The 116,716-nt window shown below is 42.2% G+C and overlaps 1 protein-coding gene across 1 annotated transcript; it reads right to left on the reverse strand.

Annotated features, from left to right (window-relative positions):
* Nucleotides 1–9,264: 9,264 nt before the first annotated feature.
* On the reverse strand, nucleotides 9,265–77,036 carry MBD2 (methyl-CpG binding domain protein 2). The gene is made up of 7 exons (XM_052660300.1): nucleotides 76,486–77,036; nucleotides 59,963–60,122; nucleotides 41,565–41,702; nucleotides 18,766–18,856; nucleotides 17,303–17,480; nucleotides 12,385–12,523; nucleotides 9,265–9,734 (listed from the first exon to the last, which is right to left on the reverse strand). Exons 1-6 carry the CDS (start codon nucleotides 77,034–77,036, stop codon nucleotides 12,397–12,399), a joined length of 1,245 nt encoding a protein of 414 aa, XP_052516260.1. The 3' UTR covers nucleotides 9,265–9,734; nucleotides 12,385–12,396.
* Between the last annotated feature and the right edge of the window lie 39,680 nt (nucleotides 77,037–116,716).

Raw genomic sequence — 116,716 nt, forward strand, 5'->3', positions numbered from 1 at the left:
GAGCGCGGCCTCTATGGCTTGCAGGCTTGGCGGTTGTGGTGCGTGGGTTTACCTGTCCCACAGCATGTGGGATCTTCCTGGACCGGGGATCAAATCCATGCCCCCTGCATTGGCAGGTGGATTATTAACCACTGTACCACCAGGGAAGTCCCTTCTGTTATCTTTAAAGATGAAGGAAGCCACCAGCCGGGGAATGTGGATGGTCTCTGGACGTTAAGGATAATCCCTGGCTGACGGTCATCAAGGAAAGAGGGACCTCAGTCCTGTACTCCATGCACCTGAATTCTGCTGACCACCCAAGTGCACCTGGGAGCAAATCTCCCCTAGAGCCTCCAGACAAAATCTCAGGCCAACCAGCACCTCCATTTCAATTGTAAGACTGTGAGCAGAGAACCAGCTTGTCACAGTGTGCCAGGATTTCTGACCCACAGAACCAGGAGATGATAAAGGGACGCTGTTTTAAATTTCTACAACAGCAGTAGTTTGTTACCCCAGGAACAGGAAACACATACACAGTGTCAGCTCATGCAGGATTTTAGTTAGGAGTATCCTCAGGTAAGGTGTGTAGACTGAGGGCCAGAGGTCATCTGAGGAGTCAGACGTGGTCCAAAAGAGGAGAAGCCCACAGTAAATGGGACCAAGAACATCAGATCATCTAAGAGGAATAACCAGTCCATCCTAAAGGAGATCAGTCCTGGGTGTTCATGGGAAGGACTGATGCTGAAGCTGAAACTCCAGTACTTTGGCCACCTGATGCAAAGTGCTGACTCACTGGAAAAGCCCCCAGTGTTGGGAAAGATTGAAGGTGGGAGGAGAAGGGGATGACAGAGGAAGAGATAGTTGGATGGCATCACTGACTCGATGGGCATGAGTCTGAGTGAACTCCGGGAGTTGCTGATGGACAGGGAGGCCTGGCGTGCTTCGGTCCATGAGGTCACAAAGAGTCGGACACGACTGAGCGACTGGACTGAACTGAACTGAACTGAACTGAACTGAAGAGGTATATAAGATTTGGCAGAAACAGCATAATGGAACAGAACTGGAAAAACCAGAGGCTACAAAGCGGATAGATGTCTCTGTAGGAAAGCAGACAGGGCTTCACAAAAGTCTACATATGATTGGCAGCATATGAAACCACGAGAATGAGATAGAAAACTGGCGGGGGCTTCCAGCGATTAGCTGAATATTAGTGTTCAAAGCTGAGTCTAAAGTTTGGGTGTGCCATGGCTGATTCATGTGAATGTATGGCAAAACCACCACAATATTGTAAAGTAATTAGCCTCCAATTAAAATAAAAAGAAAAAAATAATAAAGTTTGGGTGTGTACCTATTAGCAATGGCTGCTGAAGATCCAGGTACCAGAGCCTAATTAGAAGCACAAAGGTGGTTCCAGTACATCTGTGAATGGCTACTGGATTAGCCAACCTTCTATGTCTGCCCTACAGCACATGGTTAAATAAAAAAGAGGTTTTTGCCTTTTCATTTGAGGATAAGAGCCAAGACTGCTATAGACAAGTGGACGTGTGTGTGAGAGTGTATGTTTCTTCATTGTCACATTTATTTCTTCCCCAAATGTCCTCTGAGATGTCTCTGTGCCAGGCAGGAATGTCCTCAAGTGTTCCCAGTTATTCTCCATTCTTTAACCCTCACTCATATTTCCTCTTTTCTCTCTATTGGTCTTTAAGGATATGGTGAGGGAGCCTACCAGATTTCACTTTTTTAAATTAATCTTTATTGGAGTACAATTGCTTTACAATGTTGTGTTAGTTTCTGCTGTACAGCAAAGTGAAGATATACGTATACATATTTCCCCGCCTTTCTGGATTTCCTTCCCATTTAGGTCACCACGGAGCAATGGGTCGAGTTCCCTGAGCTGCACAGCAGATTCTCATTCATTGCCTACTTTATACATAGTATCAGTAGTGTAAATATGCCAATCCCAGTCTTCATCCCACCCCTCTCGTGTCCCTGCTTAGTGCCCATGCATTTGTTCTCTACATCTGTGGGATTTCATTTAAAAAAAAAGAAGAAGAAGAAGAACAAAGATAGTGACTATTTCCTGAATGAATTGAAAGTTCCAGGAAAGTTGAGTATGTTTTTGACTCTCTGAGTAATACTGCAATTTCCCTCCAGTGTCAAGTATTTTTAGGGTTAGGTGACTAATCCATCCTACAGCAGCTTCTGATAAACTCAAATCTGGCCTGTTCCAAAGAGTCACAGTGTTATTTTTAAAAAATAACAGTCATAGCTGTAAGCTTGTGGTTTTCTCATTTACAGTATTTTATCAAGTGACTCTACATTTTGGGGGCAGACAGAGCAAAGAAAGGCTTTAAAATAAGGCATTCAGTCTCATCATAAATAGAACTTTCTACTATGTTGCTATTCATATCTTTAAGTTTCCAAATGTTTCTATTTTCACACAACTAGCTATTGTTGAATCCAAGGCCCTTGAGTATAAGTCATGCTGTGAGCAACAAGGCACTCTGACAGCTGGCCCCCAACCTCCCCTGCTGACACACACAAGTCCTCACCTTGGTTCTCTTTAGGTTCAAGAGTTATCTGTCTGGTCAGCAAAATTCTAGATAACTCCCCGACCAAAGCAGATTCCAATCTCAAAAAAATCCTCAGGGTGTGTTTTGAGGAAAGGGGTTGTTACCATCTATGAAATACAGGCCATATACCAGGCATGTGAAATGTATTTCCCTGCTGAGAATTGTTTTATAGAAGCTGTGGATACTAGCCCAGGAGTACATTGTCACAAAGCTTTATGTATGTGATGGCAAGAGATTGCCAGGCTCCTTGACTCCAGGGAATGTGAACCCCAGACCAGGAGTACTGGTCTCAAACCTCTTTTAATTAGAATAATTTAATAATAAACCCTTTTAATAAGCCTGAAACCTTGCAACTCAGATTGGGACTCGAACCCACGGGCCAGGACTCGAACCCAGCCAAAACCCAGACTGGGATTCGAAGCCACTGTCTTCTGAATGAGATCACACACCTGATTTCAGGACTTAAGCTCAGGTTCTTTAAGTCTCATGGCAGAAAGAATTCAGTGTGAGACAAAGTGATAGGTAAGAAGTGGAATATTTAGAGAGATCCACGTTCTACAGATAGTGCGGTTTTTCTCAACAGGTGAGCATGGCCTTGGGAGAAACACACTCCATCCACAGTGTGTGGGCCATCTCAGAAAGCAAGTTCCCAGAACATGGGCTGGTTAGTTTTTCTGAGCTGTGTAATTTCACAGGCTAATGAGCGGGAGGACTATTCTAACTATTCCAGGGGAGGGGCAGGGATTTTCAGGAATTGGGCCACGGTCCACTTTTTGGCCTTTTATGACCAGCCTCAGAACGGTCATGGAGCAGGTGGGTGTGTCATTTAGACGCTGACGTATTACAATGAGCATATAATGAGGTTCAAAGTCCTCTGGGAGTCAAATCTTCTGTCATCTTGGACATAGTTGGTCCTAACCAGTTTATGTGGTATCCTCAAGGGCTATATGTCATTCTTTCAGAGGTTGTGGCCTGCCCTCTTCCCTCCTGTTTCAAGCCCTTTAAAAAACAAAAGCATAAGCTCTCAATTTATAGACGTTTACTTACAAATTATATACATGTACTACTCTGATAATATTCATTCACTCAGTCGTGTCCGACTCTTTGTGACCACATGAACTGCTGCATGCCAGGCTTCCCTGTCCATCACCCAACTCCTGGAGCTTGCTCAAACTCATGTCTATACTCTGATAATATGTCTTTAACTACTCAAAAATTAAAATCTCAAAAAGATCAGATGGAAACAGCCGTGTGGGACCCTATGGAGCCTTCCTGGAAAAGACCCCCTCCCCTGCTGCAGCTCCTCTCTGAAGGATCTAGATAATAGTATCTGATGCATATTTCCTGAGTTGTTCAGATGCTAAAACCACCACCCAGTGGAAGAAATTAACTACTTAATGGTCATGAGCACATAGAGCCCAGATCTACCGGAGTCTAAGGACTGATAATACTAACCCCTGTGACACAGCCCTGTTAGCTCACCGCCAACCAGTCAGAGAACTGTGCACAAGCTGACCACGCATCCCGGGACATGGCCTTTGAAAATGCTTTGCTGAAACCCACGAGGAGTCTGGGTGTTTTGAACACTAGCTCTTCTGGACAACTTGCTTGGAGCCTGCAATAAATGCTGCACTTTGCTCCACCACAACCCAGTGTCAACAGATTGGCTTTACCGCCCATGGGTGTGAACGTTGGCTCGGCAACATTCCCACCCGCAGTGAACGCTTATACACAAGCCCTAGAGGCAGGCGCCCCACTTTGCAGCCCCTTCCCTAGGCCCTGCAGTCCAGTTGCATCTCGATGCCAGACTTTTCACAGCAGCAAGCTCATGAAGCAAAACACTGAAAGTGCTACAGCAGAAGGGAAATGCTAATCCCCTCAGATAAAAATAACTCCCAACATCGTGAGACCGAGAAGCTGCGCTCTTTCCACCTCTTACAGAGAGAAATAATAACAGTGACGATTTCTCAGCAGAATTCAACGGAAAAGCTTTGACTGTTCAGTGTGAAAAGAACCAAGCTTCCCCTGAAGAGCCACTCAGCCCTGTGTACGTTTTCAGGCCACAGTCGTGCTGTACTTGATAAACCAGACCGTTCTGTTCTCTGTCACAGAGAGAAAGGCGCCTTCGGATATGAGCGGGGAAGAGCGTTGAAGGGCTGCGTGGCGTTCTAAAAGCAGACCTCTTTCTTCCGCTGCCCCCTCTCTGCACCGTACCAGCTCGGGTAGGTCGTTTAACCCGTCCGCTTCTTAAGACTCCTTGACTCCTAAACTGGGGACAGTAGCGTGTGTATATGACGTGGTTTATTTGCGGTTTGCAATTCAAACATGACATTAACGGAGGTAAACCTGTTCCAATCATAAACTGCTCTATAAATGAAAGGGAACAAAAACTTGCGTCCTCCTGCCATACAAACAAAGCCAAGTAATTAACAGAGTCACGTACATGGACTCTTCTGGAATGGCTCAGATGGGAATCTGCCTGCAATGTAGGAGACCCAGGTTCAGTCTCAGCGGCAGGAAGATCCCTTGGAGAAGGAAATGACTACCCACTCCAGTATTCTTGCCTGGAGAATTCCATGGACAGAGGAACCTGGCAGGCTACAGTCCATGGGATTTGCAGACTCAGACACACAGCAACTAACACTTTTTCACTTACATGGGCCCTTCTAGAAAAATCAGTATGCAACTTGAAATTTTCAAGTCCACCCCAGGGACTTCCCTGGCGCGTCCGGCGGTGGAGAGTCTGCCTGCCAATGCAGGGGACACGGGTTCGATCCCTGGCCCTGGAGGATTCCACCAGCCTCGGGGCAGCTGAGCCCACATGCCACCACTCCTGAAGGCCAGGCACCCCAGAGCCTGTGCTCCGCAACAAGGGGAGTCACTGCAGCGAGAAGGCCGAGCACCGCAACGCAGAGTAGCCCCTGCTCACCGCAGCTAGAGAAAGCCCACACACAGCAGTGAAGACCCAGGACAGCCAAATAAAAAAATTAACAGAAAAACAAACGAACAAAAAAACCTCCTTAAAAAAACTAAAGTGCACCCCAGACCTTTCAGACAGGGAGGTTTGATAAGCCATTGCTGCAACTTGTAATCCCGTAGCTAATCCTGTTCTGACGGATGTGACGGCTCCACCTCAGAAGCCACCGAGGCAGGTTTCACACTTGGGTCGTGTATGCGTCCCAGCCGTGAAGGTGGGCAGGACAAGGGAGTTGTGACAGTCCTAGCGGAGGACCGGAGGCTACGGCCTCGCAAGGTCCAGCGTGGCCACCACCTGATTCTGAGAACCCTTCCAGCTCTTTCTGCTCACTAGACACGCCAGCCGAATGCTGAGCCAGCGTCTCAGTAACGACGGCAAGCAGCGTCACTGGATAAGCTTGAAAGCTTTGGGGCCCTAACCCCAGTCCGCAGGCCCACCTTGTGTCCGGGAAACACAGGTCCGAGATTCCTCCATAGGTTAAGTCACTGAAGATGACTTACACAAACATTTTTAAAGCTTCGAAATTTATTGCTGTACATTTTCGCATAGCATTGACTATGGAAATACTAATAGTGCAAATATTTATTTTGGACTTTATAGCATTTGAGGGATCACAAGCTTTTTGACATCTTTCGCAATCATTTACGAAGATCTACATAGTTCAACTTCAGAAATTCAAACAAGTCATCTTATATTCAAAGAGATTACATAATGCTTTCTTGATCTCCTCTCTAGGACAAAAAAAAACTACTCCGGAAGCCAGCAGGGGCATTCCTTCCCATGGTAACACAGACGTCTTGCAGGACTTTTCCAACTGCAAGACTTGGTGTTCACAGATTCATTCAACAAGTATTTACTGACACACTGTTCTGTGCCAGGCACTGAGCTGGGCTCTGGGGACACAAGCATGGAAAGATGCAGTCTCTGCTTTCACGGTGCTTACAGTCTAAAAGTAGAAACAGACATGCAAACAAATTTACAATAAAGTGCTTCCATGGAGGTATTTACAAAGTGCAGTAGGAATCTGGAAGAGAGAAGAAAAGCACATCTGCCTGGAGGGGATGAAGGACAGCTTCACAGAGGAGGTAGACACCGAGCTGCGACGCGACCAGTGCCTGAGAACCGGCCGTGCAGGCAGGCAGGCAGAGGGGACGACAGGGGCAAAGACACAGAGGCCCAAGCAGCACTTCAAAGGAGCAGGTGATGCGGTTTTCCTTGAGCTGAAGGTGCGGCGGAGACAGTGGCAGGATGAGCTAGACAAGCAGGCGGCTATCAGATCCTGAAGAGCCTTTCCATCATTTGTCCGTCTATTCAATGCACCCGTATGGAGTGCTTACTATGTGCCAGGCACTAGGCTAAGCGCTGGGATTATAACAGGGAACAAGGGAGACACATCCTGGCTCTCAAGGAGCTTACATTCTAAGACAGACAGACAAAAAAAAGTCAACAAATAAGTAAAATACAGGTTTAGAAGATTTCTACAAAGGAAATGAACAGAGTGCCAAGGCAGAAAATAAAGAGTATTGGGGGTATTTATAAAGTGGAGGGTAGTTAGGGTTATCAGCAAATGACTCTTGGAAGTGACATAAAATGACACCTGCAGAGCCCGTCACAACACACCAGGAACTGTGCTAACACGTGACAAACAGCATCTCGTTTAGTCCTGACGACGACTCTATGAGGTAGGTATTATTACTTCTATTTCACTGAGGAGGAACAGGCTCAAAGACATTGGGTAAACCTGACAAGTCACACAAATGGCAAAAGTAGGGTTCAAACCCAGGTGCTCTCCATTTCAAAGTGCTCATTAAGTGGGATTCTAAACCATCCACACAAGACAAGGGAGGAATTTTGAGCAGGGAAACGGTGAGATCACAGATGCTTCCAGGACCATTACTGATGCCTCCATGAAGGAGGGAAAGGACGGATGGAGGGCAAGGGGACAGATGAGAAGCAGAAGGTGCCAAGTGCAGAGGAGAGGAGAGGAGGCTGCATGAAGGTGGCAGTTGTGGGAATGGGGAAGACACGCGGGTTGACATGTTTATCTATTTATTGATAAACAGATGTGAGAAAGGTGGTTAGTAATGCTAACAGGACTGATGGGATGTTGGCGGCAAGGACAAGAGTGGCCTCTGGGATCACTCCTGGGCGTCTGCCGCGGGCAGCGGGATCAGATGATCTGCCATCCCCTGAGTTAGGGAATGCAAGATGGTGGAAGGCTGGGGGGATAAGATGATGAATGTGCTTTTGGACATGTCCTGTGGCACACTTCGAACACCTGGACTTTTGGTTCTCAGCTGGACACCATGTAATGGCTTTCGAACCTTGTTCTCTACCTGAGCAACGCACAGAATAACAAAAATCAAAATTTTGTATGTGGCTACATTGTGGTCTTCCTTTGAATACAAAAGTTGCTTATAAAAGCAGGTATGTCTTGGTTGGGCTGCTTTGTGAAATGAATGCATGTGGCCAAGGTGACGTTACCCCAAGCTTAATGACGAATGAAGACTCGTGGACTTAGAGGAGTCTCAGAAAAGCCTTCGGGCATTCAGTCTAACTAGTCATGAGAGCTTTCAAAAAGAATCAATGCTAACTTCCCACTGTCGCCCCAATTGGGGACAGTCAGAAGGGCCTAGGGCAGGGAGCCACTGCCTCTTGTCTTCTCAGAGTCTACAAGCATCTTTGCTTATTTGCCAGCAGAATTACTCTGAGGAAATTGGTGGCCTCAGGCCCAAAGATCAAAATTGAATGTGAATCAGGAATTCCAAGAAGGTATTGTCTATGCAGTTTGGCATAAGGTCCAGAGAAACAGCAGCTCAAACCTAGCCAGTCACATTGCTTTCACTATTTTCTTTTCTTTCCTCAGGAACTGGAAGGGTGCTGGAAATACTAATTAAAAAAAAAAATACACACACACACACACACACACACACACACACACACACACACAGAGGTGATATTTATAGGGAATTGGCCACATCCTTGATCACACCATTTTGCATCTAATTTTAAAAGAACTCAGAGTTAAGAAGTGCATAAGCCCTTCCTATAGAAAGATATTATGTTTGCTCTTTTTTTCTCAAAATATACTTAAATTTGCTTAGTTCCATTTCTTGGCATCAGATTACCTTGTTTTGTTTTTTAAAACTCATTTCTTAATGCTGTGCCAGTTTGAGCAATTAGATATCAAGGAATTTAAGAAGTAATAAGTTAATGCTTGTGAGTTTCAACAGGAAAAAAAAAAATTATCAAGACTTTAGAGGCTGGGTAGTAACTAGCAAAGCGGTACACTCTGGTTCATTTAGCGAGTCTGCCCAGAATGCTGCCTCTCTCTGTGGCAAAGGGTCTCACCTGCACCTGTTAACTCTGTAAGCCAGTAGACACTCAAAAATACAAAATGTTCTCAAAAAACAGTCACGGACTTCCAGTAACATCTGAAGGGCACGTGTGTACCTAACTCATGCCCGAGGGAAGAAAATGCCTTATTTTTATAGAAGTAACAAAAGTACTTGTTACAGGCAAGGGAAAATAAAAATTACCCATACTACATGACAACTTAGAATTCTGAGCACAATTCTCATGATATCCAGAGGCATATTGCAAATGTATGAACTATTTCCCACCACCTTCATTTCAAACCTAAGGCCCAGGGAAGACGGCTGAACGTGTATCAGAAATCCTAAGAAGGGACTATGCATGGTGTGTGCTCCTTAACAGAAAGAATTCCAATCAGTCTGTGAATATAATCATTTATTTGTCTTTACAGTGATGATGGAAGAATGTACAGGTGTCCTCTTTCAATAAAGTATAAAAATCTGTTTATATACAGTGAAGTCACCATAAGCACTCGTTGGGAAATTTATTTGGTACTCCTGATCTGTTCATATGAAAATTGGGGGGGAACAAGTATTTCATGGAAGTGCTACATTTCCAGCAGATTGCACCTGGCATCAAAAGCTCAGCTTCATTTTAAGGGTCCTGCTTGATATTACAAAAAGACTAATTTTAAGTCCTGGGACTCAAAATAAACATCATTTTTGAATAATAGATATATACATCAAAAATACATCTAAAAAGGCATTGGTTAGTGCTATTAAAAAGCTCTATGTGCTCAGGTACATTTTTTTCTTACAGGCAAAACCCAGTGGAAACGTTTTTGGTCAATTCTAGGAGTTTGCTCTCGGGGAAAGTCGGTCGAAAGTTACCTGCAAGAAAACAAACAGACTTAAGTAATTCAATGATTTCTCAGGTGAGGTCAGCAAAACTTGGAAAGCAGTGAGAGACCAAATTTCACGTAGAAAAGGATTTTTAAAGCCTTGATAGCATTTAGTTACAGCACTTTGTACATAAAAAGGACTCAACAGCTTTTTTAATTGTTTCAATTTTCTTAATTCTGAAAGAATCTTCATTTCATTTTCAAAGAAATCATATGGACCCCTTTGCTTATGAAAATATTTTCTATCATTAAGTAAATCAGCATAAAATGGGAAATCACAGGGCACACAAATGAAAAAAAAATCATAGATATTGCTAAATCCAAACATATTGAGAAAATTTAGGAAGATTTCTACTAACAATGATTTATTTCACCATAATTTATTTTACTTCAGAGAATTTATAGGTAGAAACACAGTGAAGTCTTATTACTGCTTAACTTGGATGAATTATATTGTACAATTGCCAATTCAATTATTTATGTATTTGATACTCATCTCAATTGTAGCTTTAAATCTTAACACTTTTTGTTTTTATAGTTATCTTCTTGCAATCACTCCTAAAATGTTCAGCAACCTGGGCCCTCTTCTTGAGCGTAAAATCTTAAGTAACACACCAAACCTCAACCTGTTTTTGAGGGGGTTGCGTGTGTGTGTGCGTGTGCGCGCATGCATGAATGTGTGTGCATGTGTGCGTATGCATGCTGTGTGTGCACGTGCGTGCGTATGTGTGTGTGTGCATGTGTGTGTACATGTGTGGTAGTGGTGGTGTAGTCACAAGCTGTGTCCAACTCTTGCGACCCATGGACTTTGTATGTGGGTATAAAACAAATAAAGGTTCATCCTGCTAAGAAGGACCATTAGAAAGACCAGCCCTGTCATAATGCAATGAACATACCTAAACAGAACTGCGTGGTACAGAGTCCTGCATGTTAGCAGGCATTTGAACTTGGCCAAGCCCCACCTTTAGTCCAGCTAAGTCCTACCTATTCCACAGTTAATTATGAACCCCTAATTAAGTCATGTGGCCATGCTCTGGCTTATTGAACACTGTAGGTATACATGGGGCTAAATTAGTGATTTAGGTAAATTTAGTTTTCATAATTAAGATGTACTTCTAAATGTTCTATAACCCCAAAGTCTAATGGCCTGGTCTAATAATGCCGTTCTCAAGTTTAATATACGATATATATAATACCAATTTCTCCCTACCCAACATGCCGAAGTGTTGGCTACTTTTTAAATATATATTAACACTTTAATCACTCAACGTTAATTAGTTTGTTTTCCACGTTAACCACCTTTGTGCCAGGCACTGAGCGATGCTGGCCTTTATGTGAGCCAAGTACCCAGTCCCTATAACACAAGGTCGCTTACATGAACCAGGGAGCTGCCTTGACGTCAACCTGCAAAGTAATCTGCAAAGTAGGCAAAGGTCTAGTAAACCTCAACGACAGGACCCTTGATTTTTCCTACATTGTTTTAGGGGAGAAGTCTGGAAAACAATTAAAAGCTCTGAAGAAGAGGGCTTTCTTAGAATCAGTTCTCAGATTTCCGCACTGCGCTGAAGTCTTTGGACCAAAAAAATACACTTTCAGACCCCCTGAGAGACTTTACACATATGAAGTGTGCTCATCACAGCCCAGAAAACACACCCGTGTTGGAACGGCAGACAAGATTCAGCGTCAACACAGCCATCTTCCTGTCCTCGATATGGAAACCAAAAGAAAGCTACTTAAAATAGCACCAAACTGGATTTAAATGGTTCTGCACGGTCAGGAGACTGTGCGGCCAGAGGTCGCTGCTGCCGCTGACCATGTTAATGTAAAAAGTTTTAATTATTACCTGATTTCAGTGCCACTGTGGCATAAGCCACTCTGAATTAAGACAAAAGCACTGATGGGAAGGAAAGACTGAGTGAAGGAGGAACTCCTCCTCCCAGCATGTGACACCTCCTGTCTGCCCCTGTACCAAACAGGACCCCTTCCCATCCATCCAGCGGGCTCCCGTGTAAAACCTGGGCTCAGTCATCCGTCCCACTCTCCCACCCTCCTATCAGTCAGCCACCCGGTCAAATCGATTCTACCGCAAAATAAATCTCAGGCTGGGTTTTCCATTTCTCTCTGCATCCATGACACCGAGACCCTCATGAAGCCACCGTCACCTCTTGCTAAGCTGCAGCAGACTCCTACCTTGGTCTCCCTGCATCAAGTCTGTGCTAGAGAGAGCAGAAAAGGAGGGGAAAGGGAGGCGTTTTTGCCTACTCTGTGACCATACTTTTATGTAGGTGACAACAGACCCCTTTACCCCAGAAAGCGACCATGGCGGAGGCGACGGCTGCCTTGCCTCCTGCCACGCCTCTCTCCCTGGCAGAGTCCTTTTCTCCCTCCTCTGCTTTGCTCCAGTGACACCTTGGAGCCCAGATCCCTCGCAAGCAGCTGCAGGGGTGTGAACATTTTCACATCATGAGAAGAAAAGGATGCACTCTGCTATGGTCCTTAAATACAAAGGGGGCCCAACAACAGCACGTACACAGGATACGCAGTGGAGAAGGCTTTGCAGGCGCCGCTGAAGCTGGCTGCAAGGGCAAGAGCAAGGAAATAAAAGCCCCGAGTTTCCAGGCGTCCCGGCGCTGCTTTACCTGATGCCAATCTTAGGCGTCATCTCCACTGTCCATTTCGAGGTCCATGGCCTCCGCGTCAGCAGCTCGCGACAAGATGTCTGCCATCAGTGCCTCCTCCAATTTCTTACGTACTTGCTGAACTCGCTCTTCCTGTTTCCTTTGTAAAAACAGAGTAAAAAGACACCAACAATTTGGCCGGTGTTGGAACAACGATGCTGCCGATGACCTGGTCTATCTTTACTCCAAAGTCAGGAAAATTCCTCAGAAACACACACTTCCTTCTCCTTAGACTCTGCAAAAGTGACCTCTAACCCTCACAAAAACCCGGTCTCGTGGGAGATGAGCTTTGCCCCAAAAGGGGGACATTCGGACAGGCAGGGAAACCCTCATCTCACAGAGAATTCCGGCAGGAGGAGGTTTATTTCAGGGACCTTTTCTTCAACTTCAAAAACTTCAAGTACGTGAAGGTTCAGGGTTATTCCTATAAGGGATAATGTGAAATAAAAGAGGGAAGTGATATCGGAAAATAGGAAGGCAAGGCGATGTGCTGGGTGAAGCGCTGAGAAGGATGGAGGAGGTGGAGGTGAGATGGGCCGGTGCAGCCGCCGCCTCTGGCAGCATCGGGGAGGGTAGTCGGAGCTCTCCCCAGGGTCCGCAGCCTGCTGACCGTGGGCCGTCACGACGGAGCCAAGAGCACACGACCCTGCACACGGAGGGCAGAGGAGGAGCGGACCCTTGAGCTGAGCTGAGCCGAGTAAGTGAAGAACATGCAAGGTTCTCTGGGTCCTGGGGACTCTCAAGGAACCTCCAAAGTGAGAGTTAAAAACACCAAGTCACACAAAAGAGGCAGAACCATGACATGAAAAACGGAGCGCACCACTGGTACCACATTTCATCCTTAAAAAGCAGGAAAAAAAAATGGAGAACAGCTCCCTGACAGGGCAAGAGAGATTCCTAAAACAGTTCCAGCAAATCAAGACGGCAAATAGAAATTCGCCTCCAGAACCCAGTGGGGAGGCAATGGTTGAAGAAACAGGAGAGAAGGGACAAGCGTGGAAGTAAAAGGCTTAGAAAAGAAGCAAGAAAGGAACAGAGGCGAAGGCCCAGGTGGGAGGGCGAGCCTTGACTACAACAGGACAAGCCGCCTCCAGAGGCCGCAGGAAAGGTGCTGGGATGGATACAGACTGGAGGGGAGCAGCCCCGGGACGAGGAAGAGATGCAGCGAGGGATCCTGAGGGCTCTGCTGAAGGAAGACGCACCAGTTTCTCCATCCATCATTGAAGAAGACAAACCACGGCACTGCCCCAAACCGGGGCAAGCAGAAGGCCAGAGAGGCGATGTTCCAGAAGACTCCACTAAGATGCCCTGGGCATTCGCCCCTTGGGTCCTCAACCAGCTGTGAAGTCACGTTTGCTACAGTCTAGTCCCCACTTCTCTTTATCTCATTAGTCTATGTCCAAGGTAAGCGAAATTAACATATGTTGTGTAACCACAAAAACTTTAGATGTCATTTTTACCAAACCATAAAAACATCACAAAGAGATAAAGGTTTAGACTTCCACCTTTTAAATGAATTTTTGAAAAGAGGGGAGCAGCCACTGAGTCAGGCTCTGTAGCCTCGATCATATTCACAGAAACTAGAGCTGAACAGATTTTTTTTTTTCTTTTTTAGAGATGTTTTGATCCCTGGTAGCTCAGATGGTAAAGAATCTGCCTACAATGCAAGAGACTCACATTCGATCCCTGGGTTGGGAAGATGCCCTGGAGAAGGGAACAGGTACCCACTCCAGGATTCTTACCTGGAAAATTACATGGACAGAGGAGCCTGACCAGTTACAGTCCATGGGGTCGCGAAGAGTTGGACACAATTGAGCATCTACCACGTTCGTTTTTAAAGTCTTTATTGCAAGTGTTACAATACTGTTTCTGTCCTATGTTTTGGCCCTGAGGCATGTGGGATCTCAGCTCTTGGACTAGGGATCAAACCCGTACTCCTTGCGTTGGAAGGTGAAGACATAACCACTGCATCGCCAGGGAAGTCCCTGGAGTTGAACAGATTTTCACACAGTGGAGCAGAGTCATGAAAAACAGGATGTTTATTTCTTACAGTTAGTCTTACGTCTGGCTCAGTAACTCCAGGCTTATGATAAATGGTCATGGGCAGTCTCTCATGCCTCATAACAGAGTGTCTGCACAGCTCCCCTAGCGTCACCCCATCAGGAAGACGAAGGAAATGGGAGGAACAGCGCTTTTGGCTGGAGAAGTGTATCTGAAACTCTGACACTGGCCACTGCTCCTCTGCTGTCTTGAGCGCTGCTTCCCACATTTATGAAAACCCAAAGTAAAGCCTCTGCCGGATGTGGCAAGCAGCATTCTAACACAGCCCCAGGATGTCCCCATGGGCCCCTGGTCACATCCCAGGCAGAATTCTCTCCCCTTAAGGGCAGGAAGGACTTAGGAACACGTGATGGGATGTCATTCTATGTTCAGGTTACTAATAGCTGACCCTGAGTTAATTGAAAGAGATTATCGTAGAGGGCCTGACCTAATAAGAAAGCAGAGGCTTTAAAAGGGGCTGGGCCCTTCTAGAAAGCAGCAGGAGAGGGAATGTGAAGGAAGCCACGGGGCAAGGAGCTGCTGGCAGCTTCAAACTGCGACTGAGAACAACCCGATCCCACAGCCAACAAGGGAAGAGAGGCTTCATCCCCACTAGAAAGACACGAACTCTGCAACAAGCTTAGGAGGAGCCCAGGCTCCAGAAGGCCACACAGTTCTACAGACACTCAGATTTCAGCTGTGTAAGACCCAGGGCAGGGAGTCCAGTCATGGCCGCCCGGACTTCCGACCTACAGAACTGAGAGATACAAACAGCTATTGCTTTGAACGGCGAGGTTTGTGAGAACTTATCACTGGGTATCAGAAAACAAATACGCCCGTGAAGGAAAATAGTTATCACGGTGGCTGAAAAAAAAAACATGTGCTCAATGTTGAGATCCTTAGTTGAAGGTTTAACACAAACACATTACTGGAGACACAACTGGAGAAAAGGTGATGATTCCATCTGCGGCCATTTATTTTGAATATGTACTAACTGGAGAAGAAATGTTTGGCTTGATGATTTCTGTTATGACAACGCGATCAAATGGACAATCCGTCAGATGAGTTTACCCTAAAAGAAAAGCATCCAGATCCGGCTTGGCTGGAGAAGTATACCCAAAAATCTGACACGGGCCACCGCATCTCTTCTGTCTTGAGAGAGGCTTCCCACATTTATGAAAACAGGGTAAAGCCTCTGCCGGATGTGGTAAGCAGGATTCTAACACAGCCCCAAGATGTCCCCATGGGCCCCTGTCATCGGAGGACCTCAGTCAACACCCACAGGGACCTAGCAGGACCCAGGCTGATGAACTGGGTACTCATTCCAGGACAGAGGGGAACTAGCCTCCTGAGTAATTTCCTTCCTCAAGGGTAGGAACAGTCCAAAGAGCAAGCTGATTCCTTTCCTTGATTTCACACTTAAAAATAATAATAATAACAACACTGATCATAAATTCTACATCATCAAGGCATCCGAATGCAACTGTGAACCGCCCTACATCTTTGCAAAAGGAACTACTTTAAAATCCAGGAAAGGCTTTCCAATTATAAACCTGGCTAGACGCAGGCATTTAACAAACAGTCTCATACCAACTTTCATGGAATTAGGAAACAAAAAACAAAAAAAGAAATGTAATACATCTCTCTTTTAATTCAAAAGTGTCACCTGCTGGCTTGGTCTAGGAATAGTAAAGCTTTCGGGTTTACATTCAGAGGACAGAAATAATGAAGTATACATCCTCTCCTATTCTTAAAGGAAATACAGTACAGTACACAGTCATTCTGGCACCGTGGTAGAGACCCACTTGCAGTGCAGGAGACAGCCCGCAATGCAGGGGACGTGGGTTTGATCCCGGGGTTGGGATGATCCCCTGGAGAAGGACGTGGTAACCCACTCCAGTATTCTTGCCTGGAGAATCCCATGGACAGAGGAGCCTGGCCAGCTACAGTCCATGGGGTCACAAGAGTTGGATACAACTTAGTGACTAAACCACCACCACAATACAATCATTCTAAAGAATAATACTGAAATCCGTAAATCCCATGTAAGAATTTCTTTGTGGTTTTAGTATCTGGAATAGTTTTGTTTCTCCTGAGCAATGGCTTGCTTATACTCCTTGGGCATTATCTGAGAGATATGGTTTCCCTTCATAATCTGCTGCTATAAACCTAATTCGTGGCCCAGCAGCAGAAAGAGTAAAAGATGTTAATGGATGAAGCTTGCGTCTGCTTCTCATTCTCGGCTCTGCTCTACATAATAGCTTTACCTTTTTCTTTGTCTTTCTTCTCGTTTGCTTCTCATCTGGCTTCACTGGATGTATGTAATGTGTGCCTCACTATGCGTGTGTGTGCGTGTCTCTTCAGAGCCACCGTAAACCTTTACTTGAAACAAAGTTAAGTAGAGATAAACAAATCTCTAAATTGGGTTTATGTGAGATCAATAAAATCAAGGTAAGTAAATTGAATTCTGAAAACACAACTGAACTCAAAGCAGCACAGCAATGATCTGCCACTGCAGAGAGCAATCAGAACAGGCGTAACTGAATGCACGGACTCTTCAGAGCAGAAAGGCAGAACCCCAGATTGCATGAGAGACCACAAAAACCATGTGGAGAGAGTATGACTGCTCCGTCCTTCGGGGATGATCAGGATGATACACCTTATACAATGCTACTTTTTTCAAGCATGCATTTGTTTTAAACATCCTATAGCATCTGTTTTACACCAGCTTTGTAAAGAAGGTTCATCACTCACTAGGAAGTGTCACTGAACCTAACAAGCAATAAACAAAGCATCAAGTGTAAAAGACAAGTTTTTTGAAGGCATGTTCTGCTCTTACCTAATGTCTTCATCTGTGACAATGAAAGCCTTGCAGAGGGGTTGAGATGTGTTCAGCCACACAGCGGGGTTCTTTTCCACAGCAGCAGAGACTTGCCCTGTGATGGGTGCAGAGCTTGTGTGCAAAGCACTGGCGACAGCAGATAAAAGGGTCTCATCGTTACTACCCGGACCAACTCCTGCAATTAGAAACACGCATCAGTTCTAGGACGTTTCTAGCTGTGTTGAGCAAACCTTGTGGAGCCTAAAACAACTGATTGTCTTTATATTCATCTGAGATCAGATATTTAAAACTGACACAAGCCAAAGCAGCAAAAGATAAGAGCACATTTACTTAGTTATCAACAATAAAGAATTAACATTAAGGAAACAGTAACCCAATACTTGAGTATTTTAATAAAACTTCATCAGAATTTAAAAATACATTTCCAAGGTATTAAACTTCTTAAAAAGTTGGCTACATTTCCTCATGCAAGGTCAATTATTTTTAATGATCTAAGTCCCTTCTAAAGTCATCTTACATTCAAATATCCCTATTAATGTGTCCCTAGGGTCCTGGAATCGTTTCCCCTGTAGCTTGCCATGTCTCAACACTTCTTTCTTGTGCAGGGATTTCAAAGGAAAAGCCAATTCAAGTAGGCTGTACCTACACCTTTAACAGCTTTTCAACTAACAAAATATCCACATGAATAGGATTAATCACTGTACATCCTGACTGCACATTAGGAGACTGGAACCATGGCTACATTTAAGTGCATTGCTTATAATCCTAAACGTGTTAGACCAGTTAAAGCAATAATTTCCAAGAGCACAGAGGGATGAGACACTACTTTAACCATGAATTATGAGGATTTTTGAGCAACCTGCAATGTATCAAGATTTGGAAGCCAAAGTTGTAACACTCGAAAACTAATGCTTCTCAGAACTTGGAGTGAACGTGTGACACCACGAGGCAGGCCAGCAGCTGAGTTTTCCACCCCGGACCCCGCTCGCTCCTGTTACTTGACCCATGGGCATCTGAGGCTTCCAGCAGCAGGTCGCGGAGGGAGAGACAGGATTAGAGATGCTGGCTGTTCTTTTGATAAGAGGAAGGGAGAAAAAAGCAAGTGCTGGGGCCCGATGCGGCTTTGAGCAGGAAGCTGGGGACGGTCTGCCACTTAGGCTGCATTTGGGTCTAAACACGTAACATGGATTAATTTACATGACGAGCCTAATTAACCTCAAGCCAAAAGGTACACACAGAAAAAAATACTTAGGTAAGACACCGCCCAGAAGCGTTCTGCAACCTACAAAACGTTTCAGGCACACTGCCTCTGGGTTTACTAAAACCCAAGTGGAGCATCACCCAGTGAGGCAAACAGTCCCCACAGCAAAGACCTGCGACCCTCATCACATCTGCCTCCACTGCCTCCGACACAGAGCCTGGCACACAGCAGGGACTGCTCAACTGAACTCGGAGAATACCTTGAAGACCTTTAGGGAGTTCCATGGTTTTTATAATTTGTTCTGTTACATCTGATGCACTAAGTCCTTGTAGCCTCTTCTCCCAGAAAAGCTGTAAGGCAAAACATCACTGTTAATAGATACATTCTCGGGGCAAGAAAGTAGCGCATCGATGCTGCTGAATAATGAAATTGAAATCGTATCAGTAGTTCCCTAACGTCCCCATTTTTTTTTTCCCTTACAAAAAGCTAAATGATACTTCAAACATGACTTCAACGCATCATAATTCTTTCAAGTTATATGACTCAAAAACCTTTGCTTTGTCATTCTAGGCAGACTATTCACTCGTTACACCTGGTAGATTGTTATGTGCTATGCACGAGATACAGTCCTAAGTAGATAACAGTCCTTTGGAAGATATAAGGTATCTTCCAAAGAGTATTAACTTGAGTTCTTCAAAGTTTCATCTGGCATGAAAATTTAATGTTACAATTTATCAGGAAAAGGAAAAACTGTATTATGTAATACCTCCTTATCCAAGAGCATTAGGGAAAGAATTTCTCCACCTATGTGATTTTTCTAAGACACAGAAGTTTAGCCCTTTGGCCTACTTTAAGGGGAACAAATGCCATTTTTTAAGGAAACTTTTCTAAAATGTTTTGCATACTTCCCTGCTTTTTAAACAGGATGCCACATTCCTGAGTCCCTCTCCTTCCGTGGTACAGAGCCTGGGTCTCCTCAGTCACTAGGTGGCCCCAGGGCATCATTCCGGCATCAGTGAGCACGCTGAAGACTCTGCCTACCCCATGGGTCTAGCGAGATACGCAACTGCTTATTCATACACTGAACAGTCCAGGGCAGTTCTGCTGCTTGATCTTAAATCCTTTCTACACTTAATTCTCTCTCCTAGTCGGCTACTGTGTGCGTGCTTGCTGAATTGCTTCAGCTGTGTCCTTCGCTTTGCAACCCTATGGACTGTAGCTTGCCAGGCTCCTCTGTCCATGGGTCTCTTTAGGCAAGAATACTGGAGAGGGTTGCCATGCCCTTCTCCAGGGAATCTTCCCAACCCAGGGATAGAACTTATGTCTCTTATGTCTCCTGAACTGGCAGACGAACTCTTTACTGGGAAAGCCCAGTTGGGTATTACTTGTCATTAATGTCATTCATCCACATGAATGTATTTACTGAGCTCCTACGATGTGCTGTGCTTGGCCTGTGAACGCAACAGTAGATAAGATAGAGAGTGTCTTTGTCCTCAAGCCTCATCTCTTTTCTACTCTGTTTCATATTTACTGCAATCCAAAAAGCAGATAAAAGAACTCCTTAGAAATTTGATAAATCTGTCTTTAATCCTGGATACCCAGGGGCCTGTCATATAGTAAATATTGAAAAAATATTTGTGTGAATGACTGATGTGGGAATAAACGGGCTCAGAATCAGGATCCTGAGGGACACATGCACCCAAGTTGAAACCCCAGCTATAGACATGACCTTGGACAGGTTATATAACCTCAGATGTTCAATGTCCTCTGTGGACATGATTGTGGAGATTAAATAAAGCAATATACACAAACACCTATCACACAGTAGGCATAAGGTTTCCTGTTTACTTTTAACAGATTTTTGAGCACTCTGAGGGCTTGCAAGCTTATGTTCTAACTTCTGAATACATGACAAGCGTCAAATAACATCTTTCCGGACAAATGAGAAGATACAGTAAAATAATTCTATTTATGGCAGAACAGTAATAGCTTAGATTATATAATAACCACAGGGCTAGCACCAAGAGTAACTTCTTTACTGTCCTTTTAAGACCTTTAGTATATGCTAACATCTCCATATACCTCCATATAAACTGTATCAGCTGCAGAATATGTAGTCAACACGTATGAGGACATGAATACATTAACCATGAACCATCATGAGGAAGAAGTAGTTAGTTCTTCTAAGTAATAGCCAAGGAACGTGATGAATGTCCTAGGAAAGTCTGCCTGCTTTTCTGGGGAAATCACAGTCACCTATGCTTTGAATGTCACAACTATAGGGGAAAAAAAGCCAACAAAAATTAAAATGCAGTTAATTCCTAATGAAAAAGTGAAGAGAAGAGTCAGTGAATATGAGATTAGTGTTTTAGATTATATAATTTTATAACTATATAAATTATAATTTAAAAATTATATATATAACTTAGTTTGTAATATAAATCAACACTACCAAAAACATTATGAAAACTACATACAGAGATGATTACTAATAAATTATATCTAAAAAATCCCAATTCTAGATATCAAAAGTTAAATTCTTTACCTTCTATAATTTTTAATGTTTAAATTTCCATTATTTTGAAGGAAAACACAAATTTAGAATGAAATACTTTGCAAAATAAATCTTGGCTTGAGAAATAAGTATACAGCTCTAGATTACAAGTCCTGGTATCATCAGACAGCCCTCAACAAAATCTGAAGTTGAACCTGACAGGTTGATGGCCTCTCTGTAAATGAAAATGGAGGCACATGTATTTCTGAATGTGTAAGTGTGTATATGTGTGTGTCTTTCTTCCATCCCCTACTCCCTGGGAAGTGGGAAAGGTCAGAGCAGGAAACGAGGTTAGTTTGAGAAAAGAAAACATTTAACGGCCGAGGTCGCCACTGCCCTCCTCCCCATCCTCCCCGCCAGGCATTCAGCGCTAACATGCCCAGCCAGGGGAGCTGCGCGTTTGTTCATGTAACCCACCTTCTCCACACCCATCTTCTCAGGTCCCTATTTGCTCTGTTCTGGAAAGAAGGGGTTCTTCGCACTTTAACATATGTATAGAACTTATATCAAGCGGGCATTATGCCAAGTGAAGGAAGCCAGTCTTTTACATACTGTAGGAATGAATTTGTATGAAAAAGAAGAAAACTGTAAGGGTGGTTGCCAGAAGTCAGGGGTGGAGGGAAGATCCCACTGCAAGGGGTCAGCACAAGGGGATTCCTTGGGGGTGCTGAAACTGTACTTTATCTTTTTTTCCCATAAATACAAACTTTATCCAGCTGATATAATTGGCATTTTCTTTGTTTTTCCAAGCAAACTGGTCAAAGACGATCAGTTTGTACTATCTCCGTTCTCCCAGGCCCATTTTAACTTTATTATCCTACCCCCTATTCCATGGATTTCCATTACATTTACTCTAAAGGTTAGTCAGCTCCTCTCACCAAATGCAGTGACCTTTCCTGACTGGTCACTTTGGAGCTGTGAATGTACTAGAGGGGTTGAGGGAAAGGGCGGGTCTTCCTCTGCCTGACATTAGGCTCTCAGACCTCCTTGTTTATGTATTCCGTGGGATTACTAGGCGACTAACTGTGGGCATCTGGAGTTCTTCCTATTGTATTAACATTAGAAACTGAGACAGAAATATGGAAAAGACGAGGCTCCCTACATTTGAAAGGAGTCCTCCGTCAATATTTGGAGAAACTCTTTAATGTGCTCTCACTCTAAGTTAGTACATCCCTCTCTACTCCCCACTGATCAGGCCCTCCTCTGATATCACCCTGCAGTAGAGAAGAGAACTGGAGAGCTCCCACATGAACTTTCTAGGGTCAATGGTCTGGGCAACGCCCTATCCAGCCAACCAGTTGATGGAGAAGCATAGGACAGGATTAACAGTCACACAAAACCAAAAAAGTATCTAAAATGTCACTGACAGGGACAGTCCAGCTTTGAAGGAACCATCTTACTAGAAAGTGGAGTTCATCTCCACACCTTTGCTCCTCATATGACTGTAAGTAAGTGAAGTCGCTCAGTCGTGTCCGACTCTTTGCGACCCCGTGGACAGCAGCCTGTACCAGGCTCCTCCATCCATGGGATTTTCTAGACAAAAGTACTGGAGTGGGTTGCCATTTCCTTCTCCAGGGAATCTTCCCGACCCAGGGATCAAACCCAGGTCTCCCGCATTGTAGACAGACGCTTTACCATCTGAGCCACCAGGGGAAGTCCCACATGACTGTAGGAAGTACCTCTATGACATCGCTGGAAACAACTGCTCTACGTACTTTATCTAAGGGCCCCAGAGGACAAGCGTGATGGCGGATGGTGAAAGCTGCTGCTTTGGTAAATGATCAAATCTGTTTCCTGAAAGGACAATCAACCCAGAATACAACTACACCATTTTCTTTTCTTAATGGCTGCATGTTGGACAAATCCCTTACAAGTGATATCCAAGATGAAAATGAGGAGGACGCAGGGATCTCAAACAACTCATCACAACACACACATACACACACCCCCCACACACACCCACCCACCCCTGTTCTGATGGGCTGGGAACTAAGGCTGATCGTGTTTATTCAGACCATCCTCCACCACCATGAGCTTAATAATACATACTCTGAAGGAATCTGTGCTCTTGGGAGGATGTCAGAACAGAATGGTTTACCAGGAAAAAGTAAGTAGAGAATCGATCCATATTCAGCAGATGTTCTTTTAGTGCCCATTAGATACAAAGCATTTTGCTGGGGATGGTTATTAGGATAGCCGGCAATCACTGCCCACTAGCTGCTTACTGTTTGGTGAAACTGTTTTCTAGTAAAACTCTAGAAGGGAGACTGTGTTAACCGCAATAATGAAGATACAATATTAACTTGAATTTGGGAGAATCTGGAAAGGCTTTTAGGACGAGGCAGCTCTGAAAAAATGTGTTAAGAATTCTGTAGAAGAGGAAAGACTTCTCTAAGCCAAGGAAACAGCTTAAGCAAAGGCAAGGTGAGACAGAGAGTGTGGGTCAGTATTTCTAGATGATTTTTACACGTAAGAATAACCAGGGTGGCTTACTGTACAGGCATGTTCTGAGACCTCAGCCCTAAAGACTCCATTCAGTAGGTCTGGGGTTGGAGAGCTGGTTTTATGTTATTCTACAAGCGTCTTAGGTACCTCTGAGGGACGCGGGGGATCTCGATCTGAGAAAGGCTGGTCTGGTCTGCGCTGAGAGCACAGCAGTGCACACACGAGGCTGTGTACCCCAATCACCGAGATCTCCGAGTTATTCCCGATTCTGCTAGACAGAGAAGGCAATGGCAACCCACTCCAGTACTCTTGCCTAGAGAATCCCTTGGACAGAGGAGCCTGGTGGGCTGCTGTCCATGGGGTCGCACAGAGTCGGACACGACTGACGCGACTCAGCATGCAACATGCTAGACGATTAAACAACATATCACGCTGTCCCCTTCTCGCAGAGGACTGGAGGCAGACCCTCGCTTTTCTGTTTTTCATTGCAGGAGGATGTGTCAGAGCATATTTAAGAGTATTCCAAACTGTTCAGGGGTAAGCAGAGAAAGGGCTCGCCCAAAGATCTGTTTGTGCCCAGGCACATTCTCCTGGCGGAAAAAGAGGAGGAGGACGACTCCCACTTACCCATCGAGCCCTTCCCGTCAGCCTGGCACTGTGCTCAGGGCTCCACATACAGAATTCGGTTAGTCTTTCCTACAGTGTTTCGAAGAAGACATTATCAGTACACCCTGGCAGTAACTCATCAAAGGGGCACGACTAGTCAGGGGTGCGGCTGGAATTAAAAGCCAGGTCAGTGATTAGACAGTCCTCCGCTCAACAAGTGAAAGCTCTAGGAGAGTATTTACACGCATGCCTCTGTGTTTAACAAGCCCGAGACCCTTCTGGTCAGGAAATCAAAGGCAGACGAAAATCAGCAACTGCTGAGAAAGTCATCAGGCTGCTTTTAATCCATTTGCCTACGAAGTGATACTGCGTTAACTGTGCATTGTAGGCGATCCGTGCCAATGTCACGCTCTTCTTCACGCAGAATTAAGAAGCCCGTCTGTGTGATGTATTTAGGCTAAAGCTGGCACAGACTTGTATGACAATCTTAAAAGAGACGCGGGAGCAGCTCACATGATGAAAACTGAAGAATCGGTATAAAATACATCCTCTACAAATTAGCCTTCTCAGAATTAACTGCGAATAGCAATGACATCTGAACACCCCTTTTTTTTTTTTAATTTGGTGGATAGAAATTAAAGAGTGAGATTTCTACTCCAAGAAAGCACTTTCTGAGAAGTCACACTAACCATGGAGTGTCAGCAGACGTTTCATGAGGCAGGAGAGATGGCGTGCTTTATGGGGCATATAGCATGGAAGGCTTGAGTTTTTTCTATAATACTGTATACGGTTACTTTTATGCTAATATTGATTTCTCATAAACACATGGAAAAGCATCTAGATCAAACATACATTTTCATCCACCATTAGACTTCATTTGAAAAGCACTGTGTGGTGTTTTTTAAAAAATTCACCAATGAAAAGAAACTGACTTGCCATGGATGCTCACGACCTCAAGTTCAGAGTCAGCCTGGAGGGCAGGAAGGATGAACTTCTGAGAAGCTGAGTGAACTGGGATTGGCCTTCAGAGTCAGACTGACCCTGATTCAAATCCATGCTATGTCACTCACTAGCTTTATAAACTCAGACAACCATCACAATATGTTCTGGCTTCCTGCCCTAGGGAATGGGACAATAAAAGCAATCTCAAATGGTTACGGACACTACGTGAGGAGGTTTTATCAACACACTTGAAGATAACCTCTAGACAGCAAACAGCAGTTTACTACTTAGTTTTTGCCCATGGCGTCTAGTACACTGCTGATCACATCATAGCACCTACTATGCATTAAAATTAATACATATAAACGGAGCAAACAGAGTTGGCTCTGAAAGGCACACACTCACAAATAAAGACTGAGGCATGGCCTTTGTTCCGATCTGCTCTTCCGGCTCCGAGTTTCAGCGGGGGAGCTTTCTTGCTACTCTAAGTATCATAAAACCCTTCCCTTTCCTTTTCTCATGCAAGCCCGTCTGCCTCCCTCTCGGCCCAAGGCTAGCTGGGAGAACTCTAGTATAAAGCAGGAGCAGCTACACAGGTTGCAGGGCTCCAGACAAAGTGGAATCAGAGGGGTCTTGTTCAGAAACCCTGATGATGGTCTCACAATGACAGCAGAGCCCCTGAGCAGGCGCGGAGCCCTAGGAAGTGAGTGCTCGGGCCACGAGCCCGTGAAGCCAGAAGGGGTGGTGAGTACCGAGCAGGGTGGGAAGGAGGCAAGACCAGCAGAGACTGAGACCCCTGTGCTGCGGAGGGTACTTAGGGAAATGCCGGGGTGTAATCTCTTTCTGTGACTACCTTAAAAGAAGCAGGACAACGGAAAGTCGCTCTGGCCGGATCTATGGAATAACGAAGGAACCTTTCCCTCCCTTCTCATCAAAGCAGCCCAAGGATTCCCCCTCCCCACCGCGGCTCCTCATCTGGACAGAGTAGAGAGGCCGCCTGCTAGTGACTCAGCAGTTCAGCTGTACGGCAGGAAGAGGGGAAACCCGGCAAATGACGAGACCACAATGGGGAAGGACGGAATCTAAAGACGGATGGGAAGTTTGTTCTATTTAAAGGCTAGTGGATAACGTGGAAGCTTTTCCTGAAACTGTACTTTCCTTGTTATTTTTACCTCATCTATTTCCATGTTGTGATGAGAACAGAGCCCTTAGAAAAACAGAAAAACTTCAAAAGGGCTCTGAGCTTGTTTCAAGAACAGAAGGTCAGAGAAAACCTGGAAACAAACTACATTTCTGTTCTGCAGTGAAGCAAAAAGCGGGAAAACAAAACCTCAAGCCAGCAGCAGTGGCCTAGAATGGAGTTTCTCAATCTTGGCGTTACTGACATTTGGGGTTGGATAATTCTGGGTTCTTGATGTTTAGCGACATCCGTGGTCTATGCCCACCAGATACCAGTAGCATTGCTCAAGTTGTGACAGCAAAAAATGTCTCTGGATGCTGCCAAATTTCCCCGGGGTATTTGTGGTTGGGACAGGGAGGATAAAATCAGGTTTGGCTGAGAACCAGGGGTCCAGAGAAAGAGAAAGGGAACGGGAGAACATAAGGTCTGCAGTGGCAGGGGCCCAGATCTCGCATCTAAAACAGAAGGGAGACCCCGCCCTTGGCACACAAATTGCCAGCTCCTGCCTCCACTTCCGGAGTCTCTGCCCCAGCTCTTGACTCCTGGGCCTTATCACAACAGCACTAAGTGGCCTGGGGCTGAGAGCACCTTCTGTCACTGCCAGACAGCCAGGGGGCGAGCAAGATAAAGCTGAAGTGGGAAAACACTTCTTACTGAAAGAGCTGAAATTGAACACACTTTGGTGCAGAGGTTAAAGCGTCTGCCTGCAATGTGGGAGACCTGGGTTCGATCCCTGGGTCGGGAAGATCCCCTGGAGAAGGAAATGGCAACCCACTCCAGTATTCTTGCCTGGAGAATCCCATGGACAGAGGAGCTTGGTGGGCTACAGTCCACGGGTCGCAGAGTTGGACACGACTGAGTGACTCACTTTCACTTTCACTTTCCTGATAAAAAGATGGCTATAAGCAGTGGTTATTTTTAATAAGTTAGACACACTTAGGAAATGCAGGTTCGATCCCTGGATCGGGATGATCCCCTGGAGAGGGGAATGGCTACCCACTCCACTATTCTTGCATGGAAAATCCCATGGACCGAGGAGTCTGGGAAATCTGTATGCAGGTCAGGAAGCAACAGTTAGAACTGGACATGGAACAACAGACTGGTTCCAAATAGGGAAAGGAGTACGTCAAGGCTGTATATTCTCACCCTGCTTATTTAGCTTCTATGCAGAGTACATCATGAGAAACGCTGGACTGGAAGAAACACAAGCTGGAATCAAGATTGCCGGGAGAAATATCAATCACCTCAGCTATGCAGATGACACCACCCTTATGGCAGAAAGTGAAGAGGAGCTAAAAAGCCTCTTGATGAAAGTGAAAGAGGAGAGTGAAAAAGTTGGCTTAAAGCTCAACATTCAGAAAATGAAGATCATGGCATCCGGTCCCATCACTTCATGGGAAATAGATGGGGAAACAGTGGAAACAGTGTCAGACTTTATTTTTTTGGGCTCCAAAATCACTGCAGATGGTGACTGCAGCCATGAAATTAAAAGATGCTTACTCCTTGGAAGAAAAGTTATGACCAACCTAGATAGTATATTCAAAAGCAGAGACATTATACTTTGCCGACTAAGGTCCATCTAGTCAAGGCTATGGTTTTTCCTGTGGCCATGTATGGATGTGAGAGTTGGACTGTGAAGAAGGCTGAGCACCGAAGAATTGATGCTTTTGAAATGTGTGTTGGAGAAGACTCTTGAGAGTCCCTTGGACTGCAAGGAGATCCAACCAGTCCATTCTGAAGGAAATCAACTCTGGGATTTCTTTGGAAGGAATGATGCTAAAGCTGAAACTCCAGTACTTTGGCCACCTCATGCGAAGAGTTGACTCATTGGAAAAGACTCTGATGCTGGGAGGGATTGGGGGCAGGAGGAGAAGGGGACGACCGAGGATGAGATGGCTGGATGGCATTACGGACTCGATGGACGTGAGTCTGAGTGAACTCCGGGAGTTGGTGATGGACAGGGAGGCCTGGCGTGCTGTGATTCATGGGGTCACAAAGAGTCGGACACGACTGAGCGATTGAACTGAACTGAACTGAGGAGCCTGGGGTCACAAAGAGTCAGACCTGGCTGAGAGACTAACACTTTCACTTTCACTTTAGACTTAATGGTCTTTTGTGGGCTGGTCTGGGACGCTAGAACCATTTATAATGATCATTTCTACCGGAAGATGCGGAATTTCAAACGACCAAAACATGACATTTTATATCTCAACCTGTAAGGTGAAAAGCATCTGTGTGTGTACAGACTTTAGAGGCAGTTCCCTGTTATACCCACAGGATCAGAGAACACACGTGTGTGCAAAAACATCACTGATGACTAAGAACAACATAGCTCCATTCGGAATGACTTCAGATGCTCAAGTATAGGTACAACAGAACAGAACCATGAGCTGATTTTTACCATTTTAACTTCCATAAATTCTTAGTATGCAGCTATCCGTAGGGCCCAGACAATTCCAAATTAAAAGTCCAGGGAAACAGCATCTTGCCAAATTGAGCCAGATGAAAACTTAAAACTCAGATCTTCATATACATTTCATATCTTGTCTTAAAATACAACTGTTACCTTTTGAAATTACAATCACCATTAGGAAAAATTAAACTGAACTATATAGAAACACACAGAGATTTCAATAATGAAACTAAATTCATCTAAAATTGCTAACGAGTCAAACCACTCTGCCCTGGAGATCGCCCCTGGACCACTTCACCCTTCCCTCACTTCCCTTCTGTCTCCTGGACCCTGCTGTCTTTCTAAGGGCTTCTCTACACACGATGCCTGGTCATATCCTCTCCTGCCTCCTTCTGATCCTGCCCATAGCTATGCCCAAATCCTTCTCTCACATGTTCCAGGTTACTCCTTCCTCTCCTCGGGCTTCTTCCCCTGACATGGCGGATACACTGGAACATGGCTAACAGAGAAAGTGTCCTTATTTACCTTATTGTTATTGCTCGGTCACTAAGTCATGTTCAGCTCTTTTTGTGACCCCATGGACTGCAAGCCCGCCAAGCTTCTCTCTCCATGGGATTCTCCAGGCAAGAATACTGGAGTGGGTTGCCATGTCCTTTTCCAGGGGATCTTCCTGACCTAGGGATAGAGCCCACGTCTCCCACATTGGTAGGTGGATTCTTTACCACGGAGCCACCTCGGAAGCCCTTATTTTATTACATCTCCTTCAAACCACCTGTCTTCTTCCTTCCACTAAGGGAGAAACTTTCTTATTTCCTCATCTTCCATTCCTTCCTTCTAACCTGGATTCTACTAATATTATGTTAACTGACCTGCCCAAGGTCACAGTAACCTTCTAATTAACAAATCCAATTCCTGATTCAACCCTCTTCTGCCTTACTCCCCTGTTGCCATTGCCTGCTGTCAGAAAATCTATGGAAGTTTGCCTCTTATGATGGTTTTCTGTATGTTTCTGTATTTTCTATCACTGTTAAGCAACAAATTAACACCCCTGATAGTAACTGTCAAAGAAATAGGACTATAAGCATTTTTTTCTACTGAAAGAAAATATTTAAAATGTGTAAGATGTAATATACCTTTTAAAGTACCTGAAGACAGAAGTGTTACTACTTCGTAAAGAAGAGGAAATAAAAGTCACCTTTAGAATCTAGTCATTACATGAATTTTAACTTACACAGTCTTCATCTCTGTCAAGAGCATGATGTGAGACACTCAAATTTTGGGGGATGAATTTATGGCTAAGTATGGGCTTCCCAGGTGGCTCAATGGGAAAGAATCCACCTGTCAATGCAGGAGACGCAGGTTCGATCTCTGGGTCGGGAAAATCCCCTGGAGAAGGGAATGGCAACCCACTCCAGTATTCTTGCCTGGAGAATCTATGGCCAGAGGGGTCACCCATGGGGTCGCAAAGATTCGGACATGACTCAGCGACAGGATCAGGGTAACAGGAAAACCCTGCCGTGAAAGTTTAATGCTTCAGTCCTGACTCAACCATCACGTGGATGTGCTGTCTTAGGAAGTCACTTAATCCCCTTAGAATGTATTTTCACTAGTAAAATAGAAATACTAATAACTGCCTTATATACCTCAGAAGATAAATACTGATAAAAAGTGAAGAAGTTCTTTGAAAACATAAGCATTTTATTGAGTTGCCCAGAGTATTTTCTCATGTTAGGATTTCATAATTTCAATGAATATCTTATTCACTTTTCTAAGGCTCTTGCTAAATCTGATCAAAGAACAAAGGATCTTGTCATGTATTTGCGGACTAAAGCAAAACCCCAAAAATGCTCACTTTATATTCAGTGACTCATGAGAAGCTAAATATGCAAGACATGGGGTTAGAGCTGCACAAATGATGCTTCCTGCCCAGAAGGAATCTGCTGTCCAGTTTATAAACCGCTGTATTTCAAACCAACCCCGTATGATATTCAAGTCGTCTAGTTTGGGTCAGCAAAAACAGCTTAACTTAAATACTATGGCTTGCAAACATCAAAAGGCAAACATGAGCTACCCTCTTATTTTGGGGGAGTGACCTAGGAAGAAAAGGCTGGATAATGACAAGAAAATTATTACGTAAATCAAGGAAAAGCTTGATTCATGTGGCTGTGCAAACTATAGTGAGATCTCTTGCTAAGGCAAAAGATAACAATTTGGGCTAAGAGAAGATGGAAGGAGGAAGCAAAAGGCAAAAACTGGAGTTGAAGGGGATGGAGGTACAGTAGCTGTCTGCTGCACTGCAGCTGCTCGCCTGAACTTTGTCATGAACACAACTTATACAAAGTGGGCGGTAATATACCTGAAAGGGGACTACTATGCTAAGACAACCATGGAATCAGAATACTCGTTAGTAAGGCCCCTAAGCTTTTCATGTGGCAGGAAAAGTTGTAACAATAATCTTATTAATACATAAGAGTCCATGTGAGGACACAGGTATGCTCCTTTATTTCTTCTGTGTCACATTTCCACACAGCTAAGATTATCTGCTCAGTGTTTGTTTTCCTTCTTAGATTAGAAGTTTAATAAGGACCGGATGCATGACTGAATTATATGTTTGTATCTGCCTGCCAATGCCAGAGATGCAAGAGACACAGGTTTGATCCCTATCCCCTGCAGGAGGAAACGGTAACCCGCTCCAGTATTCTTGCCTGGAAAAGTCTATGGACAGAGGAGTCTGGTGGACTACAGTCCACGGGGTTGCAAAGAGTGGGACACAACTGCACGACGGAGCACTCACACACACAGCATCATAAGAGAAGCAACAAGACATGCTGTTGAACAGATGAATTAATGACGTCAAAACCCCATTCAACAGCAAGAACTTCGGTCCCTGATAGATAAGGAGCTATCATTAGCTGTTTATCAGAAAAGATGCCCTTCAGAAGAGCTTTCCTAATTTCAATAGTATAAATTAATTCCTCATTTTATACAGGGGCATTAATAGATTCTATTTCCTTTTTAATATCAATAAATCAAGAAATAAAAATATATACATATTATTTAAAGGATGACATTGAGCAACCACTAGAACTAAAATCAGGTTACCAATCCTCAAAATTATCAGAAGTAAGAATTTAAATGGAAAGCTCAGACCTGAAAACAAAAATACTGATACCAGAAAATGACAAAAAAATATAAAAACAGTATATAAATAGAATGATAGAATCAGGACCAAACATATCTATAAAATAAATAAATGTAATGATCAATTCAGCTATAAAAGAAGAAAAGACCATCGAGTCAGATAGAAAAAAAATCAACTGCATGTTTTATGCAAAAAAAAAAAAAAATCTCTAAAGATAAAGGGACTCAGAAAACTGCCAATGACAATGAAGAGTAAAGAAAAAGCAAGCAAATGTAGAATGAGAAAACAAAAGTCTCAATATTACTAGAAAATTACTTTAAGGCAATAAGTGGGAAATAAGACGAAGCTTAACCTATTGTGTAACTAACTAGCTTCTACAAAATAAATATTATGTTAATAAGTTAATTTGGCTTTCCATGGGGAAATAGGCATGTATAAACCGAGTTCAAAACTTGTTAAGAAAGCTCCCCCCAATACTTCATCCCACCTTTCATCTAGATACTACCCACATCAGAGAAACAATAATACAACAGACGCTACAAAACTGGAAAACATTACTAGAAAATATAGCACTATTTGAATATTTTGAATAACGGTGAACAACGTATACCATTAATTTGAAAATTATGGAATGCACAAGTTCCTAGAAAAACACATTCTCAAAACTGTTATAAGAAATAGAAACTATGAATATTCATCCATGTACTGATTAAATATACTGAATCTAAAATTTCAAGCCTTCCCATTTAAAAACAAGAAAGATGGCAATGACGACCCTGTATGCAAGACAGGAAAAAAGACGCAGCTGTGTATAACGGACTTTTGGACTCAGAGGGAGAGGGAGAGGGTGGGATGATATGGGAGGATGGCATTCTATCATGTATACTATAATGTAAGAATTGAATCGCTAGTCTATGTCTGACGCAGGATACAGCATGCTTGGGGCTGGTGCATGGGGATGACCCACAGAGATGTTATGGGGAGGGAGGTGGGAGGGAAAAAAGAAAAAAAAAAAATGAAGCATTTTAAATCTATTATGTTGAGCTTCATGGATCTATAAATGCTGTCTCTTGGCAGATGTTATTTGGACATGGGCATAGGTGAGTCTTTTTAGCTGTTCTGTGTCATTGAAAATGTGAAATCACAGAGAAGGGTAAAGATAAAGATGGAAAATTACCCATAATGCCACCGCTTGAAAACAAACACTTGAAATCATAGATTTCATTTTTTTAAAACTTTTATTTTGTGGACAGTTGAGTTCTTATTGTATAGATAATTGCTATTATAACTTAAGTATATTTTTATGCTTTTAAAAACTGTATGAACTTGACTTTAAAGAGCTTCATAGTGTTCTACTGTTTGGTTGTTGCATAACTTAATTGTTCCCCAATTGTTGGATAACTAGATTGTTTCCTGCTTTTCATTATTATAAATCACTATTCAATAATTAAAAAAAAAAAATTAGGCTGAGATGACTTCACAAATAAGTCTTCCAAACATTTAAAGAAAAGTAGCAATCTTACACAAACTCTTCCAGAGAATATTCAGAGAGGTCACCTCCCAGATTATTCTACAAGGCCAATAAAACCTTGAGAAAAAATTATGAGAAAGGAAAAATGCAAGTCAATCTTTCTTGTGAATATAAATGCAAAAAATCCTAAACAAAATAACAGTAAATCTAAACAGTGATAACACATCATGACTACACTGAGCTTACTAATCCAGGAATTCAAGGTATGTTCTCCAATCAAAAAATCAAGCACTGCAATTTCTCACATCAACCAATCACTGTAATTCACTATGTTAACAGAATAAAGGACATTTTATCATTTAGTTAGAGAAAATAATTTGATAAAATTCAATACACATTCATGGAAAATATTCTTAGTAAACTAAAGTGAATTTTCTTAATTTGAGGATATATACCAAAAAAAACACAAAAACCTATAACAAGCATCATATTTAATGGAAAGTCATTCAAAATATTCCCTGGTATTACAATAACCAATGAGGATATCTGCTATCACTTTTATTCAAGATTATACTGGCATCTGAAGCCAGTGAAGAGAGACAGGGAAAAAAACATTTAATGTTTAACGACTGGCAAGGAAGAAGTAAAACTCTTGTTTGTAGATGATATGCTTGCTTGTTCATGAATAAGGTTGGAGAGACTCACTGATTATTTAATAAGTTAATTTAGGAAGATAACTGAACACACAGTATATAAAATTCAGCTTATTTCTACATATTAACAACAGACAACTAGAAAAAATTTTAATGTAATCAGAATAGCATCAAAAAACAACAATATCAACAAATGAAAGACATAACAGATCTCTAGACTGAAAACTACAAAATGTTAATGGTGGGACATACGAGGTTAGTTAACTATAAGACTTAGTATTGCAAAAACGCTAATTCGCCCCCAAATTGGTCTATAGATTTAAATCCTGGCGGGTTTTAAAGAAGACTAGACAAGCTGACGGAGAAGGCAATGGCACCCCACGCCAGTACTCTTGCCTGGAAAATCCCATAGACGGAGGAGCCTGGTAGGCTGCAGCCCATGGGGTTGCGAAGAGTCAGACACGACTGAGCGGCTTCACTTTCACTTTTCACTTTCTTGCATTGAAGGCAATGGCAACCCACTCCAGTGTTCTTGCCTGGAGAATCCCAGGGACGGCAGAGCCTGGTGGGCTGCCATCTATGGGGTCGCACAGAGTCGGCCACGACTGAATTGACTTAGCAGCAGCAGCAGATAAGCTGAGTCTAAAATGTACGTGGAAATGACAATAGCCAAGACTAACCAAGATAATCTCAACTGAAGAATAACGAAGCTGGAAAACTTACACTACTAGATATCAAGTTCAACAAAACAAACAGGCCAATGAAACAGAACAGAGTGCAGAAACAAGTTCACATGTACAAACAGACCAAAGGAACAGCATGGACCAGAAACAGATTTTCACAAGACTTTCACTCATACATTTCATATATCACAGAGGTGACAACACAACGCAATGGGAAAAGAATGGTCTTTCAGTAAATGGTGCTAAGTCAATTGGATATCCATTCAGGAGAAAAGTCAGTCCACCTCGCATCATATACAAAAGTCAATTCCAGATGGATTAAAGACCCAAATGGAAAAGTAAAACAAAGCTTTCAGAAGATGGTATGAGGGATATGTTGATAACCTTAAGTAAGCAAAAATTTCTTAAACATGTCACAGAAATAAAAGGAAGAGACTGATGAAGTATGTCCTTTACTTCTTATAACTTGAAGTATTACATACAGAAAAATGTAAAAAAAAAAAAAAAGTTTACAGTTCACTGAAGTTTCACAGAGTAAACACACTCATGTAACTACCACACAGATCAAGAAACAGAGTATCACCAGCACCTTAGAAGCCCCCACTGCCATACTCACCCAGTCTCTATCCCACCTCCCAAGTCTCTTAAAATTACGAACTTACATTTACCAAGAAAACACTACTAGGGAAATGGAAAAGGTTAAGCCGAAAACTGGAAGAAGATATGTGTGACAGATCTGACAAGGTACTGATACTCAGAATATGCAAAGAACTCCCACAAGTCGGTGAAGAAAAGAAAGACACCATTAACACAACAATGCGTAAAAGACTTGAGTAAAAGCTTCAAAAGAAAGGATATCTATGCAGTCAACAGACATACAAAGAGTGTACAATATCATTAAATATCAAGGAAATGCAAGTAAAAACTAAAAGTATCCCTAAACACATATCAGAACGTTCAAAATTTAAAGATTGACCATATCAAGTGTTAACAAGAATTTGAAGCGACTGCACACTGCTGGTAGAAGGGGAACTCTGTATAACCACTGTGGAAAACTAGATGGTAGCATTTAATAAAGCTGAACGTATGCATACTCTTATGACCCGAAAACTCTACTCTGGGGTAAACCCCGAATCAAAAACACGTACCAGAATATTCACTGAAGCAATATCCATAACAGTCAACAAGAAAGACAGAAACTGAAATTAACCACAACAAGAGAACAGTCAATGCAGGAAGCAGAGAAAGACCAAATACCAAACAAAAAATATCCTCATAATTGACAGATTCAGAGAGCTAAGAGTAGAGGTCGTAGCTATAAAATAAGACTGGCAAAGCTCTATGTGCAAACCTGCTGCTGGAAATTAAAACCACCACCAAAAAAAAGACAAAAAGCTAAAATCAAGAAAACATCCTGGAAAGTAAAACAACAATCATAATAAGAGAGAAAATACAAAAACAGAAGTAGGGAAATTCTAAGGCTAATACACAACTTATACAAAGAGAGAATGAAAAGTCAAGGGATTCAGCAGGAGAGAGGAAAAAATGACAAGAACATTTTCCATGCAAAGGATAAACATTTCCCTCTATCGCCTATTAACTGCTCAGTGAATTAAAAAAGGCCTACAAACACATGTCAGTGAATTTTTTTTAAAATCACACACCTACTAAACATTTTCAGAGAGGGAAAAAAAAGACCATGAAGGAGGAGCAGACATTCTGCAGAGCACTGAACTTCTTTTTGGCAAGACTGAACTAAGGTCCGGCTAGTCAAAGCTATGGTTTTTCCAGTGGTCATGTATGGATGTGAGAGTTGGGCTGTGAAGAAGGCTGAGCGCTGAAGAACTGATGCTTTTGAACTTGTGGTGTTGGTTGGAGAAGACTCTTGAGAGTCCCTTGGACTGCAAGGAGATCCAACCAGTCCATTCTGAAGGAGATCAGCCCTGGGATTTCTTTGGAAGGAATGATGCTAAAGCTGAAGCTCCAGTACCTTGGCCACCTCATGCAAAGAGCTGACTCATTGGAAAAGACTCTGATGCTGGGAGGGATTGGGGGCAGGAGGAGAAGGGGACGACCCAGGATGAGATGGCTGGATGGCATCACTGACTCGATGGACATGAGTCTGAGTGAACTCCAGGAGTTGGTGATAGACAGGGAGGCCTGGCATGCTGCGATTCATGGGGTCGCAAAGAGTCAGACACGACTGAGCAAATGAACTGAACTGAACTGGAGAAATTCTCAGGGTCAAAATAAATGAATACTAAAGTATCTTATGAATTTTTACATAGAATGTCTTTAAAAATGCATGGCTTTAAAATTTATCTTTCATCTAGAAAGTTTCTTCTAACATTTAAAAACAGTCCCCCTTTGATTATTATCGGAAAGATGAGCTCTAAGTGCTGACAAGGATGAAGAGAAAAGGGAACCCTCAGGCAGTGCTGGTGAGAAGGTAAACTGGTGCAGCCACGATGGAAAACATCATGAAGATTCCTCAAGAAATCAAACACTGAACCACCATACAATCCAGCAATCCCACCTCCAGGTAAGTATCCAAAGGAAATGATATCAACACCTCAGAGACCTACTGTACCCCCCGTATTCACTGCAACTTTATTCACAGTAACCAAGATATGGAAACAAACTAAATGTCCATCAATGGACAAATGAATGATGTGTATATATATACACGCTGAAATACTATCATCCATAAAAGAAGGAAATCTTGCCATTTGTGATAATGTAGACGAACCTTGAGATCAAATGCTAAATGAAATAAGGCAAAAGGAGAATCTCATTTATATGTGGAATCTCAAACTCACAGAAATACAGAGAAGAATAGTGGGTTCCCAGGGGCTGAAGAAGGGTAGCGAATGGAGAGATGCTGGTCAGAGGGTACAAACGTCCAGTTAAAAGAGGAATAATCTGGGGGATCTAATGTACAGTCTGGTGACTACGGCTAACAAGACTGTACTGTACACCTGTAAGTTGCTAAGAGAGATCTTAAATGTTCTCACTATCACGACCACAACAAAAAAAATGGTAATTGTATCAGGAGATAGATGTATTAACTAACTTTTTTTGTGGTTATCACTTTGCAGTGTATACATATATCAAATCATCCTATTGTACACCTTAAACTTACATGATGTTACATATCAACTATACGTCAATAAAGCTGGGGAAGAAAACATTTTAAAAAAGACATTTCTGGAAGGGAGGAAAGGAAAGTTTCGTATCCTTTGAACAAAGAATTAGTTAACAAAATAAAAAGAAAAAAATCTAGGATCAGGTGGGAGATTTAAGCCCATTTCTTCAGTGATTTAAATATTTACTTTTGGGTAAAAAAAAATTAATATTCTGTAAGAAATGTAATTTATATTCAAAGACTATCAGAAACACCTAAAGCCCAGCAAGTTTAATTAAAAGGAAGAAGTAAAAGATGAAGCTCAAAGATGAAATTTCTTTGATTGGTGGATTAAAAAAAGAGAAAAAGCAAGAGACCAGATGTTAAAGATGATAGCATTAAAGAAATAAGGAAACAGACATGTGAGATCTTCACACACTGAAAGGATGCTAGGAAAGACACCCGTAACAGCAAAATCACAATTCAATTGGATTAAAAAGAATTTAGGATGTGATTTACATATCTGGCCAGATAAGGATAGTTCAATGATCTTACTGTTTGGAATAACAGTCTTACAGTTGGTAGAGTTCCCTCCACCCCCACCCCAGATTTCTTTTTAATCTAATAAAAAGACAAGCATGTGCTAGATATGTTTATATTTTATATATAAAGCTGGCTAGCTACTTACACTAGCATAACCAGGTTTTACAAAAGTCATCCTTACTTTATAATTAATTACAGGCAGAAATCACTGCTGAGTTCTGTTTAACGCATTACTGTTGTACCCTAAATTTGCACTTTTTAAATTAAGGCATTTTCAAGGAGTTAATATATTAGAAATTCATAATTCATATATTTTAAAGAATTCAAAATAGACTGCCATATAGATAGACTCAGGCATAGGAGTTTTGTTATAAAAAACAGGGAATTATTAACTTCTATGACTGCTTCACATGTAGACTAAACATTTCAAACTGATTTAAGGTAAAAGATCCAAAAATCAAATCCTAATTCTAGGTCTCAAAATTCAAGACTCCAAAAGGAATTACAAAACCCCTAGCTTAAATATCCTAAAAGAATGTGGTACAGTTACGGTAGAGGCTCCCCTGGCAGCCCAGTGGCTAACTGTGCTCCGAATGCAACGGGCCCAGGGGTGATCCCTGGTCAGGGAACTACATCCCTCATGCCACAGCTAAGACCTGGCACAGCCAAATAAATAGATATTTACAGCTAAGATAAAAAACACTGATATATGCAGGAACCTCAAAAAACAGACACCTCACTGGCTAATTTATTTACTCTATGATCAGACTATCTCCTCCAAATGAAATATCGGCAATTCATATTACTAATCTAGCTCGATGAAGCTATGTAAAAGGTAGCAAAACCGGAAGAATTTTTGCCTATGTATTTTTTTGCCTATCTCCTCAACAATAATAGCTCATTAGCAGCCATTTGCTATATTCATGTCAAAATATAATTAAAATCAGCATCTTCCTTTACCAAAAGACCCAAATCTAAACAGTCAGGATGACAAGATCATGATTTTGAAAACATTAACACCAAAGTTGCCTCTTTACTATTTTCCTACTTTTACTCAAGGCACAGTCTTATATTTTGAAATCCTACTAGCGGGACAGCAGTCAAATATGACCTCAGTTCTTATGTTCAAGATAAAGGGGGAGAGACAACTAATATCTCAGTATAATCAAAAACATCCAGCAAAAACTGTCAAATGACAGAGGATAATGTGAAAAACAGTCCAAGTATTTGAAAAAGTAACCTAAATAATCTTTAACACTTTCTGTCTATGAAAGCTCTAAAATGAAGATAAAACCCTCAAAAAATCTGGGTTAAAAATGATATAAGTGTTTTTTGTTATGGGGGCTAGGGGGTGAATTCGATTTCTTGACAGATCTTTTCACTTGAGAATAATCTTATAAACCTTAATTAAAGAAGGAAAACTTAAAAACTCCTCAATGTACCAAAGAGTAAGGAGCAACTAATCTGGTTACTTCAGCTGTAAACATCTAGGCTGCCAATACCTCTATAACCAGATAAACACCCAGTGAATTATAATAAGTACAGTTTTTAAAATCTGTGACTGAACTTAGGTGCAGAACACAAATTCCTGTTAAAATGGCCATAATTTGCTATTTGGTTTGTTCTTAACCAAAATATTTGTTCAGAGACTACAGAGAATGACTTGACAAGGGCAAAGGGGGATAAAATTTACTAAATGCTATCTGTTCTCAATGAGACAACTCAAATTTTCGATATGGAACTAACATGACGCATTATTCTACTTTCTTTATTTTTGTGGCTTTTTGAAGCAAACTGTCTTACCCAATGACATACTTGTGGAATTTTCAATTAACAAAAAAAATCTTTACCAAGAAACAATTTTTAAATCACCAAAAAGCCGAAGGACAGGATGTTCAAGACTTTAGACAGTATCTAAGAAAGAACACAACCAGGCAACGGCTTTGTCGAGGTGGGCAAGGCTCACAATGGCCGCACTGCTTCCCTGCTGGGACGAGTATCTAAACTGCCGGCGGCTGGGTGACTATCGGTGGGTGCGGGAGTGAAACAGAAGGGAAAGCCTGGCACAGGAAGCTGAATGGCCCACGGAAACCTGAGTGGTGACAGGAGCCTCAAGGCACATGCAGGTACGCATCTTTATGTTGGATGTGATACACTTACATGGCCCCTGTTGAATCTCTTGGGGACCAACAGTAAAGCAAGTCTAGAACTTCAAATCTTGAGACATCTATAGCAAGATGCTGATCCAATGTGGCTCCAAATATCTTCTGTTTTCCTGGCTCACCTGAAGAGGAAAAAACACTACAGAGGATGTGGGAACTGCATTTCTTTAGGCAGCTTCTTCTAGAGCAACTGTCTGAAAGTTTTGGCCCAGTCCTTTATGAAGTCTGCGGATGAGACACTTGAGGGACTAGTGAAAAACAAAATTCAAATGAAAAGGTGGAGTGAGACATCCAAAGGGGACACGAGAGTCAAAGATAATGGTCGTAGGTAAATCAGCGTTTCTAATCCTTAAGTGGGAGGAGGAAGAGAAAGGAGAGAAAAAAATGCACCGAGGTTTCTCCCTCCACTCCCTCACCCCAATTGCTACTAAAATTTCACCAAGCACCTGAACCTTTTTTACCACAATTAGGGAGTGAGTGCGCAAGATTATTTGGAGAGTTCAAGCATTTTGCCAAGTCTCCCTCCCCGGGCTGTGTGGCATTATTAAGCGGCAGGGAGGCCTTTCAGATAATACTTATTTTCTGAGAAAAGATTCTGGTGGAATACAGCTTGAAGCAATAAAGAAAGAGCAAAATAAATGCCATTTATACAAAAATGGAAGCCACAGGACAATATACCCTATTGACAAAGCTTATTTACTTCTGTTTTTCCAAAGGGGAGGGACTGCTTTCGTGTAATAAGAAATCAGAACAAAACGTCATTTTCGAATAATAGAAAATATTTTTAAACTTAGCAACACAAACTGCATGCTTCTTCCCCTTCGGAAATATTCTCCCTGGAAAGATAATCTTTAAAAAAAAGCTAAGATGAGCAGAACCAAGTCTGAGGTACAGTCACACAAAAGCATAAAAAGGTACTCCATGAAATTAATTTTTTATTTTTTTAATTAATTTCTTCTTAAAACATTTTATCTAAATATTGTCTTAAGCTATTCTCCAGCATTCATGTAATAGCCTAGGACATAAAACAATTTTCTTTCCAAATATATTCCATTTTAGCCAGAGTTAAGTTGCACTATGACTGGTCAAGACACCAGAATTTTCTGAAAAATAAAACTGGAGAACCAACTAGATCCTTACCTGACGTGGCTGTTCATTCATTCTCTGTGGGTCGGATTTCACTTTATTACTAGGATGATTTGTGACTTTGGTTACTGGTTGCTTGAAAATAGATGCTGTTTGTCTAATTGGCAATGTTGTATTCAAGTCTGGTTTACCCTGTGGATATAAGTGTTTTAATTAATAAATATTATATAAAAATATAATTAAGTACTTATTAATTCAATATCTATTACTTTAACTTGGATTATTGCCAACTTCCCAATCTCAGCATTTTAAATACTCGGAAGTACATTTTTAACACTTTATTATATAAGACTTATGTAAAGTTTCATAATAAAAAGTGTTGTGTTCTTTAAAATGTCAAAAAATTCTCTATATAAAATTCAAAATTGATTTGATTAACAAGATACTAGCAACTTTTAAGCAAACAAATATATATTTATGGATGGGTTATACAGTAATCTTGCCTGGAAAATCCCATGGACAGAGGAGCCTGGTGGGCTGCAGTCCATGGGGTCGCTAAGAGTCTGGCACAACTGAGCAACTTCACTTTCACTTTTCACTTTCATACATGGGAGAAGGAAATGGCAACCCACTCCAGCATTCTTGCCTGGAGAATCTCAGGCACTAGGGAGCCTGATGGGCTGCCATCTATGGGGTCGCACAGAGTCTGACACCACTGAAGTGACTTAGCAGCAGCAGCATACAAGAGGAAGGAGGGCTTTCAAGTCAATAACCAGGAAAGCAATCATTTCTATATTCTGAGAATGGAGGAAAATAATGGCATACTTGGCTATTAAAATATAAATCATCTCAAGTGTTAGGGGTCCAGGCGTACATAAAACCACAAAGGTTAACCTTCCCTTTTATATATATGTATTTTTAAAAAAGGTAATTAGAAAGCTGTAATTCCCACAAAGCTCAATTTAGGAAAATGTAATAAAATATTATCTTTAATTTTGTAACACACTTTTTAAAAAGAAACTTAAAATTCAAGTTTCAGAAAAGCAAGCCACATACTTACAGACTTTTAAACAACCAGTGGAAAAAAAGGAGGACGTAAGATTTTTATTTCTTAATGAAATGAAAATGTGGCACAGAATTGCTATTAAATTCACAGGAAGTACTGTAACGTAAGGTGGGGAGGGTGGGGGTGAAGAAAAGGAACAATATGGGATTTGACTCATTTGGGCTTCCCTGGTGGCTCAGCGGTAAAGAATACGCCTGCAGTGCAGGAGACACGAGTCCAATCCCTGGGTCAGGAAGATCACCTGGAGAAGAAATAGCAACCGACTCCGGTATTCTTGCCTGGGAAGTCCCACGGACAGAGTCTGGTGGCCTATAATCCATACGGTCACAGAGAGTGACTTAGTGACTAAACAACATCCTTCTGATTTGGGCAAAAAGATAGAAAGGGTCAAATATATCCGAAAATAACATATATTACATTAGATATTTTTAGTATAGAAGTGTACTTGATAAATCATCTCCAGGATGTCAATGAACTTTAATTAACTATCTCCAAATAAAAATTGTATCAACTTCCAGACTCCAAAATAGTGTTTCTCAAACTTGAGCATGCATCAGAGTTACCCAGGGGGCTTATGAAAACACAGATTACTGGGTCTCCCTCCTAGAAATGATGATTCAGGAGGTCTGAGGTCGGGCCTGGGAATTTGCATTCCGACTGAGGGACGCACACTTGGGCACCACCGCTCTAAAACAAAGACTGCAAGTTGGCGGCATGGAGACCAGGTTTAACCCACAGATGTGTTCTGCTCCAGTTTTTGGTCTCTTGAGTCAATGAAGCTAAGAGCTACAAATAAAATTGGCATAAAATCAAGAATTCTAGCTTCTCTTAAAAACTCAAAGATCTAGAAATGGACTGATTTGGCGAAAACAGGCCATGACTCATTAGTAATGGCGGCCACTAGAGGTGTCAGGGTTGCCGTTTTGCAAAAGGCCTCAGCTCACATTTGTGATACCTGTCTGAGCCCTACAGGTATTGAGTTTATGACCTCTGCTTAAAGAACGTCAGAAATTAATCCGACCGTTATTACAGTTATATTATCTGGGTGCCCTATTCAGTGAGTCTCCACTCCCCCACCCTATCCCACCCCACGCACACTGCTCTTCTGTACACAGTGGGCACGCTGGTCATTTCTCTCATTCACTTTTATTCTGACATTCGTGCTTACCTTTAAGAGGCATATTCATCTTAAAAGACTCTAACAATACCACTTCCCAGGCATTTCATTTTCTTATCTTTATGGTTTAAAAAAAAAAAAAAATCTTGATTTAGAGCTATGGAAACTTGGCCAACAGGCTGCAAAATAACCACTTAGGATTCCATCTCTAAAGAGTGTGAGGCCCAGGAATGTGTATTTTTAAAACTCTCCTGGTAATTCTGTGATGTGCAGAAGGTTTGGATCCCTCTGATTTATGACATCAAGAGCATTCTAAGACCCTAAGTGAAGCCAACCAACCTGTATCAGTCAGTATTCAGTCCAAAAGACGCTTAACATAATGGCTTACAAAATACTCTTCCTGCCACTAATTTGTTATAAGCAGTATCTACCACAAAACAGTACCTTGCTTGGTTTTTAACGTTTCTGTACTTTAACAAAGAATAATATACTCTGCTGGTATTATGGGATCAGTAGACAAATACAGAGCAACTATTTGTATGAACAAACACAGTCGAGTCTGTAAGATTCTGTTACAAAGAATGACTGGAGGACGCAGAGACTAGCTTAAACTATTCAAAACTATAAAAGGGAAAAAACTATAAAACCCTGAATCCACACGGACTGGAAGGAAGCATGTAACATGTAAAACTACTGGTGCTACAATGATAAGACTAATTTTTTTTTCATTATGCTTGTGATATAATAAAAAATTAATCTATTGGTTAAAAGCTGTCATTGTCTGACAATGACAGTTTATTGCCCAGTGGAGCGGAATGAGGTTTTTCACGAGTGCGCAACACTGCTCTTCTGTTGGCCTTATTTATATTTTACTATTTTTCCTCTTTTAAACTAGCCTGAAAGCTCTGAAGAAAGAATTTTTTACTAATTAATTTTGTATTCTACAATAGTATCATGTAAAATAACCTGAGAAGCTGGACTAAATGGTTTTCCCAGAAACTGTCACAAAAAAAGTAAATTTTATTACCATTCTCTCCTGAGGACTATCAAAAGAGTCACTGTTAATTCACACCCAGTTGTCTGAGTTTTTCTAAATAACTACCAATCTGCCATGAACCTAGGAGTTATAAAGCAAACATTCTTTTAAACATATATTTTAATATAAATACAAAACAAATTACAAAACATTATAATAGACTGATGGCAATAAAATACGGTATTTCATTTGTACTGTATGACATCCTCAGTCATAAATAAGTTCTTAGAAACCAGTAACAAAGACACTGATACACCAAGGGAAATGAAAAAAAGAAAAAGAAAAAAATGAAATAACACAAGTGACTAGTAAGGACTGAGCATATACGAAGATGACCACACTGAACAATAACAGAAAAACAATTTCTCTGTAATATCATATTGCCAGATTAAAAATCTAACATTTGTACAGTTTTAGGAAATATACCCACATAAACTCTGGTGGATATATTAACGGTCATTATAGTGGTGGTTATTTTAGCATTCTTTTTGAGACTTTTGCGCATGTGTGAGTTTAATATTAAAACATGGTTAATGTATCTGTGTATTGCTACATGACAATCTAAAAATGCAAATGTGAATTACCAAACAGAAAGTTGTCTGGAAAATCACAGCAAAATTTTAACCTTACTGTACAAACAGATCAGAAAAGGGACTGCTACTGTTTTCTGTCTTTAAAGTACTTTTTTCCAAATCGGACAAGATTAAAGCTATTTGTGTATTTGAAATCTTCCCTTTCAATATAGGAATAAGTGAAACAAAGTTCCTTATATTATAAAACTAAACTGACAGAAACACACATTCTAACCATTTCCAATCTCCGATATATCTTCTCAGTATACAGGCTAGCCTCAAATAAAAGTTTAGTGTATTTTATAATAATGTGTATATTAAGCTGGGAAGTTTTCAAATAACTCAAATAATTGTTGACAATTTATTCTATCCCCCCTGAGATGAATACAAATATAAAAATTAAAAAATTTTTTTTAACTTTTATCTTTTTCTAATAAATATCTGAGATGGCTCTTAAAACTTCAAAAAACAAATATACAATAAAAATTAATTTAAATCAAGGGCAAGGAGAAACAAATTTCCTTTTGAAATGGTTAACAGTAATTGATTCTAGCCTTCACCATCTGATGTGGATCTGAACTTTCTAGGGGTGTGGGCAAAAAAAGAAACATTCAATGACATAGATTTCATACTCAGAAAGGAGAAAGCGTACCAATTAAAGAGGAAAACAAAAGCTGGTGTTAAATCTAGAAAAAAAACATAGACACTTAACATCACAACAGATATTAAACAGATTTCAAATGCTTTTTCTTTTTCTAGTGATCTTCCATAAAAGCCAAGAACATATTTAAAGGACAACTCACTGAAGACGACTCTGAAAAGGACTAAACTAGTGTGGCCTGATTATTGTGTAACCTTTCAATGATTTAATGTGGTTAATCCTAGAAAGGGCTTCCGTGGTAGCTCAGCTGGTAAAGAATCTGCCCGCAATGTGGGAGACATGGGTTCAATCCCTGGGTTGGGAAGATCCCCTGGAAAAGAGAACGGCTACCCACTCCAGTGTTCTTGCCTGGAGAATCCCCGTGGACAGAGGAGCCTGGCAGCTACAGCTCATGGGGTCGCAGAGTCGGACACGACTGAGCAACTAAGCACACAACGCTGCTGCTGCTGCTGCTGCTAAGTCGCTTCAGTCGTGTCCGACTCTGTGCGACCCCATAGACGGCAGCCCACCAGGCTCCCCGGTCCCTGGGATTCTCCAGGCAAGAACACTGGAGTGGGTTGCCATTTCCTTCTCCAATACAGGAAAGTGGAAAGTGAAAGTGAAGTCGCTCAGCAGTGCCCGACTCTTCGCGACCCCATGGCCTGCAGCCCACCAGGCTCCTCCGTCCGTGGGACTGTCCAGGCAAGAGTGCTGGAGTGGGTGCCATTGCCTTCTCCGAGCACACAACGCTGGAGAAGAGGAAAAGTAAAGCAGTGATGCCGATCATGTGTCTCTAAGCTGTAGCGTTCAAATACTGTTTCATTGCTACCCTCTGAACTTCTTTGAAAATAGATAAACCCCACCTACTTCAATTTTTAAAATGGAGAAAAGAAAGAAAACAGGACACTTCCAGGCATCATTTTAATTCTGTGGTTTTGCATACCCCAAGAGATATTCAGGTCCCAATTTGAGAAGCAAAGACTTTATTTTTCTAAAGTCGTTTTCCTCATCTGTAAACGAGGTAAATACAGTAACTATTCTTAAGATTCTTACAAAAATCAAAACAAGATAATGCATGTGCGATGCTGCTGCTCAAGCAGCTTTCATTAAGTCAGTTACTGAACGAATATTGAATGCCTACTATCTGCCAGGTACAGACCGTGTGCTGTGTATGGAGTCACTCACAAATACCAAAATCCTTCAGAGCTTACACTCACAAGGCAGCGAGGAGACAAAACAGTGGTATAGCTTATAGTCATGCTGGCACATAAACTCTGAATAAAGAGTAGCTATCTCTATTATCTGGAGAAGGCAATGGCAACCCACTCCAGTACTCTTGCCTGGAACATCCCATGGACAGAGGAGCCTGGTAGGCTGCAGTCCATGAGGTCACGAAGAGTCGGACATGACTGAGCAACTTTACTTCCACTTTTCACTTTCATGCACTGGAGAAGGAAACGGCAACCCACTCCAGTCTTCTTGCCTGGAGAATCCCAGGGACAGGGGAGCCTGGTAGGCTTCCATCTATGAGGTCGCATAGAGTCGGACACGACTGAAGCGACTCAGCGGCAGCAGCATCTCTATTATCAGCACTATCATCTTACTGAACATGCTATTGAAATTTAAAACCTTAACCTATTAAGCTTCCCCATAAGGAAAGTCACCTCCTGGTTAACGCAAAGAGGAGCCTGAGCTTTAGGGGGAACCAAGATTATCCTCAAAACCTAATTTTGGATTTGCTCCCGGATATACACAGTAGCCAGTTCGTTTCCACAAAAGTCAAAAGCCAACAATACAAAGTGCTTTACAGTCCTTCTGTTTTTTTTATATGACTCACTCAACATAAAATCCACCATTTTATACAATTCAGTGGGTTTTAGTATATTGACATTCAGTGGTTTTTAGTATATTGACAAAGTCGTGCAACCTTGCAAAAAGGTTTTTGCAAAAAGTAAAGAAAATATGTATCTGGGATTTATGATTTTGTAATGAAAATCCACTTCATGTAATATTGTAAATAAGATAATACCTTTTTAAGGAGATCAATGGAATACTGAATATGTAAAAGATAATAAAACGGGTGGACTCCACTTTGAGCTCATTAAAAGAGGATATAGTTAATTGAAGCGGTTTGAAATTCATCACTGAAATTAAGTTTTGAAGAATTTTGTTTGAAAAGTACCTTCCTGGAACTTCAGTTAATATGAGGTCATAAAAGGACTGATGGCTAATGAGTTTCAAACAGAGCAGCTCTGCTCAAACTAAGGCTTCTTCTGCATGGAATTCATTATCTCCTTTACATCCGGGCTGGCACTAGCTGAGTACACAACCTTAGAATTATGAAAACAGTCACACAAATCATTTTCTGCAGGGCTTCATTCTCTCACTGAGAGAGTCTAAACATCAGGTAACTCTGCAGGACCTATAAAACTTAAGTGAAACTGACATCCACAGACAGAAACTCCAACATCCAAAATAAATGTTGACAGAACCATACCACGGGCAACTATGTCTCTACATCTACTCTCATTATTAGCACAAAGGTCAAGCCCAGAACCTCTCCGAAGGTCTAGTACATTCTGATATCTCTGAGGAACTAACTGTTAACAAGCTGAACCTACTCATACTGAACAGACTACTCTCATCAGCAAGTCTGTCTGCTAACGTGGCCAAATTTCTTCCGTTCACTGTTTGCTTCCTAGAAATCTTTATCCCATCCATATCTAAACACCTAGCTCAAATCGGCCAAAAAATGGAACAGTGCTGTTAGTTGTTAATAACTTCTTAGTTATCTTCATTTTGCCGCTAAAGATTTCTGCACATGAGAAAATTAGGAGTTCTCTGGAATGGCCCTCGAACAACGTGGGACTTTGGAGTGTCAACACTTCACACAAAGAAAGCTTTGATCTGTGGTTTTGCAGCCATGGATTCAACCAACTGCTGACCGCTGGTACTGCAGTTATTTACTATGGAAAAAAATTTGCATATACGTGGATGCGTACAGTTCAAACGTGTTGTTCAAAGGTCAACTTTAGTTATAGTGTCTCTTGCTACATCTTACTCCTTTAATTATTCATTAAATGAGCACTGTCCAAGCCACCATCATTCCAGCTTAGGTAAATAGCCTCCTGTTATAACTGACCCCCGACTTCCACTCCTGCACCTCTATAGTACATCCTCCACACAGCAGCAAAAAAAAAAAAATCATATTGCCCCCTACGTAAAGTCCACAAGAGCATTCTATACCCTTCCTCATCCTGGTTTGCCAGGTCCAGTGACTAGGTCTGTCTGCTTCCTTGGCCTCACCTAGTACCTCTCTCCCACTCACTAACCTCCAGCCTACTACCTGTCCTCACGTGCTAAACGTATCCTGCCTTAAGGGTTTTGCACTGGCTATTCCCTCTGCTTAGAACACTTCACCCTCTGGTTTTTGTAGAACTGAATCTTCTCATTCAGTTCTTGGCCAAAAATCATTCCCTTCTGATCATTCGGCCTAACACAGCCACAGAGTCAATCTCAACCGTTCTTAATTAACTGTGTAGCATTTAATATTTAAATTGTGTTAGTCAACGCACTAGAATAATAAGTTCCACAAACACAGTATTTCCAGAATCTGGAATAATGTCTGTGCACACAGAATGTGCTAAAAAAAAAAATTTTATGGAGTAAATGATGCATAAAAGGTCTGTTACATGTAAGATCTTAAGTTATGCAGCCCTTATTCCTGAATAGTCTCACTGTCAGCCTTAAACTTGTACATGCTATGTTAAGTGGAAGCTACTAATTCAATGTGGTCTACAACATCCATGTCAAAATTATCAAACATAATCATCTCTACTATATACCTCAAGATCACTAATGTAAAATAACCCCCAGGCTTGTTCCATTAATTACTATATAACATGAAGTTATGCTTATAGATACATAGCCAGCCCTACAAAAGTATCCCATGGGAAAATAATCCTCAGATGGTATTTCTGGCAAAGTCAGTTAGAGTGATGTTATAACATGAAATAATGGGAAATAAAGAGTACAAAGAATTTATAACCCAGAAGACTGCCAAGATGAGATTAAGGCATCGAAACAATCCATGCACGTTGGCAAGAAGCATGCCATGCTGCTCTCAGACAGCCATGGTTCAGGAAAAATGTTCACTATGGATCTGAAAACTTAATCATCTCAGTATAACTTGCCGTAACAACTTCTCATCTGTACATGAAAATAACCTAAAATTTAGCAGTGGTTCTAGACAGAGGAGACTGGTATGGAAATTAAAACCTTGGGGCAAACTATAAGGTCAATTAATAGGGTGTCAACAGATTAAGTAATAGTGATGAGACAGGTAATCACTTGATTGAGTTACACAATTTAATCTGTAACAGTAATATTAACTAGGTGATAAACCAGATAGTACTAACTAGGGGCTTCCATGGGCTCAGTGGTAAAGAATCTGCCTGCCAAGCAGGAGATGTGGGTTTGATCCCTGGGTCAGGAAGATCCCTTGGAGAAGGAAATGGCAGCCCACTCCAGTATTCTTGCCTGGGAAATTCCATGGCAAAAGTGCCTGGTGGGCTATAGTTCTTCGGGTCGCAAAGAGTCAGACACGACTGAGCGACTAAATGACAACAAGGAGATAAATGGAGCTAATCAACTTTGGATTCCAAAAACTTTACTGAGAATTCAGCCTGCCCCAAATTGTAAGACTGTTCTCTCAGGAAGGTGAGCAAAGGTGCTTGTTTAAGGAGCCCATACTCCGCTCAGTAGTCCTGTAACATATCAGGCATGTAGGGGGGCTGAGAACTAAGGCAGGAATAAAGTCAGTTCTTCGGGGGCTCAGAGATCCAAACAAGTCCTATTTGCCTAAGAAAGTGCTTCTAAGTTCATTCATTATAGTTACCTGGCAGAGGTACACACTTCCTTTCTAAAAAATCAGGACAATTATATTCCAAACGTTTGCATACTCTGCTCTAGAATTATCAAAATTAGTCCCATCACACCCCACATCCTATCCTCATAATAACCCAACAGCCAAGCCCCCCAGATCATACGTCATCACGCAGTACTCATCTCTATAACATTCTGTACGCCCACCCTGTAGTTCAGTGGCCCTCAAACTTTTTTGACTTCAACTTAGAGTAGAAATATATACTTTAAATCATGACTCAGTACACACAAGGGTGTACAGATCACAAAAATCACCTGAAATAATCAGCCTTACTAAATGGAATGTGCGCTGTTTCCTATCCCATTGTCTCGCATCTTAAAAATTCTAGTTATGGTCAAGCGAAACCAAGTGAAGGTCGCTCAGCTGTGTCCGACTCTCTGCGACCCCATGGACTATACACAGTCCCTGGAATTCCCCAGGCCAGAATACTGGAGGGAGTAGCCGTTCCCTTCTCCAGGGCACCTTCCCCACCCAGGGATCAAGCCCAGGTCTCCCGCATTGCAGGCGGATTCTTTACCAGCTCAGTTTGAAAACCAACCCCTAACCTTACCCATCACTCCCCCTGCCAGTCCTTACCCTGTACACTCTTGGGAGTCAGCAGGCTCTCCTATATCCTCAACATTTTCTTTGAACATTCTCTCCAGTTCCTGGACTTCCTTAAACTTGCCACCCCTCAAAGATCCTATGCCCCTAAAGTTCTTCCAGATAGAGGCTTTTCCCTTCTTCCTCTCTGACAACTACATTTCTAAGGCCCAGTAAGTGGTTCAGCTTTCCTCCTTTCTCCCCATTACTTTCTCACATCATTTCTCTATTTTTCCTCCTTCAAAAAGCAGAGCTCCCCTGAAGCTCACAGGGTCTGACTGTATGACTTTCTGCCTTCCTCCCTGATTTCTCCTTTACTCACTGAGGACTTTAGTTTCTGTTTCATGTTTTCTTCCCCAACCCAGCTCTTAGTCTTCATTCTTAGAGGCCTCAGTACCCACGTGGATAATCCACCCAATATCCTGAATCCTCTAACCTGTTCTTCTACCCAGCCTCACCCACCTAACATTACAGGAATAGGCTTGTCTACGCTGGTAACTATACCGTGTCCAATATCTCAGGCAAGCATCCAACCTTCCAATTTCTACTTCCTGTTCTTATAACTCACTGAGGACTGCCCTCCAGGTTCTTTGAACCCATCAATACTCCCTGCCCATTGGCTGACCTGTTTTCTTACTCTTTCAAAACCTCTTCCGTATTCTTCCCCACCCAGTATAGACTCCATGGTCCATCATTACCCTGTCAATGTGCTTAAACTTCTGTGGTTTTCCACTGGTGCAACAGGCCCCATTCTTACCTTTCCACAGTATAAAATGGGAAATTAACCGAATCAGCATCCCTTTCATCTACCATCTAGTGATTCTCCTTCCTAGTCAAGAAAATTTACAGAAAGAATTGTCCACCGTGAGCAATTTTAACTCTCATTCACCTTCAACCCAATCCAATCTGGCTTCTCTTTCCCCCAAAACCACTGGTATCAAGATTATTAATGACCTTCCTGCTGCCAAACTCAATGGAAATTTCTTTCTTCCAACATTCAACGTTTCAGTGGCCATCAGCACACCTGACCATTCTCCGTTTGGAACGTTTCAGTGGCCATCAGCACACCTGACCATTCTCCGTTTGGAAACATTCTCCTCTCCTGTGTCTCTCCTACCTTTCACAATCCACTCTGCTGGCTCCTTCTGCTCTACTTCAATGTCAATCACTGGATTTTCTCAGAGCTTCATTCTGGATCCTTCTGTCTATAAGCTCCAGGCCCATTACTTGAAAAACTACCTATGTAACTTTCTACCCAATGGCTCTCCAGCTCAGACCTCTCAATCAGTACACACACACGACATGACAAATCCATCTGGATGTTTAATAAGCGTCTCAAACTCTGGCCACTCAAAGTTGAATTCATTGCATTCACCCATATAAATTCTTTCCTAAGGCAATCTCAGTAGACGGCAACCCCATTTACCTAGTCATTCAATCTACCTAAAATCTAAGGGCTCACACTTGGGCACTCTCTGTCATCTTTCATACCCAGTTCATTAGTGAATTCTGTCAATCCCATATTCAGAACAAGACCAGGATCCCTTCACTTCTATCACCATGTATGTCTGCTGCTGCTGCTGCTGCTAAGTTGCTTCAGTCGTGTCCGACTCTGTGCAACCCCACAGACAGCAGCCCACCCGGCTCCCCCGTCCCTGGGATTCTCCAGGCAAGAACGCTGGAGTGGGCTGCCATTTCCTTCTCCAGTGCATGAAAGTGAAAAGTGAAAGGGAAGTCGCTCAGTCGTGTCCGACTCTTCGCGACCCCATGGACCGCAGCCCACCAGGCTCCCCAGTCCGTGGGATTTTCCAGGCGAGAGGACTGGAGCGGGGAGCCGCTGCCTTCTCCGCCACGCATGCCTAGACCATCGTTAGCCCTCACTGCACCGCTGTAGCAGCTACTCGCTCCTCACTTCTGCTTCTGCCCATTTCTTCCAACTGCACAAAACCCTGTACTTAAGAGTGGCCCACCCTTAAGTGAGATGTCAGTGATCCCCTGCAAGCACTTCAAGGCCTAGAAATGCTGGATTCATCATCTGTGATCTACTCCCTCCCCTTTCCACCCTCAACGGGTCCAACAGAGAGACCAGAAGCCACTCTGTTCCACGAGGCTTAATAAATACTGAAAACAGGACCAGCATCTTTGGAAAACATTTCAGCTACCTTCCTATTGGCCAGGAGTGTTTTATGGAAGGAATGGGATCTCTGTTTTCAGTTTAGATGGAAAGATACTAGGAAAGTGGAAGCCAACAAGTAGATCTTACCACCATACCAGGAGCTAGTAATCAGACTGATCCTACCACAGGGCCCTTTAGTTGACAACGGGGTCCATAGTTCTGAAATAAATCACCCCACTAAGGTGCTACTTTAATAAGTGAAAAAATTCCTCATCAGTTAAACAAAGGTCTAATGTGAGCTACAGCAAGTGAGCTGATCCTTAACATTTTTTGCCAAAGCCTTGCTCCTTCTCCTGCTGTAAAACAGTAGTTAACTTTTTCAATTACATTCTCCTTTGAGAAACTGGTGAAGATTACTTTCTCCTTAGGAAAAAACCATAGAAAATATTATACACATTTCAAAGGTTCCTGGAGAGCATCCTGAAATGTGGACTCTCAGGTTAGACATCTTCCCTGACTCTACCAGTTCCAAGCTGGCCTCGTTCATCTTTTAAAGGAAAAACAACAACAGTGATAATGTTCCGTGATCGTGCCTTCTTTTCCAAACACTGTCCTCTTTCCTCCGTCTCTCATTCAAACTTCACAAGAGCAGTCTAACCATTTTATGAGGACAGAGGCAGAAATGCACGTATGCGTACATGCTCAGTAAGTGCACAGAAGCTCTGAAAGGGTATACAAACAAAACTGGCAGACGATAATTCCTCTAGGGAAGAGGCTGAGCCTGAGAGACTCAAAGAGGAGAGAGATGCGTCTCACAGAATATCCTTTCCACCATGTGTGCAGGTCGTAATCAAGTAAGATTAAGTAAAAAATTTTTAAACTTTTACAACGGCAGGCTACAGCTTTGCTCATAATTTCTGGTTTCCCAGAAAGTTTCTGGCATTCTAAATATGACTCCTGGTCCTTCTAACCCTCTGATGCTGGTTATATCCAAGTTACCAGGTAACTTATTTGAAAATCCAGTGAACACTACAAAGTCTTTATCCTCCTCCATCTTGCCAGGGCACCCAACCAAAAAACCTCTCCTAGGCTGTTACAACACCACATTCTCTTCACTCTCCTACTACCTTGCTGGAGGTTCCTTCTGCCTCTCCACATAACTAATTTTTTATTCACTGCCTACAATGTGACAAGATACTTCTCTATCTGCCCCTACACTGGGCAATGTCAATGTTTAGCAAACCACTATGACAGGAGTTCTCATAGCGTGACCCGGGAATCCCTGGAAGTCCATGAGATCTTTCAGAGTCCAAGAGATAAGAGTAGTTTAACTCAGTCTTCTTTATCTACCCTCTCCCCAAACTTGCTCTTCCTGCCCTATTCCCCCTTGACCACTGTCCCAAGGGACTCACCCCAGAACTGGAGCAGGTATCAGGAGTTCCCACGCTCTATACTCATCAGAGACTTATCTACTGACTTGTCTTGATTGAGTCTCACCTTTTTATACCTCCTGGCTACAGCGTTAGTCCAGGCCCTTATTGCTTCTCCGGACTAAACTGCTCTAACTGCTCTCCCTGCCTCCAGACCCCACTTTTGCCAGATGGTACCCATTCTACATCCAACACCCAATCTGATTCCCACCACTACCACCAACTCACTGAAGTTTCCCAATGCGCAACACTATTGCCCCCAAGAAATATTAGCTCTCTTCAAGAATCTGTTATTATTATTTTGTTGAAGATAATTAGAGCAAATCACCTGCTGGATGATTTGATGGAGCACTTAGGACAGGGCTAATATCCCTTCTCCTGGGGATATTCCTGACCCAGGGATTGAACCTGCGTCTCCTCCTTGGCAGGCAAATTCTTTACCCACTGAGTGATCAGGGAAACCCAGTATACTACCATAAACCAAGGTAATTCATGAGAAGAAATAATGGCAGACTTATACAATTAATTCCTTCAAGGGACCATAATGCTCTTTATTTCCAAATACATCCAATTTGTGTGACTAGGGAAATATGATGAAAGAACTGAGTCTTTCCAAGGTATTAGCAGCACTGACAAGTCAGGCTGAAATATAATGTGTTCCATACCAGATGCATATTGTGAGCAAGCTGTAAAATATAAGTCACATTAATGTTAGAGAACTTGAATTTTACTAGTTTTGTGGATTTAATTCATAAATGTTTCAGTGTTGTTGAGAGCTAGAAACACAGGAATTCAGTTTAATATTTACACATCTGAAACATTAAAATAAATTTCTAGCAAGAAAACTAAGCTACTGAAGTTCTTTAAATATATCACGCACTGAGGATCACCATACTCTTTTCTATCCAATCTTAAGACTGTTCTCTAAGTATGTTAAGAAATTAACTTCCTTCTTAAAAGGTTAAGGATCGTTATCTCTTAAAACCTTGAAACATCTCCTCTTTGGAAAAATAAAGCCTGCATAAACACCTAAACAGTACTTAGATTTTAAAGCAAAAGTCATTTTTAAGAGGCACACTCTAGAACCGTGCAGTCCAATATGGTAGCCACTAGGCACATGTGGCTATTTAAACTTAATTAAATAAAACTACAAGTTCAGTTAGTCAACCACACTAGGCACTCTTCAAGTACTCAGCAGCCACGTGTGGCTGGTGGCTGGAACATCTGTGATGAAACATCTTCACAAGAACTGCTACTGGCAGTGCTGCCCTCCTACGACTCCTCCCTGTGAGTGAGCTCCGAGGAAGCCACTCACGACTTCAAAAAATCAGCTCGAGCCTGACGACTTCCAAATCACTCTCTAGTCTTTTTCCATTAGCCAAAGGGAATAACTTCAGTAACAAACTGGCTATTTTAATTTGACTTTGTCTACTAAAGAGATGGATGTCGGGGCTAGAAATAATTATGAGAGTGGCAAGAAAATCAGTAAGGTACAATGCAATCTAGAATGGAACAGATTTCCAGGGTGAGTTTGAGACTGGATTTGAGACAAACAGGAAGAGGTACTGCAGAAGCCTTAGTAAATGTCAACTGAGAGACGACCTCCACTCTTCTGCACCCACCAATCCTAAAAGGGTTAAAGGCCATTTTTAAAGTTATTCAAAAGGTATCTTTCCAAACATACTTGAAGTTATTCACTCAGTAAATTCCCCTCTGATACAAAAGATATACTAAAATCAATATACCAGTCAATATAATCTATAATTTATACTGTTTATAACTGTATTGCTTATAATTCAAAGTTTTTCTTGTTCTTCACATTTCTAATTTTTTCAAGATAACAGTCTTTAAAAAAAAATCCCATTCCCAAGTATGTAGCTGAAATAAAAGCACTAATTTGAAAAATACATGCACCCAAATGGTCATAGCAGCATTATTTACAGTAAGCAAGACACAGGAGCAACCTAAAGTATCTATCAACAGATAAATGGAGAAAGAAGATCTGATATATAAATGTACACACAGATAGACACACACCATACACACCACACACACCTCAGAATACTACTCAGCCATTAAAAAAAAAATCAAAAAAAAAAAAAAAGAATGAAATTTTGGCACTGCAACAATATGGATGTATCTGGAGGGCATTATGCTAAGTGAAAAAAGTGAGACAGAGACAAACAAATACTGTATGTTATCATTTATATGTGGAATCTAAAAAATAAAACTAGTGAATATAAAAAAATATTAATGCAATTAATGAACTTCCGCCAGTTTCACAATCTGACTTCAAAGCCAAACTCTACCTCAGATTCCTGTTTAAATCTCTTTAAATCTGTATATCTCTCAACTTTCTCTATACTGCATTATTACTTTAGAAAGACCTGGTATAGTTATTATTAATTACCCACAAATATGTTTTCTGCTTTATAGAGATAATGTCAGTGTTACCCCAAACAGAAGCTTACTTAGAAAAAAAGGAAAAGCTCCATTTTCTGTCTTAACTAAAATAAAATCAGACGCAAAAATAAGATCAGGGCCCCAAAATTCAGACAGAGCACTTTCAGAAAACGGTAACAAAAAGCATTTCCAAAATACATACAGTGCATTCATTTATTTAATCAACATTCACAGCCACTATAAACTTCTGGAATGATGTGAAAAATAAATAAACATTCAGCAAACATTAAGTACCTACCGTGTGCCAGGCTTTGGATTCTATATATATACACCAAAACAAAGCAAAACGAGAGACATGGGCCTTGCCCTCGCGGAGCTCACAGTCTAGCTGCAGCAGACCGACAGCCGCAGACCTCGTGGCCAAGCAGCAGGGAGGCCTACGGGAGGAGGGCCTGGCTCCAGGTGGAGGGTGCAGGGCAGGCTTCACAGAGATGGAGACAATGGAGCTGGGCCGTGGATGAGGAGCAGGTCACCAGATGGAGGGGAAGGGGGGAAGCACATTCCAAGCAGAGGCAGCAGCAATGAGCAAGCAGAGCCTTGAGAGCGCATGCCACGGTGCAGGACGACGAGCGGTCCAGCGCAGCTAGAGCAGAAAGGTGCACACAAACTGGAGAGATGGATTAGTTCAGGTTGTAGGGAACTGTGACCAGCAGGAGGTGCATCTCCACATCACACTGAGCATAGCTGAACTGCGATTCTGCTAACAACGGGGTGCTTTGGAAGCATTCCGTTCATTTTCATAAACATTTCAGCCCCTTCAAAAGATGTCCAGGACTGTTTAGAGCTTTAAAAAGGCAGTTTCAGAAAAATATATCTTAATTTTCCTCTTACATTTAAAAAGCAAAATAAACCCAGAATCCAGATTTTCTTAAGCTGAAATCACACAGGTTCACCCCTAGTTACGCTAGTGGCCTAGTTACTAGTGACCCTAGGTGCACTCAAGGTCCTAACTTGAGCACTCCCTACTCCTACCACTATATCCCAGCGCCCTGAACAGCTTCAGAATCATCGACACCATAGTTAGGGAGGCAACTTGGAGGCAATTCCAAGCATCCCTTTCCAGCTCTGCCTCTCTAAACCAGGAACCTGCCAACACCACTTTGGAAACTGGGCCAGGTAACTAACACAATACGTGAGGACAAGTGCATTCTCACCTCCACACGATGCTTTTGGAAATCAAGCTATTGTTTAAAAAAAACAAAAAACTATTAAGCTAAACTCTGAAAAAAAGAGGGATATGAAGCAGAGACCCCATATTCTCCAGAAAAAGCAAAAGGAGAGGAGGAAAGGAGGCTCGGTCAGAGAGTTTCCCATCCGGGCCCCCAGGTGACAGCATTCACCGAGGCAGCTTGGTGCTTAGGAAGCTATAATGGGAAAAGGAAAAGAACACACTAGGTGACTTCACGGAAACTCCTATTTACTGCTCACAACAACGCTCCGGGAAAGATTTTATGATCGTAAGTTTACAGATGGGAAACCTGAGGCCATCAGAGGTTAATCAAGGTGCCAGTGACTGTGTGAGCTAGGAAGAGGCCGAGCCAGAACATGAACGCATGACTGCCTGGACCCACGGCCCCGCTCTCCGACACACGGGCTCCCGGGTCCTCAAGCGAACACAGCGCTCCCAGGGGGCACGCAGGCCTACGCCAGTCACATCCCTAGAAAGAAAAGTGCTTCCTTTTCCCTCCACCGCTTTCACGGTCAGTGTGAGACAATCGTGTGGTAACACACGTAACACGTGTTTCTCTGAAATTTAGAGGAAAAAAAACTGGGTGGGGGGGAAGGTTTATAAGATTAGTTGTTTGGGGGACAGGGGGAGGTGGGCGCTTTCTTTGTAAAGGTATTGGGGGCTTTAATACAATTAAATAAGCATAATTCAAATGCTACTCATGTAAATTCTTATATGATATATCATCAACTAAGCAACTCACTAAGGGTAAGAGCTAATGGAAAAATCTCCAATCACAGTATTAGAACGTGAATGTTATTCTTAAAGGAATATTATTCAATACCATCGAAAAGTCAAAATAAAAACTGTTCTTTCTCAAATCCTAATCCTGAAAATTAACAGAGACGTATATATAAACTATGTGGTAAGGGTACTTGCACCACAATAAAATTTTGCCTCTTTATGGGCAACACGAACTATTTTAAGGGGGGAGGTGGGGTGGGGAAAGGAGACCATTAACATCGACAGAGAATTTTTTGTCAACAGTCCCAATGGGCCCAGACTGTGATATACGTTGGCCTAGGGAGATACTGAAATGTTGTTTTCAACATTGTTACTTAGGCTCTCTCTCTTTGTAAGCCAACTACCAGAAAATTAATCAGATTTATTAAGTCAAAAGGCTTTGCAGGGGGGAGAAGGAAGGGGAAAAAAAAAAACCAAACTGGGGCATTCAGACAACCAAAACTCCAGTGACACAGAACAACGCAAGAGACTTAGGGGAGAGCTTCTGAAACAGCACTCATCTGATCAACCCACCTTATTCTGATTAAGAGGATCATTCCGCAGTCTCTGTTTGTTCTTCTGTAATTTACTAGGCATCATCTTTCCAGTTCTGAAGTCAAAACTGCTGAGGTCAACAGTATTTCCCAGATACCTTGCCAACTGAGGTTTGCTTCTGAACTTCTTACCACTCGGACTAGAAGAAAGATAACATTAATTGTACAAAAGGCAACAATATATACCCCAGATCGCTACCTAAACCTTTTCTTCATGCCTGCCTTTCTGCTCCCAATTAGTATCACATCATGGCTTTACATGTTTATTTTTTTCCAAAGAAATATTAAAAGTTTAAAAGGAATGTCTTAACTTCCTGAAGAAAGAGATAGTGGGTCTGCCACCTACCATACCACCCCTAGACACACTGCTGGAACACACAGCAGATGTGAATACAGGTTATCCCGCTGGCCACTCGCCCAGCACCCACTGACAGAACGCCAACCCAAAGAGCCCGCATAGCACCGCTGCAAATGGCTTCTATTTTACCCATTTTCCAGACTGATTTTTGAAATGCTTTTTTCCCTGTATTACACGTACACAATGCCAACAGTAACTAGAAAGAACTTCAAAACAAACTGTTCTGATGTCAACAATTCTTGTTAAAAGCACACTTAGGGACTTCCCTGGTGGTCCAGCGGTTAAGACTCCATGCTTCCACTGCACGGGGCCCGGGTTCCATCCTTGGTAGAGGATCCAAGATCCCACAAGCCATGGAGCACAGCCAAACACACATACACCACACACACAGCCAAACACACACACACCACACACAGCACACACACAGCACCAAACACACACACAGCACACACACAGCCAAACACACACACACCACACACAGCACACACACACACACAGCCAAACACACACACCCCACACACACACCACACACACACAGCCAAACACACACACACCACACACACACACACACACACACACCACATACACACCACACACACACAGCCAAACACACACACCCCTGTAATCCATATAACCTTCGGGCTACCGATCTAAACTCAAAACAAAACAGGAAAAAAAACTGAATTCTGACAATAATAAATGCTCCCTAATGTTACTAAAAGGAGAAAAACTAAGGTAAACATTTGCTAATGTTTTTGTATGACGCTGACATGACTTTTGTTAGCCTAACTCTTATCTGAGAGAAGTGTATCAAGAATAACTTACTTTTTGTAAGAAAAAATGTCAAAGCTGGATTATTACAAAAGTGCCAGAATTATACAGAGGCCTAACTAAACTAGTCTTTCCTAAAACAAAAACAAAAAAATTTCCCATGTGGCACTGAACTGTAAGAAAAAACTGAGAGGAAGAACGCCCCAAAGTCTTATCTAATAAATTGTCTGAACCAAAATGTGCTAGCATAAACTTCAGTGAGCTATGGCACCAGACAAGAATTGTGAGAATTCTAGAAAACCTTTTAAAAAGGCCAGCATGTCATATTGAGAACTTAACCTTGCTCCAACTGACCACAATAAAAGAAAAATAATTCAACCCAGAGACAAAAGAGAAAAGGCTGGAAAACCAAGCAATTTACATTTCTCTGGAATAGCAAAAACTTCTCTCGGGGTCAAGTCGGAAGCAACACACCCCAGTCTGCCACAGACTCCACCAGCCACCACAGACCTCAAGACAGCTGAAGATCGTATCAACATTCTTTTTCCACGATCACATGACGTGGCTATTCCTGTAACACAATTCAAGGTATAGAATTCAGCCCACAGATGAAGATAACAACCAGTTAAGACCAGTATGTAACAGAATAGAAGGAAGCAAGGAGCAACCAGAACACAGCAGAGGAGAGAATACACAGTTATGTCTAAACGAACTTCAACTCCCATTCTGGGCCAGATCTCCAGACATGGTCAGGATCACGGAATGAAACAGCACACGACCCTCAGTACTGTATGAATGTGAATCACCTCTGGCCGCTGCACACTTTATCCCCCAGCCTGATCCTCTGGGGCATCATCTGTCGCAGCATCACTGTCTACCCAGCAACTCATCTTCCGGCTAGAAGACCACAAACGGTGTGCAGGGCGCCATCCCTCAGCCCAGACGGCCAGTACCAAGTTCTAAATGTTCAGAGACTCTTCAATACTGGCACAACAGCTTGGCCTTCTTAGTAAAACATCAAAAACCTTCCAACTGTTCAAGTACTTTTTCCTGACTTTTTCCTACCAGATGTCAAGACACCCCACATTCTAAACTCAATGTCACCAAAAATACGCCATGTACCTTTGACTTCCAGCTATGTCTTCCAAGAGGAAGGGTGAACATAAGCAATATTCTGCTTATCATAAACCTATTAAATCCTCCAAGCCCAGGTAGAATGTCACTGCAACCATGAAGTTATCTGTGATTCTGCAAGCCCGGTTAGAAATAATTCTACTATCCCTCAATTCTACTTTATTACAATCTACACATTTCCTTGATTAGTCAAACAACCCAAAATTACCATGTCCCTTATTAAAACTCTCAAACAAAACTTATATAGGCTAGTATTAAAGTAACTTCTGAGAGCAAAAATGGTAAAACAGGAGAGGGAAAAAGCTGGCTTGAAACACAACGTTTAAAACACCAAAATAAATGGTATCAGTCCCATCACTTCATAGCAAACAGAAGGGGAAAGAGTGGAAGCAGTGACATTTTATTCCCTTGGGCTAAAAAAAAAAAATCAATGCATACAATGACTGCAGCCATGAAATTAAAAGATGCGAGCTCGTTGGAAGGAAAGCTATGACAAACCTAGACAGCATATTAAAAAGCAGAGACATCACTTTGCCAACAAAGGTCCATGTGGTCAAAGCCATGATTTTTCCAGTAGTCATGTACAGATGTGACAGTTAGACCATAAAAAAGGCTGAGTGCCAAAGAACTCATGCTTTCGAACTGTGGTGCTGGAGGAGACTCTGCAGAGTCTCTTTGGACAGGAAGGAGATCAAACCAGTCAATCCTACAGGAAATCAACCCCGAATAGTCACTGGAAGGACTGATGCTGAAGCCAAAGCTCCAAAGGGCCACCTGATGTGAAAAGCAGACTCATTGGAAAAGACCCTGCTGCTGGGAGAGACTGAAGGCAAAAGGAGAAAGGGGCGGCAGAGGACGACACAGTTGGACAGAATCACCGACTCCACTGATATGAATCTGAGCAGACTCAGGGAAAGAGCAGAGGACACAGCCTGGCGTGCGGCAGTCCATGAGGCTGCAGAGAGCTGGACACGACTCAGAGACTGAACAACATCAGCTGAATAGTTAAGAACACGGTTTTCATTCGCAGACACAATGGAACAGAAAAGTCTATGCTTATTTAAAACATTAATATATTGCCTGGAATTTAAAATACTGAACTGGAAAATTTTCTCATCGTTAATTTGACACTACGTAACAAAGGAAATACTACAAAAAAAAAAAAAATTCCTAGTGAAAAACTGGTAGAGTAGCCTGTTATTGTGTCAGTTTTATATAATTACAATTAATTTAAATTAAGTTGTAATAGCCATACAGTTGTATAATCAGATACTCCAGCTACTGGTAAACGAGATTCTGCTAAACAACTTGATGTACAGATATAAGCACGTGCACTGCACAGCTGTAAGCACTGGTCTCACACACCGCTGCCTTCAGAATACTGTACAAGCTGTTTTCCTCTCCGTAACTGCCAGAGCTTGTGCTCGGGACTTTAAGGAGAGTCACCCTGGCTGCCCCAGCGGATTTCAAGACCAGGGACCTTCCTCTGCAGGAGGCGAAGGCAAGCCTAGTAGAAAGGCAAGGCCCATGGGAGCTTAAGGTGAAACAGAAATCCTGTTGGCCAGGTACGGACCATCTTCACAGCACCAAAACGACTCTGCAAGTGGCCGAGGAAGTCAGGGCTAGAGAAACAAAACGACTGTGGGCCACGGGAGTGGCTAAGTCATCATCTGCCTGCTCTGCAAGGTGGCTGCTGTCAGCTAACAGGCAGACACCCCACGACTAAACGTGACGAAGCTTTTATTCTAAAAGCGTCAAACTGCAACTCAGGGGAATTCCTTTTTTTTTTAAACTCTAGTAGACTAGTGAAGGATATTAGTCATTTTCAGTTTTCTCTGCCCAAAGCGATTACTTCTAGTCCCAGTAACGAAATACTAGTATTTCACTTTCAACCACAAAAAAATTCCCTACCAACTGCCCCCTTGATCTGCCCTTCCTGAGCCGACCTGTGATCTCACCTTTACTTGTCCTCCCCACTAAATACCCTGAAGAAAAGTAATTATTAATGAAAATTAAAGGCATGAATTACATTTTTCCAGTTCATATAATACTAACATTCCATCACTTGAATTATGTCTTTGCTTGCTTTCATTTTGATTAAGCTGTTTAAAGCAACTTTTTTTTTAAACTTTTTCTTTTTTTTCACTGAAGTACACTTAATTTAAAGGACTTCTTAAACCTAACTCTACCTGAGAGGTTTCCAACTATAGATTATCAAAAAGACAGAAATTTTATTTGGCATCTGACTTTCAAATCTAGAAAAACTTAACTGGGATCTCAGAAAGACTTAAATAATGGCCACCTTGACTTAACAGTATTCCCAGACTGCCCCAGTGGCATGGTGGGTAAGAATCCGCCTGCCAATGCGGGGGGCACGGGTTCGATCCTGGTTCGGGAGGATTCCACATGCGGTGGAGGAACTAATCCTGTGCACTTCAACTCCTGAGCCTGCGCTCCTGGGCCTGGGAGCTGCGACTAGGGCCCATGCATCTCAAGCCTGCACTCTGCAACGGAGCAGCTGCCAACGTTGCAAGCAGGGAAAGCCTATAGGCAACCACGAAGACCCAGCACAACCAAACTTAAATAATTTTTAAAAAAGAATACATTTATTAAAAAAAAAAAAAAGCTCAGTAGTATTCCCATGTCAGTCTATCAGCTCGTCCGCATCACCTTAGACCCTTAGACGGCTGCCAGTCTATGATTTGAGGATTAATTCTCCTGAAGACCCACTGTGGGCACGTGAAGCTGCGCTCTGAAAATGAGTGGCAGAGCAGAACACGTGTTTTCACATTACTCTGGTAACATGGATAATCGTGATGCTTCAGTCAAACCACTGTGAGAATCCCAGAGGTCTGAGCAAACACAGGTATCTCTTCAAACCAGTCCACACCAGGATGACCTGTGGGGGCGGCGGTAACCAGAGCCGAGGAAGACGGACTGGCCTGAGACAGCAAGGGACGCTGGGGACGGCCACGCGGTTAGGTCGGGGCTCAAGAGCAAGATCCAAGGCTCGCCGCTCTCCAGTAACTTCAGGAAGGGCTTTGCAGGGGATAATAAGAATCCTATAAGCTACAGCAATGGAAAAGGCTGAGAATAAAAAAATTATCAACTTTCTATTTTTTTAAATCTCTTTAAGTGTTCAAGTTTACTTGTTACTTACAAAAGTGTAAGCATTGAAAGAAAGATTTCTCTAACTTGAAACAACAATCGTCTCCAGAAGTCAAATTTTAGCTAAGACTAAAACTCTGAAATTAAAATGATCTTTTTGTACCTCGGCACAATCAGAAAACTGCCAAACCAATTAATTTGAAAATATATATACCATTTTTTCCCCCCAAAACCACACCACACACACCCACAGGAAAATCTATCTAAAGTCAGCTCCCAGTCCCCCTCGACTCCTTTCCTCCCAAACTTTAGGGGTAGGCCTTTCCTAAAATGAACCATCCTCAGCCGCACTCTACAGTTTGTCCCAGGGAGAAGTTCTCTACTTAGCATCTTACTTATTATCCCCTATCTCTGATCAGTCTCTAAATCTAGTTCCCTTGTAATCACCTTTGAATCCATCCTTCCTCTTCCATTTCCTCTGCTGCTGCTCCTACTGCCAAGTCGCGTCAGTCGTGTCCGACTCTGTGCGACCCCACAGACGGCAGCCCACCAGGCTCCGCCGTCCCTGGGGTTCTCCAGGCAAGGACGCTGGAGTGGGCTGCCATTGCCTTCTCCATTTCCACTGCCACTGCCTAACCAAGTCTTCATCACCTCAAGTCTCAACCACTACAACAGGCTGACTTTCTACTCACTAGTCTCTTTGCCTCCTAAATCTTCCAGACTGCTCTTCCTCAAATACCACTATCACCCCAGGTCCAGTTTAAAAGCCTTCAATGGACTTCAACCCAATAGCAACAGGGAGCCAAACATCTCAGCGCTGCATTTGAGATTCTTTTTCATTTAATCCTCTCCTAACCTTTCAACCCTACTTTGCACTTCTCTTACCCAGTGACTTTTGCCCCTGCCACACTGGTTTATTCAAGTCTATTCTGAATCAACAGGCTGAATGATCTCGCTCTTCAGTTCAGTCGCTCAGTCGTGTCGGACTCTTTGCGACCCCATGAATAGCAGCACGCCAGGCCTCCCTGTCCATCACCGACTCCTGGAGTTCACTCAGACTCAGGTCCATCGAGTCCGTGATGCCATCCAGCCATCTCATCCTCGGTCGTCCCCTTCTCCTCCTGCCCCCAATCCCTCCCAGCATCAGAGTCTTTTCCAATGAGTCAACTCTTCGCATGAGGTGGCCAAAGTACTGGAGTTTCAGCTTTAAGATCATTCCTTCCAGAGAACATCCAGGGCTGATCTCCTTCAGAATGGACTGGTTGGATCTCCTTGCAGTCCAAGGGACTCTCAAGAGTCTTCTCCAACCACAGTTCAAAAGCATCAATTCTTCGGCGCTCCAACTCTCTACAAACCATGTCTTTCGCTTGGTCCAGCATTCATGTCTCCACCCCGAATTCCCAAGAGTCCAGAAACACCAATCCACCTCACTGTCGTTTAGTGGCTGAATGGTGTCAGACTCTTCTGCAACCCCATGGACTGCAGTCCGCCAGGCTCCTCTGCCAATGGGCCTAGGCAAGAATATTGGAGGGGGTTTCCATGTCCTTCTCCAGGGGATCTTCCCAACCCAGGGACTGAACTCTGTCTCATGCACTGGCAGGTGGATTCTTTACCACTGAGCCACCAGGGAAGCCCAATCCATCCTATGCCTCTTTCATAACCCCTTAATAGAACAAAGTATTAACAACAGGAATCACATAAGTAATCATGAATTGCCTGCTGGCATCTCTTGGATTCTAGTTTGAAATACTGAGCTCTGTATAGCTGTAATACTTCTACAAGTTTAAATTCTATCTTCACAAATAGCATATTGCTGCTGCTGCTGCTGCTGCTGCTAAGTTGCTTCAGTTGTGTCTGACTCTGTGCGACCCTACAGACGGCAGCCCACCAGGCTCCCCTGTCCCTGGGATTCTCCAGGCAAGAACACTGGAATGGGTTGCCATTTCCTTCTCCAATGCATGAAAATGAAAAGTGAAAGTGAAGTCGCTCAGTCATGTCTGACTCATAGCGACCCCATGGACTGTAGCCTACCAGGCTCCTCTGTCCACGGGATTTTCCAGGCAAGAGTACTGGAGTGGGGTGCCATTGCCTTTCTGAATAGCATACTGAAGTGTAGTTATTTAAGAAATGAAATGACAGAATGTCAAATATGCTTCAAAACAATGAAGGCTGAGTCAGAGGTAGTAGATTTGAGTATGAATGAAACAAGGGTGACAACTGTTAACTGGACACTTGGTAGTTTTTTATTTAATTCTATTTCATGTATGTTGGAAATGTTCTATAATAACAATTGTAAAATATAAACCTTGAAGAATACAGGCTGAGTAATTCTCCCTAAAAATCAAAAAGCAAGTTTTTTAAAAATATGAAAAGCCTAGGCAAGTAAATTTAAGCATGAAATAATTTCCCTAACAGTTGGGGTGGGGTTTTGGGTGGAGAATTAAAGTATCAGTAAGGAAAAAATTTATTATATTAACAATCTGGCTACTCAATAGATGTGACAACATTCCACGTTTTCCTTCAACTTAAGTAATTAAGGAATTACCACACAATTTTAAATGGTATGAAAGATCTTCAGTAGAATTTGAATTCTGTACCAATCATTCCATAAACCAGTATTTATTTAACAAGAATTATATGCAAAGAGTATATGACTGGTAGTAAATTCTATTATCTCTGTATCATGGTTAAAAAGTCAGGGTGGGCCACTAAAAAATTAAAAAATGAATGAATGAATGTAGAATTCTCCCAAAATCTCATCCCACTGCCATGAGCACTCGCTTTCTGAAAAAGGGAAAACACTGGTTATTTTGTTTGAACTGGGGACTGAACACTACTATGGAAATATTGGAAATTAAACACATCTAGAAATCATTTCAAAATATAATGGGAAAGGTGGGGAAAGGGATGAAACAAGATTGGCCAGGAGTCGGTAACTGTTAAAACTGGTAGACAAGCACATGAGGGACTCATTATACTTTTTTATCTACTCTTGTTTTCACATGTTTGAACTTTCCCATAATAAAAAAAAAAATACATGTAGGTAGATAAGAACACCCAAAAAACAAACTATTCTTTTAAAAAGAAGCTAAGGGTCCCTGGGAAAGGCTGTGTAAAAGAAATGCACACACCAATGTATATGTGTTAAAAAGAATTTTAAGTTCATTTATTCCCTGGTGGCTCAGATGGTAAAGAATCTGCATGCCAAGTGGGAAACCTGGATTTGATCCCTGGGTTGAGAAGACCCTGGAGGAGGGCATGGCAACCCACTCCAGTATTCTTGCCTGGAGAATTCAGAAGACAGAGAAGCCTGGCGGGCTATACAGTCCACGGGCTAAAAACAGTCGGACACAACTGAGCAACTAACACTAACTATCCTTGCTTTAATCTATGGATTCCTCCAAAATGAAAGGAACTATAAAAGAACATAAATACGTGTGTGGGGGTGTGTATACGTGTGTGCACAGACAAACATATCCAGGAAGCAGGATGAAAGTCAAAACATTATATCAAAATAGCAACAGTGATTCTCTTTAGAACTATATAAACACAGTCATTTCTCTTTATATACTCTTCAATATCTTCTCAATCTTCCACACTGAACATGGGTTATTTTTATGATCGGGGGAAATATGGAATATTTTTTTTAAACTCTTATGAACATGTATAACCTAACCTCTACCCTATTCACATTTCAAAATACAATAAAATATTGGGAATCTTCACATAATTACTTCTATTTATGTTGGGTAATTAAGTGAAGAGAAAGGAACTAATGTTTTACTGATCTGACCACTTACTATATATGCCGGATGCCTTACACGTATTTTCATTTAATCTCAAAAAATTCCATGAAGCAGAATTCTTGTCCCTGATTTATAGATGAGGAATTGGAAGCTTACAGAAGTTTAAAAATCTGTCCACGTTAAAACAGTAAAGCAAGACTCAAGTCCCAGTCTTCTGATTCAGAGTCCCTACTTTTCTATTAAGCCAGTCCTAGGCAAGTGAGTTTATAGACAGACTTACTTCAAACACAGTATTTAAGTAAGGACAGAAGTAAAAAGAAAGCATTTAGAAACTGCTATGGTAATCTGACATAGTAAATTTACAGTCTGTAGTATCTAAGAGTAAAAAGTTGCAACATGTATTTCACATGTCCACTTTTGTATTATATTGCCCATTTCCCCCAGGGGCCTCCAGAAAAGATCTTTCTTTTTTTTAAGAGATACATACATCACTGCATACATGTTAAAAATAATTCTAAAGACATTCATCTTCGCTTTAATCTATGGATCCTTCCAGTATAAAAAGAAAAGGAAAAGAATTCCAAGATACATTATTCAAAAATCATCAAGAGGATGATGCTTTTCTTTCTAACATTTGTAAATCACTAACAATTGTTCCTGACAAATGATAAGTATTTGATTTTAGGATCTAATTTTAAATTATATTTACTATCATTTGCATTTACTTACTGCTTATATATAGTTCAGTTTGCAAACAAATGAGTTTGAATTTATAGTGAGATAAAGCAAAATCAAAAGATACACATATATTATTCAAATTTCACCCTATTTCATAGTTCTATTCTCCTTCCTTGAGAAGTTTCAGTTTTTACGAAGTAAATTAAGTTAAACTTCATTTTCAATTTCTAGTTATTCCTTAGTGGCAATGGCAAACACCAACAAAAGACCAAGAGACAAGAGCTGCAAGGAGAATTTCTATCAACTCAAACAGTAAGTGCATGAAAAAAGAGCCGATGATTTATTTCTAATTCATCCTGCAGGTCTGAGAAACCTCAAACACAAGCTAAAGTTTATCAATCTTTATTAGTCCCACTATAAAGTGTAAAAAACAAAACAAAAAAGTCACCACCAGCTTTGCAAATCGCCTGCTTGTTTCGCCAATTAAATTATGAAAAAAATAGTGACTAAATCTCCCAAGTGAAATTTTAAAAGCAATCTGAAAAAAGATCATATACCAATTTCTGTTAGAGATTATTTTTAGAATGTATGTGTATCAGTTCCTTTTCAGCTAAGTATTTCCTCCATTACAGGTATTATGAGCCTCCTGGCAGGTGAGACTTTGCATGTCAGACTCTAAAAATCAGATGCAGGACAGATGGTAAGGTTGCAACCTAACAAAAATCCCTCTAGCGCATCACAAAAAGATGTGACGGTAGCTGAGAAAGAAGTATCCAAGCACAATTTCCACCATGCCTAGGCTTTCTATATTTCTACGTTATTTCTGGATCCAGGCTTCAATCAGAAAAAGCTAACATTAGTTTGATAAGAAGCATTATCAAGAAACTAAAAAGCAAGGCAAACCTTCAATTATGCTATAAGCATTTAATAAATATTGCATATTGTTTCTTTCTCCAGCTAAAGGATTTTTTTTTTTTATCTGTAGTACATTTCAACTGGGTCTCAATTCTGAAAGAAACTAATAAAGCTTTTTGCAGGAACTATATAAAACTATCTCATAAACCACACTGAGCCTGCAAGTTACAATGTGATTTCTTCCAGTTTAAGTGAAAGCTTTTAAAAGGCTTCTTAGGTAATGCACTGCCTATCGGAATATCTGATAAATAAGAGGGGCAATCCTAGGGTGCACAAGAAAAAGAAAAAGAAATATTTCTTAACAAAATGGTCACTTCTATTACCCAGGGAAAAAATGCTTTTTTAAAAAAAAATTGGTCTGTAGTATATTTCAACTGTGTCTCAACTCTGAAAGAAACAAAGCTTTTTGCTTAATTTGTCACAATTTTTCCACTTTTTCCCCCTTCAATATTACATAGAACTTGGAAGATTCTTTTGGTTCAATGGCTTCACTACAAAATAGGACTTAAAATGTACCCCTTATCAACTTCAGGATGCAAGCATAACAGTAAATAAACACATTAGTTTAGTAGTACAGCAAGCTTAACAAAGTAGAGTAAGCATGAGATGTTGCAATACTTGAAAGTGAAAGTGTTAGCTGCTCAGTCCTGCCAGACTCTTCGCAACCCCATGGACTGTAGCCCACGAGGCTCCTATCTATGGCATTCTCCATAGAATTCTCCAAGAATACTGGAGTGGGTTGCCATTCCCCTCTCCAGGGGATCTTCCCAACCCAGGGATTGAACCCACATCTCCTGCATTGCAGGCAGATTCCTTACAGGCTGAGCCACCAGGGAAGCCCAAGCAGCAATGTTTGAGGATACAGCTCGGGGTCTCTCGAGGCAGCAGTGCAGGGTGGTTTGGAGTCATTGGGGGTTGAAGCACCCGAGTCAGGAATTCTAGCCCTGCACCTCCTAGCGGTACAACCTCAAACAGCACTCAGCCTCCCTGGCCTAACTCCCCACCTGTGAAATGCAGATAACCGTACAGCACAGTAACAAAGCAAAGGCCAGGAAATCCTTCAAGCCTTGTTTCACACAGTTTTAAGTGTCATATCAATGGGTAAACACTTATTTGGTATCTGTGTGTTTAGCACTAGGTCTGGGGGGCGGGGAGGAAGACCCGTTCTAGGGAAATGAATAAGACAGTAATACAGGAGACGCCACATTTAACTCCATGGTGATGACCAGAAAGAAAATGTCACAAAAGACAATTTCAGTTCAGTTCAGTCGCTCAGTTGTCTCCGACTCTTTGTGACCCCATGAATTGCAGCACGCCAGGCCTCCCTGTCCATCACCAACTCCCAGAGTTCACTCAGGCTCACGTCCATAGAGTCGGTAACGCCATCCAGCCATCTCATCCTCTGTCGTCCCCTTCTCCTCCTGCCCCCAATCCCTCCCAGCATCAGAGTCTTTTCCAATGAGTCAACTCTTCACATGAGGTGGCCAAAGTACTGGAGTTTCAGCTTCAGCATCATTCCTTCCAAAGAAATCCCAGGGTTGATCTCCTTTAGAACGGACTGGTTGGATCTCCTTGCAGTCCAAGGGACTCTCACGAGTCTTCTCCAACACCACAATTCAAAAGCATCAATTCTTCAGCACTCAGCTTTCTTCACAGTCCAACTCTCACATCCATACATTACAGTTTACTGAACACCAATGAGACTTCAATTAAGAACTGTGACCCTTGGTCCACTGAGCTGATTTTTTCCAAGACTCTTCTACAAAGACTATGTGGAAGAGTCTGTATTTTTAAGACAAAAAAAAAAGGACAGACAGGCCCTATTTGAACTTTGACATCCTCAATGATTCAGAATTCATGGCTTCAAAGAGCATACCAGCCTTTCACAACAAATGAGATATCCCTATACACTTTTTAAAACCTATTTATATGTTCCGTCCATACAACTGGAGTTAATGAACTTGAGTTAATAAGTTAATTTTCCTCTAATTAGTCCTTAAATGTATGCAAAGTTTTAAGAGAGCTATATATTTTAGTGTTCTAGAATTGAGTCCACTATGAGGTACAGGTACAGTCACACTATCCACGTCATAAACGGAGAAACCACAGCCCTGGGGAGTAAGTGACATGCTTGAGGCTGCGTCGGCAACTGCAGAGGTGGGTACCAGGCATCTCCACCCCTGGGCCCTGTTGCCTTCCCTAGAGCCTCCTACCTTCATCATCTCACTCATGACTTAAAGCTCTCAATTATATTGCCTCTGAGTCCTCTTCTTTCCAGATCAAGGTGAAATCTCTTTAGTCTCTCATCACTGATTATTTCAAATGTCCTCTGGTTCTATTTTATCTTTTCAGAGAAGTGATCTGGTGTAAATGCATCATAATTTGATACAAGAGTCAAAAACGGTTACTATTTTGTTTCCAATACCCAACCAGATCATACTTTATGGCGGCAGCTATAGCTGTTTACTCTCTCAGGCCTTTAACCTACTTGTAACCAGTAGTCTAGAACCCAACAAGATATTGATACAGCGCGCACAAAAAGACAACTGATTTTCAAAAAGACATAAGGCAGCTACTAAAAGGTTCCTTTGGCAAGTAAAATGATATTTCAAAAAGTACAAATCTGCAAGTTCACAGAACCAAAAGCTAGAAGTGACAGGAATCAAGTAGACCAGTAAGAAAAGTATCGTTGAAATAATCGGCTCTTATGATGACAATGAACTTTTTCAAGGGACTTTTTCATGTGTTTCCCTTTCAGAAACTCTACCAATAGATCCAACACTTGCTCAAGCCACACCCTTTCAGGAAACAAACTTTCGATGATAATATACAAACTGCCCCAGCACTACCAGTGATCCTGACAGACGACATAACTATATTGCTTAACTGGCAACCAGAGGCACACCTTCCTATTAGAACCTGGCAATCTCAGCAGAGAGGGAAAAAAAAGAAAAATTCTATCAAAATTTGAGGCTTTCTCGAATGAGCTTAATTTAAGTCCGATTAATAAGTGTAAGACACCCCCTCGGCTAACAAGCACAGATTTGTTTAAATTAATCTCCCCAGGGGCAAGCTAAATCAGGAGTTAGCATTATTAGAATCTGTGTGAACTGTGTGCAGGTGTTCATATTACCAACGGAAGAGTTAACGCAACCTGCGTATTAACAGATAATGGCCAGAACTTTGTGAGCTATTGTTAATGAGTAGCATGTATATGGGGATGCTAATATACAAAGCACTGACACTGTGGATTGAAAAATAGTGTGTTCATTGTTTTTTTTTTATTTGCCACGCCACGCAGCATGTAGGATCTTAGCTTCCCGACCAGGGATGGAAGGCAGGCCACCTGCAGTGGAAGGGCAGTGTCTTAACCACTGGACCGGCAAGGAAGCCCTAAGTGTTCACCTTTAATATGAGTAGGTAACTTCCGTCATCCATCATTGAAAGCAGAAGTCAAAGTCAGAGGAAGCACTGTATCACAGGCGTCACATCACACTGTCTGCGTCCTCCTGCCTCGTAACCTCTCAGAAGGAAACCCTGTAGCATAACTAGGCTTTGTAGGCAGACAACCGACGGACAACACTCCCTCCGGCCCTGAACTAAGTGCGTGTGGCACAATCTGTTCGACGTGTGTTTTCATTTGGCACAGACAAAAAACAGCACATCATTCTGCACTGTCTCATACAGAGACTTTTAAATTGATTATACCAGTTTTTCTATCATAATCTATTACTATTAAAAACTTAAAGCCAAAAATTGACGACACACCCATACAAAAAGGTGAGCACATGCCAGAATGAGTGCTACGGCAATGTGCCTTTTTGAAACAACTTTTCCAGCCGCTGCAAGAACTGCAACAAAAAAAGCTCTGCAGGAACCAAGTTAGTTTGAACAAATACATCATCCCAAAACCAAGCAAAGCATATCCCAGGAAAAAGTCAAAAGGGGTGAAATTCAAAGCTGAAGATGCTCTACTGAAAACAGACTAGTCACCCATTCCTCAAGGAGGTCAACCCAGACACGGAATATTCTTGTCAAACATCACTGGCTACAAGACATCAAAACAGACTTCACCTGAAGAAGTGCAGGCATGCTACTTGATTAGAAAGAAAACAAAAGGCGCTGTTAATGAAAGACTCTGCAAAACTGAACAATAGTGAAAAGCACTACATGAAACAAGTGAGCCTGAGAGGAATAACAATTTGCTCCAAAATAACTTAGTATTACCGAAGTATAATTTAATATGTAATGATGGGGAAACACAAAACACAATTATCGCCTTTATATGTTTAAAATAAGCTTTCTAAGCATCACTTAAGATTTCAAGATGAGTGCTCTCAGATTACATGTCAAAATAAACTAATAACAACACTTTCATTTTTACTTGAATAGGTGAAACAATTTTACTAAAATTCCTCATCCATTCATTTGAGCAATCATCAGGAACGTGTTTGTATATTTACATGTCATGCCAGTAGTGATCATACTTGGATGTATGTATACATGTACACGTATGCACATATACATGTATATATTTTTTAACCTCTTAAATCTATTTGAGTATTCTCAATTCATAAACATGGTATTTTGTGTGTGTGTTATAACACACACATACACACACACACGCACACACACTCACACACTTTTTCCCAGGGGTAATGAATCAAACCTACTTGATGTCAGAAAACAGGAAATCCTTCCTAACACACTCTGATGGTTAAATGGCAGATGACAACTACTCCAACACCTTTGCATAGTCCATGAAAATGATTCAATGAACCCACAAACGCTGCTCTCCAAGCCACTGAGTATAACATGTTTATGCTCTCTTCTAGAAATGGGACAGTTTATAAGAAAAGTTAGCAAATTTGTTAAGAAAATTCCACTGGTATCAAGAGCCACAGACCCTGTCCTGAGCTTACTGGGTCATCCAAACTAACGACACGGACAGCATGACGACAGGATTCATCATCAAGCTGAAAACCTTTCATTGTTCAGACCAAGATTTCTCAATCCCGCACTTGTGACATTTTGGGCCAGTTAATTCTTTGCAGTGAGGGCTGCCCTGTGTATTACAGAATGTTTAGCAGCATCCCTGGTCTCTACCCATTACATGTCAGCAGCAGCCCCCTTCCACGATGTGACAACCAAAAACGTCCCCAGACAGTGCCAAATGTCTCCTGGGGGGACACACTCTGGTCGAGGAGCCTGACAACTGACCAGTGTCTGCTTCCAAAGGAGAGTCAATTCTGCAACAACAAGGGCGGTTCCAAGAAAACTACAGGCATCCCCAATGGTGACTTTGGATGACACTTCCCCGGGGATCCCAACAAAGTAACTAAAACCTGGTTTACTGTCATAGATGGCTCCTTTCTTCCACGTGTGCGTGATTAAACACTCTTTGCGATGATGAATCTGGGACGGGCTTGGGACGGTAGCCAACAGTGCCTGGTTTTATAGTTTCGATGAATTGCACCTTCTTTTAACCCTTCGGTGGACCAGTCATCCCTGACAGAATAACCCTGTTTCCCACCCCCGCCGCAAACCATCACTCCCCAGGACCCTACTCCGTGGAGACGCCCTCCGAGGGGCTCGCACCATTAGGACGCTGTGGCTGTCACTGCACTGGGGGGTTGCGGGGGAGTGGTCACCTCTCAGCCAAGGGTCCGGGCCCCTTCGATCATCGGGCGGGCCCGCCCCGGGCCCCTCCGCTGTCTTGCTGACACCCCCCTGCCCAGGTCAGAGCTCGACCCCCCGACCCCGGGCTGACCCCGCCGGCCCCCAAGGCGGTACCTGAAGTAGTAGACATCGCTCTTGCCGGCGCTGAGCCCAGATTTTCGGATCACTTCCTCCTTCTTCCATCCGGGGGGGAGGGCCGGGCAGTCCATCCTCTTCCCGCTCTCCGCGGCCCGGGGTCCCCGGGGCCCCGGCCCCGCGCTCCCCGACGGGAAAGGGACCGGCTCCCGCCGGGGGGCGCCGCCGCCGCCTCCTCCGCCGCCTCCTCCGCCGCCGCCGTCGCCGCCAAGGCCGCCGCCGCCGCTCGGGGGACGGCCGCGGCCCCGGCCCCGGCCCCGGCCCCGTCCCCGGCCACGGCCCCGGCCCCGGCCACGGCCACAGACGCCGCCGCCGCCGCCGCCCCGGCCCGCCGGCTTCCACCGCCCCCGGCCACGGCCGCCGCCCCGCGCGCCCTCCCTGCGCGCGCCGCTCACCGGGGACGGGGCGAGCGCGCAGCCCGGGCCCCCCTGCTCGATGGCGGAGCCGCCGCCAGCGCCGCTGCCGCCCGCCGCGCTCTCCCCCTCCTCCTGCTCCGGGCAGCAGCGGCCTCCCCCCGGGTGCGCGCGCATCCAGCCCCCTCCCCAGCCGGCGCTGCGCTTCTTCCGTAACCGAGCCCTTGGAATCCCGGAGACCCGCCCCGCCCGCGGCGCGGCGCGCGGGGGACGCGCGCAAGCATCATAGAGCGGGCGCGCACAGAGCGGCCCTCCCGCCGGGGGGCGGGGCCTCCGCCACCGCCTCTCAGGTCCTCCGAGCGGCCCGGGCGGCCATCTTGTCCCCGCCTCCTCGAGGACACGCCCCCTCCCGCGGCCCCGCCCACCGCTCCTCCGGCCGCGCCCTTCCGGCCCCCCGCCCCCACGCAGCGCGTGGTCGAGGCCCGGGGCTGCAGGCGGAGAGACGTCAGGGGGCCTGCGGTTCCTTTGTTTCGAGTGGGTTACCCTCGCTCACGGTGCAATCTCACCTACGTCTGCTTCCCAGTTAATGAGCAACAAACAAAGTGTATCTCTTATTTTATATACCACCTCGACTGTTCATTTAATGGACAGGAGATACCTTTTCCTGCCTAGACGTCATAGCTTGCCAGGGAGCTCAGGTTGATGGAGTGAGTTGAAGTGTCCTCATAGCAGAGTATCACTAGCCTCCAGAGTCCGGCTTTCAGAACTTTAGAATTCTAGATTGATTATCATCCCAGAACTTTGTAAGGCCATAGGAAGGGAAATGACAGCCCGGAAAGTTCCCTCCAGTTCCTACAGGATTTTACCTCTAACGTCCCCATAAAACGACCAGAGTTCCTGAATCCGCCTAGAATTGACCAAGCTTCTTAGGATCTTTCTTAAACTTATACTTCGTTTTCTAATGACCTTTGACAAATATCCATGGCCTTTGGCTTCGTTAATGCACCCTGATGCTGAAAAACCCATTTAACCTAATCACTAGCCTTAAGGAATCTGCGTGGAATTCACTTGCACCTGCCAACTGTTAGGAGTGATTTTTAAAGAGTAATACCGAGTTGATTAAGAAAACTGATTTCCATTTCAGAGGAGCACAACTTCTGTTTGTTTAACCTTTTGAATACATTATGAAATGTTGGGCTACTGAAAATAGTGTTACCCTATCTTCAGATTTTGAACATACAGGACCTAAAAGTTGAGGGCCAAGTTTAATGGATAGAAAAAAACTGATGAACATAAAGTAGTGGAAAATCTATATTTATTTGATTTGCTTTTGCAATTTATTAAGACAAACACCAACTCAAACACACAAACTTGCCTCTGAGCCTGACCTTAGACTGCTTTTAATGTCTTTGAGTTGAGATACATCTGTGTCTAGCAAAGAGTTGGAAAGTCAAGTTCTCAGGAGAGAGGTCAGTTCTGAAGATAGGCATTTAGAAGTCAACTTGTGAAAGTGATAATTGAAGGGAACCCTGCAAGTAAGTAAGATCTCCAAGGAAAAGCATGCACGGTAAATTAATAATTAATTTAAAATTTAAAGATAATTTAGAAGAAAGAGGAATCAAGGACTGAATCATAAGGAACACATACATTTATGGCTCAGGTGAAGGAGTTAAAGTCAGGGATTTATGAGGTCAAAGTTTGGATAACAGGGAATCCCCTGGCAGTCTGGTGGTTAGAACTCCACTTCCACTGCTAGAGGATAGGATTTGATTCCCAGTCATGAACCTAAGATCCACAAGCCATGTGGTGGGACCAAAAAAGTTTGAATAACAAACACCCTGTAGGAGGAAGGGGTTAACTTTCATATTTAATTATTGAGGTAATAGATGGGAAAAGATAAACTTTTGGAAATTTTTACCTTTCCATGCTGTGTCTAACAAGGCTGTAGATCAAATGATGCAATGGATGTAAAAACATGTCCAAAAGAGTAAATCACTATCAATTTAAGGTAATTGCTTGGACTTCTACTACCAGATTGTATTTGCTAAATCCCACTAGATAAACTGGGGTGCTCCCTGAGTTAAGAAAAAAATCATTTAGGGCATTTGAAAAGCTTTTCTGGTCAAATTTGAATTTTTCTGCCATGATACCATAAACCAAAGGATAAAAACAAACAAAAGCACTTAATTATTCTACCACTAAAGGAAGAAAATTATCTAATTAAGAAAACATTAAATTTGTGCAGGGACTAGATTGACACCTAAAAGTATTGAGGATAAATGCTAAACACCTAAGAGATAGATCCTTTTGTTTCCCTTAAAATACTGGACAAATAATAACCCTTTTATAACCCTGGGAGAATGCATTTTCTATCACCCTTTGAAGAATAGCAACATTGTCTTTCTGAGGCAAGAAAGCTGTGACCAAATTTTTCAATTTTAATCTCTCTTACAGTGGAAAAGCTCTTGCTAACTTCACCTTATGGAAAAAGTGAAAGACAACACCAGAGCAGATTATGTATGAAATATGGCCAATTAAGCAAACAACTGAGATTTAACCACCTTGGATCTCCTACTCTCAGGTGTAGAAGCAGGTGCTGAAACACCAACTGTCACCCCTGAAATATCTATTCTTTGAAATATTCTCCTTGCATTATTTCCAGGGAGAGCTGAGATTAAGCTACTATAGTAATGTAGTTTTCAAGAAAATTGGTGTTAGTTTGGATTTTTACTGAGAAAAATGGGACAAATTCAGAGAATGAAACTTCAAAGAATGTGAAATAGTGGCTAGTTTTAAAGACTGGGATTTTTCCAGTCAAGAGTATTGGAGTGGGTTGCCATTTCCTTCTCCAGGGGATCTTCCCAACCCAGGGATTGAACCCATGTCTCCTGCATTGCAGGCAGATGGTTTACCATCCAAGTCACTAGGGAAGTCAACAGGCTAGTTTTAAGATCTGTATGTTTATTAAAGATATACAACCTGCGGGCTTCCCAGGTAGGTCAGTGGGTAAAGAATTCACATGCAGTACAGGAGATGCAGGAGACTTGAGTTTGATCCCTGCACCAGGAAGATCCCCTGGAGGAGAGCACGGCAATCCTCTCCAGCCTTTTGCTGGAGAATCCCATGGATGAAGGAGCCTGGCAGGCTACAATCCATAGGGTTGCAAAGAGTTGGCCATGACTAAAGTAACTGAGCACACACACATATAACTTGCATTTGAATTTTTGAGTGTGATAAGATACTCAGCCAAAGAAGGATTTAAATATTGGAAATCTTTTAATTTCTAATGAGCATATTTGCATCAGGTGATAACAGGGGCATTGCTTTCCCTCTCTTAACAGAGTCCAAACAGTAGGGTCAGAATTTATCAAGACGTTAAATTCCTGTGAGGGCATAGCCAAAAACCATTTTCCGGCTCCAATTAGCAGGTTTTATGATTCACTGAGTTGGCCCAACTACTGTTCACCTAATTCCCAACTAAAACGAAATGCTGCTGGCGTGGCACATCAGGTTGCCAAATGATACTTTCAAGTCCATGCAGTATAAATAAAGGGTTTTTTATTATTATTATTACCTGCCATTTGGAATGACTACAGAAGAATCTTACACTGCATAGTTCAAATTCAAAAGAGAAGGGTTAATTACTTGAAAGGCAAGAGACAGCAGCAGTAGCAGCAGCAAGAGAAAACAAGAAGTAAGTTTTGTACCAAGGGAAATTATTTCAGAAGACAGTGTCTTGTATTTTTTTGAAATTTTCCGTGGGTTGTTAACATTAGCCATAGGTAAGTAGCTTGTATTAAGTGTTTAGGATTAAGGGGTGGGGAGGTGCTTATTTGATTTAACTTCCTAAAAATAGAAAACACAGTACTAAGAATAGAAAACCTCAGTTAGGTTTCAGACACCTAAGATGCCATTTAACACGCTCCACAATGAGGTTTTTAAACTTAATCTTGGCTGCGAATCACGCTCAAGCCTGCGTTCCTAAAGGGCAGCAGCCGCAACCTCGTCGCCTTGCCTGCGTTGTGCACCCCCAGTTCCAGAAAACTGCTCATGCCCACATTGCCAAACATCTCAGGCTCTGCTGGCCAAAGCCTCAGGCCAAGGCTCAAACCCAAGCAAACTTCAGCTCAGGCTCCAGTTCAGACTTCCACAGGTGCCCATGTTCTCACAAAGCCTCCAGAGTCGAGGCCTTTGTCTGCCAACGTGAGGACGGGAGGGCTGGTATGACCACTGGGCTGCTGTGTGCAAGGCGCTGGGGTCCTCCTGCGCTATTTGTGCAAATAAACCTGAGGCAGAGTCTGTCCAAAACAAACACGGAACACCAGAGTGCCAGCACAGGTGATCCAGAAGGCCGAGGAGTGGAAACTGAATACCTCGGAATATGCATCTCGCCAGATCTTGCTATAAGTGGCTTTCCCCATGTCCCAACATGTGTCTAGGATATAGCAGAGCTAGGACTGGATTCCGGGCCTCCGGACTCCAAGTTTGGAGCTTTGTCTCCTTAACTGCTTTCAAACTGCCCCATTGTCTCTGATTTTCTCACCCCAGAACATGTCCTGCTTCACAGTAGGAACCTTTGCTTCCACCCTCTAGCCAGCCCAGCACCTTTCTCTGGCTCATTCCTGTTTATCCTTGGGTCTCACCTTAGACATCGCTTACCCCGAGAGCCTTCTCTGACTTCCCCTCACCCTCCTCTCCTGCACTCCCCTGGGTGTGTGCTGGATGCCACTCTGCCATTAGGTATTTCCCCCATCCGACCTTTATTACAGTTGGTTATTTAATTGTCTTTCTTCCACTACCAGACTAAAAGGCCATTCTGCATGTTTACCATCGCATCTGCAATGCCTCTTACCGGGCTTACCTGGAACATGGGGAGAGGTTTATTAGATACTTGATGAATAAATCAAATTAACACACTTGGCAAAAATTGTGTACTCTCAAAATAACGAGTGGCATATTTTCTTCTTAATGGATGCATATAATCACATGTATTCTGTAAAATCAGAATACCAACAACTGTTCTTATCTTAGAAAATTTGAATAGGCGTCCGTGTCCCAAGAGTTATTTAACAATAAATTTGACTGACTCAAAAATGAGGTTTAAATTCATTTTACAAACATGTTTAACTACAAGACAGTTATAATGTTTTCCTTGGGTAGTCGCTCCTACATGAATTGAAAGCAGTTATTCATCAGTTTCTCAAAAATTTTGTGTCATATATATCATGGAACCTGGTGTATAGCACAGGGAACTCAGCTTGGTGCTGTGTAATGACCCAGGTGGATGGGATGTGGTGGGGGGGGTGCAGGGGGGTGATAGAGGTTGGGTGACAGCGGCCCTCCCAAGAAGCAGGGAATATATGTATACATATAGCTGATTCACGTTGTTGTGCAGCAGAGACTAACATAACATTATAGCACAATTATACTCCAATAGAATTTAAAAAAGACCCTCATCACAAAATAAGACTCCACTTCTAAACAATGGTTCCTGAATTTGTATACTTATCTACACTTATGTTTCTCTTCTTTGACTTCAAATAACTTGACTCCTCCTAATATTCTCTGAAATTATATGCACACATATATTTTAATGTCTTTTTATTTTGGAATCTTTTGCAAGGTTCTCAGAAATTCATTTGTTGGGTTGTTTTTTTTTTTTTTTTTTTGCATTCTTAATTTCTGATTTTCCCCTAATCTGTGGTTTGTTTGTTTTTTTTTTTAGCATAGCTCATGATTCCATTCTGAAATACTTTCAGACTTCATATTTCAACATTTCAGCTACCCCGACTCTCCGTGTTAATCACAATCGTACAGTTAAATTTGAGCGCTCATATTGCTTATCTCCCAGCATCTATGATTAATGTCACATAATTTCCTGCACAGCTTGGAAGTCTGTCCTCTGAGATGAAGGGTGGGAACAGCGTGATCCAGCAACTGGCCCCATCTGTGGCTGACACATTGTTGGTCTAACAATACCCATTCCCAGTCTCCCTTGCCTGCCCGCAGTATGTGCGCGCATGTGCAGTCACACAGCCCTGTCCAACTCTGCGACACCATGGACTGTAACCCACAAGGCTCATCTGCCCATGGGATTTTCCAGGCAAGAATACTGGAATGGGTTGCCATTTCCTACTCCAGGGGATCTTCCTGACCTAGGGATTGAACTCCCATCCCCTACATCTTCTGCACTGCAGGCGGATTCTTTACCACTGAGACACCAGGGAACTAAAGAGACAAAAAAAAAAAAAAAGTAAATATTAGCTATCCCAGAATAGTTTAGACAAGAACAGGAAAGAGCTGGCAGTGGTTCTGAGAACGTTTTTACTTCTCTATTAAAGCAAAACAAAAACATGATCAGCGCTACCCTTGTCCCTTTGTTCCTGCCATGGACATGATTTCTGAAGCCTTGACAGCTACTTGCAACTATGAAACAAAGAGCAGAAAGATAAACCCACACAAGAACAGTGGGGCCAGATGATGAAGCCTGAAAGGCATTATTCAGCAGCTGAACCAAGTCTTGAAACTCTTTATCACCACACTGAGCTAGTTGAGAAATTAGACTTTTTTTTTTTTTTAAGATGGTGCGCTCTCTCTCTCTTTTAATTTGTCTGCACTGGGTCTTAGCTGTGGCTTGCAGGATCTTTAGCTGCAGCATGTGAACTCTCAGCTGTGGCATGTGGGATCTAGTTCCTTAATCAGGGATCAAACCCGAGACCCCTGCATTAGGAGTGTGGAGTCCTAGCCACTGGACCACCAGGGAAGTTGCTAGACCATTCTTGGATTAAACTGCTGTTGGGTTTTTGGATAACCAAAGCAAAAAGCATTCTTTACTGAGATATGATTCCTACCCTCAGTGAAATGTGTGTATCTCGCTGGAAATTGGGCAGCTCTCGAGCTTAAGACCCTGGAGTGGGATATCGCACAGGGTAAGGGAGAGATGGAAGGAAAAGGGGAGAGAGAAAGGGAAGGAGAATGGCTGGTAGGCACCCCCCAACCCACCCCCTGGCAGTAGCAGACTGGGAAAGTCCTCCCTTCCATACTTCAGTGGAAGGAAAAGCATTCCAAGAAATCCCTCCTACTTCAGCTCTATTTTTATCCCGTTGCTTCTCACAGTGACCCTGGAGAAGGGAAAGGCCACCCACTCCAGTATTCCAGCCCGGAAAATTCCTTGGGGTCACAAAGAGTTGGACACGACTGAGTGACTTTCTCTTCACACAATGACAGGTCCAGCTCCAGAGAATATGGCCCAGTACACAGTCTTTGAACTTGATCACTTCACTGATCATATCATCTGAGCCTCAAGTAGAGTAATAAGCATGGGGAGAAAGAGCCTAATCAATGTTGCTATAGCTGAAGATTCCATTTCAAGAAAATCTTTTATTAAAAGAAAAAATCCGAACCTAAGAATAAACACCTGGTATCTGAGTCATGCCGTCTTATTTCACAGCCCAAGGCTGATCTGCTGCTGCTGCTGCTGCTGCTAAGTTGCTTCAGTCGTGTCCAACTCTGTACGACCCCACAGACAGCAGCCCACCCAGCTCCCCCATCCCTGGGATTCTCCAGGCAAGAACACTGGAGTGGGTTGCCATTGCCTTCTCCAATGCATTAAAGTGAAAAGTGAAAGTGAAGTCGCTCAGTCGTGTCCGACTCTTAGGGACCCCATGGACTGCGGCCCACCAGGCTCCTCCATCCATGGGATTTTCCAGGCAAGAGTGCTGGAGTGGAGTGCCATTGCCTTCTCCGCAAGGCTGATCTAGTTGATAACAAGCAGTGCTGTTATGAATGACATTGACTGATGACAAAGAGACAGATGCCAACTTAATATGTGAGCCATGAGGTTGTGCCACATGAAAGCCAAGTAACTTCAGAGCACAGCGAATAAGTTTTTCTGTCCTTCAATCAGAGAAAAGTGGTGGGAAAACTTGTTACCTGAAGAATGTAGTTGTGTTCATAGGCCAAAACCCAAATTGTCTGACTATGGTCATTTGTACCCCATTCACATGAAATCAGTAATTTGGCTTCAAGGAGGGGGCGTGGGCATTGAAGGGTTTGGGAATCATCTACAATATTAAACTGATTTAATTTGATAATTTTACTTACATTTAACTTACAGATTTGTTCATTTCTATTTACATAAGAACAATAAGCATAATGAGGTTAAAACAAGCTTCATATTTTTACATATTTAAGTAACATCAGAACAATAATTTAACTCATCATGGGGGAGGGAGGCCCCTAATAATTTTTTCCTCATGAAAGGAATATGTGCTTTTCTCAGGGTAAAGAAAAAGCGCCCTCAAGTTTAAGAAAAGCTCGCACTCTCTTTGTCATATTCTTTTCCTTAGCAAAGAGATTTCTGAGAAATTGATAATTCATCTCTGGTGACCCCCTCCTTCTTAAAATTCTTTCCTTCCTTGGCTTATGAGACATCATACTCTTCGGATTCTCATTCTATCTACTGCTTTCCACTTGTCTTTGGTATAGCATCTTTTTTTAAATATCATTTTCTTTGTCAATAAACATGGACAGTACATTGGTTTTTTTAATTTTTAAAAACTTTTAATTTTGTATTGGAATACAGCTGCTTAACAATGTTATGATAATGTCAAGTGGGCAGCAAAGGGACTCAGCCATACACATACCTGTATCCATTCTCCCCCAGACTCTCCTCCCTTCCAGGCTGCCGCATAACATTGAGCAGGGGCCCCTGTGCTATGGTATATCTTCTTTCTTGAACAGTTTCTTAAATGATGGTGTTTTTCAAGGTTCCTTCTGTAGGTGCCTTGTCTTCTGATTCTACATGCAAGGTAGGTCTTAAAGATGAATCTGCTAAGAGGGGTCTTAACCAGGAGGCTGCTGAAGGATGTGCTCTACCACAATATGAGGGTGAAACAAGATTGAGAAAGCTAGGGAACCCAGGAAAGGGAAATTCCAATAACAGTGGTGCAAGGCAAAGGAATGCTCTGGGTGATCAGGAAAAGAGCTCCTAAGAGACGTGCAAGAGGCCCAGGGAGCAATATTCCAGATTGAGCAAAAGAGACAAAGGTTGTAGGAGGTACATTTCTAGAAAAAAAAAAAAAAAGAGGACCATTTATCCATGCCGATGCCTATGCATAAAATACTTTGCCTATGCAGAAAATACCTTGGCCACCTGATGCAAAGAGCCAACTCATTGGAAAAGACCCTGATGCTGGGAAAGATTGAAGGCAAAGGAGAAGGGGGCAGAAAAGAATGAGCTGTTTAGATAGCATCACTGACTCAACGGACATGAATTTGAGCAAACTCTAGGAGATAGTGGAGGACGGAGGAGCCTGTCATGCTGTAGTCCATGGGGTCAAAATGAGTTGGAAATGACTTAGCAACTGCTGCTGCTGCTAAGTCGCTTCAGTCGTGTCCGACTCTGTGCGACCCCAGAGACGGCAGCCCACCAGGCTCCCCCGTCCCTGGGATTCTCCAGGCAAGAGTACTGGAGTGGGTTGCCATTTCCTTCTCCAGTGCATGAAAGTGAAAAGTCAAAGTGAAGTCGCTCAGTCGTGTCCAACTCTTATCGACCCCATGGACTGTAGCCCACCAGGCTCCTCTGTCCATGGGATTTTCCAGGCAAGAGTACTGGAGTGGGGTGCCATTGCCTTCTCCGACTTAGCAACTGAACAACAACAAAAATGCAGAAAATTACATTAAAAAGCTTTTGGAGACCGTGGGGGGAAAAGAATCAATGATAATTACATACAAGACTAAGAACATTTTTAAAAAGGGGTAATCATTAACTTCAAGGGAAAAAATAAGTGAAATATAATCATGATGATACTACTGTGATATTATGTAATAGGTAGTAATATTTGAGTAATTTAACTAAATATTGAGAAGGTGAGTCTACACTAGAGGAAGCAGCTACTAAAGCAGAAATGTGTTAAATGTGGAGGGTGAAACAGGATGAGAGATGGGGCTGAGCACTGCATATACTTCTTAGTATCATGTAACTGTTTGAACCATGTGCCTGTATATTTTGGTAAAAATATAACAATGTTCTAAATTGTCACGTGACTTTCTTTTAGTACCATCACTCACCACCTCACAGATATGAAAGATAATTACCATTTTCCCCCCAGGTGTTTATTACACGCCAGTCTTCATGTTGGATACTTCCTGTGCATCCTATCTAATCTTTGCAACACCGTGCAGAGTAAATAGTATTATCTCCAGTTTACACAGGAGGAAACTAAGGCACTGAGAGGTTACATTACCCATCAGAGTTTACCTAACTGGTAAAAAAGAAAGCTAGAGAATAGCCATCTGGTTTCAAACCCTAGGCTCTTTGAATTACATATTGTGCTGAAATATAGCTTTACCTTTGATTATATATAATTTTAATTTTTGCACATCTTGCACGTTTACATAAAGCCCTACCTGGGTTTTATACATCACCTCTCTTTTTGTTCAATTATTTTGGCAGCACTGGGTCTTTGGCAGGCTCAGTTGCCCCTCAGCATGTGCAATCTTAGTTCCCCAAGCAGGGATCAAACCTTCATCCCTTGTATTGGAAGGGGGATTCTTAATCACTGGACCAGTAGGGAAGTCCACTCCAAAGGTCTTAAGTTGACATTTTCAGGAAGCAGCATACTTATCTTTCTCAGTTTCCTGGTGTATCCTTTTGGATAACTCCATATTGTTTCTTTTTTAGCTGATTTGGGTTTCAGAGATTGCTCTCCGCCCTAACTCTGAGCTTAAAGAAACTTTTAGCACTGAAGGGTAGGCCCGAACTGTGGACAGTGTTCATCTGTAAGTTGGATTCCTTGGTGTTGGGTGAAGAAAAGTGCTAGTTGAAGAAGATGAGATACATCTAGAAAGGGAAGAGATTCTGTAGGCTCACTGACTACATAGCCAAGTATTGTATAGCAGCACCCTTGAGAGCAAGAGAGAGCAAAGCTTGCTCTCTTGATGAGGATCATGACCTCATTCCCTTGCCTTATTTGTCTCCATCTAGTAATCAGGACGGAGAAGGCAATGGCACCCCACTCCAGTACTCTTGCCTGGAAAATCCCATGGATGGAGGAGCCTAGTAGGCTGCAGTCCACGGGGTCGCGAAGAGTAGGACACGACTGAGCGACTTCACTTTAGCTTTTCACTTTCATGCATTGGAGAAGGAAATGGCAACCCACTCCAGTGTTCTTGTCTGGAGAATCCCAGGGACTGGGGAGCCTCATGGGCTGCTGTCTATGGGGTCGCACAGAGTCAGACACAACTGAAGAAACTTAGCAGCAGCAGCAGCAGTAATCAGGAAGTAATTATTCTGATATAGGAGTTTCATGACAGTGAAAATATATGAAAATATTAAACATCAAAAAATTTAGTGGGAAGTATTTTTCTTTAAAAGACATGAAACAAAGAAATGTTTACAGACTTTTCTAAATATGTGACTTGTCTCCAGTAATTATACATGAGAAAGCTATTTTTGGAATCTTAGTTCACAATAAAAAGATAGGATTATAAATTGACCTTTTTTAGCCTTTAAAATTAACTCAGAAAGAAATGATTTTCCAGTTGTACACTCTTTGTTGTTTACCCTAAAATAACACTTGAACATGTATGGCGGATTTGTTGTTAGACCCTACAAGTTGTAGAATACTGTAATTAACTGATTCTAAATAATAAATAGCACTCGAGGATGTATAAGGAAAAAAGAAATGGAGAATTAAAGGATGCATGAAAATATAAGAAATTTGTACTTATTTTAGCAAATACCTCCTGCAGATTTTTCAAAGTCTATAATTATATAAATCATGACCTATCACAAAGGAAAAAAACAATTAGTGAAACCACAAAAAAGAAAAATGATACGTTTTACAGTTTTTTAAATAAGTAGGAAAGTGTATGGTTGTCTTACAGATGAGAGGTAGTTTTAGTTAACATTGTGTTATATTTGGAGAAAATAAATCACTGTTTTAAAAAACAGTGCTCCATGAGAAGTACTTTAGGGGGTTGCCCAAGTGCATAATTTCTTGAAAGTCGTGTGTAGTTTTCTGTGCATCTTTAATCTTAAAACAATCTCAGATTTACAAAAAAAATTTAATGAACATCTTTGTCTTGATTATTTGAAAGTAAATGGCTAACATGATGTCTTATAACCCCCAATACTTTTATGTGTAATTCTTACAAACAAGGATGTTCTTCTCTAAAACAATTGCAAGTAAAACCTTTCAAACAAGAAATTAATATTTGTATATAACCATGATCCTCAGACCCCATTCAAGTTCTGCTGATTGTCCCAGCAATGGTCTTTGGAGCAGATAAATCCCATCTAGAACAACAGAGCATTCGGTTGCTGTGTCTTTTTGTTTTCTTCCATTGTGGAACAATTCTTCAGTCTTTCATTGATTTTCAGGACCTTGAAGTTTTTGGAGATTCAGCTCAGTTCAGTTCAGTTCAGTTGCTCAGTTGTGTCTGACTCTTTGCGACCCCATGAATCACAGCACGCCAGGCCTCCCTGGCCATCACCAACTCCTGGAGTTCACTCAGACTCACGTCCATCAAGTCCGTGATGCCATCCCGCCATCTCATCCTGGGTCATCCCCTTCTCCTCCTGCCCCCAATCCCTCCCAGCATCAGAGTCTTTTCCAATGAGTCAACTCATCACATGAGGTGGCCAAAGTATTGGAGCTTCAGCTTTAGCATCATTCCTTCCAAAGAAATCCCAGGATTGATCTCCTTCAGAATGGACTGGTTGGATCTCCTTGCAGTCCAAGGGACTCGCAAGAGTGTTCTCCAACACCACAGTTCAAAAGCATCAATTCTTTGGCACTCAGCCTTCTTCACAGTCCAACTCTCACATCCATACATGACCACAGGAAAAACCATAGCCTTGACGGAGATTACAGGTTGATTATTTTGTAGAATGTCTTTCATTTTCAGTTTGTTTGATGTTTCCTTGTAATGAAATGCAGGTAGCTGTGTAACTTGGGCAGTAATGTGGTAGAAGCAGTGTTGTATTCTCGTTGCATCCTATCAGCAGGCCCAGGATTTCAGTTTGTCCCATAACTGGTCATGTAAACTTTGATCACTTGATGGTGGTGTCTGACAAGCTCCTCCCCTGTAAGGTTACATTTTTTACTTTTGTAGCTTGTATGTATTTTAGTATTAAAAAATAGGCTAAAAAAATTTAATGATGATAAAACATACTCGAACATATATGTTATAAATCAGCTTTTAACAATTGGAGGCCATTTCCAGTTTTTGGCTTAACTCATGTTTGCATAGAGCCTAGCTAGTTGCTTACTATTTTTCTCAGGTTCTTACAACATAATATTAAATGATTCTTTACAATTTTTTTTTAGCTGAGCTTTCTGAGCTAATCTGAGATCACAGCTATATTTCTGAGCTTAAAGAATTTTTAACATTGAATGACAGCTCTGAAATTCTCATAGAATTATCTGCCTGGAAATAAAGCATCTGTATTCATTCTTCAACTGCTGGACAATAAATCACCACAAATATATCATTAAACAATACACACTTATAATCACACATTTTCCATGGATCAGGAGTCTGGGCATGGTTTTCTGGGTTCTCTATCTGACTGGGCCCAGAGTATCCATGTGAAGCTCAGTCTTCTCCAGTCCATATAATGGTAGGCAGTATTCATTGTGAAGCCGTAATTCTCAGGGATGTCTATTTCTTTAAGATCCACAAAGAGTCTCTGGCTTCTGCTTCTGATCTCAGGACCCTCTTTGAAAGTGTTCACCTGGTTAAGTTAGGCCACCACAGATAATCTCCCTTTTTGATCAGCTCAGTGTAAACCAATCAGGCATGTTAATTACACCCACAAAACCCCTTCAGCTTTGCCGTCTGGATTAGATACTTGAACCTCTTGTACTGCTTCAATCGGTTTGTCACTCGGTTCTGACTCAGCTTTTTCTTTTCTCGATAATAGTTTAAGTCTGTGCATGTCGGAACACATAAAACTGTACAAGTAAAGACACTGTTACAACCTGTGTGCACTGTTGTGAAATAGCAGGCAAGTCTCAGGTATGTCTGCTTTACGGGTATGTACCATGAGCCGCGCAATTGGAGGACATACACAGCCCCTGGACTTGTGGCACTTTTATATCAGAAGATTTTAACTTTTGTAAGTCTGTGGTGCTTTTTCCCTCCCTTTTTTCGGTAAGGAACAAAATTAGTTGTTAGATATTACTAGGGATACCACTAAGAGGCAAACCTTTATTAACATCCACTTAAGCTACTGGATCAGGTTAACTGAAGAGTTTTCCATGGGCACTGATTAAAAAATACCACTTGAAATTCCTTGTCTGCATGAATCTAGAATTTCTGAAAACTCTGCAATCCCAACAAGATATAAAAATGACTGCTGGGGTTGATCTCTGCGTACATTATACTTGTTGATATGGATTTAAAAATGTAACCATAAAAAATAAACATATGGTCACAAGTTTCTGCTTTTATTTATAGCATGGGTAGTGATTGAGGTGGGTGTTTTAAGTGAAATTTTGCTTCATTGAAAAGTCTTTTGCTTTAAAAACTAGTTTGAACAACACAGAAGAGTTTGAACAGGATAGTACTGGAAAGGCTGGATCTTCAGTTAGTAAATGAATCTAGGAAATTCAAGAACCTAATCAAGGCAATAATTTAATTCAATTATTTCTTAAATAGAAACTTATAAATCTTCTATATACTTTGAGCATTTGTATATCCACCCAATCTGAATAAAGGACTACTGATATTACCTCCTCCATTAAGGTTTTTCGAACCTGACCAAGACCGCAGTGACGCTCTACTACAGAAATATACAATAGCCTTTCTTGTGTTGCTGCTGCTGCTGCTGCTAAGTCACATCAGTCGTGTCCAACTCTGTGCGACCCCATAGATGGCAGCCCACAGGCTCCCCCGTCCCTGGGATTCTCCAGGCAAGAACATCGGAGTGGGGTGCCATTGCCTTCTCCCTTGTGTCGCTGAGTAAGCCTTAAATCTGAATATATAAGATCTATCCAGACACATTTTATCAGCCAAGGTTATTTTTTTCAACTATCAGCTATAGCTTTAGTTATAGGCTGTAGGCTGCCTAAAGTCTAGGACACAGTTTTTAAACACTGTATTCCTTGGTCTATGCCTCCTAAGATTTCCTCTCCTGGGATGGGGTCAGGAGAGACCTAAACCTAAATGTCTTAAAGTGTTAGCTTTCTCAAGGGTTTCCCTGACCCCTAATCTTATTGAGATATAATTGAAATGTACCGAACCACACACATCTGGAGAGTATAATTTGATCCATTTTAACAGACGTACACACCACAATCATGATAATGAGCATTTCCATCTGTCTCAAAGGTTTCCTTTGCTTCTTTGTAATCCCTCCCTGCCTCCACCCCCTCCCCCAGAACCACTACTGTGCTTCCTGTTATCACAGATTAATATTTTCTGAAATTAAATGGTATCATCCACTCTGTTCTCTCCTTTGGTCTGGATCCTTTCACTCAGCTACTCATTTTAAAAGTCATCCTTTGAAATAAGTCAGAAAGAGAAAAACAAGTATCATATAATTAATACATATACATGGAACCTAGACAAATGGTATAAATGATCTTATGTGCAAAGCAGAAACAGAGACACAGACTTAGAACATATGGATACCAAGGGGGAAAGGGGAGTGAGGTGAATTGGGAGATTCCAGTTGACATATCTATACTACTGATATTATGTATAAAGTAGATGACTAACTCGAACCTACTGTATAGCACAGGAAACTGGACTCAATGCTCTGTGGTGACCTAAACGGGAAGGAAATCCAAAAAAGAGGGAATATGCATAAACATAAAACAAAAGCTAACACAGCATTGTGAAGCAACTATACTCCAATAAAAGTTAGAAAGAAAAGAATAGATTCATCCTGTGGTGAACATCAATTTTCCATTCCTTTTTGTTGCAGAATAGTATTCCACTGAATAGACATGTCACATTTGTTTATCCATTCCTTATTGATGCACATTAGGATTGTTTCCCATTTTTCACTCTTACAAATAAATCTGAATGAGCTTTCATGTACAGGTCTTTATGTGGGCATATGTTTTCATTTCTTTAGGGTGTACAGCTAGGAATGGAATTGGCATATAGGAGGTGTTACATTCGGAGAAGGCGATGGCAACCCACTCCAGTACTCTTGCCTGGAGAATCCCACAGACGGAGGAGCCTGGTAGGCTGCAGTCCATGGGGTCTCTAGGAGTTGAACACGACTGAGTGACTTCACTTTCACTTTTCACTTTCATGCATTGGAGAAGGAAATGGCAACCCACTCCAGTGTTCTTGCCTGGAGAATCCCAGGGACGGGGAGCCTGGCAGGCTGCCATCTATGGGATCACACAGAGTAGGACACGACTGAAGCTACTTAGTATCAGCAGCAGCAGCAGCAGCAGCAGCAGCAGCAGGTGTTACATTTAATTTTTTAAGAAACTGCCACATTGCTTTCCACAGTTATTGTACCATTTTGCATTCCCATGAAAAATGTGTGAAGGCAGGAGGAGAAGGGGGCGACAGGATGAGATGGTTGGATGGCATCACCGACTCAATGGACATCAGTTTGAGCAAGCTTCAGGAGTTGGTGATGGACAGGGAGGCCTGGCATGCTGCAGTCCGTGAGGCTGCAAAGAGTCGGACACAACTGAGCGGCAGAACTGAACTGAACTAATGAAAAATGTATGAGAGTTGTAGTTGCTCTATAGCCTCATCCACACGTGGGACAGTTTTTAGATTAGTCTTTCTAACGGGTATGTAGTTGTGTTAACTCACATTTCCTCAGTGACAAATAATATTAGGGATCTTTGTGTGTCTGTGTGTATATGTGAGGTATTCAAATCTTTTGCCCATTTCCCCCCTATGTTATCCAGTGTTTTTCTTAATGAGGATGTCTAGGAAAGATTTGGCATTCAAGTTACCCATTTCCTCATGTTGAATATTTTGGCTCAGAAAGTGATAAGCTAACCTCTTTGATCTCTGCCAAACTTGAGGAGACTCATACTTTCTGTATAATAAGAATCTGTTCTGGACGGCTCAATCAATCACCTAGTATGTCAGAGGCCCCCTATCTCTATATGTGTATCTCTTCTGCTAGGACATGTGCTGTCTGTTAAAATGTTATGACAATTTGGTTGTTGTTGTTTAGTCATTAAGCCATGTCTTGACTATTTTGCAACCCTCTGGACTATACCTGACAGGCTCCTCTATCCATGGGATTTCTCAGGCAAGAATACCGGAGTGGGTTGCCATTTCTTCCTCCAGGGAATCTTCGTGATCCAAAGATTGAACCTACGTCTCTTGCATTGGCAGGTGGATTCTTTAGCACTGAGCCACCGGGTACCCTCTTTATATCACGTATGTTGTGGTAGATACTATTAATGTTATTGGAGACATGAACACTAGAATTAGTGCAGGGGCTTTTAAAAGAAAGTCCCCTTGCAATCAATGTAGAATGGAAGAAAGGTTGTGTGTTTTGTTTTTATGGAAATTTTATCCTTCTAAGGAGAGAATGTCAACTTAGAAAATTTTCTCCAACTGTAACTATTAGTAAATGAGATGTTGCCAGTAGAAATCTAGAGGGTCCTTTTTTTAGGGGGTACTTTTAAAAGTGGCTTCCCTGGTGGCTCAGATGGTGAAGAATCGGCCTGCAATGCGGGGGACCCAGGTTTGATCCTTGGGTGGGGAAGATCCCCTGGAGAAGGGAATGGCTACCCACTCCAGTATTCTTGCCTGGAGAATTTCATGGACAGAGGAGCCTGGCAGCTACAGGCCATGGGGTCATAGAGAGTTGGACACGACTGAGTAAATAACACGTTTAAAATACTTTATATTTACCTTTAGTTTTTAGAATTATCTATTTAAAACAAGAGAGGTAATTTGAAAAAATTAAGCTCTCTTTTTGCACTCTCTTCCTCAGGGTAGATTCTTTGATTTTTTTTTTCTTTTTACTGTGCTGCATGGCAAGTGGACCAACAAGGGATGGAATCACCGGCGCCCTTGCACTGGAACCACGGGGTCTTAATCGCCGGACCACCAGGGAAGTCCTAGGGGAGAGTCTTTGGACCCTATAGACAGCGACTGATATCTCCTTCCTCTCAATCTTGAATAGTTGTCTCTGAGTTGTACACATAATTGGACTTTGAAATTAATGCGTGAGTGTGTCCTCAGTCATGTCCAACTCGTCGTGACCCCATGGACTGTAGCCCTCCAGGCTCCTCTGTCCATGGGATTTCCCAGGCAAGAACACTGGAGTGGGTTGCCCTTCCCTCCTCCAGGTTTGAAATCAATCCTACCTGATGAAACAAAGTCCAGATGAAAAAGATGGGAGTTGCATCCAAAATAATAGTGGTTATCTATTTTTCCAACTATTGCAGATGTCTCTGTGTGTGTGTCGGGGCGTGGGGGTTGGGGGGTGGTGGTTGTTAAAGATTTGCCCTGAATAGTGAAGAGGATTTCTGCTCTCCCAGAGGCCGTGTATTTACTTCTTTTCTCTCCCTTTTTCTTTCTTCATCCTCCCTCTCTCTTCCCCAAGGCAAGAACAGTTATTTACTTAATTAGGGAGGAGAGCCTGACGGTCCTAAAGCCAGGTGGGCTCAGCCCTGAGAATCCTTTCTACACGGCCTCCCCCAGGGCGCTGCGGGTTCACTGCGCATCAAGTTCTCATCGGTGAGCTGGCAGGCGTGTCTGCCCTTCCACAGGCCCTGACAGGCCTCTGTTCTCTCCGAACCAGCTTCTTACCCTGTTCCCGGGTGGAAAAGTCAGCTCGGCTGTTCACATGTGGCTGTTTATCTTCAATTCACCGTGGGTGGGGCTCTGCGGGACGTAGGGGGTGGGGTAGGTCTTAGGAAAATGCCTTTGACTTTAAACCTAGTGTTACTACTAATATAGTTTAGGATCCACATGTCTTCCGTCTGGAGGGGATTTGAGCCATGGCCTTTGGGATTCAAAAAAAGAAAAAAAAGCTTGGGGTGACGTCTGTGAAAGTGCGGCTCCATTCTGCTCCCCCGGGGAGGCGTGCCCCAGGTCACGTGTCCAGGGCCCGCTCTGTGCTTTTGCCCCACCCTCTCTGATATGCCGTCAAAACCAGACTCCCTCCTCTCTTCCCTGATACTTGAATAGTGAGATATCTTGTAAAAAGTCTAGGTGTTACGCAAGCATTTGCTGAGACTTGCAGAAAAACAAAGGAAAACATAAGTAAAAAGGAAAGAAAGAAAGAGTAAATTTTAAGGTAGAGAAGGCTGATTCAAAAGCATAAAATAGAGTTATGGTTTGATAACATGCTGTTAACTTGAGTATATACCTCAGCAATTTTTCCTAAAGAATGGATAAGGGTGACTCAAGAAAAGGGAGCTGATCTTTAAACCCAATAAATCTGTTTTTGTTTTTTCCTAAAGCAAATGTCTTCTGCTTTTATTTACTGAGTTAAAAACACAAATCATATTTTTATGGCATGCATTTTTGGCCTCACGGTGTATTTTCTCCCTGTTTAAGATCGTAACCACAGTGGTTCTGCCAGCCACAGTCCTTTTCAGAAATGTTGTTGTTGTTTAGCTGCTAAGCTGTGTCCCACTCTTTGCAGCCTCCTGGCCTGTAGCATGCCAGGCTCTTCTGTCCTCCACTAGCTCCTGGAGTTTACTCAAATTCATATCCATTGAATCAGTGATGCTTTCTAACCATCTCATCCTCTGCTGCCCCCTTCTCCTTTGGCCTTCAGTCTTTCCCAGCATCAGGGACTTATTGATCTTGAACTGAGAACTCATCTGTTTAAGCTTAACATAGATCCTAATTGATGCTTCTACAAAGCCTGAACCTCAGTGAGCGAGAATGATTTCTTAAGTTATTTCAAATAATGTCAAATGAATTTCGAAGTCACCCATAATCCTTGTCCATTTTCTTTAAATTGTCTTTCTTTCTATGCTTGTATTTTTTCAATACTCTGTGCAATGAGTACTTTAAAAATATTTGACACTTGGGATTAAGCTCTTCACAACTTCAAAGCATGAGCTTGAGCAACCTGAGAGGCAGACTCTGTCTAGGAAGACAGCTGGCTGAGATTAAAAAACAATGATTAAAGAACTATAGAGAATAGAATTATGGACATAGGGAGGGGAGGAGAGGGCGAGATGTATGGAAAGAGTTAACATGGAAAATTACATTACCATATGGAAAATAGATAGCCAATGGGAATTTGCTGTATGGCTCAGGAAACTCAAGCAGGGGCTCTGTATCAACCTAGAGGGGTGGGATGCAGAGGGAGATGGGAGGGGGCTTCAAAGGGGAGGGGATATATGTATACCTATGGCTGATTCATGTGGAGGTTTGACAGAAAACAACAAAATTCTGTAAAGCAATTATCCTTCAATAAAAAATAAATTTAAAGAAACCCTAGGAAACATGATTCTGCCAAACAGCTCAACAATCGTGAATAATTTATTTAATCTTTCTGATCATTCATTTACTCATCTGTAAAATGACCCAGTCATTTCAGTCTCTATGATCCTTTCCAATTCAGAATATTTGAATATATGCCGTTTTAAAATACTCTGGTGTTTCTCATGAAGCCCTTTAACATACATATGTCATTTTGTCTTCAAGAGAATCATTAAAGTAGATAAGGCTGGTCTTTGGAGAATAGATAAAGAAGTTGGGTATCCTTTTAACTAAGATGATAACTAAGTGGTAACTAAGATTGTGGGAAATTAGGTAATTGGCAGTGATTACCTGTGTGATAAATGGCAGAACTGGAACAAGAACTCGGGTCTTCTGACTCCAGCAAACACCTGTGAAGGCCACAAAAAGATGCAAGAAAAAGCGTAACTGTTTGGAATCATTAATTATCTGCAAGTATTACTTCTGCTAGTGATAAGGCGCTTTACTCAAACCACACTAACTCAAAGTAAAAGTAAATACCAGAAATAAAAGTAACAAAATGACCAGCGCTTTATTGTAATAAGAATATGGGGTAATTACAAGGGATTGAAAGTTAACCGCTGAGCTCCGGGTGGGTGAGTTTGAGGCTGCAGTGTAGAGGAAAGGTATGATTCAGTTATGGCCACTCCTTACCAGAAATGTAGCGATAAGGTATAAGCGGTAGGGGACAAAGCCATGAGGAAATGCCAAGAAGCAGAAAACTCTGACTACTTCTTGCCGTTGAGTCGTTAAGTCGTGTCCTACTCTTTTGTGACATCATGGATTGTAACCTGCCAGGCTCCTCTGTTCATGGGATTTCCCAGGCAAGCATACTGGAGTGGGTTGCCATTTCCTTCTCTGAGGGATCTTCCCCACCCAGGGATTAAACCGCATCTCTTGCACTGGCAGGCAGATTCTTTACTGCTGAGCCCCCTGAGAAGCCCTAGAGCTAGGTAAAGGAGAAGAACTCGGAGACTAAAACTATTTGAAAAATAATAGCGTATAAAAAATACAACTATGACCATGCTGGAAAGAATGAAGACAAGAGAGGGATAAAAACTTGGTGATTAGATTGTAATAAAAATGTTTGTAACTACCAATTACATGCCAAAATATAGGGACTTCCCTAGTGATCCAGTGGTTAGACTCTACACTTTCGATGCAGGGCATGTGGGTTCAGTTCCTGGTTGGGAAACTAAGATCCTCCATGCCGAGGGCAACTAAGCCTGCACACTGCAATGAAGACCCTGCACAGCCAAAAAAAAAGTGATATGATTTAGGAAATGACACTTAAAAATTAAGGAGTAAAGGGTATGATGTATGAAACCTACTCCCAAATAGCTCAGAAAAAATGTGTGTGTGTGTGTGTGTGTGTGTGTGTGTGTGTGTGTGTGTGTGTGTATAGCTCAAACCAGAGTACTTTCTGCTTTCTGCTGCTCTCTGACACAATTATTCCTGACTGGGGAATAAAACCCTTCCTAGTTCCGTAAAGATACGGAAAATCAGCAAAGGTTATAGAGAGAAAGTATTAGCAATGTTTATGTCCTGGTACGTGGCCCCACTGCTGAGAGTGATAAACTAAATTCCTGTGTGGTTCAAGGTTTCCCTGAAGACCAACTGAGCTAATGAATGAGAAAGTACTTGGTAAAGACAATGGACAATAAAAAATAAAAGTATTCCTGAACTGTGGTGATGTAACGATCAGGTATACACAGTTGTTACTATTAAGCTAAAAGAAAGTCAATGTTAGCATAGGAAAATAAATCATCAAATAAATCATCAATAAATCATCAGATTTGTTTTTTTAGTACTATAAGTGCATAATAGGCAATTTAGCCGCCCTAATCCTAATGGATACAAATCCACCCTTGTTTTCTCTTTACAATGACTCATGAAGTGTGCTTGCCAGAGCTGCTGTAACAAAGTATCAGAAACCAGGCCGCTGACACAACAGAAATGTATCCTATCACAGTTCTTGCAGTTGGAAGCCCCACATCCAAGTTTCAGTAAGGTTAGTTCCTCCTGTGAGGGAAGGGTCTGTTTTAGGCCTTTCTCCTTGACTTATGGATGCCTGGAGACGTAAGAGATCTAGATTCGATCCCTGGGTCGGGAAGATCCCCTGGAGGAGGGCATGGAAACCCACTCCAGTATTCTTGCCTGGAGAATCCCATGGAGAGAGAAGCCGGGCAGGCTACGGTCTATAGCGTCACAAAGGGTCAGACATGACTGAAGTGACTTCGCATACTCGCACATCTTCTCCCTATGTCTCTTCACGTCATCTTTTTCTATGAATGTCTGTGCCCAAATTCCCTCTCCTTATAAGAACACCAGTCATACTGGACTAAGGTCCACTCTAGTGACCTCATTTTAACTGGTTCACCTCTGTGAAGACCCTCTCTCTATATTCTTGGGTACTGTGGGTAAGAACTTCAACACATGAATTTGGGGGCAAAACCCACAATATGAAGAACAGTTTCTTTTGTGAGTATAGGTGCAAAGTCCTTTTCTTAAAGAACAAATTCTTTGATGAGCCATTGATTTTAGTGAAAGATGATTCTTCCTTTTTCACTCTTTCAGTTTCAAGGTATGCCTCATTTTCACTGCTAGACCTATCTCACTGAAATGGGGGAAAAGAGAGTAGGTTGACCTCCACAGTACTGGAAGGACTGATGCTGAAGCTGAAGCTCTAATACTTTGGCCTCCTGATACAAAGAGCCAACTCACTGAAAAAGACCTGATACTGGGAAGGATTGAGGGCATCAGGAGAAGGGGGCGACAGAGGATGAGATGGTTGGATGGTATCACCGACTCAATGGACATGAGTTTGAGCAAGCTCCGGGAGATAATGGAGGACAGTGACATCTGGCATGCTGCAATCTATGGTGTCTCAAAGACTGGCACATGACTTAGGAGCTGAACAACCACCACCACCACGATATTACAAAAGATTGGCAGTGAATTAAAAAACCTACCAAATGGTTTTCCAGGCATACCCAATAGGTGTTCCAATATACCTATTGGAAAGGTCTGTAATAATAGGTGAGAACTCATTTTACCGCTTTCTGTCAGAGTGTAAAAAATGGGAATGGTGTGGTTGTGGCTGAAGTCAGGCTGCTGGCTGAGCTACAAAACACAGTGCCATCAAGAGCCTCCAAGGCTGGGTGCCCATCAGCATAAAAAAGAAAATAAAAAAATTTTCATAATGAACATATCAGTGACAACACTTACAAATACCAGATATCAATGCATTTTGTTGGAGGGCACACTCTTTAAGAGACACGTAGCATTTAAGAAACCTTTTTTGTGTGTGACTGGATTATCTAGAAATCTGAGAATTATCCTAGTCATTTATCTTTCACCATTAAACTAAAATTTTTTTCCAATTTTAATAAGAGCATTTCAGCTAAAATATTCATGGCAGCAACCAGCCTTTTCCATTGTTTGCTGAATACACCCCCAAAGCTTAAAATATAGTCCTCATTTTCATTTGTCATGTATTAACATGTGCTCTCCGCCTTAACTGCAGGCAATTACTGAAAATGTCTTTGAGGCAGTAAGACAGGTTGTACCCAATTCTCTTCTTCTGACTCTCTGGAGTTTCATGATAAACCCTGGAAGTGAAAAGGGAGGGGAAGGGAAGCCCCCAATCCCTTTTATGAAATCTTCCCCCCATTTTTTTTCAAATAGCAACCAGTTTAATTATAAGTTGTAGGGTTCTCTTGCTACCAACAATTGCTAAATAGTAATGACAGCACTCAGTGCTTCTCAGTGAAGCACATGCGAGAGGCTCTGAAATAATCCTCAGGAAAGCGTGGAGAGTGTGTGGTGCCGGCTTCACGCCCGTAGCCATGCGTGGGAGCAGAGGCTTGGAAGTCAAATCCTCAGAGTGTACCTTCTGCAGCAGCCTGATGCCAGTCCATGAACTTCTTTATTTAGGAAGGACTTTCCACTGTATGTTAGCCACTCAGGCGTGTCCGACTCTTTGCAACCCTATGGACTGTAGCCAACCGGGTTCTGCTGTCCATGGAATTCTCCAGCCAAGAATACTGGAATGGGCTGCCATTTCCTTCTCCAGAGGATCCTCCTGACCCAGGGATCGAACCTGGGTCTCCTGCATTGCAATTGTGTTCTTTACCATCTGAGCCACGTATAGTCCATGGAATTCTCCAGGCCGGAATACTGGAGTGGGTTACCTTTCCCTTCTCCAGAGATCTTCCCAACCCAGGGATCAAATCCAGGTCTCCCGCATTGCAGGCAGATTCTTTACCGGCTGAACCTTTCACTGTATAGGGCTTCCGGGATGGCTCAGATGCTAAAGAATCTGCCTGCAGTGCAGGAGACCCAGGTTCGATTCCTGGGTCGGGAAGATCCCCTAGAGAAGGAAATGGCTACCCACCATAGTATTCTTGCCTGGGAATTCCCACGGACAGAGGAACCTGGTCGGCTACACTCCACGGGGTCACAGAGAGTCGGACACAACTGAGTGAGTATAGGAGCTTCCACTGTATAAGAGCTGAAAGTGTACTGATGGGCTTAAACCAACAAAAGCAACAGTAAGGTGGGGACAATCGCTGAATCCTAGTTGAGTTGAATTATTGGTACAATAAATATAATGAGAAGGAAAGAATCTAGTATTTCCTGAACCCTTACTTAGTGACAAGATCAGCACTTGGCCAACTTTAAAATGTGCGTGAATCACTCAAGGCATCTTATTTTTTCCAGTCGTTTCTGATGTGTTTCAAGATTATTTTATTTAGTCATTTATTTAGCTGCACTGGGGTCTGTGGGATCCTTAGTTCCCCCACCAGGGATCGAACCAGCAGCCCCTGCAGTGGAAGCCAGGAGTCCTAACTCCTGGACCACCAGGCAAGCTCCAGCCAGGGCCTTCTCTTAACAAATATGTTCAGATTCAGCAGGTCTGGTGCAGGGCCTGAGATTTTGCATTTTTACCAGATTCTCAGTGACTGCTACCTTCTGGTCCCCAGACCACAGTGTGTGCAGCAAAAGCCTAGATCCTTCATATTTAATACTTACAATAAATTTAAGAGATAGATATTATTATCTTTTAAAGCAACCATTGAAGGAGAGATTTAAAAATTAATAAATGAGGAAACCTGAAATTGATTTATAGCAAAGTTCCTATTCTTTCCATTACTCTAATAATACCCAATAAGAGTAACAAATGCTTTATTTTTTTTTTTTAATTTGTACCTCAAAAATGCCTGGTCACCTGTGATATTGGTCTAAATTTCAGATCTTCAGGTCCTACCTCAGTCTATCAAACTGAAATTTCTAGATGATGTGCCTAGGAAAATGTGTTTTAAATGGGTACCTCGCTGATTCTCATGATCAGGAAAGTTTAGGAAACAATGATTATCTAGGTGACACTACGGTTTTGCAACTTAAGAGAGGAACTCTGGTATTCTGTGATTATTTCTGAGTTTAAACTGAACTGTACCCGCTCAGGACCTTTAATGCATTTCAACTTCACGGAGAAGGGCTGCCAGGACACACGGAGTGAAACTTGTCGGTTTCATGATGTAAGGGATAGGTTTGAACCTGTATCTTATAACAGGGTGCTAAAGTACAGTATCTAATTATGTCACTCTTAATTGTAAGGTGAAAGCAACAACAGCCACAAAGTTTTCTTTGCCTCTTTATCAGGTGAATGATCTTTGCCACCAATCCAATTAGAGAGGATCAGTATTCTAAAATAAAAGCTCACTGGAATAATATTTCCCATATCCAAAAGACACGGTTAACTTTTTTAGTAGAAACTCTCAGTGTGATCAGAATAAGGTTGGTTATTTATCTATGCTTTGAAAAGTTTACTTTGCACACAGGAGATGACCCATAAATATTTCACTATAGCTCGGAACAGGAAATGAAGGGCCAAAGTAGACTTTTTAAAGTAAACATTGAGTTACTTCTTTTAGATCACTGATAGTTTTTCTAACTTAAAGAGAAACAAAACACATTCAATGTGTGTTATTCAAAGGCACTTTAGGACCTTGGTATAGTTAATGTACTTATGAAATATAATTTATTAGTTTGATACATTCTGTTACTAATGCAACCTAATAATTTGATAACTGGAAGACCTTAGATTTTCTCACATATTTCTATATTTTCAAGAAAATCTAATTATATATGACCAACTTTCAAATGAAATATTACATTTTCTTTTTAACGTTAACAGGATATTTCAAATATGTCAGAAGACTTGTATACTGAAATCTTCCTATGACATAATTCACTAAGCATAGAATTTGTTTCAGGGAAGTGCAACCAATATAAATATTAGTCATTTGGAGACACTCCACTTAGATTTGAAACCTAGATTGTGCCAGTTACATAACTTTTCTGAGCCTTCATTTCCTCATCTATGAAATAGGGACATTTCCTTGCTGAGCTGTATTAGACTAGAGGAAGATGAAGAGGCAATGGCACCCCACTCCAGTACTTTTGCCTGGAAAATCCCATGGGGGGAGGAGCCTGGTAGGCTGCAGTCCATGAGGTCGCTAAGAGTCGGGCACAACTGAGCGACTTCACTTTCACTTTTCACTTTCATGCATTGGAGAAGGAAATGGCAACCCACTCCAGTGTTCTTGCCTGGAGAATCCCAGGGACAGAGGAGCCTAGTGGGCTGCCGTCTCTGGGGTCGCACAGAGTCGGACACGACTGAAGCGACTTAGCAGCAGCCGCAGCAGATGAAGAGGCAAGCATATGGTAGGTGATTAATGAATGGTAATAATAAAACAAGGTATCATTGCTAAACGACCAAAAGAACTTTTTTAAAGTGATAGGGGCTTTCCTGATGGCTCAGTGGTGAAGAATCTGCTTGCCAGTGCAGGGGATTGGAAGGAAAGTTAAGACCAACCTAGACAGCATATTAAAAAGCAGAGACATTACTTTGCCAACAAAGCTGTGTTTTTTTCCAGTAGTCATGTATGGATGTGAGAATTGGACTATAAAGAAAGCTGACGAAAACTGATGCTTTTAAACTGTGATGTTGGAGAAGACTCTTGAGAGTCCCTTGCACTTCAAGGAGATCTAACCAGTCCACCCTAAAGGAAATCAGTCCTGAATACTCACTGGAAGGACTGATGCTGAAGCTGAAACTCCAATACTTTGGCCATCTGACTAGAAGAACTGACTCATTGGAAAAGACCCTGATGCTGGGAAAGATTGAAGGCAGGAGGAGAAGGGGACAACACAGGATAAGATGGTTGCATGGCATCACCAACTCAAGGGACATGAGTCTGAGCAAGCTCTGAGAGTTGGTGATGGATAGGCAGGCCTGGCATGCTGCAGTCCATGGGGTCACAAAGAGTCAGACACGACTGCGTGACTGAACTGAACTGAACTGAACTGACTGGGAGGATCCCACACGCCATGGGGCAGCTAGGCCTGTGCGCCACAACTATTGAGCCTGTACTCTGGAGCCCAGGGGCCGCAACAATTGAGACTATGTGCTGCAGCTACTGAAGCCCGCACGCCCTAGGGCCCGTGCTCCGTGACAAGAGAAGCCACCACAATGAGAAGCTCGTGCACCGTACCTAGCGAGCAGAGCCCTCAATTAGGGAGTAGCTCACCACAGCTAAAGAAGAGCCTGTGTAGCAACGAAGACACAACACACACAAAAGAAAATACAATCATTTTGTAAAAAGTGACAATAATCTGTCTAGCAAAGTTCCTGCATATGTATTTCCTCCATTGGATTATAGTGGAGTCATGGGATGTCTGCGTGTGCATGCTAAATTACTTCAGTCCGACTCTTAGTGATCGACTCTTTGTGACCTACTCTTTGTGACCCCATGGACTGTAGCCCGCCGGGCTCCTCTGATTCTCCAGGCAAGAATACTGGAGTGGGTTGCCATTTCCTTCTCCAGGGGATCTTCCCGACCCAGGGATCTTATGTATATCTGTGTATCTGATGTCTTCTGCATTGACAGATGGGTTTTTTACCATTAGTGCCACCTGATAACCCCTGCATGATGTCTACATTTTACTTATTCAAGTTCAATTCTATGTACTTGACAAATAAAGGAAAAAATGGAAAGGGGGGGAAAAACCTCCCAATATAAAATTGTCTAGGCAATTTCAGCCCGATATTCCACTCAATGAGCATGAATATTCTCGTGTACATTGTAAAATGAGAATGTGAGTCTTTATTGGTTTTGCTTCCAACAGGCCTCTCAAAGCATGAACGTTTCACTGTCCAAAGTGTAACTCTAGGAACTTGACATATACCTTTCAGTACAAAATATTCCTAAAGTGCAGCCAATGCCTGCACTTTATCTGCTGTTCAACTGAAGAAACAATTCTCCATTTCAAAGCTGGAGGGAAGCCGACTTTATCGAAACTATTGAGAAATACTGTGTCTGTCTTTGAAGTAACAACTTCCTGAAGCGTTTTCTAGTGTAATGTTTAAAAAATCTTTTATTTTGAAATAATTTTAGACTTACAGAAGTTGCAAAAAGTTGAAGTAATACTTCAGAAAGATGGTCTCTGTTCTTCACCCAATTTCTCTGTGTTAACACTTTTCATTTCCATAGCCTAATTATCAAAAGCAGGAGATACACATGGGTATAAGACTCTTCACTAAACGACAAAGCTTATTCAAATTTCACTTGATTTTCTCCATTGTCCTTTTTCTGTCACAGAACCTCATTCAAGCTCCTACCTTTCATTTAATTGTTCCGTTTTCTTGCTCTCCCCCAAACTAGGATGATTCCTCATTTCTCTTATGTTTTATGACTTTAATCTGTGACTCCATGAAAGTAAAGTAAATCAATCAAGTCATTTTGAAAAATGTCTTAAGTAGGCATTGATGTCTTAGCTAATTTTGTGTAAATCCCAAACCAGGATATTTTATACAATGGATTATTTATCAATTTGTCATTACACAAGTGCACATAATAGATGCTATTTACTGGAATGAATGTAACTACCCAAGTGATAATGAAGTAACAAACTGTGCTTGCTTTTGGATAGTGACTATTTTAGAGTTGGAATCCTTTCAGATACTGGTGGAGGAATTTGTTGATGGTTCTACATTTCTAACACCTCAAATGAATTGGAGATTCAGCAATTCTGACTTTGGGTACTCATTGCCCTTGATTTCTCAATAATCTTTCTGGCTTTATTCAAAAGAAAAATGAGGTAAAATGTATAGTCAAGTAAGAATCATCTCATACAGAAAGTTTTCTAAGCAGTGATCATTTTAACAGTAGTAATTAACTGTTTGGTGCCAGTCTATGCAAAAATATCCTTCAATTATAAACATTAAGTGGGCATGAACTGCAAAGATCACTTCTTTCAGGGAGTTTAAAATATGGTAACAGAAATGGAAAATAATAGTTGAGACTTTCAGTCAGTTTAGTCGCTCAGTCGTGTCTGACTCTTTGTGACCCCATGGACTGCAGCATGCCAGGCCTCCCTGTCCATCACCAACTCCCGGAGTTCACTCAAACTCATATCCATCGAGTCCGTGATGCCATCCAGCCATCCCATCCTCTATCGTCCCCTTCTCTTCCTGCCCCCAATCCCTCCCAGCATCAGAGTCTTTTGCAATGAGTCAACTCTTTCCATGAGGTGGCCAGAGTACTAGAGTTTCAGCATTAGCATCATTCCTTCCAAAGAACACCCAGGACTGATCTTTAGAATGGACTGGTTGGATCTCCTTGCAGTCCAAGGGACTCTCAAGAGTCTTCTCCAACACCACAGTTTAAAAGCATCAATTCTTCGGCACTCAGCTTTCTTCACAGTCCAACTCTCACATCCATACATGACTACTGGAAAAACCACAGCCTTGACTAGATGGACCTTTGTTGGCAAACTAATGTCTCTGCTTTTTAATAGGCTATCTAGGTTGGTAATAACCCTCCTTCCAAGGAGTAAGTGTCTTTTAATTTCATGGCTGCAAACACCCTCTGCCGTGATTTTGGAGCCCAAAAGGTTTAAAAAATTTATAAACAAAATTCAAAGGATAGTAATCATCGATCTATATATGTATATGTTAACTAATAAAAAGAGAAATTTTTTGTTGCACTTTTGCATATCATTAGCTACATCTAAGATTTTTCCCTCAACGTTAGTGAGGTAGGCATGTATGCATGTTAAGGCGCTTGGTTGTGTCTGACTCCTTGTGACCTCATGGACTGTAACCCACCAGGCTCCTCTGTCCATAGGATTCTCCAGGTGAGAATACTGGAGTGTGTCGCCATGCCCTCCTCCAGGGGATCCTCCCCATCCAGGGATCAAACCCATGTCTGCCACATCTTCTGCACTGGTAGGCAGTTTCTCTACTGCTAGCGTTACCTGGGAAGCCCTTAGTGAGGGATAATTGCAAGTAAAAGTTGTATATATCTGGTTGTAAAATGTGATAATTTAATAAACATACATATTTCAAATGATTATCACAATCAAGTTAATTTGGAAGGAATGATGCTAAAGCTGAAACTCCAGTACTTTGGCCACCTCGTGCAAAGAGTTGACTCTTTGGAAAAGACTCTGATGCTGGGAGGGATTGGGGGCAGGAGAAGAAGAGGACGACAGAGGATGAGATGGCTGGATGGTAACACCGACTCGATGGACGCAAGTCTGAGTGAACTCTGGGAGTTGGTGATGGACAGGGAGGCCTGGCGTGCTGCGATTCATGGGGTCGAAAAGAGTCGGACACGACTGAGTGACTGAACTGAACTGGACTGAACTGATTGTCTCACATAGTTATGTGTGTGTGTGTGTGTGTGTGTGTGTGTGTGTGTGTGTGTGTGTGTGTGTGTGTGTATGGTGGGTCTGGAGGACTTCCTGTATTCAGTTTTTTGTTTTTTTTTTATTTCTATTATTAAGACTTGAAAAAAACACATTGCTTTATTTAGAGTCTGTTTGTGATTACATATTTTTTAAACCTTTTATCTTGGAATGAATTTATGTTTACAGAAAAGTTGCAAAGATAATCAACAGATTTCTCACATAACCCTCCCCAGTTTCTGCTGTTGTTAACATATTACATTACCACTGTTCTTTGGTGAAAACTAAGAAACTGGCAGGCATACATTTCTATAAATTTGAGATTTTATTTAGATTTCCCCAGTTTTCCCATTAATATCCTCTTTCTGTTCTGGAATACCCTTCAGGGAGCACATGGCATTCAGCTGCCGTGGTTTCTTAGTCTCTTCCAACCTGTGACACTTCTTTCATCTTGTCTTTTCTGATCTTGTCACTCTTGATAGAAACTGGTTAACTGTTTTGTAAAACAAGCCTCAGTTTGGGTTTGTCTGAGGCTTTCTTGCCATTACGTTGAGATGACCCATTTGGGGGCAAGAATTCCACAGAAGTGATGCTGCGCCTTTCTGACGCATCCTCTCAGGATGTGTAACATCTACATGCTCGTTCGGTTAAGGTAACAACTGCCAGGCTTCTCCACTGTAAGGTCGGTGTCCCTCCCTTTCCATCTTCTATTTTCTGGAAGCAAGTCACTCGTGTAGTCCACCTGCAAGAGTGGGGAGATTAAACTCCACCTCCTGTAGGGGTGGTTATCTCCATATATTATTCGGAAGTCTTCTACAAGGAAGGTTTGTCTATACGGGACTTTCAATATCTAATATTAATAAATTATCTAACTGATGATGAAATAATACTATTCATTATTGCACACTTGTTTTGGGTAGATACCTATTTAATAGATCCCTACCCTAGTAGGAAGTCTTCCCTGGTTGCTCAGATGATAAAGCAACTGCCTACAATGGGGGAGGACCCAAGTTCGATCCCTGGGTCAGGAAGATACTCTGGAGAAGGAAATGGCAACCCACTCCAGTACTCTTGCCTGGAAAATCACACAGACAGAGGAGCATGGTAGGCTACAGTCCATGGGGTCGCAGAGTCGGACACGACTGAGCAACTTCACTCACTCTACCCTAATGTATCTCAGTAGGAGAGAGAGATTAAAAATAAGTAAGCAAGGTTTCCCTGGTGGCTCAGTGGTTAAATAATTCAACGCAGGGGACATGGGATCAATTCCTGGTCCGGGAAGATCCCACATGCTTCGGAGCAACTAAGCCAGCATGCCACATCTACTGGAGCCTGGGTACCCCAGAGCCCGGGGTCTGCAGCAGGAGAAGCCCTCACAGCTTCAGACTGCAACTAGGGAGTAGCCCCAACGATAGAAAAGCCTGAGCAACAACGGAGACCCAGCAGAGCCACCAACAGCTAAAAACTGAAAAATCTATTACAAAATAAGTAAACAGCACCTGCCGTTCTCTTCAGCTCCCTGCCGCTTCCTGTCTTCAGCATGCCTGGTCCTACCCCCAGTGGCACTAACGGGGGCTCCTCAGGGCATTCTCTCACAAAGCAAGGGCCGCCTGGGCAGCTGGATCCACAGTCTAGCAGACAAAAAATGCCAGCTCGGGTGTGAGGGGCACAGGCCTCACGACTTCAGGAGGCGCCTAGGGGGCTGCAGCGATTCTACACAGAAGACTCACTGGGGCTAGAAGTTGACCCTGTTCCAGTACCGGTTACAAGTCTTCTGTATTTACATTGCACATTTGGGCAAGTACACACATTCATAGTTTTGGCTACATCCATCTGTCTGTCATCTTAAGATGAAAAGGGAAAAACCCAACATATCTTGAACTAAAAGCATAGTGATTTTCTGTTCATGAAATTTTCTGTAAGCTTACTGTTTTACAAGGAACTTAATGAGAACTGATTTTTCAGGAATAATTTTTTCTCTGGCTAACTAAACTTTTTAATTCTTTAAAAAACAAGCAAACAGCAAACGAAAACATTACATATTGACATAAGTGTTTTAAATGATACTCAGTATGTCCTGGGAGAATGGGGTATTTCTGAGGGAGGCCACCTAAGAAAGTGCATTCTGGAATGGTCGAAGGTGTTGACATTTGGCTTCCATGAAAAACCTTTCCAACAATAGAGTGGTCTGGGGACAGGAAATTGTCTATGATGTTCCATGTCACGTGCCAGCTTGATTGGGCCACAGGGTATCCAGGGATTTGGTTAAATGCTATTTTGAGTATGTCTGGGCTTGCCTGATAGCTCAGTTAGTAAAGAATCCACCAGGAATGCAGGAGGCCCTGGTTCGATTCCTGGATTGGGAAGATCCCCTGGAGAAGGATAGGCTACCCACTCCAGTATTCTTGGGCTTCCCTTGTGGCTCAGCTGGTAATGAGTCTGATTGCAACGTGGGAGACCTGGGTTCGATCCCTGAGTTGGGAAGATCCCCTGGAGAAGGGAAAGGCTACCCATTCCAGTATTCTGGCCTGGAGAATTCCAGGGACTATATAGTCCATGGGGTCGCAAAGAGTCGGACAGGACTGAGCGCCTTTCAGTTTCACTTTTCACAGAGTGTGTCTATGAGGATGTGTCTGGATGACATTTACTTTCCAGTGGGGGGACTGAGTAATGCAGGTGCGAGTGGGTTTCATCCAATCTGTGGACAGCCTGAACGGAAACTGAAGGCTGAATGGGGAGAATCGACTCTCTCTGACTCACTGTGTTAGAGCTGGGACATCCGTCTTTTCTTGGACTTGAAGGCTCTCCTGGATCTCCAGCTTGCCAACTGCAGTAAAATACGTCTCCAGGACAGAAAGAGGGGTGGGGTGCCCCAAATACAAGGAGAAGGTAAACTACCATGAGAAGAAGTAGGAAGGAAAAAATGATAAACTGCTGTGAAGCCCTGCCCTAGGGGAGTCTTGAGGACCATGGCGGGATTGGGGTTTGAACTTTACTCTAAAGGTTATGGGAAGCCTTTAAAAGATTCTCAGCAGGAAACTGAAATTGCATATTACATTATTAAAAGATCATTTGAGGGCTTACGGGTGGTAAAGGGCAGATGCTCCGAGGCCCCTGCTGTAGGCTGAGCTGGAGATGTCTGTGTGTGGTCAGCACTGTGTCGATATGAATGCAGAGAGCTGGAGGGATTCCAGAACCAACAGGCACCCTGTACCACGGTGAGCTCTCAAGTGGGGATATATGTATACCAATGACTGATTCATGTTGACGTATGGCAGAAACAAACACAATATTGTAATTATCCTTCAGTTAAAAATAAATAAATTGTGGGGACTTCCCTGGATGTCCAGTGGCCAAGACTCTGTGCTCCCAATCCAGGAGGCCTGGGTTTGATCCCTGGTCGGGGAACTGGATCCCACATGCAACAACTAAGAGTTTGAATGCCCCAACGAAGATCCCATGGGCTGCAACTAAGACCCTATGAGGCCAAAAAATAAACAAAAATGTAATAATAAATTTAAAAATAGAGAAAAAAGTTAAAGATAACATTCTTATAGAATTTTAGGATGTTAGATTTGTCCTGGGGAAGGGCAGAATCAAACTGTAGAGGAAGGGCACAAAGAAGTATGTATAAGGATGTTCACTGCAGCGAAAAATCAGAAATAAGTGTCCATAAGTATGGAACTGGTAAACAGAATATCCGTTAAAAAGAATGCAGTATATTTTCATGCAAAGAAAAAATGTTCAAGAGACACTAAGGGGGAAAACAAAAAACATGGTACAGAAGAGTCTCCACAGTACAATCCCACTAAGCTGAATTAGAAATGATTATCATTTATGTCTGTGCTGTGCTGTGCTTGGCCTCTCAGTCGTGTCTGACTCTTTGCGACCCCATGGACTGTACTCTGCCAGGCTCCTCTGTCCATGGGGCGTCTCCAGTCAAGAGTATTGGAGTGGATTGCCATGCCCTCCTCCAGAGCATCTTCCCAATCCAGGGATTGAACTCAGGTCTCCTGCATTGCAGGTGGATTCTTTACCAGCTGAGCTACCAGGGAAGCCCTCACTTATGTCTACCCTACATTAAATATTATAAGAGAAAGTCTGATTAAGTGTATCAATAGATGTTAACGGTGTTTAACTGTTGACAGTGGTTATGTCAGTGCAGTGGCGATATGAAGGATTTTCACATTATACCTTATGCCTTTCTGTCTTACAACAATATCTCGAACAATGGATGAGAAAAAAAATTTTTTTTAAATCAGAACAGTACGTATAGGATTAATAGGTACTTTAATGAAATCTTTAAATCAACTCTATGGAATAAGTCCTATAAATATAAATATTATTTTCCTTTATAAAGAGTGCAGATTACACTCAAACCAGGGAAATGGAGAATATTATTCATTAAATCGAAATTAACATTTCACAAAATGACATTGAAAACACATTCACTTCATTCAAGTAACATCAAAAACAAATAAGCATACAAAGGTTTTTTATGTCATTTATTAAGGCGATGGTTTTGTGGTTTAGTAAAGAAAGAGATACAGAAATTTATTTGTGAAAGAAAACAAAAGCTTTCTTTTTAAGTTGTACTTTATGAAAAGACTAATAAATCTTGATCATCTCTGAGCACCAGATTATGGGTTATTATGGATGACTACCATTTTCTTCTTAACTCCTTTCTATATTTTTCAAATTGCCATAAAAATCACAAATCACTTTTGCAATTAAAAAAAATGTTTCATTGAAGTTAGGTGTCTATAAATTTAACACAGTGTATCTGATCAATGTCAATCCGCTTGCACTCTCTCTACAGCATCAGGTAGTTCTCTGGTTCTCAATGACCAAGTTTGCAGACTTTATTTACAAACTGGGACCAAATGAGTTGCAACATGATTACGCTGGTCCCTACCTCTCTCTATCCAAAATGACAAGGGACCGTCGACTGAGCACACCCTGACAGGCCACTTTTAAAATGCCATTATTAAAATGACTATGCAGGCCTTTCATCGAATTTCTACACAACCACAAAGAAAGGTCAAAGCAAAGAGAAGCTGACTGTTAGAAAAACTCCAGCCTCTTACACCTTCTCTTAGCCACAGTCACATGGTATGCGGCAAATATTTTTAGGTAACACTGAGAAAGCTTGAAACTGCAGCCTTGGTGTGCAATGTGACGTGCGAAAAAGAGAGAGAAGACAGTTTTTTCATGACAATTGAGAAACTTATGCAAAGGGTGTGAGATCCTTGGATGAATGTTATTTAGTAAACACTGTCCAATAGGCACATTGTACAACTGCATACCATAATTCTAGTTTGCTTTCAACCATCTGAAGCCTTTCTGTGCTTTTTGGTTTTAGCTACTAAGCCCTGTAAATTATTTCTGATTCATTAGATTTTCACCCTGGGGGCAACTCACAAGCTTCATAAAAGTGTGAATATTTTTCTTAAATCTCTTTTCTAGCCAATGCACTGTTTTTTAGCCTCTGAACATAAATCTCCACAATGAAAATCAACTAAATAATACTTGCTTCCCTCTCTTATATCTTCCTTTCTCTAAAACTATCCTATTTATAAGTAAAAGCACATAACCAAAGACCAATTCTACATTATTTGTTTACAACTGAGGATCTTAAGATGAGGAAGGGGTTGGGAGCAGGATAATGTAAACACTACTAGGCCAGAGTTCCCTAAGCCTGGCCCAGCTGACACTTGAGGCTGATAATTCTTTATCGTAAAGGGCTGTCCTGTGTATTATAGGATATTCAACCATATCTCTGGTCTCTACCCACTGGAGGCCAGTAATGCAGAGTTGAAACTTCCCAGATGTGACCACCAGAACTTTCTCCAACGTATTGCCAAATATTTTCTAGGGGACAAAATCATTTGTCCCCAATTGAGAGCCACTGCACAGTGAAAAGCAGAGACATTACTTTGCCAACAAAGATCCGTCTAGTCAAGGCTATGGTTTTTCCAGTGGTCATGTATGGATGTGAGAGTTGGACTGTGAAGACAGCTGAGTGCCGAAGAATTGATGCTTTTGAACTGTGGTGTTGGAGAAGACTCTTGAGAGTCCCTTGGACTGCAAGGAGATCCAACCAGTCCATTCTGAAGGAGATCAGCCCTGGGATTTCTTTGGTGGGAATGATGCTGAAGCTGAAGCTCCAGTACTTTGGCCACCTCATGCGAAGAGTTGACTCATTGGAAAAGACTCTGATGCTGGAAGGGATTGTGGGCAGGAGGAGAAGGGGACGACCCAGGATGAGATGGCTGGATGGCATCACCGACTCGATGGATGTGAGTTTGAGTGAACTCTGGGAGTTGGTGATGGACAGGGAGGCCTGGTGCGCTGCGATTCATGGGGTCGCAAAGAGTCGGACACGACTGAACGACTGAATTGAACTGAACTGAACTGCACTAGGTCAAAGACTACAAAACCAAGGCCCTTGGCTCTTGCCAAGTCAGATTGTTTCTTTGGCCCTATAGTTAACCTCTACTTACCTAGTCACCACCGGCATAAAATACAGACACTCATAAACGCCCTCACACTCTGCACGGCAAAGCCTATGAACGTTGTCTAGAGTTCTTCCTCTGATTCATACGTGGCCGGTTTGGCCAGGAGGCGAGAAGGAAGCGCTGGTAATTTTCCCAGGCTTCCCCAATGTGGACTTTAGTGTCTGTCACTTTTTTTTTTTTTGGACTGTGCTGGGTCTTTGTTGCTGCACCCAGACTTGAGTGGGGGCTGCTCTCTAGTCACTGTGCCAAGCTTCTCTGCATGGTGGTGTCTCTTGTTGCGGAGCACAGACTCTAGGCACGTGGGCTTGAGTAGTTGTGGCCTGAGGGTTCAGTAGCTGTGGTATACAGGCCTCATTGCCCCGTGGCACGTGGAATCTTCCTGGACAAGGGATGGAACCTGTGTCCCCTGCATTGGCAGGTGGATTCTTAACCACTGGACCACCAGGGAAGTCCACGTGCTCATCACTTTTAATGTCTGTAAATTCATAATGTCTTGACTCCAGAAGCTCGTGAATGACCCCAGTTTCTTTATCCATTACCCACACTCTGCAAAACCCATGCTCCCCCATGAATATTGTTTCAAACATAATTTTCTTTAATTAAATGTTTATTCTGCTTTGCAATTGTTTTTTCTTATGTGGCACTTAAATACACAGTTATGCTGCAGCTGCTGCTAAGTCGCTTAGGTCGTGTCCAACTCTGTGCGACCCCATAGAAGGCAGCCCACCAGGCTCCCCTGTCCCTGGGATTCTCCAGGCAAGAACACTGGAGTGGGTTGCCATTTCCTTCTCCCATGTATGAGAGTGAAAAGTGAAAGGGAAGTCGCTCAGTTGTCTCCAACTCCTAGCGACCCTATGGACTGCAGCTTACCACGCTCCTCCAATCCATGGGATTTTCCAGGCAAGAGTACTGGAGTGGGGTGCCATTGCCTTCTCCGAAATACACAGTTATGATTCATGCTCAAAATATTTGTTTCTGGAAATTATCTTAGAGCCAATGAATTAAAACTGGGGGAAGGGATTTATTGATTAAAAAAAAAAAAAAGCTTTCCCTAATTCATCCCACAACAAAGTAACACATATTAGCTTAAGTAAATTTTACTTTGGGTTTTTCTTTTTAATGAGGCAGATGATTCAAACTTCTCTTATTGATGATAAATTGATACGAAGCAATTTCAATTTACTTAGTTGGAATTTCATTTCTCACTTTAAACAAGTCTTTTCCTCAGTGATTGTCAGTACATCAAAGGACATTTGCTTATAAACAATGCAGCTCTAATACATAACAGGGCCTTGCTTATTCTTATTTAATGCCATGCTTTTGCACATACATAAATAGCACTAAATATATCTATGCACTTAGTGAAAACAGCTATATAAAAGTAACTGGAGAATTTCCCTTTATATGAAATTCTAGAGAATGCAAAGTACAATGTTGACCAGCAGATGGCAAGTTGGGAAGGGATGGAAAAAAGAATACAAACAGGCCAAGGAAGCACCAAGAAAAATGGGCAGAAGAAAATGTTTCTTTGGTGGAAGAAACATTCTCATTGAATTCTTCTCTGTGGAAAACTCTGGAAAGTGGATTTACATTACTAGAAGCATAATCTTGAGTAACCATCTTAGTCTCTGCTGGCCTGTTTCATCTTTGGGAAAATGAAACTGATGATACCCACCTTCCAAGGCATAGTGAATTTTATGCTATTATGCTGTTAGGCTTGTGCCCGACACACAAGTGTTTTATAAGCATCGTTTTCTATGCTGCTTCCCTCCTTTGTTCCCAGCACCGGCTAAATAATTGAGGTCCAGCGCAGCATGGAAATTAGGGCTCCCTCGTTCAAAAATTAAGAATTTCAAGACAGCAACAGCAGAACATTAAACCAAGCGATGGGCCCTTCTAAGAGTGGGGCTCTGTGTTATTGCAAAGGCTGTACACTCACAAAGTGAGCCCAGCTCGCTCCCCTAGGCTTTTAAGGTTCCATCTGTCTTTTCTTCTACTAAATTAAAAGTCACTCTTCAATTTCACAATTGAGAGGGACATATATTCAACTAACCAAAGAGGGCTTGATCATGGGTGCTGATTTTCAATGCTGGTTCATGGTTGGTCAAGCTGTTGAGTGTTAAGTGAGCTTAGGGCTCTTATAAAGGAACTATT

This window comes from Budorcas taxicolor, chromosome 22, assembly GCF_023091745.1.
Source record: "Budorcas taxicolor isolate Tak-1 chromosome 22, Takin1.1, whole genome shotgun sequence".
NCBI classification, from domain to species: domain Eukaryota; kingdom Metazoa; phylum Chordata; class Mammalia; order Artiodactyla; family Bovidae; genus Budorcas; species Budorcas taxicolor.

What these genes read in the sequence shown, in the direction of transcription:
- MBD2 (XM_052660300.1), bottom strand. Translation starts at nt 77,036, where the DNA reads ATGCGCGCGCACCCGGGGGGAGGCCGCTGCTGCCCGGAGCAGGAGGAG. An exon ending in AGCGATGTCTACTACTTCAG is followed by an intron (nt 60,123 to 76,485) that starts GTACCGCCTTGG and finishes TCTTTCTTCTAG; the next exon opens with TCCGAGTGGTAAGAAGTTCA. An exon ending in TGAATGAACAGCCACGTCAG is followed by an intron (nt 18,857 to 41,564) that starts GTAAGGATCTAG and finishes TTTGCCTTACAG; the next exon opens with CTTTTCTGGGAGAAGAGGCT.